Source organism: Haliotis rubra, unplaced genomic scaffold, assembly GCF_003918875.1.
Source record: "Haliotis rubra isolate DU_JTF1 unplaced genomic scaffold, ASM391887v1 Scf312, whole genome shotgun sequence".
Lineage (NCBI taxonomy): Eukaryota > Metazoa > Mollusca > Gastropoda > Lepetellida > Haliotidae > Haliotis > Haliotis rubra.
This window is the reverse complement of record NW_025766983.1, coordinates 741957-856118: the sequence shown is the minus strand read 5'-3', so window position 1 is coordinate 856118 and position 114162 is coordinate 741957. Positions and strand designations below refer to the sequence as shown.

Sequence of the window (114162 nt, the reverse complement as noted above, 5' to 3'; positions counted from 1 at the left end):
TGAGATGAGTAATTTTGTTTTCTATTTCGCGTCGGAAGGAAACTTCAGGGCTGTTGGAAGATTGTAAGCAGTTACTGTATACATACTAAACGAAACACTCAGTGTTGTATACTTGTAGGGGAACACATTTGAACATTAATGGAATACTGTATTCTAGTCAGAGACGCTCTGGGGCTGATGCTGGGGTGGAGAGAATCAGTGTTTCACGCCGATTTTAGCAATATCTCCACAAGGTCACGACGGAGGAAACTAGTAATGGGCTTCACATGTCTTTTTTTTCCTTTTTTTTGGAGAAGAATTTCAAACCTGGGTCTTCGGCGTGACGAGAGTGGGCATTAACTATTGGCCTACCCCGTCGCCTCCTGATAAAGAAAGTGCAGTAGTTTAGCGAGAGAACGTAAAAGGACTTTTAAAACTTTGCTGATGTAGAGATTGATTAAATACACAATATCAACGGCAGCCCAAGGTCAATACGCTCATTTTACAATGTATAGATTTCTTACGTGTTTCGTTTTATTACGAAAAAGCGCGTAAATTTTGAACTGTTTAGGGTAACCAGGGTTGGGTCCCCAACCGGTTGTATTACAACGTGTATTTTGATAACAATACCGGCGTCTGTGCTCATGTGATTGGCCGACAACAGTGAACATGAAACATTTGCATTTCGCCCAGACCGGTGAAACGGGGGCAGCCTGACCCAAACGGGTGCAGTCTGGTCGATAACGGTGACATTATACATAAAATACAGGAAAGCCACATAATATGCCACCACTCCACTAAAGCATCACAGGCGTCTTAATCCCATGAGCCATTATCTCAACCTGTCACCCCTCACACATACACAACGCAAACTGTTGGATTTTGTCGAGCACGATTTTATATTATAGAATGTTTAAATTTCATATTCTGACCAGGGGCCGATCCACAAAACTATCGTGGCATCACGTCATTCGTCACATCATAAACCATATGAGTGTGAGTGAGTGAGTTTAGTTTTACACATTCATCAATATTCCAGCTATATGACGGCGGTCTCTAAATAATCGAGTCAGAACCAGACAATCCAGTGATCAACAGCAAGAGCATTGATCTACGCAATTGGGATACGATGACAAGTGTCAACCAAGTCAGCGAGCCTGACCACCGATCCCGTTACTTACGCGACAGGACGACGTTAACCCAATGTCGCCTCATCTCACCTCTTTCGACAAGCATGGGTTACTGAAGACCAATTCTTTCCCGGATCTCCACGGGGAGACAAGCATGGGTTACTGAAGACCAATTCTTTCCCGGATCTCCACGGGAGACAAGCATGGGTTACTGAAGACCAATTCTTTCCCGGATCTCCACGGGGAGACAAGCATGGGTTACTGAAGACCAATTCTTTCCCGGATCTCCACGGGGAGACAAGCATGGGTTACTGAAGACCAATTCTTTCCCGGATCTCCACGGATCTCCACGGGGGAGACAAGCATGGGTTACTGAAGACCAATTCTCCACGGGGAGACAAGCATGGGTTACTGAAGATCTCCATCTCCACGGGAGACAAGCATGGGTTACTGAAGACCAATTCTTTCCCGGATCTCCACGGGGAGACAAGCATGGGTTACTGAAGACCAATTCTTTCCCGGATCTCCACGGGGAGACAAGCATGGGTTACTGAAGACCAATTCTTTCCCGGATCTCCACGGGGAGACAAGCATGGGTTACTGAAGACCAATTCTTTCCCGGATCTCCACGGGGAGACAAGCATGGGTTACTGAAGACCAATTCTTTCCCGGATCTCCACGGGGAGACAAGCATGGGTTACTGAAGACCAATTCTTTCCCGGATCTCCACGGGGAGACAAGCATGGGTTACTGAAGACCAATTGAAGACCAATTTTCCCGGATCTCAATTCTTTCCCGGATCTCCACGGGGAGACAAGCATGGGTTACTGAAGACCAATTCTTTCCCGGATCTTCATGAAGAATGATAACAATATATGGATGAACAACCGTGATACAGAAGTTGTTCATCCAGACATTGTTATCCTTCCTTACTACTCCAACTTCTAAATGTCCCTCAAAGAATAGTGTGATATGTACTCGGATACAGTGGTCAAATATTGTAATATAAGAACAAATTATAATGAAGATATATACCTACTTTCTAAAAAGTATAATATAAGCGAATAAACATAACTGCCCTGACCTTGGCAACACACAACAATGCTTCAAAGGGTCATGGTGACACGAAGTCCTTGTGCACTGACTCATTTCAGCGTGTTCATTGTCAGTAGTCTGACATCTAACCTCACAAGGTTGTACCGGAATTTAACTGATCGTATCGAAAACATACTCTTTCAAATCAATAACACGGCGAATAAAATCACTGACTGGAATCTGCAGAATATATGATCTGCAAACAGAAAACTAAGAAGAGATAATATTGATTGTTTTATACACGGAGTATCAACTTCAATTCTTGCCATCGACTACGACTACTTTTGTTTACATGCAGGACTCTGAATTCACACCAGATAGTAGTCTGTCTCACAGTCCCTGAACCACATTATTTCCCCTACTGCTAAGACCTCCCTACAATGGTAAAGCCCTACACGAAGCAAATCTAAATCCCCCAACTCACTGGGTCCCCTTTTCGATGTAAACAGGTATATTTGTTACTGTCAAAATTATAACCAGATAGTACCGGGGGGTAGTATCATGCCATGTCACCCCTTCAATTTTTTAATTGGAGAGGGGTGTGAGGTGTGTGGGGTTGGGGTGGGAGGGGGTGACAACCATTATTGGCATGAGTATATTATGAGATACGTTATACACTATGCTATACATTATAATGATATTTTATGATCAAAATACATTACCTTCGTAAACTCTGTATGGCAAACAAGCCAATGTAATTTGTTTTATTGTCGATTGTTTTCTTACTGTAAGTTGGGGACTCACCTTAATAAGGAATTCCCAAGTGCCATGTATGTGAAGCGGTTGCAGCGACCAAGTGTCACATTACCCTGATTACATGTCATTTAACCCCAGAGATATTCCAGTAGTCTGTCATACAGACCCTGAAGAAAGTATATCTAAGAAAGCCCACGCAAGTCTAGAAAATGTGGCAAGTCTAGATTTCCACAGCTGCTGAAAATGAAGAAAGTCTCAGGGCTCCTATTCATTGTATTATTTTTTTTCACTTTAAGCCTTTTTTCTGTAAAATATGTTCATTTCAGAGACTAGTTGTTAGTCTAATATTCCAGATGAATCTGCCTGGACCCGACAAATCCGTGACTGATTAACAGTATGTTACAATCACGACCTTCGTGGATGCGATGAACGTAATGCTAACACTATAAAGTGTGACTACGTCACCGAATCTTCATACAAACAGTACATTTACAGAAAACGGTTACTGTTAAATGCCAACATGCCACAACATTAGAGACCCACTTTCTGCTTTCCTTATGACAGAGCGCACAAACTGAGGAAATACGGTTCGTCCTTCATTAAACAAGGCATTTCCTTTTTTTATTCAAGCGGTATCATTGTCCAAGTCTGCTTATCGGTTGTAGGAAAAAAGTCATAGGCAAAAAGGTCAGATAGAAAATGCACTATCATCATAACACTATCATCTGCTGATTACATACGCTGAGTGTTGTGACAACTGAAAACCTACAAGTAGAAGATAAGTTACCTATTCTGTCATTTTAAGTCAAATAATTGTTATTAGTGTCAGTATTAGTACAGTAGATTTGTAGTAAAGTTTCAAGTCGGCATGTTGTAACTCACTGGCTTCAATTCTCAGTACACAGCGAAGAAAGACTAAATTCTATCGCTAAAAACTTCTTTCACATATTCGTTTAATTTTTAGAAGGGAAATATACCATCAGTTGAATGGTGTTTGCAAGTAATAGTGATAGTTTTATAACTAAAAATTTGTTGTTAGGGTGTATTTGAGGTGTGTGAAAAATATGACATATCGCCGATCTGCCATTGAAATACTACAGGGCGTTGTTGGAGTGTTTCTAGTTATTGTTCTAAAACATCTTTCACATACACCTTTAATTTTTATGAGGGGAATATACCATCAGGTGAAAGGTTTTTGCAAGTATTAGTGATAGTTTTATAATTTTAAATTTTTTTGTTAGGGTGTATTTGAGGTGAGTGAAAAATATGACATATCACCGATCTGCCATTGAAATACTACAGGGCGTTGTTGGAGTGTTTCTAGTTATTGTTCTAAAACATCTTTCACATACACCTTTAATTTTTATGAGGGGAATATACCATCAGGTGAAAGGTTTTTGCAAGTATTAGTGATAGTTTTATAATTTAAAAAAAATATTTTAGGGTGTATTTGAGGTTTGTGAAAAATATGACATATCACCGATCTGTTCCGATACGCCATTGATGCTTGTGATGCTTGAGTGTTATAGTTCTCAAACTTCTTTCTTTCTTGTTGGTCTTAGTATTTGACAAAACTGGAAAGGTGTTTACAACGCTTTTTGATAGTTCTAAACTTTCTGTTTTTGAGGGCTCTGTGACAGTGTCATTTAACATTCTGTCAATGCCCATGTCATTCCACACGTGCAATAAGATATCTGAATTAGTTACTAATGTGAAAAAATGTCTCAAAGTAGATTTTTAAAAAAAAGGACAGCTGATGTTAACACATGTGTTTTACCGATAGTTTTGCGTTCTTTAACATGTTTGGGGAGGGATGGCCGTGGTGTATCATTTATTCTTTCATTCATTCACATGTGTTCTTTTTCTTTTGTTCTTTTTCTTTATTTCTTTCATTAATTCACATATAATTCTTGCTCTTAATTAATTCATTCAGTCATTGTAAAATTCCGACTGATACAATACACCGGCTGAAGTACTGTTAAACGCAGCCGAAGTTGCGCTGGGAACGAACCAAGTCACTGTGTGCGTTGGAGCATGACGAGGCACACGCTAATTAGTACAAATGGTAAAGAAAGCCAGTATCCCTGGTGGTAGTGACTGACGTTCGTCTTTTTCCAACTTTTGACGCAAAATATTTTGAAGAGTTCTCATACTAAACTTGAGTTTCTGAACATATATGAAGTTGACAGAAATAAATAATTCCGTTTGCATGAAGAAGGGTCCAAGTATGATCGGAGAATCGGAATCTGAGATAAATAAGGGCTTCAGTTAGGGCTTTTGCATCACAGAAAGGACTTTGTCGATGGGAAGATATGGTTCAGGGACTGGGGACGGACTACAAATGTATGATATCACCAATAGGGCTACTTAATGAAAGCTTATGCTTGATGCTAAAGTATGATGAAGAAAGGATCATATTTGCACTCGCCATTAGCTTCAATAACTGAACACCTGGACTTCTTGCACTTGACAAGTATATCACTGAGACATGCCCGAGATGTCCCGACCGTCATCTCGAGATCTGCTGCCGCCAAGCCGCCTCCTGTAGGGGTGTACTGAGTACTCGTGAGTACCGAATTACCTAGGAGACTAGAATAATTCCTCAACCCGTTTCGCTACTATAAAACTTCCTATCCATCGAAATAGAGCTAAGCATTAAGAGCAGACCGTTGTATACGGATTTTATTAAATGCTTTTGTTTTAAATTTACAAACGCGCATAGTTCACGATGCGCATGGAGGTCAGAGAACCAGATTGCCGTATCACTAGCTCCTCAGTTGGGATTCGGTGTCTGCTCTTCATATGTACATTATTACACGCACCAGTACAACAAAGGGTCAGTACGCGAAATGAAACCTGGTTGTCACATTTGAGGATTAGTTCTGGTTGAAACCTAACCAAGTGACGTCACATGTCGCTGATGGTGAATCCCGGCATCGATCAATGGTCGCCTCGCATACATGTCTGTTGGTGTCTGGTGGCTGAGCTCCGTCTCTTAGGTCTTTCACTTTTATCATTTATATACTTCTCCATAAAATCATCATCATCTCTCTCTCTCTCTCTCTCTCTCTCTCTCTCTCTCTCTCTCTCTCTCTCTCTCTCTCTCTCTCTCTCTCTCTCACACACACACCCGCCATATAGCTGGAATATTGCTCAGTAGGGCGTAAAACTAACTCTCTCTCTCTCTCTCTCTCTCTCTCTCTCTCTCTCTCTCTCTCTCTCTCTCTCTCTCTCTCTCTCTCTCTCTCTCACACACACACACACACACACACACACCCCAGCCATATATTATGAAAGGTCCCTTAGCGCTAAGACTGTCATGTGGAAGTTACGACCATCTCTGCGCTAAGATCGCTTTGTACAACGGCACCCTGGACCTTAGGACAAAAAAGAAAGAAACCAAACCAAAATCAGGACAAACAAAAACAACCCTACAAACCGATACCTTGACGAGATAGTCACATTTCACTATTCGCACGACGCAATAGATTCAATCAATGCTGTTATCGGGACGATTCTGTACAACAACAGGAAAGAGAATCTCAACACATACCGCGTTCCAGCGTGTTGGAAATGCCTCTATGCATACACACATTAATTCCTTGAATGGATATTGAGACGTTTTAAGTTGAAATAAAGTATCTGCATATTCATCACTGTGGTTGTTGTCATTCTATTGTATGGTCATTCGATTTCCGGGACATATTGGGGAATTGGACTTTCAAATAGTGCCATGACAATGTTGTTCACTGGGCTATATGGTCTATAGATATGTAATCAAAGACAACCACTGTCAAAATGGTTTCAGCATTGATGTACAAACATTTTCTGTAGAAACACTACAAAATTACTCTGTTCGGGTGTATGGAAGCATAATATGAAATGGTCTTAGTGTCACAGTCTAAAACCTCTATCTACATGAAGGTGTTAAAAAGAGTTTAGGCTGTGGCATCAATACGATTCCACACAGGTGAACATGTGAAGATCCGGGTTAGAATTGATCTTCAGTAACCCATGCTTGTTGTAAGAGGCGACTAACGGGACTGGGTGGTCAGGCTCGCTGACTGGGTTAACACATGTCATCGTATCCCAATTGCGTAGATCGATGCTCATACTGTTGATCACTGGATTGTCTGATCTAGACTCGATTATTTACATATAGCTGGAATATTGTTGAGTGTAGAGTTAAACAAACATAAGAAACTTTGCACATTTTACAAAATTGTTAACCTGCAAGTTCCCGATTACCTTATAGACTTAATTCCACTGAAACTATTTCTTAAAACAATTTGCGTAACAAGTCTAATTTGGCTATTCCAAAGTTTGCAACCACAGTTCTTCAAAAGTCATTTATCTGTGATTGTGCATGTATATGGAATAATCTCTCCTCCACAATAAAATGTACCAATTCATTACCATCATTTAAATTCAAATTAACTGGAAAAAAAATAACATTCCTAAGTATTTCCTATTTGGTGAAAGGAAGATTAATATTCTACACACTAAGTTAAGACATTCATGCAGTTCTTTAAATACTGATCTTTTTCTTGTCAATTTATCTGAAAGTAAAGCTTGCCCTTGTGGTGCTCTGGTGGAAGATGCCCATTATTTTTTTAAATGTCCAAAGTATGTCAGCTGTCGGTTTGATCTGATACAGGGCTTTGAAATTCTAAAAGTTACCTTAGGTATTAACGCCATTCTGTACGGCAGCCTTAGTCTGCCACAAACTATCAATGAAAATATTTTTATTCAAGTCCATAAATTCATTGTACGTAGTCAGCGTTTCAATTAATGTGCAATATGTCTTGACTTGTTCATTGTCCATTACATGAATTTCTCCATGTAATTGTCGGGAGCGGGCTTTAATAGGTTGAATAACTTGTGCCTTATCCCTTTCAATACTGAAAAAAATATGTTCAAGCAAACAAATAAACCACACAGGTGAGCTAAAATGCACGGAACTGCCTTTACCCAGGGGAACTTGGTCACCTCCCACAAAAGATGGCATCTCCCTCTCCAAATCCAACAATCCTACGGGGTACTGAGTTCCAAACAGTCATCTTGGTGCTGTCATTACGACTTAACTATAAAATTGATTACAGGGGTCGTGACAAGAGGATTACTTTGTGGAATAAGGCTCTGGCCTTGCATCCACAATCAGACAAGTCTATGTACCAATCCACCCCTATTCTACCCTGCCACTTCACATGCTGCTCACTCCAACTCTTGTCACATTCAGATTGATCTTTTTATCATTTGGCAAACAGCTTGGGCAACACTTGCAGTGTCTGTGGATTTGAGAGTTTCAACGCGTCACCCTGCAACAAGCTGCAACCTTTCATGAATCTTTTATGTTTTCAAGTAGGATTACAGACACCCTGGCCCTGCAGTGTCATCCAGTGCTGTAACGGTTCTTGAAGTTAGTCGTAATCACTGTTGATATTTTATCAACACATTCAACTCCTCAGTGACAGCACTCTCCGTCTTATGCATAAGACCGTTAGTGTATTTTTTTATGTTTCTCACCTGCAACCTCAGGCAGCAGAATAAATATAAATACACAAACACTGTTTTTAAGTTATTGTGAAACTTATTTTGTGAAGTTTAAAATTTAGATCTCTTATTAATAGTCTTTATATGAATTTATGACGTCCCGTCGCTTTTTATTGGAAGCAATATTTAAATGTATCAAGTTGAAGAAAGATCGAGCTGAGCTGTTTTGGGTTCTTTTGCATTTTTTGAGTGTGCAAGCAAGGGTAAGAGTGTTTTCTCTGTACCACACCATGGCATAAATCTCCACACTGGCAGGGAAAATAAAAGACATAAGAATTTATTGTTATTATAGTTATTATTGAAAGAAATTTCAGGGCAGGCGGGAGATTGGAAACACAGGAACAGTATGGAAGGCCTAATGTGAGGCAAAGTGAAAAGGGGCTAAACATGGCGTTCAAGATTATTGCACTCACTGCGACATGCATGCATGCACAGAGGTTCGAATCACTGTTTGGAGAATAATTTATAAAAATTAGACTTTTGCAATCGTATACTGTTTTTATATGCTATGATTAACATATATTTCAAATTTGAACGAGATCGGCGAAGAAATGAATTTTTAAGAAAATTTTACCGCCACACTCGCATTACATAAAATACATGTAATAAGTGTAGCGGTAGAATTTTCTAAAATATTCAATGAACCCTTGTGCATGCATGTGGATGCTTTTACATGTCTGAACTATTGATGCTTTTGTAGTGCTAGCCCACTGAGATACCATAGTCACAGTTCAACATGGATACTCCACTCACAAACATTAAACTGACTCCCAGCCAACCATGTCCTTCCCTCCAATCAACCCCAATCACAAGACTGGGAAACAAGTACTGTGTTTAACGTATATTGGTATGACATGGTCAGAGAATCGAACAGCCGACCTTGGGATACGATGACATGTGTCGACCAAGTCAGCGAGCCTGACCACCCGATGCCGTTAGCCGCCGGGTTACTGAAGACTATAGGGTTCATAGGTTACTGAAGACTATAGGTTCATAGGTTGCTGAAGACTATAGGTTCATAGGTTGCTGAAGACTATAGGGTTCATAGGTTGCTGAAGACTATAGGGTTCATAGGTTGCTGAAGACTATAGGGTTCATAGGTTGCTGAAGACTATAGGGTTTATAGGTTGCTGAAGACTATAGGGTTCATAGGTTGCTGAAGACTATAGGGTTCATAGGTTGCTGAAGACTATAGGGTTCATAGGTTGCTGAAGACTATAGGGTTCATAGGTTGCTGAAGACTATAGGGTTCATAGGTTGCTGAAGACTATAGGGTTCATAGGTTACTGAAGACTATAGGGTTCATAGGTTGCTGAAGACTATAGGGTTCATAGGTTGCTGAAGACTATAGGGTTCATAGGTTGCTGAAGACTATAGGGTTCATAGGTTGCTGAAGACTATAGGGTTCATAGGTTGCTGAAGACTATAGGGTTCATAGGTTTACTGAAGACTATAGGGTTCATAGGTTGCTGAAGACTATAGGGTTCATAGGTTGCTGAAGACTATAGGGTTCATAGGTTGCTGAAGACTATAGGGTTCATAGGTTGCTGAAGACTATAGGGTTCATAGGTTGCTGAAGACTATACTATAGGAAGACTATAGGGTTCATAGGTTGCTGCTGAAGACTATATAGGTTGGGTTCATAGGTTGCTGAAGACATATAGGGTCCATAGGTTGCTGAAGACTATAGGGTTCATAGGTTGAAGACTAGGTTGCTGAAGACTATAGGGTTCATAGGTTGCTGAAGACTATAGGGTTCATAGGTTGCTGAATAGGGTTCATAGGTTGACTGAAGACTATAGGGTTCATAGGTTGCTGAAGACTATAGGGTTCATAGGTTGCTGAAGACTATAGGGTTCATAGGTTGCTGAAGACTATAGGGACTATAGGGTCCATAGGTTGCTGAAGACTATAGGGTTCATAGGTTGCTGAAGACTATAGGGTTCATAGGTTGCTGAAGACTATAGGGTTCATAGGTTGCTGAAGACTATAGGGTTCATAGGTTGCTGAAGACTATAGGGTTCATAGGTTGCTGAAGACTATAGGGTTCATAGGTTGCTGAAGACTATAGGGTTCATAGGTTGCTGAAGACTATAGGGTTCATAGGTTACTGAAGACTATAGGGTTCATAGGTTGCTGAAGACTATAGGGTTCATAGGTTACTGAAGACTATAGGGTTCATAGGTTGCTGAAGACTATAGGGTTCATAGGTTGCTGAAGACTATAGGGTTCATAGGTTGCTGAAGACTATAGGGTTCATAGGTTGCTGAAGACTATAGGGTTCATAGGTTACTGAAGACTATAGGGTTCATAGGTTGCTGAAGACTATAGGGTTCATAGGTTACTGAAGACTACTTCAAACCAGGCACTTTCTAAACTTTTTTCTAGTATGGTTACGGATACATGGCCTCTATCGACTTAAAACCACGGGATATTTATCCCAACACACAAGACATGTACTTAGAAGTGATGAAATTCAATTGTTAAATTGAATCCCACAACGGACATTTTTTATAAAAATAGCAGTAACGTTGGAAAAATAATGCAAAAGTTCCACAACTTGCTAACGCGAACTTCACACTGACAACACTATTTGAACAGAAGAAGTCAGTAACGAGTGTGACGGCCATGCAATGGCTTATCATGGAAACGAAAACCTGTCGGAACACTCTAACTTGATGTCGTCGCCATTGGTCAACGAGTGCTTGCTCAAGTTCTTGCAAGATATGGGGTTGAGTCATCTGCTGTCGTACCTGTCTTCCCAGCTCTTCCTGAATGTGTTCGATCGGGTTCAAGTCGGGGGGAACGGGAAGGCCAGACCATGACATCATCGGCGTTATGTAAAAAATTGCTCGTCGGAATTGCAGTATTGAGCGTAGGATAGTCATGTTGAAATATGAGTCTAGGACCATGTAGCTGCATACATGAATGGCAGAAATATTGGGGTCTAAACTTGCTCCCGATAGTGCATGGCATTAAATTTTCTCTGGACGACACTTGAGATCGTCGACCGGCGGCAGAAACTGCTCCCTAAATCTTTACGCTGGTCCCTTCAAATCAGTCAACCCCACGAACACAACACATTCGTAAAGGAGCAATGTAAAGCGTGAATCATCACTGAACACAACCCTGTTCATGGCATGTCTACGTCCCTTTCGTAAGCGTTGGGCACTATGAAACTGCGTCAGGATAGGTCCCGTGTATGGTCTAGCTAGCTCGGATACCTGCGGTGCTCAGTCGATTCCTGATGGTATGTGCTGACAAGCTACCTCAGAAAAAACCCTGTCTGAGTGAGTGAGTGAGTTTAGTTTTACGCCACACTCAGCAGTATTCCAGCTATATGGCGGCGGTCTGTTAATAATCGAGCCTGGACCAGACAATCCAGTGATCAACAACATGAGCATCGATCTGCGCAATGGGGAACTGATAACATGTGTCAACCAAGCCAGCGAGCCTGACCTTCCGACCCCGTTAGTAGCCTCTTACGACAAGCATGGGTTACTGAAGTCCCGTTCTTACCCGGACCTTCGCGGGTTACCTGTCTGAGAGTGGATGTTGCAGTCACAAGTTTGTTGCGGAGATGTCATACAATGATCTGTATGTCATCTTGCTATAAAGTCACGCGTCTCGTCTCGCAGGAACCTTGGTCAATCTGCAAAAGTGCCCGTCAGTTCCACGCTCGTGCACAGACTGTATTGCCTGACTACAGTCCAGGGTGCCGTTGTAAAAAGAAATATTCTGAACACCTGTACCCTGGGATCGATGCTCATACTTTTGATCACTGGATTGTCTAGTCCAGACTCGATTATTTACAGACCACCACCATATAGCTGGAATATTGCTGGGTGTGTAAAACTAAACTCACTTACCAGTTCCCAGGGCTCACGCAAATGCTGCAACGGATTATCCAGTAATATGTTTACCCATGGCATGTTCACGTTGCTGATGTGAATCGTTGCATAATCGCTCTTTTATTTAACCTTGCAATTTACATAAGTTGTCTTCGTATACACATACAATCGTTAATGACTCATTGCACAGTTCTCGATTGTCGCTCAGTTACTAATTTTGTTAAGTATATATCTTGAGTGGTGAACATGCAAACATTTCTTGCAACTCTAGCCAGCTGGGTACTCTGACAGTTGTGCTGGCACATTGTCTCAACAGAACTACCACGAACCAAGTGTTTCAATCCCTACCCATTATAGCCCTGGTTCCAGCAAGCTGTCTCAGCTATAGGACGATCCTTAGGTGAAAGCCGCTTGCGACAGCTTATTTTGTCATACCACGTGTCTGCTTATGTGGGAGGACTGACTGACTGAGTATGGTTTTACACCAGAAATGGGCTTCACACATTGTACCCATGTGGGGATTCGAACCCGGGTCTTCGGCGTGACGAGCCAACGCTTTAACCACTAGGCTACCCCACCGCCCCTTATGTGGGAGGAAGGCTCAAAGTGATGAAAATGCTAGAACTTTACTTGGATGAAACCAAGCAGTAGATAGTAGATAGGGACAGTGGGGATCTCGTTAATCCATTCATGCGCGTCACTAATTAGATGACGAGGCATTTGGCTACCTTAAGAGAGTCATAGTTACTCCTGCCATTTACCCGCGCTTGATTGAATTTCTTCACTTTGACATGACTGAGTTTGGTTTTACGCCGCTTTTAGCAATATTCCAGCAATATCACGGTGGGTGACACCAGAAATGGGCTTCACACATTGTACCCATGTGGGGAATCGAACCCGGGTCTCCGGCGTGACGAGCGAACGCTTTAACCACTAGGCTACCCCACCGGCCCTTCCCTGCATGAGGTGGATCACAACAGACTGAGAACAGTGACAGCCATGTGATGGCTTTGTGGAAGCATCAGACTTCACCTCTCATCGGTGTCAACAACAACAATGCATGACTTCATACAAGGACAAATCTACCCTTAGGCAATCAGTACGCATTCAAGTTTTCATTCTCAACTCCCTTGGAAACATACAAGCCAAGCTACCTTGTCAAACTGATGGAAACTGTGGTCTCTCCGTAATAAAGGAACAGAAATGACAGTGTTAACATATTTAATGACGAAATAAATGAAGCGATACACTGGACAACCTCAATCATCAAAAGACATGATGTCTGCTATAGTATAGATCAAAGTGCGCATAAAACTGACAATGTACAGTTGCAGTATGTACACATAAGTTCCAGTCACGTCGCCATGACAACAAATATACAGAAAAATCAGCTTGCAACCTAAGCGTTACTTTTTAAATGTTCCACTTATGGATTATCAGCTACTGCCATTAACATTTTTCAGACACCTTACATGCCAAGCTGTCATGTCTGTGTTCACTTTGCAAATTGGACACAGAATCTCTAACATCCCCTCAAATTCAAATTCCTCCTTCTGATCCTACACCTCATGCCAATCAAATTTGAAATTATACACCGAGATGATTTTTTAATCTCTTCATTTAAATGGCTTTAATAAACATGAGGCAAATGACCTACTCTCAACGTTGTGTGCATGGTCTATTCAATATTGATTACAGACTTCATTATAACAATCACAGTCTGTCTTGAGATCTCTGAATGCTTCAAAAAGCGTGTCAATATTCAGCAAAACACTTCCAATAGCAGAACTAACAGACAGTGCTGAATGGACCAGCACCCTCCTGAGAGCATCAAGCAGATTTTACTGTAGCTTCAGTCACTTGGAGACGCCTTGTTACCAGGAATGCAGTAGCAGTAACAAACATGGACAGTGGTAAATTATCCGATAAGTAGGTAAGCAGATATAAATGTAGTTAATGTGTGATCACTGCACGACCAGCATCAATAAAGAGAAATGAGTCCTGTTTCACAAAGCAAGTGTACACTTACGACAATAACAGCGCCATGATCGCTTTGTAAACAGGGCCTTGGTCAGTATCGAACTCAGCAATCTATCAATTATTGGCTTACATAACACATAATTTGTAACAATTGTTATAAGCAATGGCACACACAAACATACTACCAGAAATAGATTAGATCAGATGTTGCATGATAAAAATCTTTTCAAATGTGAAAAAGATTGTCAGACTAACAAGATAAGGTGGGTCATAGTATTTGAGCTATCTTTTGTCTGTTGAAGCAGTGTCTGGATCGACATATTGTACAGTTTAATACATACCATTACCAAAATGTATATAGCACATGGGACAATACTATTTGGGCCAGAAAACAGGGTTTCATGAGTTATCTCCCTTTACAAAATGTACCCAACCAGCTGTTCTCTTCAACATGTTGTTACCAATGTGAACACAACTTAGCCCTACTTACTGAATAGCCTTAGTAATATCAACTGAACAGAGTAGTGCTGTCATATTTACAACATTAGATAAACAGAAAGTTGCAGCGATACATTAGTCATGTTTTCAATATCGAAGTGTCTGTTTTGAAAACTGATCTTCAAAAACAGAATACTACAACACATAATGAAACCCACTTTCTAATGGAAAAGTGACGTTTGAAATAAATATACAACATTTCATATTCCAGCCTGATATCAAACATCAATCAAAGACACAATTAATTATTAAGACACAGTGTATAAACTCATAATTTGTACCACCATTTCATAGGAACACTTCACAAGAACTTCTAGTTTCACACTGATAACTTAAAGTTAGTAACAGGGTTTGACACTCACTGATTTCTCCCACTTGCCAAGAGGGCAAGTAGAAAAGTTAAACTACTTGCCCATCACAGATACTGCTTGCCCCATGTTACTCATGGTATAGAAAGAACTAGACAAACAAAACACAGCAAGTGAAGAGTTTTAATGAATGAATTGAAGTTAGAAGTTGAAAAAATATGTACTTGCCACTCGGGCAAGCCTTTTAGCAATTTTACTTGCCCTGATTAATTAGTACTTGCCACGGGCAAGCGGACAAGCATGAGTGTCGAACCCTGTAGTATGCATTTTTAATAACAGATATTTCTGATAAGTGATATAATCTTTTGTGCTGGAATTGAGGCCATGTCTTAATTATTCTGCAATGACTATAATATATAAGTTACTGTATTGTTGAAATCTGCCATGTATCTATCCAAGGCTAAGATTAACATTATTTGATGTATCTACACTTTACTGACAAATAAATAGTCATGTGGATCATATCACATGTATCAAACATAAGTTGTACAGCAAATACAATATATTATGTATACACAATTTATTACTTGTGAGTATGCTATATGTAACTTCGTACATTTTATTCAATATTTCTCTAAAACTAATAAATATTGTTTACAAAGAACCAGAAGTTGAGAATTCACAAAATATCACATGTCTATCAAGTTGATATAGACTACTAGATCCATCTACAGAGAATGTCATCAATACCATGTGTTACCTACAATACCAAATCCTACACCCATATATAGTCATCACATAGAACAGCAGCACACATAATATACAACTCAAAACAAGTTAAGAAACACCTGATTAGAGTGTCATGGCATGTGTTAAACTTATTTTGAGTTGTATACAATGAGATATAAGACTGAGGAATAACTGCTCGGCTGGAATATTTTACAACTCAGTGGCCACGATGCTGAACGCAACTGAGTATTTCTTAACTATTGCATCTTATAGTAATATTCATCACTGCTATTGACAAGAGTGCTGTGTGTGCATATTTATTACAATAATGGTCCAACATAACTACTTGTCTGCTAATTGAGGACATGAAACATGGTGAGGACTAGTGGTTTTCGATAACTTACACCGATAGCCCTTGCGTTGAAAATTTGGAAAATCTTTCTTTTTTTCTCTCCCAAAACGTAGAAGTATCACATGCAAGTCCCAGAAAGTTGTTGACCAGTTGGATTTAGTATTTTGTCTTGGCCATCCCATATACTCTAGCACTAGATCTGGAGGCGTGAGGGTAGAAATCACACTGAAATTGACAGCAGTTGACAAACCCCTTCACAATGTTAAACATGCATACTGTAGAAATGAGGTAAGAAGTACAAAAATCTCTAAACCAAAACACTCAATTCACAATCAATTGAAAATATGGAATAACTGACATCTTTGATATGGAAAGCACTAAATTCTAACATGAACAAAGACAGTATATTAATAATTTGATTAACATCATCATACAGCACAAAATCATGTTAAAATACTGTGTGCTTTTGAGTAATCTTAGAATCTATTAAAGTATATTCCTAACATGACTTACCCTAGTTGTCATTCTAGTAGTATCATCGTGAACCCATGTGGAGCCATTCAAGCACAAAGAACAGAAGGTTACATGATCTATTGTTTAGCAATTGTCCACCTACTATGACGTAATACAAAACAGAAAAACCGAACCCAGACATATTCTGACATTTCCACACCACAACGCAGTCCTCCGATGTCAAACATACAACACATTACCAAGGCTACCTTTTTCTTGAAATAAGGACATTATTTGGTCGTTCAGTTTAATTTGTAAATAACATAACTTTATAATCTGCATTAAGGCTGAAACAATTCACGGGTCTACTTGTTCATTTTTCTGTTTCAAACCTTGATGACAGGTTCAATCTGCATCCATACATATAATTTCCAAATTCATTCAAAATATTTGCATATATGATGCACAAACAGGCAATGGCCAACATTTCTAATTACATATTGGCCTACAGATAACTTGAACATTTGACATCAAAATTAGGTATTTATCAACACATTTCCCTTCTTTCAAATTAGGAATGGATTCATGACATGATACTGTGCTAACTGTGTTATGATCATGATATATACTGTATCATGAACAGTGTAGTGTTTCAGCCTAAATCTGTATCTGTTCCCGAACTGGGTTGATAGGACTATATACAGGTTGAAAGTGCTTGATACTGAACCAAAGCAGCAACACATATGAGCTATATTTCTTTGTTCAGCTTTACACTGCAGTGAGGCTCATGAGCTCATGAAACAACAGTCATCTCAAAAAAACACTGGACAGACAAGGAGAAGTAGAGCTGTCACTGCCGACGTCGATGATGTGGCCAGCTGTCGAGGAAGCAGTCGCTGGTGTTGTCAGCAACTCGGCAGTGACCGTGCGTCATGTGACAGCGGTAGACTGTCCTCGGAATACTTAGTCACTTCTCATACAAATCCAATCGTTCACTATCAAACCTTGACTGCAGTCACTCATACATAGTCTGGTCTGTGGGTGTCCATCTTTAATGACCAGACTTGGAATGCTGGATTAGCCACTGCAATGTTATGTCTGAAACAAACAATCAGGAAAGATATTCTTCACATATTCATCAAGAGGTGATGGGGTAGCCTAGTGGCTAAAACGTTTGCTCGTCACGCCAAAGACTGGGGTTTAAATCCTCACATGGGTACAATGTGTGAAGCCCATTTCTGGATCATGTTTCAGTTTGGTGAACTAAATACAGAGGTCAAAAAATAAGTAAAACACAAAACGAGAAGAAAAAGAAAAGAAAATGTAGGTTTCTACGTAAGGTATTTCGAATAACCAAATGATATGTAAATAGTTTGCGAACTGGTGTGCAAACATCACATTTCAAAATGGCTGCCATGTTTGATATTGGACCAGTATTCTCCTAGTGTAAGAGTGGTGACTTATTAACAAGGTTGCATGCTGAGAAGCATGTTGGTATTATGAAGGTAGTAATACTTCTGTGAATCATTGATGTCCTTACCTATATTTTCCTTTTCTTTGCAAGATATTGAGTAACAACAGATTTCTCTATCTTGGATTGCCGACAGATTCCTGCAAGTGAAAACGATCATTAGAAGCAGTTTGCAAAGTATCTGCCAGTATATGATAGAGATTCAGCCTAACACACTAAATACATCTGCAAGAGTCAGAGAATCAGTTAAATTAGGGACTGACCTTTATGTTAGTTCACATTTTACAGATCAATAAAGGATTTACATAGGAGATAGGGTAAAGGGAGGTAACTCTTATGAATTAGAAACCAAAGCCACCTATAGTTTTAATGGCCATCCATTCCATAGAACAGATTTCTTTTGTGTCAGCATGTGTTTCAAAATTGAATTTCTTGCAAACTTGATGATAATCAATGGGACTGGTCACCATGTTTATACTGCCAACCCAACATTGAGGCTGGTTTGTAGCTGATTGGACCTAGTAGCGTACCCACTCAAATTGGCAAATTGAAATCAAGGGCAGGTAATTTGATATTGTGAGAGCCATGAGAATAGATCCAGGGGTTAGTGTAGACTTACTGAACTGTAACCTTTGGATATATATATGATGGCATCTGGAACAACCTTCTACAAACAAAATACCAGTAAAATGCTAACAGAATGATTCCCAACTTGAAGTCCACTGGCAATCTGTGAGCACAAACTATGGATTACGGTTTATAAGACTTCACTGTATGTATTATTCAGAAAATATGCATGAGAATATTGTGCATCACAAGTTTGGTGCTGTTGCAGACAGAAGTAGTATTTCTAGCAATATCTGCTACTTACATCCTCTCAATGAGTTCCTTCTCATCTAATGCCCCTGCAAGATCCCGCTTGTTGCCCAACACCAGTACTGGGATGCCCTGCAGTTGGGGTTTGTCTAGCAGGTTGTGCAGCTCGTTCCGGGAAGCCTCCAGCTTGTCATGATCCGCAGCATCCACCATGTACCTGTACCAACAACATAGCTGTAGAAGCCTCATGACATGTATCCTTAGCAACAACATACCAGGTAACTGTAGCAACAATATACCATCTACTTTAAGCACTAACATACCTGGTATCTGTAGAACCAACATACCATCTACCTATAGCAATGTACCAGGTAACTGTAGCAAAAAGGTACCACATACCTTTAGCAACAACATACCAGGTAACTGTAACAACAACATACCAGGTAACTGTCACAACAACATACCTGGTAACTGTAACTGTAGCAACAATATACCATCTACCATGTAACTAAGCAACAACATACCTGGTATCTGTAGAACCAACATACCATCTACCTATAGCAACGTACCAGGTAACTGTAGCAAAAAGGTACCACATACCTTTAGCAACAACATACCAGGTAACTGTAACAACAACATACCTGGTAACTGTAGCAACAATATACCATCTACTTTAAGCACTAACATACCTGGTATCTGTAGAACCAACATACCATCTACCTATAGCAACGTACCAGGTAACAAGCAAAAAGGTACCACATACCTTTAGCAACAACATACCAGGTAACTGTAGCAACAACATACCAGGTAACTGCAACAACAACATACCAGGTAACTGTAGCAGCAACATACCATGTGCCTTTAGCAACAACATACCAGGAAACATAGCTGAAAGTATTAACCACACACAAAACAGTTGTGGTCTATTGATCATAATTATTGATAAACACACCATCAACCAGTACTTGACACTCACACAATGGCATTGACACCTCTGCAGTATCTCTCCCACATACTTCGGAATCTGGGCTGGCCACCAATATCCCACAACTGTGAAGGAATAAAACAATATGATCATTGCATGCATTAAGTCATTCATGAAGTGTAAAAACATTTTCTACCAACATCTCAGTTTGGTTTAACATTTTTAAAAATGATTTCCATTATATTGCCACATGTGAACACAATCATATTGCAAGAAAGCTCATTGCGATGCAGGTCTTGGGAATACGACGGCCATATTCTCACAGCATATGAGCAAGTATGGTTTTGTGCCGCTTTTAGCAATATTCCAGCAATATCACGGCGGGGGACACCAGAAATGGGTTTAACACATTGTACCCATGTGGGGAATCAAACATGGGTCTTCGACGTGACAAGCCAACGCTTTAACCACAAGGCTACCCCACCGCCCCTCACACTCACAGAATATGAACTTTATGTGGAAGGAAAGCCTGAAGTGATAAAGCCATGAATGTCTACCACTTGGTGAAACCACAACCATGGGTTTGTTGTTGACATATCTAAAATCACTGGGCATCCAAGATTTGAACCCACATGTCCAAAGGACGCAACTCTGCACAGTGAGCAGGAGTGTTTGAGGTGACCATGAAACCTGTGCTTCCACCATTTTGATGAAACCAGTCGGACATGAAAGGGAAGTAACTCTTTCAAATGGTTACCATCACCCCCACATTAACAAACAAAAACATTTTCACAATAACCATTTATCTGAGGACAGAAATATGAAAGACAAAATAACTTGAAACTAAGCTGAGGGCATATGAATTCGCAGCTGTATAAAACAAAGCACACAGGAAATGTCCATACACAACAACAAAAGGATCTGCTTAATTACCTTGATTGTGACGTTCCCTTTGGTAATCTTCCTCATGTTAAAACCAACTGTGGGAATCATGTCTTCACTGAACTGGCCTGACTGCAAACATGAGTCAGTCACAAATTAGTAACAGTGAACACAGTCCAATACTTATAACAATATTGCCACTGCTTTCTCTAAGTGTCCATCTTCAACATGTTCAACCAAGATGTTTCACTTCGCTGAAACATTTCCCTTATGTTAGACATGTTGCTGGTAGAAAACAAAAACACTCTTAACTAATTGTTTCCAGATTAAACTTATTTCAAACAAGGAAGAGATTAAAAAGTGTCCTTTAATGGTAACTATGATGACATGAATAATGACTACAGTGAGGCTCACATTTTTCATGTTGGATATTTACATACAAATTGACAGCGGTTGAAAATAGATCATGGAAAAAGGACATGGTTACTCTCTACACATCTCCTCAGTGACATGGGCATCTTAAGTGTGGAGTAACCTAATGTTGTTATTTTCAGCACAAAGAGAAACAAATTAATCCGAGATAATTACATAGTGTGTGCATTAGTGCTGGAGCGATTAATCGTAGGATCGGTAAATCGTTCGATCTAAGTCAAAATAAACAACTGTCGATTACAAATAAACTGCGGATCGATAATCAGAAATAATCATTATTTGGATGCACATACATTAAAACTTTTTATTCTACATTGTCATGTTTTCTTATACTGAACACTCTGGTAGTCATTGCTTGTTTACCACTTAAACGGAAGCTGTGTACTACACAAGTGAGCATGCCTCCCCTGTCAGCCAATGGTAATGCCAGATATATTTAGATTGGGGTGTCCTATTCCGTCATTGAAATACTATGAGTTGTAAAGTGGTTTATAGAAATTATTTAATATTCATGAGCAAACTCTGCAAAACTCATTCGTCCAATCATGCAACAAAACGTCACATTACGACCCCGATGTTACAAGTTAGCTACTTTCTAATTGTCTGAAAGAGGGAATTCCTTGAGTTGCATTTGCATACAAACACGTGACTTACTTAAAATAGAGCTATTTTCAGTTTCATGAATTCTCTTAAACTTTTGATACAGTGGTTGATTATAATACTTCCCAGAATAAAGTTTGTGTTTCAACCTTAAGGAAATATCTTTGTTCACTCTTCAACATAAACAAAAAGTTTTTAAAAAATGGCATGCCATGAAAATATATCTACCAGCGAGGTCACATGACTAGTAGCATGATCTTGTAAGGTGGGAGGTCAACTAAGCAGACGAAACATTAATGGCATCTTTGGAGTAAAGATTTAGGATTTTTGTGCATTTCATTATGAGGTAGATATTGCATTAGGGATCCCTGAGTTAAAATTAATGTCTTGTGTTTTTTTTATACTGTTGACTACGCATGGAAACGAACGAAAGCTGGGATTGCCTTGTTGTCATTCAGATGCTTCTCATGGATTTTCTCGCATTTTTGTGCAATAAACGGGAATTGTAATGGGCGATCAAAAACATATAACGATCGGAAACGTAACACGATAGGATACTTGATGATCCAAAGACGCTGCAAATGTAAGTAACTTGCTAGCATTAACAATTGACAAGTGCTGACAACATCCCGGAAGTTAGTTCGCTAACGTAGGTATTTGACTATGAAATGACAGTCCAAACGATTATAAACGAGCGATTATCGATCTGACAAAATGTAACGATAACCAGCTCTAGTGTGCATTCTACTAAATCTAGTGAAGATTTCTAAAGATGCTCCTAAATGGAGTTTAGATTAAATTGGATTTATTTGTTGAAAGAGTTAAGGTAGCTAATGTTACCCTAACTCACAACTAACTTAAGAGATTACAAGTGTCTGACCAACCTCAAGCATCACCAAGCATTGTGATGCTGTTTGCTAGGAACAGGGGTGACAACCCCTAAAGGGAATGACTTCTGCTCATTCGTTGGTTTCACATTACTTTTCAACTCGCTGTCCGCATGCGCAGAGCGTGTGAAATCTATCTACTGGCATGCTTCCGGTTTGGTCGTATTTTTATCGATAGCATAAACACTCCAAAGAAAACAAATATATAGTTTTATGTCGAATACAACTGATCCCAGTTGATTTATGAAACAGAGGCCGGGATTAGTTAAATAAATAGCTTAAGTTATGTTAACAAGCTCTTGTATAAAGACATCTCACCACCACCGTCCTTCCCGCAGATCCCCTTCTCACAACTAAACAATCACATCTCTGATGGAGTTGCAACCAAAATAGGACATCAATTATTGAAAAGCAGAGGCAAATGGTAGTATGTACTCAGCTATGAACAGTTGTCACAACGTAAATAATTTTCATACCAACTTTTATTTAGCGTACATTTACACTATCGATAAACATACGACCAAACCGGAAGCATGCCAGTGGATATTTTTCACACGCTCTGCGCATGCGGACAGCGAGTTGAAAAGTAATGTGAAACCGACGAATAACCCTTTCATCCACGCTTGACCTGAACACTTACTCTGGCCAGAAACATGTGTAACATTTGTTTGGTCCCCATCATATTAATGGATTTCATATATGATTTCTTGATACCTCCAGGTAGGGATTATCTGGAAAATCTCTTACAAACAACAGGTGAAGCATATTTAATCTCAGATTACCAGACTCTGGCACATGATCAAACGTCATTCTCTGATGGGTAATTAGGAATTGGAATTGGTATAAGCTATAGGCTAAATAGACTCATGCCTATTTAAACCACCTGTCTGGACACTTGAATAATACTAGTCTAATGGTATCTATATGACACTGAGACACATACCCCGGTAGTCCTACAGTCTTGAAGCAGTTTGGGTAACTTGGTTAACATGAGATTCCATCATATAAACAGAGCATAGCACATTTACAGAATGAAGCTAAACACAAGCAGAATAGTAGATTCTGTTAGTATTTGTATGTCTTTGATGTGATTACCGGTAAACCTCAGAATTGAATGTCAAAACAATATATAAACATCAAAAACTGGAAATCACCAATAAACAGGCGTATTACTTGAAAATATGGCAAGTGACAGTCTCATAACCAGGCCTACATTTCAACACACATGTAGTATTCATGAACTTTGTCAACTAAAAATTGCATTAACCTAAGAATCTGTAAGATAGAATGTTGCTATGTGTGTGTGGATGGTGAAATCCCTAAATTCTGTTATCAAGCAAAGTGACTAAATATGGCACGTAAACAAATTAGAAACTGTTACTAAGGAAGAAGATTGATAACTTTATTAATACTATGTCTGAATCAGCATATCCATTATCATACACACTTAAGCCTAGTAACTGCACTGTTGCACTAAATTCTGAATGAATTCGACCCTAACTAATTCTAACTATTTACTTAATGAATGCTTGCAAGTTTCGAGCAAATATTATCGACAAATTTATTTCGACAAACCATATGACTGTGAGTCACTGAAAAATCAAATGTTGGAAAATGAATGAACAAAGGAACTGACAGTCGCGGTGTCATAATTAAATATCCATTACAAAGTCGGATTTCGCTTCCCTGTCCACGTTTAAGTGCCCCAATCGTGATAACACGAAATAGTTCACTTTAAATTCCTAAAACGTCGGTGAAGAACAATCCACACGAGGAAGTGACGTGCTGATTTGCTAGTAGGCGGTTTCTATCACGCTCGCTGCCATCGGGACTCACAGCTGACTCCAACTTACCGCTATTACGTTTACAAATGTAGTTTTACCAGAATACTGTAAGCCTACAAGTGTAAGTTCCATCTCCTCTTTCCAGAAGAGACTTTTGAACCAGTCCAATATCTTTTGAATCATAGCAAACATGGTGATAAACAAGATATTCCAAGTGACAGTCAAATGAACGCCTCTCGATTTTTCCTAAACCGGAAAGACACACAGTTCGCTATACATCACATGACACACACTGGGGCCAAAGGTCAATTCCCTGAGATATTTTCATGAAAACTTATTTTTGTCACAGAATTTCGAGATTGGCATAAATGAATAAAAAATGAGTTACTATGAGTTACTATCGGGTTACTATTGAGTATAAACAAAATATTATTTGTCATGATCGGGTGGTCTGTCGGGTCGGTAAAATCAAATATAAACTGGATAAAAATATAAATAAAATAAACCGATATCTGACATGCGATTCTCCAGATGAAAACAGGGACAGGTGTAATTTTCATATTAATTTATCTGTGGTACCTATTAGTGGGGATTGCATAAAGTCGGCCGGACCAAGAATGGTCAATGCTATTATCGGCTAATTACTCCATTATGAGACAGCGATGCCAACATTTCACTGATGCAGTAATGACACATGATATTAATGAAAAACTACATGCAACAAAATAAAGCATAACAAGTAACTGAGAGCTTGAAACTCAGGATTCCCTTATTTTCATACACGCCGATGCCGTTTAAGCTGTAACCTTAAAATCCGTTCAACAGAGAATATTTATATTTTATGGTCATCGATATATGTATCATATGTTGTGGTACGTCATGGCACAAATCATTTGACACACATTTCTACCCTGCCTTCAATCTTGGCGCTCACGCATGCACGCACGTGCGCATGTGCGTACCTTATGAAAGCAAACTGTATATGTTAATCACAGTTAATACGATAGTGTCATCTACATCGCAACAGAAGTTCTCTTAATTATTAAAGTATGTAGAATACATTTAGGGAAGTAGTATCCACTTTACTCGTCAGTCACATGATAATATTTACGGTCATCCCGGTAGCACCTGACTGACAACAGCTGACAGCCTACACTTCCAGCGGTGCAGCCATGGAGAAGTTGTCTGTGGTCGTCGTCCTCTCTATCCTTGTAGCAGTGTATGCTGATACCCCAGCTAACTGTACATACGAAGATGTGAGAGGAACATGGGTATTTTCCGTTGGATACAGAGGATACAATCGCACGGTAGACTGTTCCTCTTTTTGTAAGTTCATTTTTAATAATGCCGATCTATGTGAGAAGTTTAATTTCCCTCCCTCTGTCTTCAGTGAAAGAAGAAGTACCATTCAGAATGTTTAGCGTTCTCACAATCAGTTCTTTGATTTTTAGTTTTAGATTCAAAATTTCAAAAATATATATTTAACAATTCGTCACTAAGCTTGTCTTTGTCTTGAAGATTTAAAAACCAAAAAGAAAGTTGTCTACATGTTATCAAATCATGAACAACAGGCATTCATTGAGAAAATGTGTCAGATCTCCTGCCTACAAGTTTGAGTGGCATCAGGTAGGATAACTCAAGTTGTAAGTGTTTTCTAATGCTTGGATCCAAAGGTTACAATTTTAACAATTGTTACAGTTGGTTAGGGGCGGACATTTTACTTTGTGTTTAATTCTTCTACAGCAACTGGTGAAGAGACTTATGAAGTGACCTTTGACTTTCCTGCCTTGGCTGTTGACCAGTATGGTAATGACGGATTCTGGACTCTCATTTATAACCAGGTATACACTCACATATCATATGTAAACTGTATGTAATCTATGTAAACACATGATTACTGCCTTTGAAATCTCAACCTATATTTCCACAATCAGTGCACAGGATAAATACCACGTAATGATTGTCAGTACTTACTAGTAACTTTCAAAGTAAAAAAAACATTTCTAAATCTGCTTGAAATTATATGTGTATTTATTTATATTATTTCAGGGGTTTGAATTTGTCATTGCTGGAAGAAAATATTTTGTTTTCTCAAAATATGAAACCTCTGGGTCGAAAGTCACCAGCATCTGTGATCAGACGATGCCAGGGTGGTCACATGACGTGTTTGACAGAAACTGGTCTTGCATCATTGGCAAGAAGAGTACCCCTGTCCCACGCAAGACCTATGAAGACCCACTTGCAACACGGTAAAACATTGTGTCCTCATGGACATGCTATTATCTCTCGGTGACCTCAAACAGGGATGTGACATTACTGACCCACTATCATTCAGTGAATCCAAGCAGTAGTGCAGTGATGTGATGTACCTGTCATACTATGTTTCAGTGGCCATCAACAGCTTCATGGCAAGAGAACTTGATCTACCAACTTGATACTTTCGAGCATACCTACTCATAAATGCTTGACTGAAATGAAATGTCCAAAACAAATAAGGAAATACAGAAAAAAAACTGAAACATAAATTGCCAGTGGGGATTTCCCGTTGGTTTAAATGGCTTCCCAGTTTTTGACAAGCTAGTTGTTTCAATGATTGGATAGGGAATTATTAATTGTGCTACAGATTTTTCTGTCTGCTCATCATTTCCACATTGTATGTAAGTTTTTGTCTTATCAGTACAAAGAATGAAGATATTTTATTAGGGGATTAATCAGTGTCAGGCATTCAATGGGTGGAATAATAACGACAGCAGGTAATCTTCCCAACAGGAAGTCATGAAAAGAATAGGGATATTATTTTTTTGTTCTTGCTTCTATAAGTCACCTGAAGCAGATGTGCAGACATTTTTCAGTGCCCCATTATTGTGCCTAATCTTACAGTGACCTGAAGCAGAAGTACAGGAATGACCTTGACCTCATCAACAAGATCAACAGCATGCAGTCATCATGGAAGGCACAGGCGTACAAGGATCAGGAACAGTATACTGTAGAGGAGATGATCAACAGAGCTGGAGGCCCTCGATCAAGGATTCTATCGTATGTATATCAAGTTGAACTGTAACATGGATGATCAGTCTGCATCATTAGTATCATATTTCAGATTTCAAAGTAACTATAATATTAAATGTATATCTGTCATATACATGTGTGTAAAGGATCATATTTCCTGTGTGAACACCTGATTGAAATCAAAGCTGTGAAGCTGGTTACAGTCACATGACGCACTGACATGTATGATGATCTGATGGGAATATCTGCTGCCTCATGATGATGGGAACACATGATCTGCTGCCTCATCATCACTTCCCTATCCAGAGTCCCAGGGTTTCGGGGAGGCGGGGTAGCCTAATGGTTAAATTGTTCGCTCATCACACTGAAGGCCCCGGCTTGATTCCCCACTTGGATACAATGTGTGAAGCCCATTTCTGTGATATTGCTGGAATATTGGTAAAGCGGTAAAAAACCTACTCACTCACTCAATTCCAAATATCACACTGTCAGTTCAACTTGCTGCATAGGCTTGTTATAGTTTTCATTTTTGATGAGTGTACACACCTATACAGATTTGATAAACTAAATAAAAATATCCTATCCTATATCACTTTGCTGGAGTGTGCCTCATTTCGTTGTTTCTAGCCATAATCGTGACATGTATGAGAGTGGTGGGGTAGCCTTGTGGTTTAATCGTTCATTAACCATGCTGATATCCCGGGTTTGATTCCTGAAATGGTTGCTGTGTGTGGAGACCAGTTCTTCTATCTTCCATTGTAATATTGCAGGAATATTGCAGCATAAAACCATATTGATTCACTTGACATGTAATTGTTTGCTGATTGCGTCTTAGGAGACCTCATCCTGCCCCAGTGACTGAGGCTGTAGCAAGACAGGCAGGACGCCTGCCAGACTCCTTCGACTGGCGTAACGTGGGCGGCGTTAACTATGTCTCCCCCATCAGAAACCAAGGTGAGAATGTTCATTTGTATCATGTATGTGGCATAAGCATTGTTGGACATGCTTTGGCATATTTTAAAAAAGTAATTATATTTCCCCTGTATATTGCTGACATGTTTCATAATACAATTGTCACAGTCAGGAGTTAATACATGATACAGATTTTCATAATTCACAGGTTGGGTTGTAGTATACACAGTATATGTAGTACACAATAATCATCATACATTCAGAAATTGGTACAAGATACAGATATCCACAGTAATTCAACTGTTAAGTTGCTATATACATAGTATAAGTACTCATACAATTATCATCATAGATTAGCAATTCTTTTCAGAAGAAGTCCTCCTTGGGGTACATATAAGCATTTAAATGTTAAGTGAGGTACGAGGTAGATGGCAAGAGTTACCTGCTCTTGGCTGTAGGGGGTCCCGTGGGGCCCTGTAGGGGTGGTCTCACAAGACAAAACGAGTTTTTTGTTTTGTAAATATTTTATTAAAAAATATAGTTACAAGTGTTGTAGGATTTAAAATGGACATTTAAATGCTTATATGTACCCCATAGGACTTTCTTCAAAGAATTCATAACCTCTACAGGTTTGTATAAATTCTTTGGCGTATTGGTATTGTGGCACTGAGCCTTGAGCAAGCCATCTTGCTGGCAACAGAATAAGAGGAAAACAAAGTGTTGTCATGGTTACACCCAGTGTTACATCTACCATGTCTAGTAAGTGATAGTTCCAGTGAGGTACAGGCCATAAGGACATAATGAAATTATACTACTGCACTATCTGAATACTACACCCTGAAACTTGAACTGAAACTCTCTCAGGCTGGTGTTTGAGAAAGTTTGAGAAAGTCTAGAAGTGCTAGAACATATTTTAATGAGTGAGTGAGTGAGTAAGTTAAGTTTTACATCGCACTCAGCAATATTCCAGCTATATGGCGGCAGTCTGTAAATAATCGAGTCTGGACCAGACAATGCGGTGATCAACAGCATGAGCATCGATCTGCGCAGTTTGGAATCAATGACATGTGTCAACCAAGTCAGCAAGCCTGACCACGCGATCCCGTTAGTCGCCTCTAACCTATTCTACCCCAGATCTTCACTGGTCACACATATTAATGAAGTGAAAGATCATTGTTAACTCATGTTTAGGCTATGAGATAATGGCATCCACTGCACTAGCATTCAAACATGGTATCCCAGGTTGTGAAAAGGACACAGATGGTATAAGAACCACAATACCTTGTTGAGGGTTACCTCCCCTAGCTGTACCAGGATCCATGATAATGATCCTTGGTCTCTCAGCTCGGCTCCAGTGTTTATAGGTTTCGATATACACCTATGACCTCATATAGACCTGTGAAGAATTGGGTTAGAATTGGTCTTCAGCAACCTATGCTTGTAGTAAGAGGCCCAAATGAGTAGATCGGTGCTGTTGATCACTGGATTGTCTGGTCCAGACTCGATTATTTACAGACCGCTGTAATATTGCTAAGTATGGTGTTAAGCAACAAACGAATCATATCAGGTTTTTTAATACATTTAAACCTACACAGAACAATGTAGTTGAAATTCTATTTAAAGTTGCATCTACTCCAACTTACTCAACTGCTCATTGTGTTCATGAGACTTCAAATATGAAGCTGAACTTGATGGCATTGTGTTTCAGGTGGCCTGTGGGAGCTGCTATGCGTTTGCCTCCATGGCGCTGAATGAAGCTCGTGTCAACATCATGAACAACAACACAGGGAACCCAGTGTTTTCACCCCAGGACATCGTGGAGTGCAGCGAGTACTCTCAAGGTGGGTGGGGTATTGTGACATTGGTCTGTTTGACATGACAACCTAATGACGGACAGATATGGTTGTGTTATGTCAGGGTGTCTCTAGGCAGTTTTACGTCATGGAACCTATGCTGGTTGTAAGAGTTTACCAGATAGGTCAGGAGGTCAGACTGGGTGACTTGGTTGTATTCATTGTACCCTGACTTTGATAATTATTTACAATCTTACTCAGTTCCAAACTTGATTATTTACAGGTTTCTGGAATATGGAGTATGGAGTCTAACAAAAGAACAAATTTTTAAACTTATTCTATCTCACGGTATACACCTCTCTTCTTCTACGACCATGTGTGGAAACCTGCTGTAGGCAAAGTTGAATCAAAAGCTTCCTGGGTGCCGTTCCACTAACCGATCATAACTAAGATCAATCTTAGCAAGTTACGCCAATTTTACAATCGTCTTAGCTAAAAGTTACACCCGTTCCACTAACCGATCTTAGGCCGACCGTAGCCGTCCCGATCTGACGATCCGATCTAAGCTTAGATCGAGACTCTTTCGTGCGAGAGATAGAGAAATGCGAGGCACGAGTTATCTCCTTTTGCATAGTCTAGCAGACGAAGAAAGGACAGTTTTAGAACCAAGTGAAAACATGGAGAGAAAAACCTTGAGAACAAATATTATGGTAGTGAGCACCTTGGTTTCAGGTGCAAGTGCATGTTAATGCCTCTACCTCGCCACAAGCACATCATCTAATAACGTATCTAGAATCTGTCAGTGGTCTTGAAAAGCATGTGTCCTGCCTTAAAATTCAGAATCCCCCACCAAATAAGCGCAGTGGAATCAAACATATTTGTCTCCCGTTGTTTCAGAACATTGTTCACTTCACGACCTGTCCCTATTATTAACCATGACGTTGCAATATTGTTGTACAAATGTATTACAAATGTGTTCCTATGACGTCAGTGGTCAGACTGGCCTCACATTTGTAAGGTTTCAGTGCTGTGTTTGTTTACATCACAGGAATAAACAAATTCATTTCATGGGGGGTTTTAGGGGGTGTTCATGGTGAAATGCTCGCTCTTCTTCTTCACATAGAATATGAAAGCCACCATTTTGGCGTCTCTACGATTGATTTTAGCGATCCTAAGTTGGTCATGAGCAACTTAGACTTTGGATCTTATCTTTACGATTGACTTGGCTAAGATTGGTTAGTGGAACGGTAAGCCGATCGTAACGTCACGCTAAGATTGGGATTTTAGGGGTTTACCATTGGCGTAGGGCTAAGATCGGTTAGTGGAATGGCATCCCTGGCCTCTGACCACCTCACCTCTGCCTCCACTCCGATAGCAGCACCTGTCAATCATCTCAATAAGCGTGCAGATCGCTCAGGTGATCACGTGAAGCTCTGTGCCTATCATTTCTCTTTCTTGTCGCTACATCGTGTGGACGTGTGCTAAATCTTAGTGAGATTGTGCTGATTCTTAGTGAGATTTTGGCCGTGTTCAATATGGGTAAATCTTGTCGCAGTGCTTCTACTAAGTGCAAACATTGCGTAATAGTGTAATAGTAACTGCAGACCCACATACGTTGTGTGTGGATTGTTTGGGATGTTGCGATTGGGCGCACCGGTGTACCTACTGTGCTCAACTTGATGATGATGCCTTTTCGGAATATCCCCGGATGGCTTCTCGACGTTTGTCTGACAGGGATCGCCATAAACCTTCGGAGGGTCCTTTCTCTTCTGAAATCTTTCGAAATCTGAACGTCGTACGAAGACACCTGTTCGCCAGTCTAAGTCCCCGTCGCCGAATGAGGAATTTCTATGTGAGGCTTCCAATTCCTATCTGAGTGAGGATCTCCGGCATTTATTTCGTCTGCAGGTGTCCAGTCCTATTGTGATTCCAGATCGTTCGCCAACTAGAGTTGTAGTTTTAACTACTTCGTCTGGCCAGTCTTATCCGTCTACCCTGGTGACGATTTCTCAGAACCTTGGGGATCCTACGCCTACTGATTCCAGTGCGGTGCTTGGTTTGATGCCCAGCCTTCACTCTCAAGGGCGGATACTGCGCTTTCCAGCACGGTGATTGGCTCTACGCTTTCTACCCATGCGCCGCTTGTCTCCAGGTGTACGCTATGTCATACACTCCTGTGATGTCGACAAGTATGACATTGAGTTCCAGTGCGGCGCTTTCTAGATCGGTCTCGGTTGCTGTCCCACCTGTTTATGGATCACTGCCGATTTCCAGTGCACCGCTTACCTACGAAGTGATGCTTACTTTCAATGCGCCGCTTGTTCCCGGTTTGGCGCCTACTGTCAGAGCGCTGCTTGCTCCCGGTTCGGCGCTTACTGTCGGTATGTCACTTGCCTCCTATGCGCCACTCGCTCCTGGTTTTGGCACTGACTGTCGGAGCGCCACTTGTTTCCAATGCACCGCTTGCTTCCGCTTCAGCGTTTACTGTCAGAGCGCCTCCTGCTTCCAATATGTCGCTTGGTCCTGGTTCGGCGCTTGCTGCCAGTGTGCCGCTTACTGCCAGTGTACCACAGTCTTCCAGTGTTCCGCTTTCTATTGGTTCAACGTTGCTGCCTTTGCCAGGTCATCCACCCATGCCAGCCTCTGGTTCTACATTGCCTCCCACTTCGAGTACTATGTCGATCACCTCGGCCAGACCTATTTTACCGGTTTCTTGGGATCCGTCGTCTGAGAGTTCTGTGTCTCGACCTTTTGATTTTGATGCCATAGTTCATGCTGTGGCCTCAGCTTTACGTCAGCAAGTCCCAGCTCCATCCTCAACTGTTCAGCCAGCGGTCCCTCCGACCGTTCCACTGCGTTCCATGGATGAAGCTCCTCAATCGGCTACGTCCTCTCCTAATTCTTAAGATGGCACTCCGACTTCAGATGTCAGCATTGATACAGTCGACACACCTCAGTTATTGGTTTGGAGTGCTGAGAACCATCGACTACGTCGTAGCAGTTCACCTTCGGACTTGTTGACTAGCTTTGATATGAAACTGGGTGATTTCGGCTCTATCACTTTTCATCCTCGTCCCTGCATTACTCAACTTGCGGCTTCTCTTGATGAGGCGTTTGACAACTTAAGGAAGGTTAAGGATGGGTTTGCGCCACCCCGCTTTAACTTGGCATCTTCCCATGTTCATGGGTTTTCTACGTTGATTGTTTCGCCTTCTGTGGATGATGACAACGCGCTTTTGGGTTCTAAACAGAGAACTTATTCTCCCTTTTTGGTTGAAGACTGTGAGTTGTCGCACCTGGATGGTGCCATTCAGAGGATCCTAGCTCCCCGTAACTTGGTTTTGACGGCGACTGAAGCTGTGGCTATGTCTGTCTCGCATGCGGCTTCCCCTCAACTGGCTTTGATGGTGTTGATACAGGAGCAGTTCCAGACCATCTTGGATCAGCTGGCCCATTTTCTCTCCCACCTCACGGCGGTTCGGTGTCGGTGCAGGGGCCCGCTTCACTTATCTTCGTGGGAGGATAGATTTCGGACAGATCTTTTCCGTCGACCTTGGTCAGGCAGATCACTCTTTAATTGGGCTATAAGAGATATAGCCGCAAAGGTTGGTGGGATGCTCATTTGCAGGTCTGTGTGGAGCTGTTGAAATTTCAGAGGTTGCAAGTAGAGGATTTGTTGCGTCAATGGCGGCCAGCAACCTATGTGCCGTCCAACCCAGATCTTCGCTCCGGACCTTCTACTTCCTTTCGAGGAAGAGGTTCGACCAGAGGGCGTTCCAACCATCAGCGCTGGTTGTTCACTGCTTCTCGACCAACTTCCGGTTCCAAGCAGTCCTCCACTCAGAGGAATCAGAAGCAGTGACTTGCAGACATCAGAGCACAATTGGGTCCTTCTGCCTCCAATCGTACCTATCACGGCTTCCCCAGTAGGCGGAAGACTTGGGATTTATGCCCTCAATTGGACCATCTTGGATGACCCTTACATTCTCTCCACTCTGTCCAAGGGGTTTCAACTTCCGGTCATCGGCAACCCTCCCCTCACATTATCAAACGACTGTGCTGTGGCACCATAGGCACGCTTCTTCAGAAACTTGTGATCAAATTAATGGGCCCGAATCCTGTCAACCCAGGGTTTTATTCTCCAATCTTTCTGGTTTCCAAGAAGGATTCTGACAAACTGAGACTCATCTTCAACATGAAGGTCTTCAACAAGATGTTCCTACAACCACCGCCTCATTTCCATATGGTGTCGGTGGCTCTACTCAAGACTATCATCAAACCGGGGCATTACATGTTCAGCCTCGACCTACAGTATGCGTACCTGCACATCCCGATCTTCCTGGACCATCGCAAGTTTCTTCATTTCGTCTTTGAGGCCACCCACTATCAATGGCAGGTGCTCCTTGGAATTTCTTTAGCCCCGTGGCTTTTTAAACGGGTGACGAAGCCTATCACCAGCTTCCTACATCGCAAGGGGATACTGTTCGAAACATACATCGACGACTGCATCCAGGCTCAAACTGATCACATGTAGGATGCTGCTACTTCCCCAGTTAGGCTGGCTTGTCAACATGGAGAAGTCAGAGCTAGTCCCTTCAAGCGGCCTGCAGTTTATCGGTGTTCTTCAACAAAGACTGTTTGTGCCGAGGGACCGTTTCTGCAAGATCCGGCGGTTAGTTCCCCTTGCATTGTCTCAACCCAGGACTTCGTCAATGGCAGGAGCTCCTGGGTCTCTTGACGTCGGCCCAGGCGTTGACCCTGGCACATCAACCGGATGGGATCAACAGGGTCTCCTCAACTCCTACAGTGAACACAACAGTTCTTCCAGTTGGTGGACAATCTCAGCATCTCCGTTCGAGTCAACCATATTGCAGGAGTGAAGAACGTGATTGCGAATTCCGTGTCCCGTCCACTTCATCCAGCCCCGACAGAGTGGAAACTACATCTAGAGGTGTTCCAGACCGTTTGCCTTCCGCTGACGACTCCGACCGTGGATCTGTTCACCACTCGTTTCAACCACCAGTTCTGTTCGTGTCTCCGATTCCAGACCCTCTTGCCTGGGGTCTCGACGTTCTCGCTGACCACTTTAGCATTTTGGTTGAGATCCACTATCCTGCGTGCCTATGCCAACCTTCCCACACCCTCGACTGCGAATCCTCATGAAACTCGGGCCCTAGCTTCCACCATGGCGCTTCATAGGAACTGTTCCCTCCAGGCAATCATGGAGGGATGTTTTTGGAAGTCGGATACCGTTTTCGCCGCACACTATCTTCGGGATCTCTCGGTCACGGACGTGGTGGGCCTACCCCAGTTCGGTCCTCTGGTCCTAGTTCAGCAGCTGTCATCGACCTGTGCTCGCAGATAAAAAGCAGTCCTTCTGCGTGTCGGTTTTGCTTCTGTACATTAATAAAAGATCTCGATGCCCTCTTTGTACCTTTTTTTACCTTGGGCTTAGGCCACCTCACCTAGGGAACTAGGGTGTGTCATAGAGTTGACTCAATAGACTGAGAGGCCAATCTTGTTTCCAAGGCGTTCCGACTAGCACCTTTACCTGGCAGGTAGATGGTATTTTACCTGTCGGTATCCCTCACCTGGGATGGTGTGTCATTACCTGGACTACGGTATACCCCCGTAATTCGGTCCTGACGAGACTGGATGTGCGAGAGGTACAGTGTCAGTACCCGGGGGCCCTTGGAACTTTACCGTAGTCCATCCAGCAAACACAAGACGATGATCTTCGTTCAATAGTTTTTATTAACACTGTGTTGCTGGTCAACCTACTCTATGGTCACTCTATAAGACTTCAGCCGCAAAGCTTCAGTCTTAAGCCTAAATGCTGGTGCTTCACGATAATTTCTGAGACGATTCCTAGTGACCAACAGCAAGAGCAGGCCCGCACCAGACTCCCGTTTCTGAGCTTTGCTCCCGCTTAAACCTGGGTTTCTACGTCACAGCCAACACCCTTTTCATTTTTTTCTATTGGTCAATAACCCATAATTTGACTATCTATTACTCTCCCCCACCTCTATTTCGTACCCCCACTACCATATTTGTACGACCGTGAGGTGGATTCCAGGAATCTCAGGGTCTCTCTCCCCTAACCATATATGGCTCGTAGAGTACCAGGAACTGGTGGTAGAGTACCAGGAACGTCGCTCCATCTTGATAGTATAGTAGTTTTTTCTCTATCTAAGCTATGAGTCACTTCACCCTGCCCTCAACAGCTCCAACGACCTACTTTGATGTTCATTACCTACGTTACTGATTTCCTACCTTACTTCCTACCTTACAACGTTATTAATCACTTCATATCTTAAATATTTTATTAAATCTCTCCTAATTTGTATCTTCTGCCCCCTTAATCACCTGTCATTAATAATGTTAATTGTATATCTCTTATTGTGGTAAGTACCATAATCTCATGCCTATAATACTTGTGCTACATGCAGAGGTGGTCGACACTTCACTTACTGACCTCTACTCTCTGAGCAATTACACCTGTGAAGCGTTAATTTCCAATTACCTGCGTGGTTTCCTTTCTCTCCTTTGGTAAGTGAGGGGGATTGGTACTAAACGTTAAACAAGTTGATCAACCGGGTTATTCCCTCTTTCACCGCCTTCCAGCATGTGACAGTGGGGGGACTGGACAGGTTTTAAGCAGGGACTGGACAGATTAAGGTCTTTAACTTTAATTCACTGGGGTCACTTGATAGATCACGGGTTGGCGGGGTCCACTTGCCAAACTGCGTCCTTTTGCTTGTCAAAAGTTGCGGCTGAAAACCACATAAATTTGGGACCGCCCACTCCCTAGAGTTTTTGTGCCGTGGAAGCGAAGGGGTTATCTGAAGCAACCAATCACTAGTTCGGAGTTAGCATATCAGTAGTTGGTGCTTTCTCCTGGCCTCCTTGTCTTATGCGACCTCACGGTTGTAGCGTTGACACAGGGTAATCTGCGGCCCACCAGCCAACCGTGGGATAATGCATACTGTAAGATAGGATAAGTATATAAATATACAATTTATATTAAAATTTCCAACTCTTTAAAAATAAGCATGTATACTAGTGCCTGGCATTAACATGAAGTCAGACTTCATGCCATTGATCTAACATTCAAATTAAAAATGTAATTTCTTTAAGTAAAGTTGATATTTTTATACTTATCCTGACTCATGATCTTTTAGCAATTTATGATATGCGTTAATAGTGAAGTAATTTTACAAATCAATGGAAAATACTTTACATTTATTGGACACTTTAACTGAAGATTGTTAAAGGTCACATGCAACGTAAAACACAACTTTGCAGATTCTGATACCTTTCGGTATGGACATACCGAAACAAATCGTCAAAAATGCAAATTCAACTTATAAAGTTGAAAAATAACGCGATGAAAAAAACCCCGCGAAATCGGAGTTCAAACGTTTCACTAATTTTCCCCAGACTTTTCTGGGGAAAAGCGGGTTTCAACAGCTGGGCTGCGCTCATAGCACGTCTTGCCAAGTAAATAGGTTCGCAGCTTGGAGGCGGGTTGTCGGGTGAATACTTTCGGTGAAGGCTTTGGTGTGAGCTATTTTTCTAATGTTTTGTTGATATCTCACAGGCTCGAGCTTTTTATATGTTATGACAGTAAATTAACTGTTTATATAATTTCGTTTGTCTATTTCACCCCACGTTCTTCTTACCGAGACACTTTCTCAGTTCGATACTTAAAAGCAATGTCATTATCTATCGTTGACAGAATTTCTAACTGTGATATAGATATGTCGTTGTCACAGACAAAACTCAATGTCTTGTTTTATTGACACCTGTGTGTCTGCCTGCCTGTCTGCTAATGACAATATTCAATACACAACTGCTATCACTGACCACATGCAATTTGAACTTAACACTAATCAGGCTATAAACCATAAACAAAATGCATTGATTTATGGCCCGAGTTCGGTCTCTGTCACATTATGTAATTACACAGACAGGCAGGTGTGATACTTGAACGCATGACATGTTATGATGTCTGTTGATTGCAAAATGTTATACACAAAAAAAAAAGAGCATGTATTTACAAAACCCAACATCTCTCTCTATATATACACACAATTAGCCGTGAAGGCATCTGCAAATGAACCAGCCGTTACACTTGAGTGCACACCCACCCGCTCTGACTGGGTTCGGTATCCCGGCTGCTTCGTTTCTTGGGAAGTAAACCGAAGTACACAATTTTGCACTTCGATTTGCGATTGTACGCTTATAATTTTGTTTATATAATTTTTGGTAACCAGCAATGTATATTATATGTCATGAATAAGTGATAATTGTGTTTTAATTATGTTTGATTTTTTGGTTGCATGTGACCTTTAAGTAGTTCAAAGGTCTAATGAGAAACCAGAACATTAAGAAATATACTAGTTTTGTGTTCTCTTTCATCCAAGAATTTTCAGTTTCTAGGTGATAAAATTAAAAAGAAATGTCTTGAATTCGTGGCAATGAAATAAAAGGGCAGATGTTTTTCAGTCACTTTGTAAAATTACTTAAGTATGTAGGCATGTTGCTGCTTCAGTGAAACTTTCATTATATTTACACATTGACCTGATGACACACTGCTTAGTACCTCTCAACGATGAATGTAATATTCCTGTTGATGATACTCGACTTGACAGTACAGAATGTATAACTTCTCATGTAACTGCTTGTGTAAGTCATGACACTTGACTTGCTGCAGGGTGTGAGGGGGGGGCTTCCCCTATCTGATCGGCGGCAAGTACGCTGAGGATTTCGGACTGGTGGAGGAGGACTGCAACCCCTACAAGGGCAAGGATGGATCTTGTTCCACCTTAAAAAGCTGCGGGCGAAGATACTCCACACGATATGAATATATAGGAGGATACTATGGAGCGTGAGTAATTCTCTCTGATTTCGTGCATAACCTATGGAGATTCTAGCTGAAAATGAGACCCTGGACCTAACTCGGTGGGATTTCAACAAATGGGAAATGCAGGCATGTGGAATTACAGACTACAAATCTGTTGGTACTTGTCCAAATTATGGATGCCAGATTATGTTCATTACAAGATGTAAATGTATTTACAACCAAGATTATTGATAAAATCCAAATATGTTTAGAGCAGCAGGTATGGCCTTCCTGCTTGATCCCCAGTAGCTCAAGATATATTACACCTTTTCTAATTTCACTCTGTCAAGACCTGTTTATTTCTACGGTTGTCTGTGGGCAAATGAAGCATATTGTTTTGTTTGATCTGTGAGTTAGTTCTACATTTACTTTCCGTACACCTGAACTGGGCAGAAAGGATCATTGCTCATGCTGTGAACCAGTCAGCAATTGATTATTTACAGATTCCAACAATAAGGTTGAAATATTCAAATAGAGGGACCCGTGAAGATCCGGGTTAGAATTGATCTTCAGTAACCCATGCTTGTCATAAGAGGCGATTGGGTGGTCAGGCTCGCTGACTTGGTTGACACATGTCATCGGTTCCCAACTGCGTAGATCGATGCTCATGCTGTTGATCATTGGATCATCTGGTCCAGACTGGATTATTTACAGACCCCCGCCATATAGCTGGAATATTGCTGAGTGCGGCGTAATACTAAACTCACTCACTCAAACAGAGGCATCAAACATTCACCCACGGGGCTAGTACTGTTATGTGAAGTCATTGACAGATTGAAGTGTGAACATTGAGGATTCATAATCAGTATAAATATTCACCAGTTTGATACTATTAAATTCCCTGATAGTTTTATAACCAGTAAAGTAAGTTTAATTTCAAGTTCATGATGAGAAAATTAGAATGGGAGCCGTATGTGTTCCGATTGTTTACCAACTTCATGGTGATTGCAGATGTAATGAAAAACTGATGAAAATAGCCCTGGTGGAGAACGGTCCTGTTGCTGTGGGGTTTGAAGTATACAAAGATTTCCAGGCCTACAAAGGAGGCATCTACCACTTCACCGGCGTGACAGGGTCATACAACCCCTTTGAGATAACAAACCATGCAGTACTGGTCGTAGGGTACGGAGCTGACCAAAAGACTGGAGAGAAGTTCTGGTCTGTCAAGAACAGTTGGGGGCCACAGTGGGGAGAAAGCGGCTACTTCCGCATCCGGCGTGGAACTGATGAGTGCGGCATTGAGTCACTAGCCGTGCAATCCTTCCCCATAATGTAAACCCATTCTTTCCCCCCTCCTTCCCATCCTGATTTAGATGTTTTATGTTTTTACAAATATATTTATTTTAATAATTATAACATTAAAACCCTGTGATTGCCTTTATACTTGGAGGAGACATTCTACCAAACCTATCCTTATCTCAATAATGAAAGCTATCTCCACTCACTATATGTTCACTTTAGACTGGGTAAGTTGTACACAAGAAATGAGTTGATGTATATATTTAATGTATTTACTAGTCATGTGAAAGTGCTACTAGTTTATAAGGACAAGGACCTCAGACTTCAGTGCTTCAGATTTTGTTGTATGGAAGATCAATCTATGAATGATGCATATGTTTAACCAGATATTGCCAACGTATTTTCATACTTGTATATTTTGTAAAAGTGTGGTTCCTGTATAGTCATATTTTTCTAAACATTCCATATTTCAGGAATTTGTCCTGAAAACATGCATGCAACTAACAAGTGAACCATTGTCCAGTTTTAAAAACCTACTTCAATGCTAAGTTTTGGGAAGTAGTCATGTCATGGTTATTGAAATAAACGTGTGTTAGTGACTTCGTACAGGAGTGTCACTCCCCAGAAAAAAAATAAAATGACAATGTATGATATTTTGTCACTAGAAGGTGTTATCCTAAAGAACACTGAGCCTTTGCCTGTTTTTTTCCAAGTTAAGCACTCAGGGAATCCCATATTTGATGATTATGTCAACACAAATGTACACGTTAGATAAATCGTGCTGCTGTAACAGATTAATGTTTTGTCAGTCCTAGACAATAGCCGTGTTTAAGTGAATTGCAGTGTGGTTACAGTATGGGTCTTAACACCCCTACAGACAAAGTAACGACCCATGCCTTGTATTTCACGGTTTATTTACACCACACCATCAGAAATGTACATTCCAGCATTTGTTAAAGTTTCCAATAAATTGGTCCTCATATCATGCAATTGTATTATTATCATTTTTTCAAATCTTTAACCATATCAATAATTTTCACAGTGGTCTACCATTTGACAAAATACTATTAAAAAACCCACCTAAAACCCTTCTTGCCAAAAATATTTTTTTCTGGAAGTAATAAGGGCATGTATTTCAAGAAAAAAACAGGTTCTGCGTGTCAACTATGACCAATCGGAATCACATTCATTGCAAGTATTCTGTCAATTTCCGGCCCTATATTTAGACTGGTTAACAAGTAAACTTGCAGTCCATTGTTTCCACTACCAAGTTTATACTCTTGATTCTGATATTTGTGGTTCTGACCATCAAGTAGTTCACTATATTCGTACAACCTTGTGATGTCATCATACTGTGACATCTTGGAGGATTATAGATGACACAAATGTCTACAGCCGCTGCACAAGAACAATTTGTTAAAAACAAAAAAAATCAATTTCATCAGTTTCATCTTCACAAGATTATTTTCAACATGTTATCCTGGTTGCCATTGGAGATGATAAACAGTCCATGTTTTTGACACTTGGACAGATGGCTGTAGGTCAAACACTGGATGTTTTCCACACTTCGTACTCATCCCCCTGTACCAGCATCGAGTCCTAAACATCAGCAATGTCCGGTGTTGTGTTTTCATTCCAACATGATTCCTCAAAAATGACCTCCCAATCACTTAAAACTAAAGCTGCCTTCAACTGAAGTAACCCAGAGTTGTCCCCCTTGATGGATACTTCTGTGCATGTCATGCTCCACACATGGCAGACTGATCCTCATATTTTTATACACAGAGGAACACGTCTGTTTCCATCAATCTGAGGTGTCTGCCAGATCTAATCTCCGAAATTTATCAAGGTTGTAGAAACAAGCTTTAACAATTTTTCCTCCAAAATACCGTCCATTCAAGTCCACTAAAGCTGAAAAAAAAATGAAACAAAGCTTACAATAACAAAATACACCAAACTTGATCATATTTAGAAAATAAAGTTCGCTCTACCCCAATGTGTTTTGTAATAAAGTATAGTTTTGCCCTGAACTATTATAATTAAAGCACGAGGACGGTAATGAAGAGTGATTGTTGATGATAAATAGAATCTCACCCTCGTGTCTTGTGATATCAAATATATCAACACTCGTTGATAAAAGTAAAAATATCCTCGGCAAGCCTCGGATATTTGTAACTTTATTAACTCGTGGTGATAGGTGATATATTTGATATCAAAAGACACTCGGGTGAGATTCTCTATATATTATACAGCTCCCATTCTTTAAGACTGACCTATAGCAGTCATAGCACTATGTTCGGTTTGTGGAGTGGGGCCCAGTGTTATGAATGTCTGCCATTACATTTTTCTGAGTATATTTATCAATCTCATAATAATAGAAAAAGGAATAATGGTGCACATACTGCTATACGTGCTAATTCAGGGACAAGACAAATGGAACCAGTTCTTTGCATCAAGAAAACATGGGTATCTTGTGATGAAAACTTCCAAAGGAGCAAATAAATACTGCTGCTACTAAGTCTTTATAATGCAGCAGATTCCATCCATAATTTAATTTATAATTTAAGAGATGTTAACCTACTTGCACTAGGTGCAACCTAAGATAAAACCTAGTTGCACCAGCCAAATTCCAGTTGCACTGCTTTTATTGCAATATGTAATGAAAGAAATATGCTATTGAATTATTTAGATGTTTTTTTTCAGAAGTTTACCCACTCAAAAATTGACTTGCACCTGGTGCAAGTTAGACTAATAACTAGGTTGCACTTTGTAATATTGGGTTGCACCAGTGCAAGTAACAAAGCACTAAATCGAGCCCTGTCATTAATATCCCAGTCAATGGATCAGTGGCCATCATTTTTATCTCAGCTCCATGGGGATGATACAACCCTTGGTGTTTGAAGGTTAACAGTCACATTACCATCTGTTCCTACTTGGTACCCATTCACTGCTGTGGGAACAGAAACATCTTTCAAGCAAAGTCACTTCATTCTCAGCTTCCTGGGGAGTATACAATCTCATCCTATTTGGTACCCACTTACAGCTGAGATAGCAGAGGTATACTACAAACAACACTTGTCTAATGAGACAACACATGCTATATGTGCATTAGTTTGGGGGCAGTTTTGATTGGGATTCAAAGAAGGTATCTCTAAAATCTGTGCTCACATGACACTGAACATCACCTCACCTTTAATTGCAGACTCCATTCTTTCAAACTCCACAAATATCCTTACTGCCTCCTCTTCAACCTGGCCTGGAATCTGCTCAAATACAACAATTTGCTTCAACAGTGTAAACATACAACTAAATACAACTAAATACAACTACATTGTAAAATATTTCAACTTAATTGTTAGTCATAGCAAAACAAACAGTTATTTTTATTTCAGCGAAGGGAAAGGTAAATGTAATTTTTTGAGTAAAATTGATATTTTATACTTATCCTGACTCATGCTCTTTTGCTTGTCCCCTTCCTCTTGCGAACATAGTGGAACACTTGTATCTCCTTAATTGAAGCTCCCATCAATGTAAAATCACTAATTGGTACTCACCCAAGAGTTGCCTCCCCTGCCGCAAGCGCGGGAACAGGTGTCGCCACCCTCTGGCCTCTTGCTTCACTCTCTCCTGATTTTGCGAGCCCAACACTTGAATTTACAGGGAAATCCAAAGTGTTATGTGGGGAGGATGGGAGGGCTAACCTCATGAGTCAGGATAAGTATAAAATATCAATTTTACTCAAAAAATTACATATTTTTCCTTATCCTGACTCATGCTCTTTTGCTTGTAGAATCCACCGGAGTGGTGGTGGGCATAAACAGAATACTTTGGATTAATAATTAGTGATTTAAATAACTTATACTGTAATAACCCCTGCGGGAACTTCATAAAGGCATTGACTTAGGATATTTCCTTTATAATAAGCCATAGGTTATATATACCATAACTGGGGTATTACATTACTAATAGACTGATATACCAATTTATAGATGGTGAATGCCAGAGACGTCCTCGGTGGTGATATCTCTCAGATAGTGATTAGCAAACACCATGTTAGATTTCCAGAAGCATCCTTCCATAATTGTATTCAATGAACAGTTACCGTGAAGGGCGAGGGTGGAGGCCAATGCCCTGATTTCATGTGGATTTGATGCTGTTGGAGGGTCCAGTCCTGCTGCCTTGTAGGCGCGTAGAATGACAGTTCTTATCCATATAGATATGGTGGTACGAGAGACTTCTGTCTGATTAGTAGGCGATAACGGGATGAACAATCTTCTGAGCGATCTTCGCCTTGTTTTGGAACGACGTAAATAGATTTTGAGAGCTCGTACTGGGCATAGAGATAAGTCCAATGTATCTTGAGATCCGAGAATCGAGGATAGCGCAGGGACGTGAAATAACCTGTCTGGTTGTCCTGGTAGTTGATTTTTGGCGATGAAATCCCATCTTAATCCCAGGTGCGCTGTCTTTTGATTGTCATCAAACTGTATCCTCTCATAATCTAGAGCGTGAATTTCAGATATTCTGGCTGCCGTGGCTAGCGATAACAGGAAAATTGTTTTCTGTGAGAGAAATTCAAAGGTTGTCGATTCCAATGGTTCATAATCCTCACTTGTGAGGTGTTGTAGCACTACATTCAGATCCCAAGCTGGGGGCGTGGAACTTCCGCTTTTGGTCCTCCAATCGGAAAGCACGTAGTAAGGCCAGTAACTCTGGTGTTTTTGTCAATTTAACACCCGTTCTCATAGAAATCACAGAACTAAGCGCGGCAAGATATGTTGACAATGTCGAGCCTTTTAAATGTTTGTTTTGCCGTAAGTAACACAAATAGTCTGCTACTTGAGGATGCGTAGCATCTCTTGCTGTAAAACCCTTGTTTGCTGCATAATTTTCGAAACCGTGCCACTTGTCGTCGTACAAGTTACGCGTTGAGTATCGTAAGGCAAGCGTGACCGCTTTTGCCGCCCTGGTAGAATATCCTCTCTTGTTTAAACACATTTTAATACAGTCCATACGTGAAGTTTGAATACTTCTGGGTTTCTGTGCACCTGTTTGGTGTGTGGATGTATTAACAGCTTTGAGCGCTTGGGTATCTCTAGTGCCGGTTGACCGATTTCTTGTATTAGAGCGGGAAGTAGGGCGCGACCAAAATAAGTTGTAGGCTCTGTGTTTGGCTGATTTTCTGTAATACTTGAGGTATTATTGCTGGGGGCGGAAACGCTGCGTAGCTGCGGTAGATGTATCATGTGGAACTTCGGTGGTCTGCGTAGATAAGTCTTGTTGAAGAAGCTCATGTTGTAAATGAGTCTGTATTTCTCCTTGGAGTTTTTCTTGGGTACTAGGAAAACTGGGGAGTAGAAACCTGGTTCGATGTTTCCTTGATCTATTACTTCTATGGCCTGCTTGGTTAGGAGTAATGTAACAGCCTCTCTTAACTTTAGTAGTTGCTGTGCCTGTACCTCGAACTTGGGAGGGTTGACTGTTAGCGGAGGCTTGGCCTGTAGTGGGATACGAAATCCGCGTTGAAGAATGTTGGAGACATAGGTGTCTTGAAGTATTCCCCAGTTTTCCCAGTGTAGTTGGAGACGTCCACCCACTTGTGGCGGTTGTACTGGAACGGCTGGGGTGGAAGACTCCAGTCGTTCGAACCTGTCTTTCAGCGTTTATAGTTGCGGGAACCTCTGGGTGTCCTGCCTCTTCCTGACCCTCCTCTATAGTTGCCATATGGCTTGATTTTAAAAGAATCTCTTCCCCTGGAACTGGCTATCTTCCTGTCTCTTGCTCTTTGTAGGCCCGTGAATTTAGATCTCCCTGAGTATCTTTGTGAAGTCTGTCGAATGACACTGGCTAGCGTGTCCATCGATTTAATCATCAGGACTTCTCTGGAATCCTTGGTGACTTCCTTGGAGACTTTGTCTATTCCTCCGTCAAAGATGGATGGGGAAGACCACGGGCTGTATATAGTGGAGCTGTAAAGTTCTCACCCCAGTTGCAGGAAGCGAGGAGGCCTTGACGACGAGCTAAGGTCAATGCTGCTGCTGACAGGAGACAGAGATGATCTGTTAAGAACTGCTGGTCCTTCTTTGCATCAGTAGGGCCGAGTAAATCATTCTATCATCTTCAGAGGTCGTGTTACGAAATCTGGTGATAAGTGTCTCATTTATTGTTCTAGATCTATTTAGACCAAAGAACATACGCCTCGTCATGGTTTGTATCTGAACCAATTTTTGATCATCAATCTTGTAGTACTTGTTCTTGGCATCGGAGATCAGTTTGTAGTTCTCATCGATGTCTTGCGCCTTGAAGAAGGGGTCCATATTATGCGTGGAGAACTTCTTGGCATGAAAGTTTGGCAGATGTGGTGTTTGAACCTTCGTGGCTTTGTTGAATGCTGTATCTAGGTTCTGTGGTACCGCCGCAATCGGGTCGATTGGGGGTAGTGTAATAGCATCTGCATCGTCTTCTTTCATCAGATAAGTCTGCGCCGAATTGCCACTCTTGGAAGGTGATGAGAGATCTAGATTATTGACCATCCAATATCTTATCTCTGCATCTGAGAAAATAATTCCTCCATCATCTTCCATTCCGTCATCATAAATGAGAGGTTGTTGCTCTTCTGATGTAGGACTGTGTGGCTCTATCTCTATATCGTTTGACGCTTGTGGAGATCTAGTTGTAGGCTTATGTGCAGACCTGTGAGGTGATCGGCGTGGTGATGTGCGTGGAGATCGGCGGTGATCGGGCGAGGCGATCGTCTTGGTGATCTACATCGATAGGTTGATCTTCTTGGCGACCTATGAGGGGACCGTTGGTAGCTCCGCGAAGCTCTTGTGTAGTCCCTCGATGTCCTTTTAGATGATGATGACGATCTGGGTTCAGGTGTCCTTCGCGAACGCCTTCCTCTGCGTCCGGTCCTGGGGAACGGTGATATGACCTTCGCGAAGGCTTCCTTGAGGTCTGATGATCAGATTCCGTATCTGAGTATGACGCCGAAGAGGGTGATGATCTTTCCAACCTTCGCGAAGGCCCGCGAAGGCTGTACATCTGGGTCCTTCGTGGAGGTGGTCTGTGACTTCCTTCGCTGGCGGCATCATCGTCGTGGCTGCTACGTTGACTGGGGGTGCCTCTGGGGTGCTGTCTACGTTGGAGCCTTCGCGAAGGCTCGGACCCTGGGATGGCTGCTTCTCCAGTCTGTAGTGGCCTTCCATCATGATCATGATCTGCTTCATTAGATCGTCTGGGATGATCTGCGGCGTAGTAGATGGTGCCCTCTCTGCGCTGATAGCGGTGGGGCCCTCCGCGATCTCGTCTGACATCAGTGTAGAGGCATCAGGCTGCATGGTGATCTCTGCTGAAGTCACTGTCGCTGTCACTGGTCGCTTCTTGTGGCGTATGTCGGGTATGATGATTGGTTGATCATCGTAGAGGCCCAATTCTGCTGCTGGAACGATCTCTGCTGAGAAAGTTCTCGATGACTTCGTAGATTTCCCTTTGGAGGATGACGCTGCCCTGGGGGTACGAAGTCTGCGTTGAGAAGACGTTGAGGCCCTCTTGGACTTTATCTGCGATGACGGGATGTCTGGGGAGGCCGGTCGCTTCTTAGAGGTGACGGACTGCATCCCACGTCCCTCTTCCGATGGGGTCTCAAGCAGAACACCAGACGGGAGGGGATCGCTCGACAGCAGCTGACTGGATGGGAAATCCGATGTATCGGCCATGTCTACACCTAGTTTGCGTGACCTATCTGCAACACGTCTCAAGACGCAAAGATGGTATTTATTAAAGGCAGAATTGGTTAAATTAATGCAGTAACTGCAACGTGAATCAAACGCACAAGGCGTAGTACAACTAGGGCATACTACATGCGGATCTGCAGCGGAAAAACGTAATCTACAAATAGTACAGTTTTTCATCAACGTAATACTAGCTGAACAATCACGAACTCACGTGAATAAACAGTAGAAATACGATTAATTATCAATGCAAATTAATGAAGGATACTAGCTATACCTTTATAGTAAACTATAAGAGGTAACTAACTAAGAAAACCAAAGGATATAGTGTGTAAGGAGACACAGGCGCTCTCACATCCTGCTCACTGGGCGAAGAAGGAGAGAGTGAAGCATGAGGCCAGAGGGTGGCGACACCTGTTCCCGCGCTTGAGGCAGGGGAGGCAACTCTTGGGTGAGTACCAATTAGTGATTTTACATTGAAGGGAGCTTCAATTAAGGAGATACAAGTGTTCCACTATGTTCGCAAGAGGAAGGGGACAAGCAAAAGAGCATGAGTCAGGATAAGGAAAAATAAGTAATTTCAACATATATTCTACTATTTCTTTTCAACAAAAATATACCTGAAATGTTCCTTTTATCCAAGAAAGCACTCCCTCTCTCTTTACAATTGTTTTGATACATGAACTTGTGATGTCCTTGAACTTGACACATTATGCAGTGAAAGAAGCTAGGTAACTTCAAGATGTGGAACCAAAACTCACCTCAAATATAATGCACTTGATAACCTTTCCATATTTGGTACACTCTTCGGCAGTCTCTGGTTCCAGGTCTTCATCCACCTCTCCCGGGCCGACCATGTTCTGAAAGAGCAACACAACATTATACAACAGCCACAAAAACAGGTGTCAGATCAAGCATTCACCTTGAACAGTATGTTACTTATACAGTGATGTGAAATAAAACAGCCCACTGAAGATACCCATAAAGGAAGAGTATTTCAGTTCTACCAGTGACACACATTGTAATCACACTGAAGATACCCATAAAAATATGGCTAAAGGTGATAACTGGGATTTGAAATCATAACCAGCAGATCCTTGTTTGACTAAGGGAAAGAACTCTTAATAGGCACTAGCAGTGCCTTTGACCTCTTGTCTATAACAAATAAGTCACAGTACAACTTCATCACAAAATTTACAGTACACATTTCTTTCATTCTGTTATCAAAAAATCCCAAAATATCTATCCAGGCCCCATATTTTTTCCGATGATGCGAGCGTAATGTACAAAGTTAAATCCAATTTTAAAGTTAGGGTGTTACAATCATCAAAACGCTAAGATCACATTGTGGAGTGCGGCCCAGGATTGACTTCAGAACAGGTAAAGTAACATGTATAAACATGCCATATGTAATACAACTGTACATTAGCGTCACTTACTCTCAGTAAAATAACCTTGGAAGGATTCCGCAGCAGGTTTGTATTGGAAGGAGACTCCCTCTGCACTTCTACAACAGATAATAATACAGACATACAGGCAAAACACAAACACATTCCATAATGTTCACAGTGGCTGAGTGGGTTAGATCGCTAACTTTGTGTGCTGGCAATCTGGTGCCTCAACCGGAGAGTGTGGGTTTGAATCCCAGGTGAGACGGAACCCTCCAAAAGTATGAGACTTTGTATTTGACTGTGTTTACATTTGTCGGAGGGGTACACAACGTACATGATCAAGACTTCCATTTTTATTAAAGTTGTGGTGGCTGTGTGGGTGAGATAGCTGAATTCTTGTGTTGGTGATTAGGTGCCTCACTCTGAAAGTGTGGGTTCCAATCTTGAGTGGGACTCAAACGGTACTAGAAGCTGTACTTTACCGAAAAGGTAATGCCAGATATAGCGTGTGTTACACATTAGTGTTGGGAATTGGTTAAAATCTCATAATTGATGGTTGGTTCATTACAACCGATCAATCATCGAAAGTAATTGGTTAGCGTCATTTATGAAATGTGTTAATGCACAAAAAAATAAGGAAAAAAACATGGAGTTCTTTGGGTGTTTTTTGGCAAAATTTCACATCTTTAAAGGATGACTAGTATGGAGGAACATAAATTTCTTAGAGTCTTTAAGATAAATTCAATCATGACTTGGAACGAGCTTGTAGTGCTTATGAAATGTAACAGACAAAACCAACCTAGTGAAAAATATTGTTAATGAAAACAAGTGTACTAGAATTGTTTGTGTTCGATTATGAGAAAACATGATCGATTGCTTGGTCATTTGGTCACTGCGACCAATCTTCGATTATTTCAATTAATCAGACCACCACTATTACACATCTGACCATTTTCTGAAAGGCATTGTGCATTTACATTCCAAACTGTCACTTAAGTTGCTGTGACCACGTGGCAATGTACCTTTCACGTTCTTCTTGATAAGAAAGAGATCCCACTTTGAAGGTTTGTATGCCCCTTACCCACACCTCAGTGGTGTCAGCAATGGGGGTTTGACCAGCCAAGTGGTAACTGATATATACTTGTAAATGTGTACAATTATCAAACATGGTGGCCGGACCTCCATGCACAGCTTTGATTTGCTGAATTTCATTTGCTATTTCCTCCATTACCATAAGCTTAAGGATGTGGACCATCCTTCTGACAATCTCTCCAAAATATGATCTAACCATTTCTGTTGTGGATCATCAGTCAGATTCAAATCAAAATCTGTTGAGATACCATACTTCCTGGACTAAATGAGCAGGCATGCATTTCTTTAGACACTCTTTAGCCTTAGAAATTAGTCACCAAGGTAATAACAGCAAGAATTCATTGCATAATATTACTTGGTGCTAATCAATGGTTTCTGCTCCTAAGGAGGGTAATACAGTAATGACGTAAGCAGTAGCTCTAGTTTAACAGGTGTGGTGCACCCACCTTTAGGCAGGTCCTTCTCATGGATGATCTTGCCGCCCCTCTTGCTGGTCTTCTCCACAAACAGAGCAGTACTCATCCCCTGCTCCTGCTTGCCCAGACCTTGACCTTCCTTGTAGCCATACTTTGCCATGATCCTAGATGCCACAGACCCTCTGGAACAAAACGGCACGTCCACAATCACAGATGAAACAATGTAGACTGGTTATATATCTCAAACTACTATAACCACTAATGTTACATTAGAATCCTGGTACACAGCACTGATTATTTGCAACTTAGCTTCTGGAGACGACAGGGTCTGTAGAATATCTGCATGGTCTGTGGAATATTACTGGCCTGGGTCTAGATTCTCGAAGCTCTCTTAGCCATAGATAGTCATAAGTGCCATATATTAACATTAACATACGACTATCTTAGCGCTAAGACAGCTTCGAAAATGTAGCCCCTGGTGCTGACTGCACTCAATAATCCAGCTATATACATAACAGCCCAAAAGTAATCATGTCTGGCCCTGACAATGCTGATTTCTTGATCCAGTGATAAAGAGATTAGTAATGTCATGGTACTCAGTGACGTCACAATGGTCTGTAAAGCATTGTGATGCTATTTCATTGAAGCAATATCTCCTTGGAATCAATATCACATGACATCACTTAAGCGATACATCTTGTTAGGATGATAAATGACTTTTCCGATGTCAGACAGTTTTGTAAACCAACCAGTAAGAAATGAAAGGACTCAACATACCCGAGTCCCAAGGTGTAACCAGTTGGAGGCGAGTTGGAACGGTTTGGCATCACAGGCTCGGAGGCTGAACAAGAAAACGTACTCACATTAACATTACAAGTCAAAGAAACATTTCTGTAAAGCAGATATACATGTACTTGATATATCCATTACCTGTCAGTATCACTGGTAAAAAGTGTGTCAGCAATGGTCAAGTCTAACAAACCTAAAACATTGCCATTTACATGGAACTGCATAATAAACAGTAGTTCTACCCAAGCTTAAACATTTTAAGTATACAAACATAAGAAAATATTTCAAATATAAGCAGCAGTAGCTAGTTCTATGTTGTGGTTGTGTTAAACCAGATATATCACTGAACATGTACATAATCATGCCAGGAAAACTAGTGGTCGATATCATGAGTGATGCCCCATGATTCAGAAAATGACAGGTTAGTCATGTCCAGCACACTTACCTTCTTTGGGTGGAGCGTTGTCCTCAAGCAGCGACATGGGCGGGGCGATGGCAGCACCACTCGCTGGAATACACAGGAAACAACATAACTTGTGACATTCCCTTAAGGATTGCAAAAGGATGCAAGCAAAATACAGGTGAGAGAACTTGCATCATTTACCAATGTACTGATGCATTGCTAATTTACACACATTGACATTACCCATGATATGCAAACATGGGAAAGGGTGAGGGAAGAAGGGAGAGGGGGAAGGAGAGAAGAGGACATCGGAGGTTGTAAGGATGGGGGAGAGGGTAGGAGGGGGTACGGTATGGGAGTATGGGAGTCTGACGTTGGAAGGATTGGGGGGAGGGAGGAAAGGAGAGGGGAAGGTTGTATGTACAGCAGAATATACTGTGTCTGTATAAAAACACTGTTGGTTGTCTTCTCCAAACTTCATTAACTTCTCGTTGGAGCATCGTTTAAACAAAAATCAAAATCTTAACTAGCTTGCTCGAAATTACACCTATACATACACAGGAGACAACTTTCACATTTCTGTATAAACGATCAATATGGATTGTGTTATCCTTAAACGTTATCCTTACATCTGGGCTTCTCGTATCCCTCCTCTTCTTCTTCTTGCTCCCTGCGACGCTTTGCTCGGTCCATCTCTCCCTCCTCCTCTCTCACTCTGTCTCGATCTCTTTCTCTTTCTCTCTCTCTCTCGGGTCGACGTCGAGATGAGCGTCTATAAACGATACAACTGAATCTCTAAGGGCACATTCAGCTGATTGGAATAGTGGACATGACAAACTGACCTTAAGATTGATGCTATTATGTATGGTTGAAATGTATATTTGCAGGTACAAGTGCTGGACCAGTGTCCACAATAAATTATCCTCATCTTAACCCATGTGAAGAAAAACAAACAAGAAGTCCCTAGATTGTTCACTTCTAACACTAACCAGTCAACAAAACAATGGGTTGAAGGAACCTATGGGTTTCAGAAATTGAGGACTCGCTCACAATGGTCAATGACCAGGATTTCTTGGAAAACTGAAGCACTGGTCGATCAAAATGTTGGAATATTCTAAGGATGCACCAAATCTACTAAACAATTACTTTCAGTGAGTGAGGTTGGTTTTATGCCGCCTTTAGCAATATTCCAGCAATATCACGGCAGGAACACCAGAAATGGGCTTCAAACATTGTACACATGTTGGGAATCAACGGGTATCAAGCTGACCAAAGTACCAGAGATTCTGGCACTACTACGCTCGTTCAAGTTGGAAGACCAACAAAAGAAGTTTAAGGCTCCTGCCAGGGATCTCAACATAGTTCTACAACATCTCACCAGTGATGCCTACGAGCCTCTAGAACGGCCATCCTTTGAACTACTTTCTCAGAAAACGCTGTTCCTGATTGCCCTAGCAACAGCTGCAAGGATGTCAGAAATACATGCTCTGGACTTTGAACGAACACGATTTGAATCAAGACATCGTGACATCATACATCTTGGACTGAGATGGGAGCAATATAGCAACTCTATCACGGCAGGAACACCAGAAATGGGCTTCACACATTGTACCCATGTTGGGAATCAAACCCGGGTCTTCGGGCATAACAAGCGAACATTTTAACAACTAGTCTACCCCACCGCTCTTAGACTGGCAGGACAGGGTTTATGTACACTAAAGGTATGGTATGTTGTTCATGCTATCAACCACTGGTTTGCCTGGTATGGATTTGGAGATTTACAAAACACAGTGATAGAGCTGGAATATTGCTGACTGTGGCATAAATACCATACAATCAAGAACACGACTCACCCTTCCTCTGCCTCCCTCCTCTTCTCCTCTTCACGCTCCTTCTGTTTTGCTTCTCGCCTCTTCTTCACAATGTCCTCATACTCATTGGGACGGAATGGGTCATACTCGTCCTGCACCCCGGTGATTGAAGGCACTGGGTCAGATGCAATGAACGGGGCAGTGGAACTTACAGGTGGGGTGCTGGGCTGGTCGGCTCTCTCCAACTACAGATCAGGATAAATTCAAGGTCAGTTTTGACAAAATCATCTATAGCCCAATACTACTTATAGGTGAATTGTTCACTCAAGCAGCAATAACTGAACATGCTGAAGATACATCTTGTTAAAGGAGCTATATTTCTCTCAGTGCTATGGCATGTTTCTCCTAATCCACAGGTGTAAAAACATCATCCTAATATTAACACAATATTGTGTGTGTGTGCATGCATGTGACATGCTTGTCCTAAGCGCTGACCTAAGGTTTTGTAATGTGATGAAATGTGTTCCCCTCAATGAGTTGCTCAGAGTATCAGCCACTACTTGTCTGGTCTAGGATTGATCATTTACAGGCCATTGGGACATGACTCGAACATGGCGCTGATATCACAATATACAAAATACTCTGTTATTATCAATGTAAGTTTCTAACAGTGCGAATGAGAACTGTTTTACAGTCAAAGTTTCTCGTGGACAACAAGGATTATCATTTTAACTTCCTAATACCTTTCCTGTCTGAAGATTGAAGTGAAGTTCCGAGGCTTCGTTCCGCTTAAGGTCTATCACCGGAGCCAGTATTGATCCCTGACGTGGACGCTGTAATATAACCATAATGGTATCAATATCAGTCTGAAATCAATTAGTATGAGCACATTTTACTTACCTTTGATAACTATATTAGGCCTACCTTTGGTGTGGTCAGGTAGGCTTAACTAAATTAGGCCTACCTTTGGTGTGGTCAGGTAGGCTTAACTATATTAGACCTACCTTTGTTGTGGTGAGATTAGCTTAACTATATTAGACCAACCTTGGGTGTGGTCAGGTTAGCTTTCTTAGCCTGCAGCTGTGACTGAAGCAGTTTGAACCCTGAAGACCAGCCAGCTGCAAGTACAACACAACAGATCGGGTAACACTTCAAAACATGCAATGCCACATTAACAATGATTACTACTGATTAAGTTTGAATTAAAGTCACAATAAATAGTCTGAATCTAGGTATAGTGTTTGAAATTATAAGTTTGGTTGATTAGATGTGAGGCCTCCATTATCAGTTGGGTAATATGCTACGTAATATTTAGACACTGGATCTCTAAAGAGCAGGAACACAAAAATCAAAGAATCCCATAAATGACAACAACAGCTTCTGGTTTTATACTGCCATGCGATATGTTTGTGATATAAAGAGACTGTTGGTGGTATAGGGAAGGGGATGCCACAGTCTTCCTGGACCAGGTACAGTTCCTGAGGATCACTTACAGTCCACATTGTTGCTGATTCCACCCTCAGTGTTATCGAGATCCAAGCCATCATAAAGCGACATTGTAACTGGAAAGTAATCCTGTACTAACCGCCTGAAACAATGAAAAAGATAACTTAGTGCTAGCTAAATTCAAAGCAGGAACAGAAATGCAATTTGTTTCGAGGTGTGCCGTAAGGCACAAGACAGATAATTTAGGTGAGCCTTTGTGAAAATAAGTGTGCCGATTTCAATATCTACCATGTCATAGCACACAAATCAAGCACTATTTCGATCACTGCATAGGTTTATTTGTTTGCAGCTCAGTGAGAGTAACACATCCATTAGTCAAAACCCAAGTGAGCATGCATGATTAGTACAAGAAATCAGTCAATAACACAAGTCAACCATCGTACAGTGCAGGGTTGTTGAGAATTTAGAGTTGATCTATTGATCTGGTCCTTAAGCATTTTTTTTGGTGTTAAGCATTTTAAGAATAGGGTGAAACAGGCACTGGAAAGTGGAGGACAAAAGCATTTTATCTTTTCAGAATAATTTTAGTTGGCAAAATGTTATCCCTTCCATATATGTTCAATACTTCTGCATTCTCCGTGAAAAGATCTGAAATATACTGGTACACTGGAACTTACACTTACAGATTGGTAGAAGGATATAAGTTTATTACCGAGAATACAGTGAATGCAATAACTACATGACATCCCTTCCTTTCAATCTTTAAATCTAGTGATCACGATTGGAAATATCATGTAGATATGGATGTTAAGATCATTATTGTCAGCAAGGACAGTCTCAAGGTTATTAGAGTGAGTGAGTGAGTGAGTTTAGTTTGACTCTGCTTTTAGCAATATTCCAGCAATATCACAGCAGGGGGCACCAGAAATGGGCTAAGGTCATTAGAAACTTTCCTCAAATATGATAATAATTATTAACTCACAATTACATTTCCAGAATATGCCGAGCTCTCAAAAACATATATAGTAATGAAATAGCAATTTATCTAGAAAGCATCTCTGATCCAACGTTTGCTATGTAAATTAACACAATACCAATATCTTCTGAGGTATACTATCACTAAAGATAAATTCCTTTTAAAGTACGATTTACCAAACACGGATATAGAATGTATTTTAGTACTTTTACAAAATCAGTGACCTCATATCATGATGGGCAGGCCTAACAGAGCTGGGTATCTACGATCACATTGTGCAAGTCTTAGACTCTAAGTTAGAGACAAGAACACAACATAGTGGCATATAGATGTCATTGATCAACGTTTTCAAGATTTCAACGATGTTTTTTCCACATTTTAGAGAGCAATTACTCGACGAGTAACAAAACGTTAATGTGTCTACTTTATGGTCGAAATTAGGACAATCTCACTGGAGATGAAAAAGTAAAGGTGTTTCGAGTAAACAAATTGTACTTATTAGTTGATTTATCTTCCAAATACCGATACACATGTAGAAATGATTAAATGCTGAAGAAAGGATCAGATCTGTAGACAAAATCCCTACCTTTTTCACTAATTCGAGCGTGCAAACATTGCTCGCAGAAAATAACCGGAAGTCACAAATGTTGACGCGCAACATTGGTTTTGATCACTTCCGGTTTAATTCACGGGCCGAGTACTTACAAAATTCGACTGCATAAGAGTAAGTGTTAAGATGTTTATTTTCTTTTAATTTTCTTATTTTGTGATACATTGTTTTACTTGTGTGTGTTACATTCAAAAGAGTTTAATCAATGACAACGAATAAACAAATTACATGGCAAGGTAATGTGAGTGTCAGTCGCTGTTGGCTGTCATTTGATGATTTGTGATACTGATATTCTGGTACTGACATCAATGGTGATGGCAACATTCATGATTGGCAATAACAAGATGGTTAAGAGTTCCCACCGTTCTCCCATCCCAAACAATATGTATAAATTAATATATACTGAAAATATTAACAAAACCTAACACAACAATTACTAGAGAACTCACAAAAATAACTAAAAGCCCGAAAAATAATTACCTACAATATATAGGGTCGAACCATGTTGTATGATAAAGGCCCCAGACACGGTAATGTTACCAAAAAAATATGGGGGAACGGAAGGAACGCTTTCCACAAGATGAAACATAGATGCAAAATGTACAGCCAATGGCCACATGAAAATTCTGTAGAACGTGATATCTACAAAGGATTTTGATCCACACAGAGCAAGATCAAATAGGCTTTAACCCCCAAAAAGTACTTTTGCCTAAAAAAACCCACTAAGAACCTGACAGTCAGCATTAACAAAAGTGGAGTTTATCGGAGTATTATACTGTAGCGCTAGTTGGTTAAGGCTGCTGACAGTAACTCTTGCTTCAAAGATTTCTGGTGCCTCCTTGATCCAAGAGATGGTTGTGCATGGGTTAGGTTTGTTTGCGCGTCAAGCGGTCGTTGTCGCATGGGTACTACAGATATGTACACCAGGTACATTTCTGTATGCAGAAATTTACCCTAAACAAAGTCAAAGACTGAAGCTCTTACTTCATAGATTTTGAGTGGCTTATATATGATTCTATCTAAAGGATAGTTAAGATTAGGGTAGGATACACCTAATATTAACTCACTCACTTATTCCTTAGATTCCTTTTCCAATCAATAAGCCTATATGACCAGTAGGGTTATACACCCTTCACAATCCAGGTTAGTTGTAAGGTATGGTATGGATGAGCTGTATGTTTTATCAAATAAATCCAATGCAGCCTCACGAAACTGAGCCTGTGCATTTGTACAAAGTGTTAAGTTTTGCTATGAGACTGGCCATTGCACATGTACACAAAGGTAAACAGTAGGTGTTGAAAAACGAGGTAAATGAGCAGTAGTTGTCGTTTTAGAGCACCTATCAACTAGTGTTGGGAATTGTTTAAAATCTCATAATTGATGATTGGTTCATTACAACCGATCAATCATTGAAAAAAATTGGTGAGCGTCATTAATGAAATGTGTTAATGCACATAATAATAAGGAAAAAACATGTGCTTCTTTGGGGTTTTTTGGCAAAATTTCACATCTTTAAAGGATAACTAGTATGTTAGGAACATAATTTTCTTGGAGTCTTTAAGATATATTCAATCATGACTTGGAACGAGCTTGTAGTGCTTATGAAATGTAACAGATAAAACCAACCTTGTGAAAAATATTGTTTATGCAAACAAGTGTTCCAGAATTGTTTGCGTTCGTTTATTAGAAAACATGATCGATTGCTTGGTCGTTTAGTCACTGCGACCAATCTTCGATTATTTCAATTCATCGGACCACCACTACTATCAACTTGTAGTAGGATTGTGGATGAATAGATTAGCTTATTAGCTAGCTTAGCTAAAGCTGACAAAATCCATTTGAGTGCTAGTTGAAACCTGAACAGTGAGTCCAGTAAAGACCATTCACTACTCCCATAAGGATCACCTGCTCTCTATGTTAACTCTCTGAATATTATTCTTGCATCACCAGGAAAAACAAACTGCCATGTTCCTGGAACTTTGGCAGAGAGTCTGATTACATATCTATCTTTGACTCTCTGGATATGGTTTTCATTCAGCATATTTTGTTTTCTTTGCCGTTTTGTAAATGAGAAGCCATCCCCAAATAATACAATACTGTCAAACATGTTGCATCATGGTAACCACAGTAACAGACAGACAGACAGACAGACAGATTGTTTATTATAGTCTCACCTCGTTACAGTCATTTTGATAAAAACGTACATCCATCATATATACATGATAAAAACTATACATAACCTAAGACAATATAAGCGTAAAAGTAACGAGCCACCCTGTACAGAGTTACGAGAGACTTTAAAATTATAACATCTATAGAAACATTCAAATGTTAAGAACTGCAGTCACTCTATAAAATATCCTTTGATAAAAAATTACCTAAAAGTTTTAAAAGAAATCAGTGAAATAAAATCTTATGACGCTTACAAAGAATATTATTACACATTCTGGGCTATAACATTAGGTGAAACCAACTTACTGAATAGTAACAGACTATTAGTGCTGTCCACTTTTGTGTTCCGTTAATAAATGGATATAATGACAAATGATGTGGATAATAATAACCTTCTTTTATTTCGTATGTACCACATTTCAGTACAAATTCTTGTACCACTGTCCTGCTCTAATCTGAGTCCCTAAGTAAGTATATGCCTCACCTTCCAGGAGATGGTCAATAACCCCTCCCTTGTTTTCACAAGCCGTTTCTGAAATGCCTAGTTATTTCAGTCCTTTTACAAACTGGCAGAAAAATCTTTCTGTTATGGAACATATTGACTAATTTTTCAAACGTTCAAAAATGCTTCAAAACATCACTAGTTATGCCTGGATTAATAAGCAAAATATTTATTGTAAAAAAGTACATTGACTCCCTTAAAGATTCTTATAATCCTGACATGTTCTGTCACTGGGAGATGAAATGTAACTTCAAAATGTTTAGAATTGTTATAACATACTTGATGGACGGGTTGTACATCCTACGTGTAAAATAACTGTAAACTTCAAGGGTTTCATTAATTGCCTGTGAGGAAGTATGTACATGATTTGATTGATGAGCAATACAGGTAAATCATTAGTTTGTGTTGCAAGTATAAATAGTATACTATAAACAAAATCTGAGTATAACAAGTATGTTACTAATCAAAATCTTGTCACCCATCTTACCGATAAAGATGCTTATGTAGCGGCAATAAAATTTCCAAGTCCCGTGCTGAGATTCAAACCACGGACCTTCTGATCCAAAGTCGAACACCTTGTCCACATGACCAAAGAGATAACCCTGTCAGCAAGCTGACAAAGTAAGGATGTCATCTGTGGGATGACTCCGCGTCCTGCTACACTTACTTTTCACTTTTAATTCTAAGATGAAACAGTATTTCATGTTTGTTGACTGAAGTCAAGATACACCTTTATACAAATGTGCTTGAGGTTGTGTAGCACAGGTCGGAAACCAGACTAGATTTCTGGAATACCATCCAGGTATGCACAGCGAAAACACAATAACAAAGGCAGCAACCAGTCCAGCGAATTGTCATCTGCCAGTGCCCCTTTAATTTATATTACCGGTACCATATTTCCTGTAATAAGCATCGAGGGTAAAGCAACTGTTCAAGAAATAAGCGCCAGGTCTCCAATAAGCGCCGGGTGTGTCACATGTTTACAATGGAGTTTTGAAATAGAATACCAATGGAGGATCTATATTTATTTCTGTTGAACTTTAAGTGCCGGGTCTCCAATAAGCGCAGTGCCTCTAATAAGTGCAGGGTCTGGAAGCCATTGAAAAAATAAGCGCCCGGGAGCTAATTAGAGGAAATACGGTATGTGAATTATACGTAGTGGCCATGAAATGTCTGAGTCCTGTGCTGGGATTCAAACCATGGACCTTCTGATCCCAAGTTGTACACTTTGTCCTCATTACCAAAGAAGTTAACCAGTCAGCCAGCTGACAAGGTTGGGCGATCTTGTGTGGTATGACGTCACGTCTGCTACAAATATATTGCAACAGCTGGTGACAGACATTTAAAGAATAACCCACCAATTAGATGCTAACTGATATATTGTTGATGACAACTGTGGTGCAACGTGATCAGCTTGACAATACACTGTATTCACCAGTGCTGCCTCATTCAGCTGCCACCTAGTAGTCAGAATAGGTTAAGCACTGATGTGTGCTAATTCAGAGAACAATAGCAGAATCAAATTATTTTTTTTATTAGCTTTACATGTCCTGGCAGCACTTTACACAAAACATTTATCATGTTTTACTATTATAGTGTTGTGTTTACCGTATTCATAGCGTTCTCCTAACTGATGAATAGTCATCTCAATATTGGGTAAACTGAAGTCCAAACAGATATTGAATTGGCCTACTCTGGTGGTGAGTTGCTGCTTCTCTTGTTGAAGGTGACGTCCAAGATCTTCACACAAGCGTTCTCCTGACAAATCTGGTAAAGGTGATTTCATAGTGGGTTTGGGTTTTTTTCAGCTGGATGTTGAATTAAACCTCGTTAAAGTGTTTGCAGGTCACGCTGAAGGCACTGGTTCGATTCTCCACATGGGTACAATGTGTGAAGCCCATTTCTGGTGTCCCCCACCGTGATATTGCTGGAATATTGGTAAAATCGGCGTAAAACCCAAATCACTCTCTTCAAATGGTTCATTGTTCTGTTACTTAAATTTCAGTGAATTGAGTTGTCTCACGTAACTGTCACAGATTTTGATAAAGCAGACAAAATGGATATGACAGTGGGTACCGGTACTTAATAATCCTTAGTTGAGTTCACTCACCAAATACTGTGCACGCTGTTAACATGACAATGTGTTGTGGTCCGATTAATTGAAATAATCAGTGATTGGTGACAGTGACTAAACGACCAAGCAATCGATCATGTTCTCTCATAATTTTGGAACACTTGTTTGCATTAACAATATTTTTCACAAGGTTAGTTTTTGTCTGTCATTAAATTTACATTTCATAAGCACTACAAGCTTGTTCCAAATCATGATTGAATGTATCTTAAAGACTCCAGGAACTTTTTGTTCCAAACACACTAGTCATCCTTTAAAGATGTGAAATTTGCAAAGGCATTTTGTGCAATTTGAAATTAACTACATATTTTTTTCTTTATTTTTGTGTGCATTAACAAGCATAACAGGAAACTTTGATAAATGATCCTAACCAATTATTTTCAATGATTGATCCGTTGTAATGAACCAATCATCAATTATGAGATTTTAACCAATTCCCAACACTAATATACACTGTTGTTTATCCCCAGCCGAGTGGCGACAGTGATGATAAACCCATTCCCCATACACAGGCTGATTACAGTTGTTGTGTGGGTGTGATGGACGTGGATAGTTCTATCAATATACAACTTCTTTATTACAAAATTTGCTTGCTTGATAACAGTGTCAGCATATACCCCAAAATGTTGCATATATTGTAATTAAGTAGTTGTATATCCATAAAATGATCCCCCCCTTATTCCAAATCACTCATTTAGTTAATCACTCAATCAATTGCTTCCATGGCTGCCACTGACATGTATGATGTCTTGTCGTAAGTCAATCAGTGACAACAAGGAGATTCTAGCAACATGCATGCAGGGATCAACATTGTGCTTTATTTGCTTGCCATGGCATGGTAAATATTGAAATGGCATGGATGAAATCTTTTCAGTGCCTTGGGGGCACAACTAAATTTATAAAAATAACACGTACCATGATTCTTTTAATGGAAAATGTTATAAATTTGACAAACTGAAAAGATTCAAAAACTATTTTTTGCACTCTATCAAACTATTAGTCAGTGGCACTCTCAATATCACAGTTTCACATAAGCGTGGCCATTTTGAATGCCAGTGTACATAACAGGAAGTGCTGTTTTGGATGATAGCATACTTTGTCGGTTAGTACATGATCCAGGGCTGATGAGGCCGGACAGTCTTTACACGAGTGTTAAGGAAATCCAGCTCTCATGTTTACAAGTTTACATGATGTTTACTGTTCTATTTAACAATAACTTGAAATGACATAATTGTTGTGATGTTTTAAGTTTAATTGAACATCAAAAGACATGGGCTACGCTTTCACAAAGCCACACCTAAATCATCTGTCTGGTGCTCCATGGCACCCTTTAGAAAAATTGCATTTTTATCTCGTTGGTAACATGGAGGCTGGGTCAGATGACAGAATTGCTGATATGGAGAGTTATCATTCGTTCATGATGACAACAACCTGATGATCTCATTACATATATACAACATATTACAATGGATAATTCCAGTGACATATGTGTCTGTTTCAGGTGACAACAACCTGATGATCTGATAAGATTTATACAACATGTTACAATGGATAATTCCAGTGACACATGTGTCTGTTTCAGATGACAACAACCTGATGATCTGATTAGATTTATACAACATGTTACAATGGATAATTCCAGTGACACATGTGTCTGTTTCAGGTGACAACAACCTGATGATCTGATAACATTTATACAACATGTTACAATGGATAATTCCAGTGACACATGTGTCTGTTTCAGGTGACAACAACCTGATGATCTGATTATGATTTATACAACATGTTACAATGGATAATTCCAGTGACACATGTGTCTGTTTCAGGTGACAACAACCTGATGATCTGATAACATTTATACAACATGTTACAATGGATAATGTGTCTGTTTCAGGTCCAGTGTTACACATGTGTCTGTTTCAGGTGACAACAACCTGATGATCTGATCTGAGATTTATACAACATGTTACAATGGATAATTCCAGTGACACATGTGTCTGTTTCAGGTGACAACAACCTGATGATCTGATTAACAACCTGATTTATACAACATGTTACAATGGATAATTCCAGTGACACATGTGTCTGTTTCAGGTGACAACAACCTGATGATCTGATTAGATTTATACAACATGTTACAATGGATAATTCCAGTGACACATGTGTCTGTTTCAGGTGACAACAACCTGATGATCTGATTACATTTATACAACATGTTACAATGGATAATTCCAGTGACACATGTGTCTGTTTCAGGTGACAACAACCTGATGATCTGATTAGATTTATACAACATGTTACAATGGATAATTCCAGTGACACATGTGTCTGTTTCAGGTGACAACAACCTGATGATCTGATTACATTTATACAACATGTTACAATGGATAATTCCAGTGACACATGTGTCTGTTTCAGGTGACAACAACCTGATGATCTGATTAGATTTATACAACATGTTACAATGGATAATTCCAGTGACACATGTGTCTGTTTCAGGTGACAACAACCTGATGATCTGATTAGATTTATACAACATGTTATAATGGATAATTCCAGTGACACATGTGTCTGTTTCAGGTGACAACAACCTGATGATCTGATTACATTTATACAACATGTTACAATGGATAATTCCAGTGACACATGTGTCTGTTTCAGGTGACAACAACCTGATGATCTGATTAGATTTATACAACATGTTACAATGGATAATTCTAGTGACACATGTGTCTGTTTCAGGTGACAACAACCTGATGATCTGATTAGATTTATACAACATGTTACAATGGATAATTCCAGTGACACATGTGTCTGTTGACAACAAGGTGACAACAACCTGATGATCTGATTTAATTTATACATGACATGTTACAATGGATAATTACAATGGATAAGTGACACATGTGTATGTTTCAGGTGACGACAACCTGATGATCTGATTACATTTATACAACATGTTACAATGGATAATTCCAGTGACACATGTGTCTGTTTCAGGTGAGAACAATGTCGCGTGGGAGATGTTGATGTACCCACTGACGGCGATGGTGGCGGCGGTGGCGGTGGTGTCGGGCTAGCGGTCTCTACTATAATTTCAGCCCAGCAACCCCTGCTCATCCAGACCGCCATGAAGTAAGCAGGGACGAAAATACTAGTCCAATACAGTGTGCGAAATAGCCACTGGCACACTAGCCTGTGGCTAGTAAAAATCCAGTTGGTCCAGTAAATCTCCACAGTCATTGACCTGACTGGCTAGTCAATTTTCATTGGGGTCATTTTGTGAAGATATCTCTCTCTTCGACTTAAGTTATAATACACTTTTAAATCATGCAAGATTATGGCCTGATAAAAAATGCTCATCATATTAGCGTCTTAATGATATCGGTATATGGTCTCAACTCTGTCATGACATGTCAATTTTACTGTAGTAAAATGAAAACATTGGTCAATCTTTCTTTTGAGTCATGAACAGTCAAACCTTGCTAGTGTGGACTCCTGGACAATCAGATATTGTCTGGATAAATTAATTTCCGAATCCAAAGATTTGTGTGTGTATTAAGCTCAGTCAAAACTACATCATATGCCGTCAGTAATTTCATGTGAAGGAACGTGGCTAACAAATTTGGTCGATGTAAATGTGAAATTTGAGATAAAACTAAGTTGGAAATAGCAATCGGCTGGACACTTTTTCCCCTAATGTACCAGTGATTCAGTTACAAACAGCAATAGTATTGACAATACAACGCAATAAAGTTTAACACCAAGGCCAAAATAAATTGTATATGAAACTAATCAGATATCAGGAGAATATTCCAATATTGTGTTATTGCAGTTTTAATGTTTTCTCTCTCTCTTTATATATCTACATGTATCTATATCTATATATATATTAAAAATAACTATGAGCACTGTGGTACAAGTAATTGTTATTGCTAGATATACTATTTATGTCCAGCACAGCTTGATCAGTCATCATCATCATCAAATGTTATGTTGAAATATAATTGTCATGCTTCAACAAATATGACTTTATTGAGTCAAAGAATGAGATTTATTGTCCATTATTAACAAATGTTCATATCAAGGCTTAATAGAGGTAATATGCTTGTGGTTGCAGGGGTGGAAATAACCCATTGCCCGACGTCCCAGCCCAGTGTTTTTTTCTGTCGGGCAAGCAAATATGTATATCATGCTGTACCGGTGTCCAGTTGACTTTCCAATGTTAATTATGTTGTTTATTTAAAAAATCAACAAGATAATTGGCAAGTATAGTGGAAAAATTATCAGGGCAAGTGATTTCACATGTGCCACTGTACCAGAGTACACTAGCAATTATAAAGTTATTTCCACCCCTGGGTTGGTATAAATAATGCTGATTGGTTGATCACTCATGATTGCGACTATATGATATAAACATCAGTATTGACTGAAATTTTGACAAGTATGTGTAATGACATGAGTAGATTTATACAGGTCATGTTGTTTCATGTAAATATTGTCCGTTATGCGAGGGTTCTTGATATCCAGAGTCCATATAAGTGGGGTTTCACTGTAAATATGAAGGGGCTGTAGGGTAGCCTAATGGTAAAAGCATCCGTTTGTCAAACTGAAGACCCGGGTTCAATTCCTCACATGGGTACATTAAGCGAAGCCCATGTCTGGTGTCTATCAAGAAGACAAGTGGGGCCCAGTCATGAAAATTAAAGTTTACATCAATTATTTTTCGAACATGAACTGAAAATAACACAAAGGGACAAGAAGGACCACTTGATGCAAGAACATGCACATCTATTGTCTGTATTGCCAGATATTTCATCTTCGCGAGCGGCATGCAGGTGAAGTTTGTCGGTGATGACAGCTTCATGTTCTGTTACGGGGAGCGAGGGACACGGTGGAAGGACAAGTCATCTATTCTGCTCATTCATGGATTCACTGCCTCCAAGGATCAATGGCTGGCTCTGTTTAAGGTACAGTCAGATGGGCCCAGGCCATGAAGTGGTGAGGTGAAATGTCAAGGTTTAATGTCATACTTAAGAATATTTCGCTCATATGACGACGTGCATGCGTGTGTATGTGTATGTGTGGCTGCTTGTACTAGCCCAGACTTAAGCTGGTTTTATAGTGCTAGCCCACTGAGATACCATGCCGCAGTTAAGCATGAATACCCCACTCAGACACATTATACTGACTCCCGAGCTGACCAGTTCTTGTTTTACACATAGCGCCAGGCAGGGAACAATTTAAGTACCATGTTTTAACATCTTTTGGTATGATACGGCCTGGGATCGAACCCGCGACCTTCCACTCTCTGGACGGACGCTCTAACCACTACTCCATGGAGGTGGTGTGCAGGCCGTGAAGTGAAGGTCCAAATTATGGCATGGACAGACTATCATCTCATTTGTTTTCTCTACTTTGTCAGCTCAGGGTCAGTGTTCGTTGGTTTTCACAAATCTAAACTTCCTCCACTCTGTGTTTTACGCTCATGTGCTTATTCCACTGTGTCATTGCAATCCTATACTTCCTCCACTCTAAATGTGACCCTCACAACAAATTGAGTTGGTTTAGTATGGATGTTGTTCAAAGTTCTGTTGAGCCGAACTGACTCGCTGAGGCCAGATGATGCAAAGGTGGCACATGATTCTTGGTTCAAATCTTATATTGTGATACTTGGCAGTTGTCATGTCAGTTGATATAGTTTATTGTACTATTTCCCCAAAATATATTAAAACATTTCAACCGTGAGTTTCGTAATATTTGCCAAATTGTCTTTCGTGTTTGAATACCGTGTTTGGGAGTCTACTTTCAAACTGGTCCTCAGCAACCCAAGCCATAAGAGCTGAATAAATGGCTCAATGACTTGATAGACATGTCTCATAGTACACTGATGGTTAAGATCGTTGTTCACAATCTCAATCAGTTTCATGTCGTGTACCACCGTTGGTAGCGTTTCTGAGTTGAATACAGAAGAAAGACTTGGGTTGTTTGCTGTAATATAGCTGAGTGCAGCTTGAAACAGACAAACAGCCATAGCTCCATAACATGTTTTCATTTATCATGTCTAATTTGTGTGAGTCGTTTTCACAGAAACTCCCCAAAGACCTTCACCTTATAGCAGTTGACCTCCCAGGTCACGGGAGTACGAGCACCCCGAAGGATGAGGACGATGTGTCTCTCTCATCGCTTGTTGACCTCCTGCATAAGGTTGGACATAGGAGTTTTCTGCCATGTTTTCAGCCCTATCAATGTATCATGTAGTCTAAAACCTGTAAAATTCTGTTTCAGTAAATATAATAACCAATATTATGGGTCTAAAATCCACTGAGGGTGCTTCGGGTAACCTAGTGGTTAAAGCGTTTGTTTGTCATGCTGAAGACCCGGGTTCGATTCCCCCCACATGGGTGCAGTGTGTGAAGCCCATTTCTGGTGTTCTGAAATTGCTGGAATATTGCTAAAAGTGGCGTAAAAGTAAACTCACTCACTCATGCTGATGGGTTTAACCTCTTTAGTAATGTGGACTTCAGATCAGAAAGTATGTGGTTCTAGTCCCAGCAAGGGACTTGGATATTTCATGGCCGCTACACTAGCAAATTATCTCAAAATGACCAATTATCATTGTATGGTTCTTGTCAGAAGTTTCTGTGAACAGGCTGGATGAATAGGTAACCTTGACCTTGACATCATTGCATATAGTTAGGGAAGTATTTCATGTATTTATGACACATAGGAAAAGTTTATTTAAGATACTTTGGAGCGTCCTTATTTACAATGTCACAGAGAGCATGTAACTGATTTGGTTTTTGTATGTATTCACCTCAAGGACTCTCGATCTGTGTGGCATTTCCCCAGTATTCTGTAGGAAGCCAGCATGTCTCCGAATGTATCCCTACAACATGTGCAGATAGACATAATATTCTGTTTAGACTCTCAACATTTATTTGCTGTGCATGTCGAAAGACTTTTAAACAATGGAGCTTGTTATTTATACCTCATTATACATTTACTCAAGTCTTATTTTTCATCTTTGCAAATACCTTCAAAAGTACCTATATTCTATTGTATAGTTTATTTTCAAATCAAAGTGTATAATGCTGTCCGTTACAAATAACACTGAACCTACAAATCTGGTAATATCATAATTGAAATCTGACTGTGTATTTGAGCGTGATAGATCCGTGATATTGTATTTTCAGTTTGTAAATCTCTCAGGACTGGCTGAGCAGCCATTCCACGTGGTAGGTACATCTCTGGGTGGAGTGATTGGAGGCCTGTACACAGCCAAATACAACAGCTACGTGGATCGCCTCACCATGGTCTGTCCTGCTAGTAAGTCACTCACTCACTCACTCACGCTCTCACTCACTCAAGCTCTCACTCACTCAAACAACCACCTCTCACCTTATGCTCTCACTCACTCCCTCACTCACCCACTCACTCATGCACCCACCCACTCACTCACGCTCTCATTCCTTTACTCACCCACTCACTCATGCTCGCACTGACTCACTCACTCACTCATGCTCTCACTCACTCACTCACTTTCCATAGTTCTTAAATTCCCCACAGGGGTACAATGTGTGAAGCCCATTTCTAGTGTCCCCTGCCATGATATTGCTGGAATATTGCTAAAGGTGTCATAACAGTAAACTCACGCTTTTACTTTCCATATTTCAGTGAAGACACCTGTGGACAGCGAGTTTTCAAAGCAGATGTTGGCTGCCATCGATATGGGACCAGACAACCTGGACATCAGCCACTGTAGTCTGATACCCCAGACACCAGAGCAGACGCAGAAGATGCTGGACAGCTGTCTGTACCACAAGCAACCAATCAACTATCAGGTCAGGACCTTCACCTTCAGAGTACTTTAAAAACATAATTTATTGTCTCTTATGCCTTAATCATTTATGTCATGCGTAGCAATGAAATAGGATTTGGTTCGGTTCAGGGAATGTAACATCAAACCCCATGTCGGCAACAGCTTTTTGCTGCCTGGGAAGTTTTTATATTTTTTTTTTTTTGGACAGTCACGTTTTTTTTGTTTTTTTGTTTTTATTCATTCCCATAGTTACATAGATGCAAAAATATCCTTGTAAAGCAGCCAGGGTGTTTGTTGATATCATATTACTTGTTCAGTCATTATTGGAATATATGTTTATTGTTGTTTTCTTTTATTTCAGATATTAAAAGGAATTGTTGCCTTGAGGGCACCTAAAAATCATTTTTATCTCCGATGTAAGTATTTTTTTCTGTGTGATCATTTGACCAATGAGTATGTATGATTGTACATGGATTTAGAAAGTGACTTTACATAAAGCTGTCATACAGACTCTTTTTACATTGCTGATAATACTTACACGTTCCTGTCAGTAGCTGTTGTATGTTGTCAGTGTTTAAGAATCTGGCCCGTGAGGAGAACGTGACTGTGCTTGTAGAGAAGGCGCGGCACATCAGCCCCCCGACGCAGCTGGTGTGGGGCGAACACGACGAGGTAGATATACCTTCATTCCATTTCAGGGAACTAGTTGCATAAATATGTGGCAAGTACAACCATATATCTTTCCTTATCCTGACTCATGCTATAATGGCTTATCTCCCTTCCCTTTCTACGGTTACGTGGAAACCTGAATCCCTTGTTGTCAAAATTTGCTCACCCGTGTGGAGCCCCACGTTCCCGCCAAAGTCTGTTCATCAGATCAAAATAATCACTAAAATGACTCTGCATTGTGTGGGTTAATGTGATTAAACATTAATACTGAATATCCAAGCAGTCCATGAACTGTGTAAAAATACTCGTAAGTTTTGTAATGACATGCGACAAGTTCATCAGTGGCATCCAACATGGCCACATTTCATCCAAGACATTTTGTGTTAATTTTGGAAATTCCCTTTACTCAAGTGCTTACTGAAGCCATGGTGTTCAGGAAAAGCCCCCCAAACCTTTGTAATTTTAGCAAAGTACCAATCTAATCACATAAGAAAAACGTAAAAAATAGTTGCTGAGGAAGAGGGACATGCACATGCTTTACAAAGATGGCAGAAGGTGTCTCGTTAGTGTGAGTACCTGCTTACCTGGAACCAATCTGTTGTTTGATTAGGTTATTTACAATTAAATCATTCTACTTTATGGATGACAACTTCTTGTTTAGTGCACAGAGTGATGTTTCGATGTATATTTGTCCCCCTCCGCAACGTGGAACGGGGGACTATGTATTCAGCGGCGTTCGTCCGTCCGTCCGTCCCGATTCTTGTTAACGCGATATCTGATGAACTGTTGTACCCAATGTCTTCAAATTTGGTGACAGCCTACAATGGGGGATTACGCAGACACCAGTTGATTGGGGTGACCTTGACCATATCTTCAAGGTCACGACGACACTTTGAACACTTTTCAAACTCTTGTTAACGCGACATCTCATGGACTGTTGTACCCAAGGTCTTCAAATTTGTAGACAGACTACATTAGGAGATTACCCAGACACCAGTTGATTTGGGTGACCTTGACCTTATCTTCAAGGTAACCATGACACTTTGCACACTTTTAACTCTTGTTAATGCGATATATCATGGACTGTTGTACCCAATGTCTTCAAATTTGGTGACAGCCTACATTGGGAAATTACCCAGACACCACTTTATTTGGGTGACTTTGATCTTAATTTCAAGGTCACCGCAACATTTTGACCACTTTTCAAACTCATTTAAACGTGATATCTCATAAAACATTGCACCCAATGTTTTCAAGTATGTTGACAGTCTACATTGGGTGATTATGCAGACACCAGTCATTTCAGGCATCTTGTATGTGACCAAACAATAAAAAGTAGTAAATATAGATATTCCATTCTTAAGCGGCTGGGGACATTGCCATATCAATGGCAAACACTTGTTTAGCTTGGTAACGGTGTAAGAATCTACAATCGAAACATCGCTCTATGCAATAAACATGAAGTTGTCATCCTAAAGTTGTGGTTTCATTTTTGACTCACCAACTTTTAGAATGCTGATCACACATTTACAGCATGATCTGTTTCACTGGCATTTTAGAAGTTGGTAAGTAACAATAGTAGTTGTCATCCATGTAGTACCTTGCCTTCATTGTTACTCCCTAGCGGCCATATGTAATAGTGTGCATGGGGGAACGTACTGTCACACACCAGTGAAGTATTGATGATGGCTCAGTGGAGAAATTCTGGTGTATAAACATAGCAACATTATTCAGTTCTAGAGGTGTGACGATATGGAAATGTCACGATACGATACGTATCGCGATATCTTGGAACAATGCAATTCGATTAGATGCATATCACGATATGCTATCTTTAGTTATTTTCTTTAAATAAGTATATTTTGATAGCAAGTAGCAGTGTAAATTTTTACATAACTGTCAATTTCTAGTGAACATTAACAAGTTTAAGGTCAACTATACATATCACGATACGAACAAAAGTATTGATATATTTATCGTCAGATAAAGTATCACGATTATCAATACTACGATGTATCATCACTGCTATATTCAGTTCATTAACCACCTGTAATTCTCACTCCCAGCTGATTGACAAGAGTGGTGCTGAAGTCTTGAAGAAAGTTTTGCCAAATTGTGAGCGTGTGGACATAATAGAGCGATGTGGCCACTCTGTGAATATGGACAGACCAGGTGCCGTAATGAAAACCATCCTTGTATTCCGTGGAGAATATGACCGAAAAAATGTCTAGAAGAGTAAAACAAGCACCCCCCAGAAGAATACAGGAGCAATTCATTGGCAGAATGAGTGTAAATAGAGTTAGAAAGAGATGACTCTACAAGTCAAGGTCTTACTGATCCAAGATATATGTACAGCTAGTCTTCATGTTTGTATTTTGTTGCTAACAGGAGATGGGACTTCATGGACCTCATGTCCATTTCTAGTTAACATGTGGCAGTTAGCAGCGAGAGACGGACAATTTCTGCATCATAGCTGTTTTTATTGACCTTTTGTTTGATATGAATTGATGACACTAAGTTGCTAATGGCCTCAAGTCTTGTACAACTTGCCAAGATGTGTATTGACTCAAAGTTAGTAAACCTTCATGAGATGCTTATTGACTTGGGTCAGTAAAACGTGCTGAGATGTGTATTGACTTAAGGCTAGTAAAACTTGCTAATTGCCTCAAGGCTAGTAATACTTGCAAATATGTGCATTGACTCAAGGCTAGTAAACTTTATTAGATGTTTATTGACTTGGGTCAAAAACTTGTTAAGATGTTTAATGATTTGGGCCAGTAAAACCTGTTAAGATGCTTATCAACCAGGATCAGTGAAACTTTCTAATATGCTAATCGAGTTAAACACAGACAAGATTATCTCCATCTGTATGAAATGGCAATTCTCTTTTTAGTAATTAATCAAAATATACAATTGAAACCTTATTTTTCCGATCACAGGTAGTTTGAGTAATTCAACCATTAAATGAGTATTTCCTATATACTTCCTTCCAATGAATCAGGGTCTTCTGGGTTGTATATGGACTACCATTTTGTCCCAACTGAAAATAATTTTTGTCTTTTCATCTGTGAGAAGGAATCTCTTAATTTTCTGTAGATATATTCATGAGGGTGTTGAAGGTTTCTGTGAATATTTTTTGAGATATTTGTTATGAGGGTCAGTATGAGTACACGATACCATGGCAAGTACATTCTTCCAGATTGCAGCTAGTTTTGGATGTTGTGGCAGTTTGTATGTATGTAAATATCCGTAGCAATCATCAAGACGTAAGGTAGTTGGTATGAACAGGTCCAGACGTTACGTATGGAAATATCACCTGATTGTAATGTTAGAAGCATTCTTGAGTCCACAGATTAACTGTCTTCAAGTGTTCATCTTTGTTCTGACAGGACTGTATCTTAACATTGTTGGGGGCAGTGGGGTAGCCTGATGGTTAAAGCGTTCGCTCGTCACGCCGAAGACCGGGTTCGATTCCCCACATGGGTACAATGTGTGAAGCTCATTTCTGGTGTCCCCCACCGTGATATTGCTGGAATATTGCTAAAAGCGGCGTAAAACCATACTCCCTCACTCACTTAACATTGTGGAATATATCTGGCCAGTCCAGTATTTGTGATGTTTGTCAGTACTTTCCAACAGTGTTCATATTTTAAGACAAGTCTCCATTGTAAAAGATGTCCCAGAGTTTTAATTGTTGAAATTATGCAATTAATAGATTTCAGGCATTGATGTTTATATATCATAACACTGGAGTGATGGACTCATGAAGACGGTTGCATCCTGGGCGCCAGAATCCTGGTGGGTTCAAATCTCAGATCCACCCTGATTACTTTTTGAGGTTTGTTTCCACTATACCTGTGTTCGTGGGTTTGTGGTAAATAAGATCTACAGCACAGGCTTTTCTCCCACTTTAGGCTATGCTGTGATATAAATGTAATATCATTCATAGTGTTATGGGGGTGGTGGGGTAGCCTAGTGGTTTAAGCGTCCGCTCGTCACGCTGAAGGCCCGGGTTAGAATCCCCACATGGGTACAATGTGTGAAGCCCATTTCAGGTGTCCCCCGCCGTGATGTTGCTGGAATATTGCTAAAAGCGGCGTAAAACTAAACTCAGTCAGTCAGTCATAGTGGTATGTGGCCCAACTCACTCACTAATGAAGAGTGTGGTCAGGTTGATTCGGCTTGTTAGAACTCGTATATGTTGTGTGTCAGATGAATTGTCAAACTTGCTGCGTATGTTAGATCAGATTCTTTGATGAAATTATGTCAGTACAAACATTAATGAATATATTAAGTCAGGTTTGGAGACACCCTTAAGATAACAATATCTGTCTCTTATAGACCATTGTATGTAACATATACGTGTGTTTTGCAGCCTGGTTTAATTATGGATCTACTGATTGATTTTGTTCTGTATAGAATGTCACCTGATTTGAAAACTCATGTCTTTTATGAATGCTGTTAGTTAAAATTGTTGCAATGGTTATATATGATGCTTTAACATGACAACAAGTCTTTTTATCACCTTCAAAGTTTAGACTTAAAACATATTAGATATATAAGCAAGTAGAGCAAGTCTGTGACATTAGATAAGAGTTTTATTTTAACTTTTTGTTAATGCTATTTATTCCAACATCACTTATGAAATCAGTTTCAGTAAAAACCTAATCATGTTAAATCATTTTTAAAATGCTGATAAAAGCACATTGAACTCATCTTTAGTTGTAAGTGTTCAGGAGAAAATATTAGCAATGGTCAGCTGGACCAAGAGGGCCATATTTCTACATTAGAGATGTTTCATTCATTGCAGCTTATATAAAATGTGGGACCATTTGACAATCATGCTTCAGGCATTGCTTTACTGATACAATATAAAAACTGTGTTCAAGTTGTTGTGGGAACAGTCATTAAGGACATTATCCTGCCTCCTTTAAGCAACCCTATGTAGGTTGGAATGTGTTCAGGTTTAGTTTGAAGTTGACTGCAGCCGTATTCTTATGTTATTTTGAAGCATTTGGAATACTGTAAATCATGAAATTAATATGAGCATTTTATTAATGCGAAAAATGCGTCTGTACTCTTCTCGCATTATTATAATGACACATTTCAGTCTGACCATGTCTACTTTTGAGAACTTATTAAAAGACAGAAAACATTAATCTGTTGACACTACACATTACACCAATACAGGCCACTTCCTCATTACAGGTATCTCAAACCACATGTAATTATCACTGGTTACAATCACTGGTCATTGTTTAAAGTCACTCAAGCACAACAGCCAGACAGGACATTCTTCAGCCAATTGTTGGTTTTACCTTGGTAGATGAGTTATGTCATTCAAGTCGGATCACGTTTATACATGTTGTCATAAGACAAGTAGTAGTAAGCAATCACGTGATCAAACATGGCAGCATAACCAAAACATTGTCAGCTCATTTCCATTCATTGCTTAACAAGCTCAATTCAGGTTATTTGGTAAATAACAAGTGTGAAAAGAAAAAAAACAACACCAAAGATTCAGGGTGTCACATTTTATCATCAACACAGATTCCTGAGCTCGCATTAATTTTGTGACGCATTTTAGACTAGACCCTTGCATTCGCATTAAATTCGTGACGCATTAATTTCATGATTTACAGTATTGAGAAAATGTGAAAATTGTTTTGAAAATGTTTAGAAGTGGTAATGTATGATTAATTATTATAAGGCATCTAATTGGATCAGATGGTCAGACTCACTGATTTGGTTGAAGCATCATATCCCAATTGTGTAGCCCATGATAATGTCAATCACACGATTGCTCTAGTCCTCCCAATTCGCCAAACTTTGTGAAAACATTGACATTTAAAGGAAGGAAAACAGTCATGAAACACATTCCGCAAAAGCTTTCTATTCATAGTACAAGTTGTCGAACAACAGTCCAAGGAATATGTTTGTTTGTATTTCCTCAACATGACTTTTAGCAATCATCCAGAGCTCTCATTTGTTGAGTGGAAAATAAGTCCAGAAAATTAAATACCATAACATTTAGTCTGTGAGACATCTAGGAAATTAGAAATGAAGTACATTTGGAGCTGAGAACAACACTTAGGGCTGATGTAGTCTAGACTTGGAAAATCATTGGGACTTGAGTTCGAGTCTTTTGTAAATTGGTTTTTAGATCTGTGATTTCATGATATAATTAGACCATAGGTCTAACACTGTTTGTTGTAGTTTTAGATCATTTTTGCATTTAATTATGTTCCTGTGTTTACAGCATGTTTGTAGTTCACTAAAACCAAGTTGAATGAGAGGTAAGGACATGGCAAAGTATTCAGTATAACCCATTCATCCATCCTTCCATTTGTTCAATCTTGGATTCCATGATACATGTATGTCTGGAGTGTTGAAACTGAAAATGTTGGATAATTTCTACCACCATGACATTATTCAGGTTTTTTATGGCATTATGGTAAACATATTATGATTTTGGATTTGGCATTCATGAAGTTCTAGTGTTAAACATGTTGACATAGCGACACTTTCTACTTCTCAGAAAATGCTGTATGAATATTGGGAAATATATCATATCAGATGGTATTTTGTTATTAGTAATAATAATGCTTTCTTATCTCATCCACTAATGGCGGGATCAGGTGGTCAGGCTTGCTGGCTTGGTTGACACATGTCATCGGTTCCCAATTGCGTAGATCAATGCTTATGCTGTTGATCACTGGATTGTCTGGTCCAGACTCGATTATTTACAGACCGCCGCCATATAGCTGGAATATTGCTGAGTGCGACGTAAAACTAAACTGACTCACTCTTTCAGCAGACATATTAGATTACAGTTGTTTTTAGTTGTAATGTTTTGTAATCTGTGTTATTTGTTTTGAATTGATCCACCTGATATGGTATATACCACTGTGATTCCTGTTTATACTTGTGATATTTATTTTGTGGTGCCAATCTAGAGTATATTATGAGAGCGATGCTGATATTTTCATATATATTTAAGTGTCAGTTGTGTGTTCTGTTAACATTGCATTAGACCACAGTGTTACAGTAGGCTTTGCCCTTCACAGTCTTCTTAGGGTGAAGCCCATTTCTGGTGTCCCCCGCCATGATATTGCTGGAATATTGCTAAAAACGGCGTAAAACCATACTCATTCACTCACTCTTAGGTGAACTTGTTCTTGTCATATAGTGGCTACGACCATTCTTACTCGTGTTGTGACACATTTTTAAACAAAAGACAAGGGGCCATAACTATTGTCATTGTCTCAGACCATCACTGTAGACTATATATTCAATATATCCCTGGCATATAAACTTTTTATTCCCTCCAAGAATACCAATAAACAGAAATGGCACACATTGAACTTGGCTCTATAGTACTGTGATTATGCCTCAGGATGTTTGAAATTTGAGAATATGTATGTATTAATGGCCAGTGTTCAGGTTTTTTGCGATCTCATTCATTGTGATTAATCAGTAGTCTCATGTTTGATTACACATCAGTATTTATTAAACTTCTCTGTAGTCAGAAATTGTACTTTTTCAAAGGATGTTCATTTCTATCAATCGTAACATTTTTCAGCTCTTCCATTCTTTAATATTTTTTTATCTGGTGATCAGATTTTATGTCAGTTGCATTTTATCCATTATCATGTTAATATACTTCCCTGGGTCTGACCAAATCAATTTCTTGTTTAACATATTAGCCATGATGCAAATTATAAAACACCATGTTGATTTACACATATTTTCATAAAATACAAAACAATCTTGAAACAAATAATCCAAGATGTAAACTTGTCTTTTCAACCAAATATTATTTGTTAATATGGTTTTTTACTCTGCAAAGTTAATTGTAAACTTAACCTAAAAGATTAAACTAAATGGTCTGACCTCTCTGGTTTGTTTCAACTTCTATTTCCAAATGGCATTAGTACTGTTGATATCAGGCATTTAATAAGGAACAGGTCCTTTAAAATTATGGAAATAGGGGTTAGGTTTGTGGATTATTGCAAGAGACAGTATATTTTAGGTTGCTAGTTCAGAAGATAAAAGTCTCACTGTGAAAGAGGTGCTAAAAAGTTTATAAGGAATGTGTCCGTTAACATTATGGAGATGGGCTAAAATATTTAAATTATTATAAGAGACAATATATTATATGTTGCTAGTTCAGAAGATAAATGTCACCCTGTGAAACATCTGCTAAACAGTTTATATTCTGTCTTTCAGTGGCATTTAGAAGTTGTACATTGATGTCCAAGATATATTTTTGGATTAAACTTCTTTTTAATTTCTCTCACGACGTTTCGAGACCATTCCAGGTCCCTTCATCAGGTGAACTGGCATTAGTACATATTAGCCATGGCATTAGTTTATATTCTTTTCATGACTTAATATTCAGGTCATCAAGCATGACGAGGAAACATTTTTTTGTAGGAGGTATAATGTATAAAGTTGCTCTGGGTCACCAGGGACACAATGTTCAGTATTTCTTCCATTCTGCTTGTGTGAGTGAATTAATATTTAATGTTGGCATTGTGAGATTCCTGCTTGTTGAACATCAGCTGTAATGTTAACTATGATCACAAAGCCAGTCTAGTTTGTTGTGCTTGTTTGTTATGTTTGTGTGTCATCATTAAACAGTGTTATCCAGATGGCCTTTTTTGTTCTCATTCTTTCACTTCAGACCGCTCTGTGGTGTAGTGGTTAGAGCGTCCGCCCGGAGAGCGGAAGGTCGCGGGTTCGATCCTCGACTGCGTCATACCAAAAAGACGTTAAAATATGGTACTTGTTGGTCCCTGCCTGGCGCTTGGCATTAATGGGTACAACAAGGACTGGTCAGCTCGGAGTCAGTATAATGTGTCTGAGTGGGGTATTCATGCTTCACTGCGGCATGGTATCTCAGTGGGCTAGCACTATAAAACCAGCTTCCGTCTGGGCTAGTACAAGCAGCCGCACATACACATACACATACACACGCATGCACGTCGTCATATGAGCGAAATATTCTCCAGCACGACCTTAAACCCAATTTCACCTCACCTCACCTTTCACTTCATACATAAAAATCCAGGTTAGAACTGGTCTTCAGGAACAATACTTATAGTGAGAGGTAGCTCTGTGATATCAGGACCACCTCCGTGGTGTAGTGGTTAAAGCGTCCTCCTGGAGAGGTAAAATATGGTACTTGTTGGTCCCTGCCTGGCGCTCGGCATTAATGGGTACAACAAGGACTGTTGGGCTCGGAGTCAGTATAATGTGTCTGAGTGGGATATTCATGCTTCACTGCGGCATGGTATCTCAGTGGGCTAGCACTATAAACCAGCTTAAGTCTGGGCTAGTACAAGCAGCCACACATACACATACACACGCATGTCGTCATATGAGCGAAATATTCTCAAACACGAGGTTAAACCCAATTTCACCTCACCTCACCTCACCTCACCTCACCTCACCTGTGATATCAGACTTGCTGATTTATACCATCGTATCCATGTTGTGTGGAGATCGAAGCTTCTGATGTCAGTCTCTAGATTGTCTGTTCCAGAGTTGATTATTTTCAAACCACCCTCATACAGCTGGAATATATATGACTGGTATACTAAAACAAAACATGTACACTTGTGGCCTCCTGAAACAGATACTAGTATACTAAACCATTGCAGCGAAGGGATTCTGTTCCAAATTATGTGACCACTGTAAGGCTTCCCCACGCACACGCACACAGAGGCGTTTATCTGACAAAATTAATTTTTCGAAAGGTTTCTGCGGACATGGTAGAACTCGACCTCAGCTGAAGCGCTCATAAAATCTCCAAAGAAAACGAGAAGCATCCTTTTTTTTAATTAAATAAAACATGGGACCAAAAGGATAGCAACATGTACAGCTACACATTCAATAGCCTTTAAGGTGGAATAATACATGGAGGGACCGCATATCCAGAAAATGTTGATGTGCTTCTCGCTCGTATAATGTTATGTTCACTGAATATAGCAAGTTCTTTTCATTGACAAAAAATCAACCAAGAAAAGAGCAGATGACCTCATTCGGACAGGCACGGACTTGCTAGACAAATAGTGTTTTCTTATAACTTGACTGAATTTGATTAACATGTTTGTAAATGGTAATTGTATAAATAAACACGTTTGACAGGCAGACATTCAATGTTTGGCAGTCATTCTCTCTTGACGTATCCTCTCTATAGGTTAGTTCCGTGGATGGTACTACAACAAAGACTTTACTGGAAATACGTACAACAATAACCACAACTAGTTCATGGAGAGAACCTGCTAACAAAATATTCGTCTAACCCACCACAAACCATTACTCCCACCCCAGCCGCTTTATGCTGGTGTTGATTCACCCACAGGGGCTTGTAACGCTAAAAACTGCCATCAAGGTATATACTGTCACTGACGGGGTCTTAGTACTAAGGCTTGTAACGCTACACACTGCCATCAAGGTATATACTGTCACTGACGGGGTCTTAGTACTAAGGCTTGTAACGCTACAAACTGCCATCAAGGTATATACTGTCACTGACGGGGTCTTAGTACTAAGGCTTGTAACGCTACACACTGCCATCAAGGTATATACTGTCACTGACGGGGTCTTAGTACTAAGGCTTGTAACGCTACACACTGCCATCAAGGTATATACTGTCACTGACGGGGTCTTAGTACTAAGGCTTGTAACGCTAAAAACCGCCATCAAGGTATATACTGTCACTGACGGGGTCTTAGTACTAAGGCTTGTAACGCTACACACTGCCATCAAGGTATATACTGTCACTGACGGGGTCTTAGTACTAAGGCTTGTAACGCTACACACTGCCATCAAGGTATATACTGTCACTGACGGGGTCTTAGTACTAAGGCTTGTAACGCTACACACTGCCATCAAGGTATATACTGTCACTGACGGGGTCTTAGTACTAAGGCTTGTAACGCTAAAAACTGCCATCAAGGTATATACTGTCACTGACGGGGTCTTAGTACTAAGGCTTGTAACGCTACACACTGCCATCAAGGTATATACTGTCACTGACGGGGTCTTAGTACTAAGGCTTGTAACGCTAAACACTGCCATCAAGGTATATACTGTCACTGACGGGGATCTTAGTACTAAGGCTTGTAACGCTAAAACTGCCATCAAGGTATATACTGTCACTGACGGGGTCTTAGTACTAAGGCTTGTAACGCTACACACTGCCATCAAGGTATATACTGTAACTGACGGGGTCTTAGTACTAAGGCTTGTAACGCTACACACTGCCATCAAGGTATATACTGTCACTGACGGGGTCTTAGTACTAAGGCTTGTAACGCTACACACTGCCATCAAGGTATATACTGTCACTGACGGGGTCTTAGTACTAAGGCTTGTAACGCTAAAAACTGCCATCAAGGTATATACTGTCACTGACGGGGTCTTAGTACTAAGGCTTGTAACGCTAAAACCTGCCATCAAGGTATATACTGTCACTGACGGGGTCTTAGTACTAAGGCTTGTAACGCTAAAAACTGCCACGTATATACTGTCACTGACGGGGTCTTAGTAAGACCCCGTATATACCTTGATGGCAGTTTTAGCGTTACAAGCCCCTGTGGATTCACCCCACCTCTTTCACACACCCCACCCCACTCCAACCCTCAACCCCGACCCCTCTCCATCCTCATCACTTGGTGCTTGTGTTGATGGGTCGGACGGGGTTCGAATGTGGCATCCAAGTCTTCACTTCTTTGGCCGATCTGTTGTCGATCACCTTCTGGACAATGCTGGCAAACCGAGGCCTATCGCGTGGAACCTGAAGCAAACAGAACACAAAAGACATTCCACAATAAACGTCTACCTGAGGGGTGAGGAATTCGAGGCTTCATTAGGTTTTATGCATACATGAATTACACATGACCCTCGGGCGTTCGTACCTCGGGTGCCGGAGACACGGTCACCACCCTGGAGTTGTTCCTGACGTGGGTAACGGCTTTTCTCTCGGGCGCATCTTCACAGCTGCAGCATCGTCTACATCTACACCTACAAGAAGTACGTATTTCAGTGAACAAGTATTAATCTGTTTGCCTTGTAAACCGATCTGACAGATTCTACAAAAGCATTACGAGCGCGAAATAATGTTTACGTCATGCTGACGCTCAATACCCATGTTGGCGCTCTATGTCAGATGTGACTCTCTACGCTGACACGCTCTACTGACACTCAATATGTTCACAGTGTGGACATGCGGATACTCTACGCTAACTCTCTACATACACTCACGTGCAAAAGAAACGTCCCCAAGTATTTTTCAACTACCAGACAACACAAGTGCAAACACGAATAGATATGAACGTTTAATATGCTTAAGGAAGGTGTATGTAAAGCATGTGTGACATAAAGAAAGAGAACGTGGTAAACCTAACAGTGGTACAGGGAATGTTGTCACATGGGGGTCGATTGTCTAGTATTCGAGCGCAAGCCAAACCAACAAATGACAAAACAGAGGTTGAAATGGGAAGGCATACCGCGCATGTCCACCCCTTACATCGGTGCATGTCAGAACACGTCGTTGGGCTCAGTGTGTAAGTCTCCTGATCACGTGACTGGGGATCCGAATTAATTCTGTCTATAATGCCTGAGCTAGTGCATTTCTCGTCAATGGAGCGTGTGGAAGCTGTAGAATCCGACGTCCAAGATGGCCCCACAAGTGCTCGGTCGGAGACATGTCAGGGGTTCTTCTGGGCCAAGGCTGGACGGGCACGTTGTTGACGTTGAGAAAGGCCGTTGTGACAAAAGCGGTGTGAGGTGTTCTATCTTGAACCAAGGTTCCTGTATATTGCTGGAGGAAAGGCAGGATATGGGGCCGCAGAACTTCATGAACATACCGACGGACTGCCAGGCTGCCATTGATGATAACAAGGTCGGTGTTGGTGGTCCCACATGCCACCCCAAACCGTCACACTCCCTCTACCATATGGTTCCGTTTCCTGAACTCAACAACGTGCCGTCCGTTCTCCATGCCGGAGGTAGACACGTCTTCGGCCGTCAGTTCTGTTCAAATGGAACGCTGAAAAGGACCCGTTGCTGGTTCCGTTGCTGCCACTGACGAACATTCCTGGCCAATACCAATCTTCGACGTCGATATTCCGGCGGTAACGTCATGCCCCTCAACGGTCTATAGGCTCCGATTTCCATGTTGACGTTGTCGTCTGGACACTGTCCGCTTGCTGACGCGATGACCGAGGCTAAGCACTGATGATGACGTCACGGCGAGGAATCTGTTGCTTAAATGAAGCGTCCGTATATAACGGTCCTCTTGTGGGGTAGTGACTTCCGGTCGACCGCTCCTCGGCCTATCTGCTGTCCGGTCAGCTTGTCTGTAACGTGTGACCAATGTCCCAATCGTTCTTTTTGCACAACCCAGGATTGATCCAACATGTCGTGCGTTGCCCCCAGCTGCAGCATGACAATCGGTCTTTCTCTCTTTTCTGCTGTTAATCAAGGCATGTTCTGCTGGTTCTTCAGATGATTGTGATTGCAAAGAACAGTTTCCAACGTGTTTTATAACCGATCTCCATACGGGTGATTTCCTGCACGTGCAGGAAATTTCACTGAATAAAGTAATTTTCCACGCTTCTGGCATGCAACACGTGCATTGCCTTGGGGTGTCAGACATCTGTGTGTTTGGGCAATGTGTTCCGAACTGTTTTTTCATGTTTTTGGCCATATCCAGCAAATATGATATAATTTATATTTTGGGGACGTTTCTTTTGCACGTGAGAGTATATACTATTCAGACTTTGCTTATTTCATCTTGTGGATCCAATACCCTCTATTGACAGGTGTTGTGTACTTATCAATGACCCGTGCCATGATTTGCAAAATGGTTGATTGGTGCAATGAAACCCATTTTTTATGGTTACTCATGTATCAAGAGCATACGGTTAGCGTAAAGTGGCTGATTTCCTAAAGATGTGTTACCATAGCATTATTTATCAGTTTTAAATGGATACAATTTCAAGTTATAAATCTACGTTTAAGTAAATTTGCGAATTTTTGTGATCCTTAACAAAGTGTGAGCAGTATATGCTGACACTCCATGCTGACGCTTTATCTGACGTTCTAAGCTATTACTCTATGCTGACGTTCTAAACCGACGTTCAATGCTCACATGGAACAGATAGCAGCGACGATGAGGGCACAGATCAGGAGGAGTATCATCCCCACCACCACGCACACCAGGATGACAGACCACTCCGGCATCATGAACGGCGTGTCTGGAATAATGGAACCAACCATTCATTATCAATTAGTGAGAAGTCTTGTTATATAAATACACAGGAAACTTAGTTCCGTCATTGGAACCCGTAGGTAAATGGGTATTTACATGGATGAGATGGTAGCGATAAGGCGACAGGCAGCTTGACTTGTATGCGACCCACGATAAGATTTGAACGCATAACTGTCTCTCACACGTCCATCAGGAATGACTTATCAACCATAAATAGTGTATTGGCACACTTTTTAAAGGACTTTCAGGATATATATTATAGTCCTGTAACAAATATTAGTGTACTTGATCATCGTGTCCTAACGAGTTCAGATCGCGGTTTGTGTTTCTAGAAGTGTACACGATCAGGGAAACACATCTTCACTTAATACAATTGCCAAAGCAAACTGTTCCTCCCTGGAGTCGAATGTATAAATGGCGTGGCCATTTGAAACGATGCCACGTCAGGGAAGAAAGACATCGTGCTCTGGTACTGCTCAAGACAGGAACTTTGCAAACAGCTGTTGCCAGGCTATTCTGCGTCAAACATACAGTGTAATGCAGAATAACGATCCCATAAGTCGCAATCAACAAACAGGAAGTGTCGCGGACCGCCCTCGACCAACTTCCGGTTACACTCGAATTCACCAGGTTTGAACCCGTTCGAGCATTTGTGGGATGAACTGGAGAGACGGTTTAGAGATGTCAGCCACCGTCAGCCACCGTTGCAGATTTGACCTTGCAGCAAGAGTGGATGACGCGTATTCCAGGCCGTGATTATCACGAAACAAAGATTCTCACCTGTGTAGCTGATTATCATGAGGGAATTATTTTCACCTGAGTGGCTGATGTTATGATTATCACAAAGACATATGCTCAACGGTATCGTAATCATCATGTGTATGGTACTTCCTGTTTAGTTGAGTTAGGATCACCATTAAAGAATAATTGTCACAATAATATTGGCGCAATTATCGTGACACCTACCTGTGTAGTTGACGTTTTGGTTAACGGTGTCCGACATGTCGACGGGGGCACACGTGGGCTCGTTGCCCTGCCAGGTGCCGCTTGACCCACAGGTCTGTGACGGGGCTCCGGTCATTGTGAACCCGGTATAACACCGGTACGTCACAAGATCTCCCTCGGTATACGGCGAAGACGTCACGATGTAGGCGTTCGGGATGCCAAGGGGGTCAGGACAGTTGGTAACAGTCGTGGTTGTCGTGGCCGTGGTTGTCGCGGCCGTGGTTGTCGTGGCCGTGGTTGTCGTGGCCGTGGTTGTCGTGGCCGTGGTTGTCGCGGCCTGGTTGGTGTCCACTACAAGACAAGCATGCTTTTACGTATCGAAGTGGGTAGGGCGGTACATTACTTGGAAGTTTCTAAACATATTAGGAACTTGGGTCTGAATTATGATACAAGCTGCCATAAACTGTCTTTGGCGGTTTTATAAGTTTTGTAGTTCGAAGAATTAAACAAATGACATATTGTTACTGTAAGGTTGTGCCAACAGTGACAACAGTGTGAGTGTTTCTACGGGACACAATAAAGTAATGATGTGTTTTGCCGCGTGTTTGATTTCTTGTTTCCCCGACAACATACTGCCACTTTCGAAGTGCCCTTATAATGAATAAAAAATATCGCCGTACACTGACCTTTCGCCTAATTTCCCCAAAATTCCAACTGATATTTGCTGTATTGCAATACGCGTTGTTGAATGATTTTCTGGGTGTACCTGAAGTCTAAATACGGAAGAACGTCTTTCTGGAAATTGTAGTTTTCTGGCAATTTACCACACAACTCTTCTTAAAAATATGAGGCAGGTTTCCAGTAGCAAATAACATAATGGACAGTTTAGTACACAGATAAAGTTAGTAAACAAACAAAAAAGAAACAATATCACTTCATTCACAACCTCACAAACGGAGCTATCAAAACATGATATTCTTCTTTAGGAGGGAATGCTTTACTTAGTTTTATCAGCATCACAAGTATTCAAGACAATTACCCATGTTTCTGTTTGGAAAATACATACATTCATTTTTACTACAAAAACATATTACTTTACGTAAGAAGACGACAAAATCGAAAACAAACAAACAACACACACACACACACACACACGACAAAGAAAAATCAAACATAGTTCAAAAGAACCAAAACATAATAGATAGTTAGTTAACTATTAATGTCATACCTTGAATGTTCAACATTCCAACAATGATAGCAATGTTTCTCAACGACATCTTTTTCTAGAGATAAACCAGCTCGGTTTATATCGATAACCCTTCTCTATACTTCTATGCCTCTCTGTGTATATATACGTATGCTATGGTGTCTCCCCGACAGAGCATAACAAATTTCCAAAGGTCCGTTAAAAGAGCGCTATTGTCTGCAGATGAGCGACTGTCATTGTGTTTGTGTCGTCACGGTGTTGGCAGGGTGGAGAAGCGCCTCTTGTGGTACGGGTAGTTTATGTTGGCAAGATATGATCTACTAGTATTTGTTATTGGTTCTATTATACCTTGTACCTGCTGAAGAGACACCTGTGGTTTAATCAAGATGGCGCCATGAATGGCTTATTGACTTGCCAGACCCGTAAAATGCTGTCTTGTCTAACCCCTGTTGTTTCAATCAACACATTCGTAACAACAATCAAATGGAATAATTAAATTAATTCCCAATTACCATTTCAAACGCCTCTTGTATAGTACTATTTCTGCTTCCGATGACATTATACCAGCATGTATATTCTTTATGGCCAAAATGGCCGTCTTCCTGTTTGCGTTAATATTTATACATGCATCGTATCCCACTGGTTAAACTGATTACAAGTCGTAAATAAAAGAACATACTCAGTTATTGTCCATAACAGTTCAGTAAATAGATTGGTAAATAATGTATATTCATCGCATTGTATGGATTAAACCTATTCTTGACGAATGCGTCTTGTCCTATTTAAGCTATAACCCACATGCTCGAAAATTCTAATTTCTTTCAACGTATGTCTGATCAGTTTATTCGACAGGCCGATCAGACAAACTCACAGAAAGTCTTTTTGTATAGCTGCATTAAATCTTAATTTGGTTTACGCCGCACCCAGCAATAGCCCTACTATGTGACTGCGGTCTGTAAATAATCGAGTCTGGACCAGACAATCCAGTGATCAACAGCATAAGCATCGATCTACGCAATTGGAATACGATGACATGTGTCAACCAAGTCAGCGAGCCTGACCACCCGATCCCGTCAGTCACCTCTTACGACAAGCATGGGTTACTGAAGACCAATTCTAACCCGGATCTTCACTGGTGGCTTTAAGAGAAACTCGTCACTTTAACGGATATTTTCTGAGGTCACGTTGTCGTTGGTTCAACATCATGCATTCTTAAAGGCCGACAGTGCTCCACTACATGGCTTAGGATTTTCGTACTACTGCATTGTGTAAGATTTATAACATTTATTCATTTTTTCCTGTGAAAATTTGGGTTAAGGTAATAATGCTTAGAAATGATATGTGTGGTGTGGTCAAAAGGTTTTTTCTCAAATAGTTACTTTGTTCTTTGGAAAAAAACCTCCAAAACAACAGGTGATCTCCTTTTCTTTGTACGACAGTTCACATAAAAGTTCAGTAAGAAAAATGCAAGGCTTGAGCATTTTGAAGACTTGCATGTTTTGGGAGTGAGTATGGCTTTACGCGCTTTTAGCAATATTCCAACAATATCACGGTTGGGGTGGGGATGGGTGTGTAGGGACACCAGAACTGGGCTGCACGTATAGTACTCACACATAGTATCTTGAACTCGAACTTTCTGCATGACGAGCGTACGCTTTAACCGCTAGGTTGTAGGTGCGCCTCCAATATTCAAGAACAGTCAGGATGTCCGAGCGTAGTTTCCTTATAAGTGAGGGCATCTGTGTCTAAGTGGACAAAGCGCGGTATGGGAAATCACCGATAGCGTTAGTAATTTGAATAGAAAGGTACATAAACGTATGTGTGTTTCGATACCTGGACGTTTTACGGCTAGTTAACGCCATAGGCTTCAAATGAAATGTCTTGCGAGATGATTGGCATCCTCCTTGATCGAACCGCAAACCATGACCGAATCTGTCAAAACACTCAGTGATTAACGATTCGATTGACGGGGTCACTGAATCTCGAAAGAACATTATCCCCCCTTAACCCAATAGGTTGTCCGTCCTAAATTTCTGTATACCACCCGTTTATTTCAACAGGTGGTATGTCAAATGTCTTATTAATATCCATGCCAGTCTAAAACTCAGCATGATTTGTACATATCGATGTTTGCTGTTTCAGAGAAAAGAATAACTTGCGTTTACAAGTCAGTTCTTGAGTCATAAGCATGTCATAAGCACGATGCAAAGCTACATGGAGACACAAACAATATAATGAAAATAATATTATTTTATAATATAAAAGAAAAGCAGCCCCCATTGCCATTGTGAGTACTACTTCGTTTTTAAAACCACTGGAGGTAACAAAAAGACAACAGAAGTCTGAAATAGAGTATAACATTTCCTGCGCATGCGTAGACTAATTGACTTTCTACACATGCGCACAGGTAATCGAAAAGGGCGACAATGCGACATAATCATTATGTCGCGTTGTCGCATTGTCGTGCATTTTTAGGCTTTTTTTTTTCAAACATCTTAGATGTGGCGACAACGCGATATTTTAACCTTGAAAATTGTCGCTATGTTAGAAAAATGCCCTTTGGATGAATAGAATATATTCAAAACGCGACATAGCGACAAAGCGACAAATGGCCGAAATGTCGCGTTGTCGCATTGTCCCGCTTTGGTTAATTTTGCCTCTTTTTGCTTGTTTTTGAGAGGGCGACAACGCGACAATGTCCGTTCTAGGATTCCATAAAACTTACGGCCATCACACATTGTTTGTCGATAAAGGGGATATCAGATAAATAAATAAAGGGGATCAAGTCTTGAATATAGACACATAGGGACCATACGTAATAAAGAGACTCAAACGTTTTTGTCTATAATAAGTTTATTTTATGAAATAAAACTGTCGTCTATCACAGATTGCTTGTCGATAATAGTAAATACGAAAGGGCTTAACGTCGACCAACAACAAAAACATGATTTTGTACATGTTGCAAAAAATATCAGGTGAAAAAACTATTTATTTACATGACGCTTCAACAGTATGGAAAAGCTTTGAAAAATATAACTGCGATATAGAGAAGAATGCCTCTGATAAGATTTGTCAATGAAAACTTACAAATACGCTAATGTACAAAAGTGTACACTTGGCGTTTGTCTCAAATATGTTTTATATATATATATATATATCGGCATTAAACGGAACAACATGGTTGTAATGCGAAAGTGAGTGAGTAAGGTTTTATGCCGCTTTTAGCAATATTCCAGCAATATCACGGCTGGGGACACCGGAAATGGGCTTCACACATTGTACCCATGTGGGGAATCTATGCGCAAACATGGTAATTTGGAACAAATGTCAGATAGATGGTTAGAGATCTATTTCAGTAAAAGACATTCTGTTTAGAAATGTTTGACCAACACAAACAGACGTGTCAAAGAAAGAATACATCATGTTAAACCGCCAATAAACTAACAGCATACTGTCCTGCATTCAAAATGTATTTTCGTTACGTTTCATCTGTAAACACAACACCAGTACACAGACTGCACTCCCAGGTGATGACCAGACCTCCGAGACATCACAGAAGACAAACGCCACTTTACAGAATTCCACAACTTTCTAGAAAATCGTGAAATTCAGTTTCCATACCGTGTTAAATGTTAACATCTTGTGTGACATATAGGAATCAATGCAAGTTTGCTACCGCCGGCTCATCGAAGAAGCAAATGATGGATGCATGAGAAAACTTACTTCCAGTTGCTGCACATTTACCTGGGGCTTGATTGTATTTTGTGGTCTTGCCTGATAACCCAAGTTGTGGAAATCACTACATCCTCTGTTCTTACGTCAACCTGAGTCAGTCTGGCAGTATGGTGTCTTGCAGTATCATGCTGGAACAACTTCCCGTAGTGCGACAATACTTGAGCAATCACTGATGACAAATCTCGTCCACGCACCGTGCCGCATTCATGATAAATGTGATTCGATACTATGTCGCCTGTCCATTACAGTTTGTTTGACCCAGTCTTAAGTCATTCCGATGGTCAGACGAATACATCTAACCAAAGCGTTTTGCTCTCTTTGTCTCCGACAACATTAGATAGGGTGTCTGAGTGAGTCAACAACTGGCAGCATGTCATAAAAATATACGAAAACACACGTCCATAGGTCATGTACATTGTTGACTTACCTAATTTTCATCAACTGACACAACACATAAAACTATTTATAAACGACTGTAGAACTGCATATGCTTTCTCGGATTCCTTTTCAACAACGCACTATTCTGTCCTTCCTTAAGAACCTTGGATATCCCCGTGCCCGTCGGCTTCTCCAACGTGATGGACGCCTGAACCTACACCAAATGAAACACTGTCCAAAGAAGCAACAAACAAAACTCACTCCTGTGCTCACTGAAATAAATGCTGAAACAAATATCTTCCAATCATCCACCAAACCAGATGTAATGTTACAGACAATTAGCAACATCCGTCAACGACTACTTCATCGCTTATGGGCGACTAACAGGATCGGGTGGTCAGGCTCGCTGACTTAATTGACACATGTCATCGTATCCCAATTGCATAGATCGATGCGCTTGCTGTTGATCACTGGATTGTCTTGTCCAGACGCCATTATTTACAGACCGCCGTCATATAACCGGAATATTGCTGAGTGCGGCGTAAAACTGAAATGACCCACTCACTCATCACTTATGCGAGATTAGGACTCTAAAGTATAGTACCTAAAGATCTAAAGCCAAAACCCCTTAAAAAGTCAAACGCTAGCTCCTTTAAAGCGTCTAACACATCTAATACTGTTATTGTGCGAGATTGTCTACACCTGCTTAAAATCCTAAAACCTTAGAGGCTCTATGTACTTTTCAACCGCTTCGTACATACATAATTGCCCACGACACCTTCATAAATCTACACACGGTGTCATAAGGTCCGCTGGTACAACTACCAGAACGTGTCGTACATCTATCAACAAGATTAGGTGTTCCATATTTATACTAGCTTTTCGCATGATAACTCTTCGATATTCCACCGGATGCCTTATAGTTTTATAACGTCATCACTGGGTGCTTGTGTTGATGTTTCGGACCGGGTTGGCGTGGGGTCTCCAGGCAGGGAATTCCCTGGCCCGTTTCGTCCTGTTGTGATCTAACACAGCGAAGGCGTGTCTCTTGAACTCTGGTCTAGTACCATGGGGTGGTGTATTGTTGTCTTCAAGGTCAAGGTCAAAGTCCTGGAAGCAAGAGGAGACAAGTCAGCGATCATGATATATGATTGTATTTGTTTTCGATTAACACACAAATGTCAGTCAACATGACACCGATAATGAAGTCAATTTTAATTAAATCAAGTTACGATATGTACACAATATTTTTAGACCACATCTACAGTTACATAGACGTACACTTACCAGGGTGCTACCGGATCTGACGTATTGCGCTCTGATTGGCTCTCCTGGCTCTGACTCATTCTAGGATGAAAACTAAAGTGTCAACAACCTGCTCGCAACTAACTCAAGTAAAATCAACGTATTTCATTTACGAGCTTTCAAAATACTGTGTATTATTATAATATATAAAGAAATATGTCGTACGGAAAACCTCAGTAAAATGTTGAACTTGGTTGGTTCAATCTTTTCTTTGAATACACATAATAGATTTATGCTAATAACTGCATGTGTTATGATTTTACCTTGATAAAGGTCTATTTATATACATCATCTTCGTAGGACAAGAGTGTCTCACTAGCTATATCAAAGCCCAGTTTTCAAAGCCTTGCCATTTCAAAGCTACTTCTTGGCGTAATCGTGATGTTGCGAGTTGTGTCTCTTTTGGAAAAACGCGATATCCGATCCGATCGCCGCTCCTTTTTCTAATGGCTTCTCAAAGATGAGCAGACAACCTGATCAATCTGATAAAGATTTGAGATAATGACCCAGAGAAAGAACAAAATGACAGATTATAATGGTGAATGTACTTATTGCCGCATTTCCACGTACAGAAACCGAGGCATACAGACAACATATTTCATCACCTCCACCTTTCCTTTGCTTAACCTTTTGAAATATTTCAGCGCAAATTCGACAGGCGATGGTTGCCAAAACGAGCAATTGCGTCTTGAGAATCCGGATTTTGATTTTCTGAAATGTTTAGTCCTCTCATATGTTAGCACTGATAAGTAGGCTTCAAGGTGAGGTGAAATTGGGTTTTACGTCGTGCTTGAGAATATTTCGCTCATATGACGACGTGCATGCGTGTGTATGTGTATGTGCGGCTGCTTGTACTAGCCCAGACGGAAGCTGGTTTTATAGTGCTAGCCCACTGAGATACCATGCCGCAGTGAAGCATTAATACCCCACTCAGACACAGTATACTGACTCCGAGCCGACCAGTCCTTGTTGTACCCATTAATGCCGAGCGCCAGGCAGGGACCAACAAGTACCATATTTTAACGTCTTTTGGTATGACGCGGTCGGGGATCGAACCCGCGACCTTCCGCTCTCCGGGCGGACGCTCTAACCACTACACCACGGAGGCGGTAGTAGGCTTGAAAGGCTACTAGACTTTGATATAGGCCAGACGACATGCAAACGGTTCACGTATACATATTGAATCTCTGTTGAATATACGGCCATTTGCATACATTAATGCCGCTATCATCGTCGTCGTCTCTTTTTGAACCCCTGTCGTCCTTGGTGTCGTTGTCCGGATGGTGGTCGTTGCCGACTTTCGAGTTGTTTTCCTCCACTTCTTTCGTGGATTTATCTTTCTGCAAGTTAATGATACTTTGATAAGAATTTTTAATATTATCCAGAGTTACATCTACATCTTGGTCAGGTCGAATCTACAAACAGACAAATCCACTACTTCAATCAAGAATCTGTCCCTTATGATGTCTTACCCTTTCTCTCGGTGGCTTAACGTCTTCTTCCCGTGGCCGTCTAGCCGCGCCAGCTTGTGTGTTGATCCCGATCACGTGACTAGGCTGTTGTGGCTGGAGAGGGATCTTCTTACTGGCCTGATGGTAAGATTTGATAAATATACGTCAAATAAAGTTGTTTTTAGGTGAGAATTGTGCTATATCTTAAGAATTAGATTTATATTGTTTGAGTAATATGTGTTGAACATCGTATTTCTAGAACATAACGGCAAATAAATTTCATGTGGAAGGAATGTCCCAAAATTGGGTGGTCAGACTCGCTGACTTACTTGATGCACGTCATCGTATCCCAAGCGGGTAGATCAGTTGTCATCATGTTGACCAATCACTGGCCCGTCTGGTATAGACTTACTGCTTAGTCAAACAAAAGTGACGTAAGGAGTGAAGGAGTTTTACCTCTTTGGGTATCAAGATTGTAAGCGGATCCTGACAGTTACGGCAGGTAACTCTGCTTGAGCGTCGCTTAACGGCCCTAGACCATGCTTGTAGCTTTAATGGTTTGGTTTTCTGTTTGTCGTTTAAGGCGCACCCAGCAATAAGCCAGTTATGTGGCTGCGGTCAATGGTTAAGTTAATCCTGTACGGTTACTCTTACACCAATGTCAGGAGATGGCATCCTAGTCCAGGGGCCAAAGATCAGGCTCAGCAATGTAGGGGACTATAATTCACCGCTCCTGCTCACAAACGGAATACACACTTTCCTGCTTTAAATACCATTTACACGTGGACATAGTAACACCGTACCGCCTTTGGTTTCTTGTCCTTCTCCTTTTCGGGATGGTTGTAGTTCAGGTCGTTCATCACGGTGACAACGACGGGGTCGGTGGAGTTGCTGTCACGTGACGCTACAACAGGAGGTGGGGGAGTCTTCTTGTTCTGAGACAGGAAGAAAAAGAGCCAGTCAGTGAATGAGTATGGTTTTATGCCGCTCTTAACAAAATATTCCAGCAATATCACGGCGGAGGACACCAGAAATGGGCTTCACACATTGTACCCATGTCGAATCGAACCGGTGTGACGAACAAACGTTTTAACCACTAGGCTACCTCACCACCCCGTAGATTCATAAAGGTGTCGTGAGCAATTGTGTGTGTGCGAATGAATTAAAAAGAACAGATACTTACAACATGATGTACACATAAGACTATGTCTAAACACGATCCATGGTTAGGGAGTAAGGGTTGAAGATTCATTCAAACATCTGGAGTGATGACACTTAGCATGTGTTCGGTTCAGTGAGTAATCGTCCAGATTGTAAGGTTTCCGAATTATAGGGGTTTATTTGTTAATACACTACTTACATTAGTCTTCCATGCGAGTCTTGGTTTATTTTCAGTCTTGTTTGTCGGGGAATACACCACGTCCCTATCCCCCAGGGTCTCCAGACGGGCTCCAGGATGTTCCCTCAGGTACTGGAACACACAGAAGGTGCTACAGTCTCAGACGTGTGGGTGCCAGACGGTCGCACTGAGATATGTATAGATGATAGTCAAAATATATAGGTGCTAGTCAGTCATACTGGAATATCTAGAGCTAGATCTAGATACACCGTCTTTGGCAGGAGCGGATACAGCTGTTTGAGAAAGGTGTGTGTGTGTGTGTGTGTAGGGTGGGGTGGGGGGTTGAGTGTGTGCACAGTTCATTTTCATAAGAGTTTCAATGGTCATTTAGTATACTTTCAGGGCAAAAAAAAAGTGGGGGCACTCCTGCACCCCTCTCTTGATCCGCCTATGCTTGGGCGGTATTTAGAGTTTGGATGTATTCAAGAGCAATACGAATAACTGTTAGAAGTACATATTTGTGCAACGCATATGTGAAGTGAGTTATAATGTCTCTCAAAAACTCTGTTTGTCGTCTTCACGAGGACGTCATGCTCCCATTTGTAGTAACGATGTATTTTCTGGAAAAAGGTTACGCCACACAATGTTTGAAACGTTATTCAAATTTAAAAAAGACATGTTATAAAAACGACGAGAGCTTCATAGAGAACAGAATGAATGTTAGGAGCAAACAACCAAAACATGTCGGTTATACACCTCATATGCTGTTGCCACGCGGTATTCGAAGAACATACATACGTTCAAAGAAAAGAATGCTTAAAAACCTTAACCGTCAGTGCCAAACAGGGTTGAATAAAAGACAGTGTTCCAGAAAGGTACCTAGCACAATCAGTGTAGAAGAACCAATAATTCAATAGCGTGTGTAGGATCAGTTCGCTTTGATCACTACTTGTACCTTATCCAACTTCTGAATTGTTTGGACCCAGGAAGATCCGGGTTAGAATTGACCTTCAGCAACCCATGCTTGTCGTAAGAGGCGACTAACGGGACTGGCAATATTCAATATTCCAGCTATATGGCGGCGGTCTGTAAATAATCGAGTCTGGACCAGACAGTCTAGTGATCAACAGCATGGGCATCGATCTACGCAGTTGGGAACCGATGACATGTGTCAACCAAGTCAGCGAGCCTGACCACCCGATCCCGTTAGTCGCCTCTTACGACAAGCATGGGTTACTGAAGAGCAATTCTAACCCGAATCTTCATGGGTCGCGTGCATAACGAATTGACATGTATTTGACTGTGTCATTGCTTGTCAGAATGAGATAAATGTATCCTCAAGTTTACAATTGCTCCCTAACAATGTGCTCATACGATTTAAGTGACACTTCACGTTTTGTACTAAGTATATATCCTTACTTAGTGCCAGACAATCAAAGTTGAGATCTGAGTGTTCAATGTATCCGAACTGATACTGATAGAAAATATACAGAGATGGAAACACGAACATAAGCAATAGACATATGACAAGTTGAGTCACATCGACGAATGTACCTTGTCCATTGGGACGAGTTGACCATTGGTGAGTTGGACCACGTGGACAACATCAACACGTGGGGTGGTGGATGTGGGCGTGGTTCGCACCTGTAGGGAATACATCAAGTTATCTTTACACAGTATCTTTACAATGTTTGTTCTCTGCGTTGTCTCTCGTGGTCAAGATTGGCAAAACCGTGAATAGGTCATGTCAGGTGAATTCTAACCACCCAGTGATAAAAAGGAGAGCACAGTGTAAAGTCAAGCAGATGTCAGTTATTTTCTGAAACGATTCGATTATTTGTTTAATCATCTCTGTTCTGAAATCGGAAATACCGTTCTGAGCAGAAGAAACAGACGTTCTCTCGTGAGAGTTTGAGTGGAAATACCTTAGCGTTCAAAAACCACAACATATTACAATATACCATTATAACACGACCTTTATTCTGCTCTCGGACTGCCTGTTCACGTTCATTTTGAGATCCATATATGAAGCTTCGAATTCTGTGGGCGCTCATGCCAATAATTTTCAAAATAGCATTTTTAAATGGGACTGATGTTCATCTGTGATTGTCTTGAGCTATGTATACGTGCAGAGGTTCATTACTCATTGTAATAAGCACAAATTGTTACATACCTGGGGCGGTGGGGTAGCCTAATGGTTAAAGCATTGGCTCGTCACGACGAAGACCCGGGTTCGAATCCCCACATGGGTATAATGTGTGAAACCCATTTCTGGTGTCCCCCCGCCGTGATGTTGCTGGAATATTGCTAAAAGCGGCGTAAAACCAAACTCAGTCAGTCAGTCAGTGTTACATACCTTGGAAGGGATGTGGCTGTACGGTTTCGGTTTCTGCTTTTGTGGTTCACGTGTAACATATTCCACATAGGATCTGTTCAGAGGGTACTGTAAAATGAAATGAGACTATATGTATGTTACCGCTGCCAGCAACATCCCAGTTGTAGTGACGTCCAAAAGAAAGTACACCAAGACACCAATAAGTTGCGCAAAATATAGAAATCCTGGTGAAATAAGTCCTACTAATACAAACATTAATTTAATCAGGCGACACAAACATATAATTTATTGTTTTACTCAGTATCTAGATAAGCATGATTTTATTCTTAGGACATATTTTTCTCCTTAAATGACCACATGGAACATAATCTTAAGATTATAATAAAAGTTCGCAAAATCATTTAGATAATCTTGTCTTAATTCCTGTCCTAATATAAAATGAGTTGAATGAATATAGGTTCTTTCAACAGGAATGACATGGTTTGGTCGCACAACCGATAGACAAACAAAAACATTACTTCACGTAAGACGCATCTTCTAGTGACAAGGGAGATAACTGATTATGAAAGCCCAGTTTCCACCCTTGCTGAACTTGGCTGGAATTATGGAGTTTGGCTGGATCATCGAGTCTTTCCGTCGTTCAGTCAAAATCATATAACGAAATCGACATTCGGTTCGTAAGCTGCCCATTAGTTATAGGTCCCGTAATTAGGTCACGGCACTTCGCAAGACCTTAGTCGCGTTTCATACCTTTTCGAATGGTCTCATGGTTGTCAGTTTGACAGTAAGCCAACTATCACGACTGTCAACAGCTGTGACAACCAAGCATGGTTGTACACTTGGTCCGGTCTAGTACACTCTCCTTCCATGCGACCAATATATTATCTCTGCCACAGGCCAGAAAGATGTGACGATTGATCACATCCTACACAGTCCATTCAATATAATGTACATATCTCTTTAACTCTTTTATTTTTGACGAGTCTACACATCTAATTAAACATCTTTGCTAGAATGGTTTAGTTTCGCTGCGAAAATATCCTAAAACGTGTAACACTATTTCGATTTGCGTAGCGATCCTTTGTTTACATAGGTTGTACGGCTTCACGTGCTGTCATCGAAGCCGACGGAGAGCAAACGATCCAGCCCCTTTGATATCTAAATATGTACTGTCCTAGACCTAACTGTCGCAATTGTAGGAGATTATTTATGTAACAATGTAAAACATCATGAAGAGCGCGCCGAAAAGCTTGCGTTAGGCCCGTTTCTTCTTATTTACGAATGTGTGCGTTTGTTTACAAACAAGAGAAAAGTCAGGTCACGTGATATGCAAAACAGCCTGTGGCAGTGATGTTATGCTAAGTCATCACTGCGATGGAGTGTGGGTCTAGTAAAGTCATATTTGGCGGTCGCGCAATTTGGAACCAGAACTGGTTCTTGAACATACGCTTGTCATCGGAAATCTAGTACCGGAAATAAGCTTGGCCGTGTCTCGCATATAGCAAGTTGGCGCGCGCAAAGGGAGCCGGGAACCAGCTTAGTACCGGAAGAGGCGACTGGCAAGACTTCCAGGCCCTATTGGCCGACTGCAGGATTTCCAAATCATGCGTACCGTTAACTGGGCGTAGAAAGATGTTTTCCCCTATCTTTTCATGTTTTTAACATGAAGGTGCGAAGTGAAGCCTTTCGCGAGGTAAGACCTATATCACCATAAAGATCATCATTATCAATCAGTCTTGAGAGGGCGCTGCCACTTGGTCTGAAGGAACTGTAAGTATTATGGTAAGTAAAATCTGATTGGCCAATAGCAGGGACATAGAAGGGGCATAACTCGTGTGGTCAGTTTACTCCCTTCCCCCGGGAAGCAACATATGTACCTGGTGTTGTCTGTTACTGACAGGAATGATATATGGCCCGTCATGATTCCGCCCTGGCTCACTCTTCCTGTAAGTATATCTATCGTCATAATAGTAACCATCTCCTTTGTACTGCTGGTTGCCATAGTGACCCTTGTTGTCATAGTAACCGTCGTCATGGATGCTGGCCGTGGAAGCTCTGATTCTGTTATAGTTAGCGCAGCATCTTCCGCTGGAACAATAACAATACAAATAAATAGCATTTTGTGTATTATAAAGCATACTATTTTGTTTTCTATTCCAGCTTAAAAATATTCGTCTTATAAAAACACCCATTCATGTAATATATTAACAAAATAAAAATATGAGTAGTATTCATTAAGGGTGAGCATATATATATATATAAAAGTTCACTTGTCTAAAATGCGTGACGCAGTACTAGAAGCGTCCATAAAATAGGACAAATAGGTGTACATTTCAAATGGTCTTGTTCAATTACCCAACGGAAAGTATGTCGTTTGATTCTCAGTTTATATTTAACCCAATATATATACATGTACTTTATTCCAGTTGATCTGAAAATTATATATGTCAGAGAAAGGATTCTTTAAGATGAACCTTCGGTCCTAGCAGTGTCTAATTCTTCACATCGATTTACTGATTTCCCTTATTCGTTACATGAGTAGGTTATATAGGGCTAGACTTTCCCTGGGCCCCTAATTATTTCCTGTGAGTGTGAAGGTGCCAGAGTTCACAGTACCGGCAGCAGCAGTAGTAGCAGGCGAGGGCGAGACACGTCGCCGCGATCAGTGAGAGAAGGATGGCGCACGTTATGGGGACCCACAGCGGTACAACTGCAACATCGTCATCAGTATCAATCAGCATGGGACATGAATCATACATTTACTTACACGAAAATATAATCGAACCTCTGTTCGGCGGATCCCGACGTACCCAAGGGACGTAAGTCTACAAAATCAATATAGCTCCCATGGCGACCTCCATTGAGTCCATTCAGGTACAGATATCCTTACGTACAACCCATATACTTCTGTAAGGAACTGGTAGCTTAGGTTTGTGGTTAGAGCTCTCGCTCTTCAAAAATGATCTTTCTATAATCCACAACCCCTGACAGAAACTTATCTGTGGCCAGATCCACAAAGCGATCGTAACGCTAAGTGGATCGTAACTTCCATACATTAACATAGATTTACGGTCGCTTTGTGGATGAAACTTTGACGAAAGTTGAACGTCGTCTTTGTCCATAATAGGGCGATGTTCCCGAAAAACAAGGGATTTGTGGGTGAGTGAGCTGAAGTCAACGCCCTTTCGAACAGTACTTCAGTTACATCATGAGTGAGTAAGTGAGTTTAGTGTTACGCCGCTTTTAACAATATACCAGCAACATCACGGCGGGGGACAACAGGAATGGGCTTCACACATTGTACTCATGTGGGGAATCGAACCCGGGTCTTCGGCGTGACGAGCGAACGCTTTAACCACTAGGCTACCCCACCGCCCCGGTTACATCAGACCGTGTCAGCTTAGTGTGGGGGGTAAAGCATGAATTGGTGCGGGTTTCAGGCGTTAACCGCGTTTGAGAGACCAAAGATGATATCTTGCAAGCCCGATGACCACACCAAGCAACTGAGGTAGATGACAAGGTCACTTGCTTCCTAGGAATACAACTGATGAAGAAGATGACGGTGATGATGGAGACAGATATCAGAGCCGACATCAATATGATGGCAATTTGTTCGATATGAGTGAGAGCGTATGGGTTAACGATGATTTTAGCAATATTCCAACACTATCACATAAATGGGCTTTACATATTGCGCCAACGTGGGGAATCGAACCCAGGTCTTCGGCGTGACGGGTGGGCGCTTTAACCACTAGGCTACCCCACCGCCCCTGTCCGATATGGAGATTACGATGAACATCATGACGACTGTGATGACGTCGATAAAATGTACAAAAAGCTGTTGCAGATGCTGTTCGGGATGTTTACGACTACTCAATTTCTTAAAGTTTCTGTGTTTGAATAAATATGGGAGGCGATGGGATAGCCTAGTGGTTAAAGCATTCGCTCGTCACCCCGACGGCCCGGGTTCGATTCCCGACATTGGGTACAATGTGTGAACCCTTTTCTGGTGTCCCCGCATTGATATTGCTGGAATATTGCTAAATCGGCGTAAAACCACACTCACTCACTCAAATACGTATAGAACGTCAAGAATAAGCAACAGATACGACCTACCGTCATCCGGGGTAGTTTTGATAACTGTACACACGGGGGGCGTGTCAGGGTACCAGGTGTTGGGGTTCACACACGTGGCTCTGAGGGAACCTGAAGTCATGGAGAAGCCTGCGGCACAGTAGTAGTCGACGATGTTGCCATTCCTCACCATGCGGGCGTTGAGGGCGGCAGGGGGGGGAAGTTGGTGCACGTCATGGTGGTAGTATCTCTAAGTGTTCACCAGTCGATCCAACGTTGACGTAATGTCCACATTGCCTTGATGAAATGTTCAACTGGAAAACGTAAATACGATTCTTGGCGATTTTCTTTTTTCTTTTGTTTGTAGTTGAGACGTTGAGACACATTGGTGAGAAAGTCCGCGAATTTTAATAGACAACACTTTTGTTGCTTCGTTTTCTTTGTCGAAATTTTTTATCTCGATTTTAACGCGGGTGGCGAGAGAGAGGGTGAGAATGAACGAACGAACGAACAAACTTACATGTACTTGTACCACGAATGCTATAACACAATGGTATCCGAATTGCGTAGATCGATGTTCATGCTGTTGATCACAGGATTGTCTGGACCTGACTCGATTAATAACAGACCGTCGCCATATAGCTGGAATATTGCCGAGTGCGACGTAAAACTAAACTCACTCACTCACTCACTGTAACACAATGACAAGGTAGCATGTACAGTTAGCTAATTGGTGCCTGGCCTGAAATCATTAATGGACCACGTAAAATGTTATTCATTACATGAAATACAATGCTGTAGACAGTTTGATATTCTACACCTACGCAATAACACAAACAATAGTGCAATAGTCATCATGCAATCTCTGTGAGTCTTTGTTATAATGTTGTGTTAATTGTTATAATGCTATGTAATCCATCGTAATTGTGTTACAGTGATGAAGCTATGTTACATTGTGTCTGATAAGATGTTTGTACCAAGTATAACCAACATGAAACACTGGTTTATCACTTTTTTGCCCGGTGGTCTGTAAATCGAGTCTTGACCGAATACAGAGCTGACTAAAAGAATGAGCTGTGATGCAGTTAAAAAACGGCACGCAGCGTAACCACCAAATCCTCAGTTTGGTCGGCTTTTACTAAAAGCATCATGGCTGGAGACCACCCAATCCCCAGTTTGGTCGGCTTTTACTAAAAGCATGATGGCAGGAGACCACCCAATCCCCAGTTTGGTCGGCTTTTACTAAAAGCATCATGGCTGGAGACCGCCCAATCCCCAGTTTGGTCGGCTTTTACTAAACGCACGATGGCAGGAGACCTACACTGACCACCCAATCTCCAGTTTGGTCGGCTCTCACTACAGGCATGATGGCAGGAGACCACCCAATCACCAGTTTGTTCGGCTCTCACTACAGGCATGATGGCAGGAGACCAACACTGACCACCCAATCCCCAATTTGGTCGGCTCTCACTACAGGCAAGATGGCAGGAGACCACCCAATCCCCAGTTTGGTCAGCTTTTACTACAGACATGATGGCAAGAGACCTACACTGACCACCCAATCCCCAGTTTGTTCGGCTCTCACAACAGGCAAGATGGCAGGGGACCACCCAGTCCTCAGTTTGGTCGGCTTTTTTACTACAGGCATGATGGCAGGAGACCACCCAATCCCCAGTTTGGTCGGCCTTTACTACAGGCATGATGGCTACAAACCACCCAATCCCCAGTTTGATCGGCTCTCACTACATGCATGATGGCAGGAAACCACCCAATCCCCAGTTTGATCGGCTCTCACTACAGGCACGATGGCTGGAGACCTACACTGACCAGGATCCAACAACAGGTGTATTTAGTGTACACCTGAAGGCAATATTAAAGAGATCTATAAAACTGATCTGTTGTGATGTCTTCCTAAGATGAAACAATCTAATGACATCAGTGACATTACGTGAATTCTTCATCTCACCAATGTGTTCTCAGCTGTAAAGATCTTGACTGGATTTGCAGTGTAAATCCAGTTTTATCACACTGTAGTCGGACCGAACCCAAGGGATTACATTTGATCTCGGCAGGAGGTAACAGGTGGTATTTCCGTGGGGAGTATTAAAGCAATGCGTGTATGTGCTGCTGTCTTTAGGGGAACGTTTGTCAGCGAAGGTATTGATAATTTGATTTAGATATCTTTACATAATTCTTTTCTAAAGGACAGTTTCAAATTGCTATCATTACAGAAAAGAAACCTATGACTTTGTCCTTGCGATCCTTTGTCTGTAATTGTGTGTAATAACACGCTGAGAAATAGTTGGTTTGGGCGGTTTATAGACTAACATATGCTTATATTATTATTCATGGCTACGTATATTGTATACACTAAACATCTGCATGTTTATTGTACTTGCCTATTTTAATGAAGGTTTATTGACTGTGAATGTATGGAAATGCTGCAATTTTTCAAGATGTTGAAAGGAAATCTTATAATATAAAGGAAGACAGACCGTATGTACACACACACACACACACACACACACACACACACACACACACACACACACTGCCCTATAATATTTCAGGACAACATTCTTGTAAAATAATAACACTTTATATAGGCTTTTTGCGTGAATAATAACTCGTGTTCAAATTGTTACAAAACAACACTCTAATAACATTTCAACAAACAACACAATTCTTACCTTACACAGTCCAATTTAGCTACAATCCTTCTTGTTACGTATAACCGTAACTCAAACAACACACCCGTAACAGCAATGCACAGCAATACCACTCTACGTAAGAAACCCCACAGTGAATATCAAATGCATTTTTTCGTCGCTGAGAAAATGCAGGTAGTATCGAGTGTCAGCTTCGAGTGTGTCACCTGTGGCTTTACAGACCCTATCACTGTGTTTGTTTTGCGCTCAGGCCATATATCTCTCTAGACGCTGTACTCTAACGTTCTCTAACTATTAAAACAGGGTACCAGCCGGTCTTCAGATTCAACGGAGGCCTGTCTTTATATGCGTGAAACTCTGCTATCAATCGTTGCAAGTCAAGAGTCTGATACTGAGATATACATTTGTATTGACAACGTAGTGCAGGGCTTCTGTACTTTTTTATTTCACTTGTATTTAATCATAAACAGGTGTGTGTGTTCATATCAAGTGAAAAGACAACTTTGTATATTTGATTTAAGACTAGGTTGTATGTTTTTATGATTGATTACGATAGTTGGTACTTGAATAATGTTATTTGAGTTCCCTTATGTAAAGATGTGACCCCTTCTCTCAGAGGAATTGAATAATATTGAATTTGTATTTGTTCATTCTTCAGTTTTACCTCTAGACCCCCACTCCCCACCCCACCCCACATACACACCTCTCCGTCTCGCGCCTACACTCACTCTCTTCCCCTCTCCCATTCTCTGTTTCCCTGTCTCTCTTATCCCCTCTCTCCCTCGACCTTTTCTCCCTCTCCCCCGAACCTTTCAACCCCAGAGTAAAAACAAGGATAATGCATGTGTTCAATAATGCCTTCTCCCTCTCTCACCCCTCTCACTCACTCCGTGAAAGTATGAACAGACCATTGGAGTCTCTGTCTCCCCCACCCCCACCCCCACTTTCACAGTGAAATTTTTTAGTAAGTATTCCACTTCAAACACAAATATTTAGACACGCAGTATTCCTACTTTTATTTACAATGTAATTCCCTTATCTGCGAGTGGTTTCAAGAGAGAAGTTAGACTGGGATCTTGTCAATGCGCTTGTGCCCCTTGGACTCTTTCTATACCCCACGTCAATCTGGCAGTGTCTACCACTTCTAACAGTCTTACTGCTGTAGGCCACATATAACATTATCTGGCGAGTAACAGACAATATATACCCGTGTTTAATGTTGGCTAGAATAAAACAAACAGGAACTCGTTATACACTGGTGATGTATTTAATACGGGTGTCTTAGTTCTGTTTCGGGACTGTTTTCAGCCTAGTAATGTTTTGATAAAGTTTGTAATTTCTTGTCAAATCAGAAATTAAACTGTATACTTTCTTACCGTCAGTGTATATATACGACCGGCATTATGTCTAGGTATTTTCAAAATTGACTAGGGACACAGAAACCTATGATCATGGGTTCGAATCCCAGATTATGTTGTTAAGATGTGTCAGCACCATCCCTAACTGTTCCTCAAAGTGGCGAATGTTACTTCTAACGGGTACAGTACGGAGGCCGGTGGCCAAGTCATCTAATGTGCCTTAGTTCCGTGTTGTGTCAGTTAGACTTGCATATATCATCTATGACCTCTCAAAGGTGGTAAGACCCGTGAAGATCCGGGTTAGAATTGATCTTCAGTAACCCATGCTTGTCGTAAGAGTCGACTAACGGGATCGGTTGACACATGTCATCGGTTCCCAATTGCGTAGATCGATGCTCATGCTGTTGATCACTGGATTGACTGGTCCAGACTCGATTATTTACAGACCGCAGCCATATAGCTGGAATATTGCTGGTTGCGGCGTAAACCTAAACTCACTCACTCACTCAAAGGTGGTAAACGTCTGAGACGTCGGCATGACTTCGGACATTCCTCCCACAAGCTGACATGCCATATTCTTCGTAGCCTCACTCACTCACCACGCTAGGCAGATGTGTGTCACTGCGGCTATAACTGAAGTGAGTGAGTGAGTGAGTTGGGTTTTACGCCGCACTTTATTCCAGTAAATAATCGAGTCTGGACCAGACAATCTAGTGATCAACATCATGAGCATCGATCTACGCAACTGGGATACGATCACATGTGTTAACCAAGTCAGCGAGCCTGACCACCCAATCCCGTTAGTCGCCTCTTAAGACAAGCGTGGGTTACTGAAGAACAATTCTAACCCGGATCTTCGCGGATAGGCTATACATGTAGTTCAAAAGCACAAATATGTTTGTTTAAGTGTGATCATGTTTCTGTCCACCAGACAAAGCCAGGTGCTGTATGTACCCGCCCATGACGTCGCGGGTACAAGATACATTCAATTTGTCACGCAAAATATAGCATTGTCTGATAGGTAGCCATTGTGTAGGAAAACAGGTGCTCCCGGTTCTTTATTTAAATGATACCAGTACGGGATATTGCCTTTTTTGCTATTTTGACGCGGTACAACAAACAAACAAAAATGTTTTGCATTTCGAATTTAGTCGTGCTACACTAAATCTTGAACTAACCAGTTTGGATAGCTCGGTATGGATGTTCTGTGTCGTGTTGACTGCCAGCGTTCAATGCGAAAACGATAAGTCATGAGAACCTTCTTTAAAGTACGGCTCCAAAATCAGAACCGGGGGACTCAGGGTTAGAATCCGTCACCATCAACCTGCTGGTCGTAAGATATCACTTACTGGATCCAACAGGCTGTGATCTGTTTCACTTATTGTAAAATGAAAATATGCATGCCCTGAAATAGTTTGGAAACAAACGCTGCCACCTCGTGTGCCAACGTGGGACAGACACCTTCAAGCTATTGGTTCCCCAATTTCCTGTTTGTAAGAAGTGACCTAATGGATCGGTTGGTAGGGCATTCTAACTTGGTTGCCCATCTGAAAACCCCCATACCAATCCTTTAGTGGCATGCACCAGAATCGATGAGTTACATGCCTACGTTGGTTACTTTCTTACCCCGTTTTACCCGAACTACAAATAGTTCAACGTGTTTGGATGGTGACAATGACTTCGAGTAAAGCATTATTCATTTGCAATGTATGTAATGCAATTAGTCCAGTGAGACACATTACTGTAGAAACCGATTTCTTGCAACATTCCAGACTTTTGAATGGGCGACTCATTGTCACGGCTTTGCTTTTTATGGCAAAATACTGTACACTTTGCTTGTTATGAAAGACGAGTAGATTGGTGATCGGATGGCCAGGCCTTCTGATTTACTTGACTCTATGGCAGCTTGTTATCATCACTTGTTTGATAACGGCGTTAGTACCTACACCGAAACGTCGCACTCATTGCAGTAAAGAAGCTGACTATCCATAGAACTTGCTTTTCCTTCATAACAGCGTTGATTAATTGATCATTAAAAGTTTAATAGGTGTTCGGGCAACTAGTCCCATCTACGTCTTGCCTATCATAAAGGTTTGCTAAGTTTCTAAAATTGTATAAATATACAGAACGTCATACTAGTGCATTTGGATGTTTTGTATTGAACCAGAACATGTCATGGGAGCAGAGAAACAACGAGTTCGAAGAACGAGTTGTTTCTCTGCTCCCATGACATCTTCGAGTCATGAGAGGTCATCAATGAGAGGTCAATATTGAGAGCCGTAAGATGTTCCATCATTGGCTTACGTTGATTTACACATTTTTTGCAATGTAGTAAAAAAATGCACCACATTATCTAGCTGTCATGACTTATCGATGTGATACATCTGAATACAGCTGACTGTGGCGGGAAACCTCAATCATGCTGATTACGATGACGTCATAACAACATGTTATGAATAAAGTGATCTTGGAAGTTCATGTCATGTGTGCTTCTGTTTTAGCCAATCCTTGATGCTGCTTTAACCGTTTTACAGGTACGTCCAGCAGCTACCTGCACGGAACAGGGCCAGTACATGACCTTCCTAGGAGACATGATAGGTCAGAGGTCATGTAGTTTTACATAATAACCCACCAATACCCATCTCATCACATTTTATTATTATAAACTCATGTTTTGGCTGTGATGACATTAAAATTCAATTGACTAAATGTGATATATTTTTGGTAAATTTTAGTTATAAGGCTATTCTATATTTCATTATCGTTTTTTGTGCAGAATGATCTCTTGGACATAACATCAAGCAAACAAATTTGAGAAATTTAATACTCAAAGGGAATTACAATGTTAATGTATGTCACGAATGAGGTTATTTTGTCAAAGATACATTTAGTGATGAAAATCAAAATGATCATTGTAAAATGGACACAGTGTCTTATAAACGATTTTATTATATCAGTTACAAAAATGAATATACATGTACATATTTGAAATAAATACGTTATTATACCACAATAAATAATCCCCTTTTGAAGTTTGAAGTTTCGAATCACTAAATCTAAATATACACTCATAAGGGTTTGGTTGACGATAAATACGTGTTGCATCAAACTAAAACATCCTCTGCTTTTGACAGCCCTTGCACGCACGTACGTGATCTAAACGAGCTACAATAGGTCAACTTATAGAGTCTTTTTCTAATTTTATTTACTCACATTAGATATATAATCTTAGGTTTGATAAATAAATATATTTAATATTATCTCTATTCTCAAAATATATATTGTGTATGTATACAATCCTCAATGATGAGACGATATGGTTACTACATGGAAGTTGACCGAGTTTGATGCTTTCCATAGAAGTTCAGTTACATCGTGCACATACTGGTATCCATTTAAGGCAGAAGAAAATGCCAAACTATTGTGTAGCCGTTATTACTGAATTGAAACAAACGGAAACATGTGCATGTTCATAATCTTTAAGGGGTGGGTTTGGATGGGAGTGTCTGTGAGGAGGGGTGCGATTATGTGGGGATCCGGCAGAGTCACTGTGTCGAGTTGCGTCAATTTGGTGAGCCGCAAAGTTACAACCACGGGTTCGAATCCGACTTGCCTTATGCTTTTAGATTTTTTTTCACTATATCCGTCCTCTTGGGTTTCACAAAAGAGGTAAAACGTGTAAAACTGGTGTCATTTCATCAAACATCAAACGGACATGCTGTGATGTACCTGGAATGGTGTTCAAACTTAAAAGCAATGTGTTATCAAATATAGTACGTCAACAATCAGACACGACCACCCGCCGACATCGGACTTACATAAGAATGGACCCTGAAATTTACTCATGACACCGGGTGTTCGGGAGAAGGTAGCCATGTCTTGTCCATTTACCGTCCCTTCATACATAATTTGTTTAGTATTGCAACGACATGTTTGTTTGTTGTTTAACGCCGCACTCAGCAATATTCCAGCTATATGGCGGCGGTCTGTAAATAATCGAGTCTGGACCAGACAATCCAGTGATCAACATCATGAGCACCGATCTGAGTGATCAACATCATGGGATACGATGACGTGTGTCAACCAAGTCAGCGAGCCTGACCACCCTATCCCGTTAGTCGCTTCTTACGGCATGTATTGGTTGCTGAAGACCAATTCTAACCCGGATCTTCACAGGTGCAACGATAAGAATTTGAATTAAGAAAATAGTCTCAAAAGAGAAGTTGACAAAATACTTTCATTATTCATGGGGGGCAGGTGACAAGATAATAATGAGATGGGCATACAAGTCGGTGATAAATACCCTTACTCTAACACACTTCTAGGTTTGCTTTGTGAATAGTTCGGTTGTCAGTTACAAGTCCCCTTTTATTAGTATATATTTCTTTCATCTTCCCAGATGTGTCTATAAATTTTATTAAGCTTTTAAAACAGTTTTTTATACCAATAAATATGTTATTCCTCCGCTTTTATTTACATATTTATTACAGTAAACCTTTAGTGTGTTACATAATCGATAATTCAGACCCCAGTGTGTAATCCATGTGATAGCGTTGGTGAGGTTAAAAATGCTCACAAAAAGGATATAAAAACTATACCTCACAGTCATGTAACGGGATTATCTCAAAGCTGGATTTATAAATAATTAAATATGGAAGAGTCGAATCTGTTTTGACGAGTAATAGTTGTTTTTAAAAAATAATTAGAATCGAATATTATGTTATATACCAGTATCGGTATATTAACCGATAAATATTTATCTGGTATAGGGTCAGAATCCACCCTACATGTTTCACATTAATTTCAAATTTACTTCAAACATTAAGCGGTTTTGTTTTCTGAAAATTCGAACAAAAATTATATGTTAATGTTACTTCAATAGATCACGTAGCCCCATTTAGTGTTAAATGACGATACTAATATCGAAAACGATATTTTTTAGTGTCCTGGATTCTTTTCCCCTTTTTTATTAATACAATTATATATCTTTAACCTTACACGGAAATAAATAGGCGATAAGATTTGTGAATAGCTAACATCCAATTTACTGTTTTTCATTCATACTTTTCTTGTGTAAAATATGGACATGTAAATACTTGGAAAGAAGGCCACGCACTGCTTGGAATAGTGGAAATCTTGTAGTACTATCAGCATTGCTTGTCGCGTTTTGAATCTGTGTCCTGATCGCACAGCGAAACAGTTTGTATTGTTTTCAAAGTTGAAACAGTTATAAATTTACTTTTCACCTTTAGCGCGACCAAACGCAAAAACAAAATATTAATCAAACAAAGGTATTTTGCTTATACGCGACAAACATTTTGACGATAACGACTGCCATTGTCTCTACACTCCATGCACAATCTGAATTCCCATGACAACGTCATTTGCTGTAACGGAAGGGCAGGTATGCTAAAGACGGTGTATTTTGCTGACGTTGTCGACGTTACGGTGGAATAGGTTTCTTGACGATGGTGCTATCTGGTGCTGTCATTGTTGTTACGGACGGGCTGCCTATGTGGCATCCACTTCGGTTGTTGAGATGGTGGCGCTTTTCCCGGCGTCATGTACGCGTTGGAGGTATAGTACCCATCCATCACCTGCATAACACGATTGCTTAAATCATACGAAAGACTGTTCATGCTGCTATGGTAGCATTTTCTTAACCGAGAATTTGTGTATTTTGGGTTTTTACTTGTTAATTTGGTTACTTCTCTCGTTATCTCGACTACAAGTAAGTATCGTCATTTTAGAAACAGTTTGAATTATCGAGAAATTAATCAATATAATGAGAAAATAATCGAAGCAGTTAGAAAAAAACTGGAAAGTTTGAAAACAAAAACAAATAATTAAAATAACAAGAAATTTCGATAAAAAAGAAGACAATTATGCAACCAAGATTTTGCCATTAGGTTCGGGTCACGAGGAAGTCCTGATAATACGTCCCAAATGATATCTATATATTACCCATAGTCTTATTATACTGGAGGAACGAGGGAAACATATATCAGACGGAAACATCAAATGATTTGCTCTATTTCAACGACGTCAAATGAAACACTAGATGATGTTATTTTCTATTGACGCTATTCTATTGAGACATCTCGTTTGCATGACATCGCGTTGGTATGGATCTGTCTGCGAACAACAACATAACATACTAGCCAATCAGCATCACACAAAAATGCTTCTGCCTGACAAGAAAGTCCATTTGAATACATCACGAACGTTTTCAAAACACTTAAGTCGCCGGGGTAACGCCAACGTAAAGTCCAAAGCACAAATATGATACCGTATCAAATACATTAGCATTGAATAACCACGACTTGATGCTTTAATATTTAGTTACCTTCAAACATGGGTGATACCTTCTCTTGCCCGACATTTCATAATTTCTAGTGGGTATTTATGAACATAATTTCACCGATATCAGCGTTCCCATGGGTTAAATATACATTTGATAATCACGTATGGGATGAAAGGAAAATTAATTATGTCAATGGATCGATGACTCTCAAACTACAGATGATCACTTTCTCATACAACTGTAATCGTTCTGACGTTTGGACACCGTTAACAAGCAAGGGTCATTAGTTAGTACCCAGATTCTAAACACCACTCAAACGTTTTACACCTGTTTCTTTTTGTAAAACTGACAAATTACATTAAATTGTCTGCTTAAGTGGTTGAATCAGAATAAATTTCAATCTATTGGTGGTTGATGGTGTTGAGAAACGTTTCTTTAAATAAGAGCAGAAAAACAATTTATATAATCCTCAGAAATCTCTCTAAAATCATGTACTTCATAAGCATGTGTTTATGAATCAGTATCAAACAGTGATGACACCGGGTGATTATGAACTAGTATCAAACAGTGATGACACCAGGTGTTTATGGATCAGTATCAAACAGTGACGACACCAGGTGTTTATGAAGCTGTATCAAACAGTGATAACACCAGATGTTTATGAATCAGTATCAAACAGTGATAACACCAGATGTTTATGAATCAGTATCAAACAGTGGTGACACCAGGTGTTTATGAATCAGTATCAAACAGTGATAACACCAGATGTTTATGAATCAGTATCAAACAGTGGTGACACCAGGTGTTTATGAATCAGTATCAAACAGTGGTGACACCAGGTGTTTATGAATCAGTATCAAACAGTGATAACACCAGATGTTTATGAATCAGTATCAAACAGTGATGAACACCAGATGTTTATGAATCAGTATCAGATGTTTATGAACACCAGTGATAACACCAGATGTTTATGAATCAGTATCAAACAGTGATCAGATGTTTAATCAAACAGTGGTGACACCAGGTGTTTATGAATCAGTATCAAACAGTGGTGACACCAGTGTTTATGAATCAGTATCAAACATGACACCAGGTGTTTATGCAGCTGTACCAAACAGTGATAACACCAGGTGTTTATGAACTTCAGTATCAAACAGTGATAAACAGTGACGACAGCAGGCGTTTATGGATGTATCAAAAACCCGGTGTTTATGAAGCTGTATGGTGATAACACCAGGTGTTTATGAATCAGTATCAAACGGTGTACCAAACCAGGTGTTTAACATCCGGTGTGGTGTATCAAACAGTGATAACAGGTGTTTGCGAATTGTTTACATGAAGTTGTATCAAACAGTACAAGGTGTTTATGAATCAGACCAGGGTGTTTATGCAGCTGTATCAAACAGTGATAACACCAGGTGTTTATGAATCAGTACCAAACAGTGATAACACCAGGTGTTTATGAATCAGTATCAAACGGTGATAACACCAGGTGTTTATGAACTTGTATCAAACAGTGATAACAGTGATAACACCAGGTGTTTATGGATCAGTATCAAACAGTGACGACAGCAGGCGTTTATGGATCAGTATCAAACAGTGATGACACCCGGTGTTTATGAAGCTGTATCAAACAGTGACGACACCCGGTGTTTATGAATCTGTATCAAACAGTGATAACACCCGGTGTTTATGAAGCTGTATCAAACAGTGATAACACCCGGTGTTTATGAAGCTGTATCAAACAGTTTATGAAGCTGTATCAAACACCCCGGTGTTTATGAAGCTGTATCAAACAGTGATAACACCAGGTGTTTATGAAGCTGTATCAAACAGTGATAACACCAGGTGTTTATGAACTAGTATCAAACAGTGATGACACCGGGTGTTTATGAACTAATATCAAACAGTGATGACACCGGGTGTTTATGAACTAATATCAAACAGTGATAACACCAGGTGTTTATGAAGTATCAAACAGTGATGAACGGGTGTTTATGAACAGTATCAAACAGTGATAACACCAGGTGTTTATGAACTAGTATCAAACAGTGATGACACCAGGTGTTTATGGATCAGTATCAAACAGTGATGACACCAGGTGTTCGTGAAACGGTGACAATTCTTGTCTGACCAGTTGCAGAGCGGATTTTGTCACAAAATATGATACTTATGAAACACCTATTTTCTTCAAGGAAGCAACTACAATCCATACTTATGTTTGAAATTGTCGAGATTCAAATTTTACAGAAATATTTTTACTGTACTCACCATGTTAGGTTGGCCTTTATTTGGCTCTGAAACAACCATGTGACGGACGGTTTTCTGTACATGGCGCGAGTTGTTCGTCTACAAGACAGAAAAAACAAATATATACACATCAAATAATTACCACGCATGTCATGTTGCTGTACATATATATATAGGCAGTATCATATTCTGTTACCTGAAGCAGGGATATGATTTCTTTTCGCACCAGATTAATAACAGTATTGTTGAAATCATCGAATTTGAAGAGCCAAAATGTACCGATGCT

At 40.5% G+C, this 114162-nt stretch overlaps 5 protein-coding genes across 7 annotated transcripts; 2 read left to right on the top strand and 3 right to left on the bottom strand.

Annotated features, from left to right (window-relative positions):
• Positions 1–15525: 15525 nt before the first annotated feature.
• LOC124283289 (ADP-ribosylation factor-like protein 8A) lies at positions 15526–24691 on the bottom strand. Its single transcript, XM_046719320.1, has 6 exons — positions 24491–24691; positions 20770–20850; positions 19888–19961; positions 18967–19128; positions 18165–18235; positions 15526–17722 (listed from the first exon to the last, which is right to left on the bottom strand). The coding sequence occupies exons 1-6, from the start codon at positions 24611–24613 to the stop codon at positions 17676–17678; spliced, it is 558 nt and encodes a 185-aa protein (XP_046575276.1). The 5' UTR covers positions 24614–24691; the 3' UTR covers positions 15526–17675.
• An 831-nt stretch (positions 24692–25522) lies between these two features.
• Positions 25523–41264, top strand: LOC124283287 (dipeptidyl peptidase 1-like). The gene is made up of 9 exons (XM_046719319.1): positions 25523–25747; positions 26165–26262; positions 26471–26670; positions 27302–27457; positions 28266–28386; positions 30054–30183; positions 38860–39025; positions 39992–40433; positions 40474–41264. The coding sequence occupies exons 1-8, from the start codon at positions 25594–25596 to the stop codon at positions 40314–40316; spliced, it is 1350 nt and encodes a 449-aa protein (XP_046575275.1). The 5' UTR covers positions 25523–25593; the 3' UTR covers positions 40317–40433; positions 40474–41264.
• A 479-nt stretch (positions 41265–41743) lies between these two features.
• LOC124283286 (splicing factor 45-like) lies at positions 41744–56993 on the bottom strand. The gene is made up of 13 exons (XM_046719318.1): positions 56923–56993; positions 55408–55502; positions 54959–55032; positions 54658–54747; positions 53957–54159; positions 52733–52875; positions 52146–52208; positions 51689–51752; positions 50942–51093; positions 49452–49519; positions 48774–48872; positions 43470–43542; positions 41744–42190 (listed from the first exon to the last, which is right to left on the bottom strand). The coding sequence occupies exons 2-13, from the start codon at positions 55469–55471 to the stop codon at positions 42084–42086; spliced, it is 1200 nt and encodes a 399-aa protein (XP_046575274.1). The 5' UTR covers positions 55472–55502; positions 56923–56993; the 3' UTR covers positions 41744–42083.
• Positions 56994–57003: 10 nt separating this feature from the next.
• LOC124283285 (monoacylglycerol lipase ABHD6-like) lies at positions 57004–73719 on the top strand. Of its 2 annotated transcripts, none has more exons than XM_046719317.1 (9): positions 57004–57060; positions 64752–64886; positions 66562–66721; positions 67842–67958; positions 68948–69080; positions 69429–69595; positions 69935–69989; positions 70145–70245; positions 72309–73719. In XM_046719317.1, exons 2-9 carry the CDS (start codon positions 64882–64884, stop codon positions 72471–72473), a joined length of 903 nt encoding a protein of 300 aa, XP_046575273.1. In that variant the 5' UTR covers positions 57004–57060; positions 64752–64881; the 3' UTR covers positions 72474–73719. The 2 variants fall into 2 exon arrangements, with proteins under 2 accessions (XP_046575273.1, XP_046575272.1); XM_046719316.1 differs by lacking the exon at positions 57004–57060 and adding an exon at positions 61293–61390.
• Positions 73720–91285: 17566 nt separating this feature from the next.
• Positions 91286–104077, bottom strand: LOC124283284. Of its 2 annotated transcripts, none has more exons than XM_046719314.1 (12): positions 103986–104077; positions 101338–101609; positions 99838–99931; positions 99099–99309; positions 97243–97329; positions 96441–96530; positions 94899–95018; positions 94351–94482; positions 93569–93685; positions 93311–93436; positions 92079–92138; positions 91286–91901 (listed from the first exon to the last, which is right to left on the bottom strand). In XM_046719314.1, the coding sequence occupies exons 2-12, from the start codon at positions 101486–101488 to the stop codon at positions 91728–91730; spliced, it is 1362 nt and encodes a 453-aa protein (XP_046575270.1). In that variant the 5' UTR covers positions 101489–101609; positions 103986–104077; the 3' UTR covers positions 91286–91727. The 2 variants fall into 2 exon arrangements, with proteins under 2 accessions (XP_046575270.1, XP_046575271.1); XM_046719315.1 differs by having other exon boundaries at positions 94908–95018.
• Between the last annotated feature and the right edge of the window lie 10085 nt (positions 104078–114162).

Excerpts from the sequence above, each read along its gene's own strand:
- LOC124283287 (XM_046719319.1), top strand. The coding sequence starts at position 25,594 with ATGGAGAAGTTGTCTGTGGTCGTCGTCCTCTCTATCCTTGTAGCAGTG. Across the intron at positions 28,387-30,053 it reads CCCCCATCAGAAACCAAGGT|GCCTGTGGGAGCTGCTATGC; the intron begins GAGAATGTTCAT and ends GTGTTTCAGGTG. Across the intron at positions 30,184-38,859 it reads GTGCAGCGAGTACTCTCAAG|GGGGGGGCTTCCCCTATCTG; the intron begins GTGGGTGGGGTA and ends GCAGGGTGTGAG.
- LOC124283286 (XM_046719318.1), bottom strand. The coding sequence starts at position 55,471 with ATGTCGCTTTATGATGGCTTGGATCTCGATAACACTGAGGGTGGAATC. Across the intron at positions 51,753-52,145 it reads CAACGCTCCACCCAAAGAAG|CCTCCGAGCCTGTGATGCCA; the intron begins GTAAGTGTGCTG and ends TTTCTTGTTCAG. Across the intron at positions 43,543-48,773 it reads TCAAGTGCATTATATTTGAG|ATTCCAGGCCAGGTTGAAGA; the intron begins GTGAGTTTTGGT and ends GTATTTGAGCAG.
- LOC124283289 (XM_046719320.1), bottom strand. The coding sequence starts at position 24,613 with ATGTTTGCTATGATTCAAAAGATATTGGACTGGTTCAAAAGTCTCTTC. Across the intron at positions 20,851-24,490 it reads CATTTGTAAACGTAATAGCG|TCAGGCCAGTTCAGTGAAGA; the intron begins GTAAGTTGGAGT and ends TCATGTTTGCAG. Across the intron at positions 18,236-18,966 it reads AAGGAACTCATTGAGAGGAT|GAATCTGTCGGCAATCCAAG; the intron begins GTAAGTAGCAGA and ends TTTCACTTGCAG.
- LOC124283284 (XM_046719314.1), bottom strand. The coding sequence starts at position 101,488 with ATGGTGAGGAATGGCAACATCGTCGACTACTACTGTGCCGCAGGCTTC. Across the intron at positions 99,932-101,337 it reads CAAAACTACCCCGGATGACG|TTGTACCGCTGTGGGTCCCC; the intron begins GTAGGTCGTATC and ends ACGATGTTGCAG. Across the intron at positions 96,531-97,242 it reads ACAGCCACATCCCTTCCAAG|GTGCGAACCACGCCCACATC; the intron begins GTATGTAACACT and ends TATTCCCTACAG.
- LOC124283285 (XM_046719317.1), top strand. Across the intron at positions 66,722-67,841 it reads AATGGCTGGCTCTGTTTAAG|AAACTCCCCAAAGACCTTCA; the intron begins GTACAGTCAGAT and ends TCGTTTTCACAG. Across the intron at positions 69,596-69,934 it reads AGCAACCAATCAACTATCAG|ATATTAAAAGGAATTGTTGC; the intron begins GTCAGGACCTTC and ends CTTTTATTTCAG.